We start from the raw sequence: 123,518 nt of genomic DNA on the forward strand, positions 1-123,518 counted from the left end.
GTTGCAGAGGCATGTCAGCCAAGACAGCCCCACAACATCCAGAGACTTGAGATACTCGGGGCGGATGTCATCCACCCCCGGTGCCTTGCCACCGAGGAGCTTGCTAACCACCTCAGTGACGTCGGCTTGGGTAATGGACGAGTCCACCTCTGAGTCATCAGCCTCCACTTCCTCAATGGAAGACATGATGGTGGAATTGAGGAGATCCTCGAAGTATTCCTTCCACCACCCGACAATGTCCCCAGTCGAGGTCAACAGCTCCCCACCTGCACTGTAAACAGTGTTGGCAGAGTACTGCTTCCCCCTCCTGAGGCACCGGACGGTTTGCCAGAATTTCTTCGAGGCCGACCGATAGTCCTCCTCCATGGCCTCACCGAACTCCTCCCAGTTTCGAGTTTTTGCCTCTGCAACTGCCCGAGCTGCGGCACGCCTGGCCTGCCGATACCCGTCAGCTGCCTCAGGAATCCCGGAGGCCAACATGGCCTGATAGGACTCCTTCTTCAGCTTGATGGCATCCCTTACTTTTGGTGTCCACTACTGGGTTCAGGGATTGCCGCCATGACAGCCTGCGGCCACAGCTCCAAACAGCCGTGTTGACAATGGAGGCAGAGAACATGGTCCACTCAGACTCAATGTTTCCCGCCTCCCTCGGAAGCTGGGAGAAGCTCTTCCGGAGGTGGGAGTTAAAGACCTCCCCGACAGAGTGCTTGGCCAGATGTTCCCAGCAGACCCTCACCATACGTTTGGGCCTGCCAGGTCTGTCCAGCTTCCTCCTCCACCAGCAGATCCAACTCACCACCAGGTGGTGATCAGTTGACAGCTCAGCCCCTCTCTTCACCCAAGTGTCCAAGACCTAGGGCCGGAAATCTGATGAAACGACAACAAAGTCGATCATCGACCTCCGACCTAAGGTGTTCTGGTGCCACGTGCACTTATGGACACCCCTATGCTCGAACATGGTGTTCGTTATGGACAAACCGTGACTAGCACAGAAGTCCAATAACAAAACACCACTCGGGTTCAGATCGGGGAGGCCGTTCCTCCCAACCACGCCCCTCCAGGTGTCACTGTTGTCGCCCACATGAGCATTGAAGTCCCCCAGTAGAACAATGGAATCCCCAATCTGAGCAGCTCTCAGTACCTCTCCCAGGGACTCCAAGAAGGCTGGATACTCTATACTGCTATTCGGCCCGTAGGCACAAACAACAGCAAGAGCCCTCTCCCCGATCCGAAGGCGCAGAGAGCCGACCCTCTCGATCACTGGGGTAAACTCCAACACATGGCGGCTGAGCTGGGGAGCTATAAGCAAGCCCACACCAGCCCGCCGCCGCTCACCATGGGCAACTCCAGAGAAGTGGAGAGTCCAACCCCTCTCAAGGAGCTGGGTTCCGGAGCCCAAGCTGTGCATGGAGGTGAGCCTGACTATCTCTAGCCAGTACCTCTCAACCTCCCGCACAAGCTCAGACTCTTTCCCCCCCAGTGAAGTGACATTCCATGTCCCAACAGCTAGCCGCTATGCTCGGGGATCAGGTCATCGAGGCTCCTGCCTTTGACTGCCCCCCAATCAACACTGCACCAGCCCCCTATGGCTACCTCTGTGGTGGTGAACCCACAGGAGGTCGGGCCCACGTCATCGCTTCGGGCTGAGCCCAGCTGGGCCCCGTGGGCAAAGGTCTGGCCACCAAGCGCTCACATACAAGCCCCAACCCCGGGCCTGGCTCCAGGGTGGGGCCCCGGCTGCATCATATTGGGCGATGTCATGGTCCTTGCTCGATTGTTATCCATAAGGGGTTTTTGGTGAACTGCTCTTGGTTTGGCCTGTCACCTAGGACCTGTCTGCCTTGGGAGACCCTAACAGGGGTGTATTGCCCCCGACAACATAGCTCCTAGGATCATTCAAGCACACAAACCCCTCCACCACAGTAAGGTAGCAGTTCTAGGAGGGGCATTGTGTAAATGTGATGTTATAATATTTATTTCTCAGGAACTTTTTTTTTTTTAAATCTAAGCAAAAAACAAAGCCAAAAAATGATATTTGTACACAAAATCACTTTTCTATGAAGTTTGGTCCACCTATTTTTTTTTCCTGTTGCTTTCAGGAGCTGATGCACAGATTTATGGGCAATACGCAGCATCGAGCATAAATCAGTGACGCCTTCTACTGGGGCCCATTTGAAGGCATCTTAAAAGACTGGAAACGAGAATTTGATCAGTGTCAAATGGTCCTTGATGACTTGCTGTCTTATTAGACATACTCCTGAAACAGCATTTTGAACACACCCACTCTGAACCATTAAAGGTTCTGTCCATGGTAACTATGGTAATCTCTGGTCACGTACTATTTTATCATAATATTTAGCTCACTCTTAAAATATGTTAGAACCCTAGTAAGTTTTCCATACCCAGCCTTACAATTAAATGTCATTACATCTTGGGGAAACCCTTAGACTTTTACTTTGGACTTTATTTTCTGGGTCATTGTTGTGCAACAGAATAGTGTCCTCCCTAGCAGGAGATTGGGAGTTCTAATCCCGCTGATGCCACAACCATCTGTGCTCAGGAGCCCAAGAGAGCAAAATTGGGAGAAAGAGGTGGCATACTCTTGCTCCTCTGTCAATTACAGTGACACAAACCAATCATGGGCATTTCTGAGCTCATGTGTACAGAAATGTGTGGATAGTGATTTCCTCCATGTTTTACTTCGCCCCTGAACATTGCATATCACATATATAATGTTTCTAATCTTAATATTAGTGTGACAGAGGGATCTACCATAGCTTGCAGCATCACATAAAATTCTCCTTTTCTTCCCCATGCTGCAAAGTCTCCCTGACTGTAGCAGCTACCATGTTGTGAGTGCACGCAGCCGTAGCTAGCATATTCTCCAGTTCATAGACAAAAACACAAACATTCTAAATTCACCTTTCCTTCCCCGTTAACAGTTCCTGAAATCCAAGCACACAAACACGCACTTGTCATTTTGAGTGTTTTATTTTGCTTATCTGTTCAGTGTGTCTGTGTGGTGGAAAACAGAAAAAAACACTCACTCGTTTGGATCCAAGCAGGAAAAAAGTATCTTTATTTTTGGTCTCTCAACACAAAAGAAATGCAGAACAAAGAAACGGTTCCAGGCGCATGCCTCCCCTTCCTCACGATGGCATTTTATATTCTTGTGGAACTTCCTGTTAAAAGACCATAACCCAATCTAAAGCAAGAATTGAAACTCCTACCATAAAAGGGATTGTCCTTTGTCAACAGATGTTGTGGCAGCAGGGGTGTAGTCAAGCATCAGCTGTGAACAGCGGGGAGGCAAGTGAACAGCAAGGAGGTAATGTGATGAGGTGCACCTGTGTCAAATTACTGGCTGTCTGTTAACTTGTATCTCTGTGTGTCTTTCAGACAGTCAGGAATGATAGATAGATAGATAGATAGATAGATAGATAGAGTGGTGCTTGAAAGTTTGTGAACCCTTTAGAATTTTCTATATTCCTGCATAAATATAACCTAAAACAATATCAGATTTTCACACAAGTCCTAAAAGTAGATAAAGAGAACCCAGTTAAACAAATGAGACAAAAATATTATACTTGATCATTTATTTATTGAGGAAAATGATCCACTATTACATATCTGTGAGTGGCAAAAGTATGTGAACCTTTGCTTTCAGTATCTGATGTGACCCCCTTGTGCAGCAATAACTGCAACTAAAAGTTTCCGGTAACTGTTGATCAGTCCTGCACACCGGCTTGGAGCAATTTTAGCCCATTCCTCTGTACAGAACAGCTTCAACTCTGGGATGTTGGTGGGTTTCCTCACATGAACTACTCGCTTCAGGTCCTTCCACAACATTTCGATTGGATTAAGGTCAGGACTTTGACTTGGCCATTCCAGAACATTAACTTTATTCTTCTTTAACCATTCTTTGGTAGAACGACTTGTGTGCTTAGGGTCGTTGTGTTGCTGCATGACCCACCTTCTCTTGAGATTCAGTTCATGGACAGATGTCCTGACATTTTCCTTTACAATTTGCTGGTATAATTCAGAATTCATTGTTCCATCGATGATGGCAAGCCGTCCTGGCCCAGATGCAGCAAAACAGGCCCAAACCATGATACTACCACCACCATGTTTCACAGATGGGATAAGGTTCTTATGCTGGAATGCAGTGTTTTCCTTTCTCCAAACATAACACTTCTCATTTAAACCAAAAAGTTCTATTTTGGTCTCATCCATCCACAAAACATTTTTCCAATAGCCTTCTGGCTTGTCCACGTGATCTTTAGCTGCAGACGAGAAGCAATGGCTTTCTCCTTGCAACCCTGCCATGAACACCATTGTTGTTCAGTGTTCTCCTGATGGTGGCCTCATGAACATTAACATTAGCCAATGTGAGAGAGGCCTTCAGTTGCTTAGAAGTTACCCTGGGGTCCTCTGTGACCTCGCCGACTATTACACGCCTTGCTCTTGGAGTGATCTTTGTTGGTTGACCACTCCTGGGGAGGGTAACAATGGTCTTGAATTTCCTCCATTTGTACATAATCTGTCTGACTGTGGATTGGTGGAGCCAAACTCTTTAGAGATGGTTTTGTAGTAGTGTGGACAATATTGCTGGTAGTGATGATGAACATGATGTTGAAGAAAATGAACCACAGACAGTAAAGTCACATCAGGAAGCAGTGAAAATGTTGTCTCAGCTGAAGGTGTTTTATATGAGCAAGGGCATGTGTAATATCACAGAGGATTTAAACAAAATTCAAGAAAATGTGGAAAAACAGTCGGTGAAAATAATGGGAAATGCCAGGCAGTCCACTTTGGACAGGTTGTTTAAGTGAAATGTGAATGTGCCTACTATAGCTCAATTGTGTGGCTAAACTATTGTTACCTGCAAGTTGTTTTAGCAAGTAAAAGTAGTGTTCCATATGACCATATGAGTAAACATGTGTAAAGTTAACTGTTTTTATGCTAGGTCATTTTTGCTCTGTTTTGTGCTTGAGCATGTTTTTATGTTATAAAACTGCTATCCATGTTATTCCAGAAACACTGATTAAACAAAACTTTATGACATGAAAAAAGAGAGAGATGGTTTTGTAACCTTTTCCAGCCTGATGAGCATCAACAATGCTTTTTCTGAGGTCCTCAGAAATCTCCTTTGTTCGTACCATGATACACTTCCACAAACATGTGTTGTGAAGATCAGACTTTGATAGATCCCTGTTATTTAAATAAAACAGGGTGCCCACTCTGTGATGACCTGGCGACTTGTCCAGGGTGTACCCTGCCTTTCGCCCGTAGTCAGCTGGGATAGGCTCCAGCTTGCCTGTGACCCTGTAGAAGGAAAAAGCGGCTAGAGATAATGAGATGAGATGAGATGAGGGTGCCCACTCACACCTGATTGTCATCCCATTGATTGAAAACACCTGACTCTAATTTCACCTTCAAATTAACTGCTAATCCTAGAGGTTCACATACTTTTCCCACTCACAGATATGTAATATTGGATCATTTTCTTCAATAAATAAATGACCACGTATGATATTTTCATCTCATTTGTTTAACTGGGTTCTCTTTATCTACTTTTAGGACTTGTGTGAAAATCTGATGATGTTTTAGGTCATATTTATGCAGAAATATAGAAAATTCTAAAGGGTTCACAAACTTTCAAGCACCACTGTAGATAGATAGATAGATAGATAGATAGATAGATAGATAGATAGATAGATAGATATGATACCATACCCCAGTCATGTGTGTTTGTTTGGTGAAAGAGTCACTGAAAAGTGTGTACAAATAAAAGAACTCACCTGTTCTGAAGCCTGCTTCCCATTTCTCTGTTTCCTAAAGTCAGAGATCTGTAACACTGGTGCCAAAACCCGGGACTGAGGAATGAATACCACCATGGGTTCCGAACCAGTCCAAGAACTCCAAATGCTCAACAACGACCTCGAGCACCAGCAGCATGCCCTTGTTGTGCTTTCTGCCAACCTGAGCCGATGCTTCCAGGATCTGCTTGAAGCCCAGGCAGAGGATAGGCAGGTAATACAGAGCTGGGTCCAATCTGTGGGTGCTCCAGCAGGTGTTCCTGCAGCCAGCGTGCCCATCCAGCTGGTTTTGTGTGGGGGCCCACTGTTGTGTTCTCCCAAATTTTCTCTCCCTTTTGTTTTACAGACCAACATATCAGACAGAGGGCTGGGGGCCATTTTGTCCCAGGTGGTGGAGGAAGAGGAATGTCTGGTGCTGTACATCAGCTGCAAGCTCTCCATGCAAGAGTCAAAGTACAGCACAATAGAGAAGGAGTGTCTGGCCATTAAGTAGGCAGTCCTCACTCTCCGCTACTACCTGCTAGGACACCTATTCACCCTCTGTTCCAACCATGCCCCATTCCAGTGGCTCCACCGCATGAAGGATGCCAATGCACAGATCACTCATTGGTATCTGGCCCTTTAGCCCTTTAAATTCAAGGTGGTCCACAGGCCAGGGGCACAGATGATGGTGGCAGATTACCTATCTCGCGGGGGGGGGGGGGGGAGTCAGCTGCAGGCCAGACAGCTCCCTGGCCTGAGTCGGGTGGTGGGGGTATGTGGCAGCACGAGCGTGGTCGAACGTTGGCTGTGAATGGCGAGGAGGCAGGTTGAACCAGTGGGTAACATGTGATGAGGTGCACCTGTGTCAAATTACTGGCTGTTTATTAACCTGTCTCTGTGTGTCTTTCAGACAGTCAGGAATGAGAGAGAGAGAGCGAACTGTGATACCCCAGTTATGTGTTTTGTTTGTTTGGTGAAAGAGTCACTGAAAAGTGTACAAATAAAATAACTCACCTGTTTTGAAGCCTGCTTCCCATTCCTCTGTTTCCCAAAATCATTGATCTGTCACAGATGCGTTCTCTTTTTGCATTTTTCCCAAATATTTAATGGTTTCTCAAAGACAGGCACCATTATCGCTAATCCTCTTCCTATACGTACTAAACGTTTCACACACATGCTTGGTCCATGAATGGGTCATGAACCCCTAACACACACAGGGCTATACTAAAAATTCCATTACATTTCCCCTCTTTGTTAATTTCATTAACACCTTGTCCAAGCAAAATATATCAAAATTATACATCAATTCTTACACCCCACAATCTCATTTTAGCAGGAACATCATTAAATTTTGACTGGAAACTATGATACTGCTTTTTTTTTTTTTGCAAGGCATAGACACCTATCATTTCAGCAATCAAATAGTAAGGAAAAATCAATGCAAATAACATACATGTACAACCCCGATTCCAAAAAAGTTGGGACAAAGTACAAATTGTAAATAAAAACGGAATGCAATGATGTGGAAGTTTCAAAATTCCATATTTTATTCAGAATAGAACATAGATGACATATCAAATGTTTAAACTAAGAAAACGTATCATTTAAAGAGAAAAATTAGGTGATTTAAAATTTCATGACAACAACACATCTCAAAAAAGTTGGGACAAGGCCATGTTTACCACTGTGAGACATCCCCTTTTCTCTTTACAACAGTCTGTAAACGTCTGGGGACTGAGGAGACAAGTTGCTCAAGTTTAGGGATAGGAATGTTAACCCATTCTTGTCTAATGTAGGATTCTAGTTGCTCAACTGTCTTAGGTCTTTTTTGTCGTATCTTCCGTTTTATGATGCGCCAAATGTTTTCTATGGGTGAAAGATCTGGACTGCAGGCTGGCCAGTTCAGTACCCAGACCCTTCTTCTACGCAGCCATGATGCTGTAATTGATGCAGTATGTGGTTTGGCATTGTCATGTTGGAAAATGCAAGGTCTTCCCTGAAAGAGACGTCGTCTGGATGGGAGCATATGTTGCTCTAGAACCTGGATATACCTTTCAGCTTTGATGGTGTCTTTCCAGATGTGTAAGCTGTCCATGCCACACACACTAATGCAACCCCATGCCATCAGAGATGCAGGCTTCTGAATTGAGCGCTGATAACAACTTGGGTCGTCCTTCTCCTCTTTAGTCCGAATGACACGGCGTCCCCGATTTCCATAAAGAACTTCAAATTTTGATTCGTCTGACCACAGAACAGTTTTCCACTTTGCCACAGTTCATTTTAAACGAGCCTTGGCCCAGAGAAGACGTCTGCGCTTCTGGATCACGTTTAGATACGGCTTCTTCTTTGAACTATAAAGTTTTAGCTGGCAATGGCGGATGGCACGGTGAATTGTGTTCACAGATAATGTTCTCTGGAAATATTCCTGAGCCCATTTTGTGATTTCCAGTACAGAAGCATGCCTGTATGTGATGCAGTGCCGTCTAAGGGCCCGAAGATCACGGGCACCCGGTATGGTTTTCCGGACTTGACCCTTATGCACAGAGATTTTTCCAGATTCTCTGAATCTTTTGATGATATTATGCACTGTAGATGATGATATGTTCAAACTCTTTGCAATTTTACACTGTTGAACTCCTTTCTGATATTGCTCCACTATTTGTTGGTGCAGAATTAGGGAGATTGGTGATCCTCTTCCCATCTTTACTTCTGAGAGCCGCTGCCGCTCCAAGATGCTCTTTTTATACCCAGTCATGTTAATGACCTATTGCCAATTGACCTAATGAGTTGCAATTTGGTCCTCCAGCTGTTCCTTTTTTGTACCTTTAACTTTTACAGCCTCTTATTGCCCCTGTCCCAACTTTTTTGAGATGTGTTGCTGTCATGAAATTTCAAATGAGCCAATATTTGGCATGAAATTTCAAAATGTCTCACTTTTGACATTTGATATGTTGTCTATGTTCTATTGTGAATACAATATCAGTTTTTGAGATTTGTAAATTATTGCATTACGGTTTTATTTACAATTTGTACTTTGTCCCAACTTTTTTGGAATCGGGGTTGTATTTGAGCTATTTATCATTTTAACTAATTTCTTTGTCTAAAAAAGGTAGGCTATAGGCTTCATCTGTCTAGTCTGGGAATTCACCTGGGCCTATTTTCACCAGGACTTGGTCTTGCAAATGTACAGCCATTATCCTTTGCATCATAGCTGACAAGCATTGCATCATACACAGAGCACACAGACATATCAAAACTACCATCAATATCACAGGGATGATCATGTTCACATACAGTGCCTTGCAAAAGTATTCATACACCCTGGAACTTTTTCACATTTTTCCACCTTACAACCACGAACTTAAAAGGTTTTTATTGAGATTTTATGTGATAGACCAACACAGAGTAGCACATAATTGTGAAGTGAAACGAAAATGATAAATGGTCTTCAAAATTTTAAACAAATAAAAATCTGAAAAATGTGGTGTGCATTAGTGTTCAGCCCCCTGTACTCTGATACCTCTAAATACAATCCAGTGCAATCAATTGCCTTCAGAAGTCATCTAATTAGTTAATAGAGTCCTACTGTGTGTAATTTACTCTCAGCATAAATACACTTGTTTTGTGAAGGCCTCAGTGGTTTGTTAGAGAACACTGAAGAACAAACAGCATCATGAAAACCAAAGAACTCACTAGACAGGTCAGGGATAAAGTTCTGGAGAAGTTTAAAGCAGGGTTAGGTTATAAAAAAATATCCGAAGCTCTGAACATCTCAAGAAGCACTGTTCAATCCATCATTCAAAAATGGAAAAAGTATGGCACAACTGCAAACCTACCAAGACGTGGCCGTCCATCTAAACTGACAGAGCGAGCAAGGAGAGCACTGGTTAGAGAAGCATCCAAGAGGCCCATGATCACTCTGGAGGAGCTGCAGAAATCCACAGCTCAGGTGGGAGAATCTGTGCACAGGAAAACTATAAGTTGTACACTCCACAAATCTGGCCTTTTTGGAAGAGTGGCAAGAAGAAAGCTATTGTTGAAAGACAGGCATAAGAAGACATGTAGGGGACACAGTAAACATGTGGAAGAAGGTGTTTTGGTCAGATGAGACCAAAGTTGAACTTTTTGGCCTAAATGCAAAGCGCTATGTGTGGCAGAAAACTAACACTGCTCATCACCCTGCACACACCATTCCCACTGTGAAACATGGTGGTGGCAGCATCATGCTATGGGGATGCTTTTCTTCAGCAGGGACAGGGATGCTGGTCAGAGTTGATGGATGGAGCTAAATACAGGGCAATCCTGGAAGAAAACCTCTTGGAGGCTGCAAAAGACTTGAGGCTGGGAAGGAGATTCACCATCCAGCAAGACAATCAGTACGTTTACATGCACATCCAAATCGAGCTACTGTCGGTAATCGAGCAAAGGGTCCCAGCAGGGGTGCCAGAGAAATCCAATCCTACATGCAACTGTGAAATCGAGCTATTGTGTAAGGTGCATTGTGCACCCGAGCCACAGGTGGTGCTACATGCCCCATCGTGTTGGTACACTTCCAGTTGTCGTCATGAAGAAGAGCTAAAGTGTTGCCAGATACTGCTGACGTTTTCCAGCCCAAAACATGTTCAAATCCGCCAAAATGCACTTAAAACCTCCCAATCTGGCAACACTGGCAGTTCCGTGTTCAAGCTGTTAGGCTTGCTCTAACAGACTGTATGGCTACAAACTGTCCGGCGTAGACCACTGTTTTGTAAGACAACTTATTTTGCACAATTGTATATTTTTCTAAAGTCCATTTTTTTGCTTACAAAAAAATATTTTTTTTGCTTACAATTTAACTTATGTCTTAATAAACACACAGTTCAATTGTTTTGTTTTTATTTACATTCTTCAGATGTTGGACATATATATATATATATACACATACACACACACAAATACAGTGACTTGTTTAGGTACACAATTCACAGCTATGCAACAGCTGTACAGATGTATTTGGTGATACAGTAAGTGAGCTAAATTTTAACAGTGCAAACAATGCCACAAAAAGAAAAGATTCATGCCGTTGTCATGATTCGTTGTCATGCCGACCGAGGCTGTTGTGTTCCCTGCTTGTGGTCTCATCACTCGTTACTTCCGGAAGGGGCAGCGCTGAAGTAAGCGGCTCGACTACGTAGCTCAATAGGGTTTACATGCACTAAGTAGCTCGGCTACAATTGCATAATCTAGGTCGTGTAGCTCGATTGCGAGAAATCAAGTTCGGTTCAATTTCAGCCTAGCTAAGGTGTTTACATGCCATTTAGAGCTTCGATTTCAGTCGAGCAACGGCAGAAATTCGATTTTCTCTATGTGCATGTAAACGCACTGTATGACTCTAAACATACAGCCAGAGCTACAATGGAATGGTTTAGATCAAAGAATATTCATGTGTTAGAATGGTCCAGTCAAAGTCCAGACCTAAATCCCATTGAGCATCTGTGGCAAGACTTGAAAATTGCTGTTCACAGATGCTCTCCATCCAATCTGGCTGAGCTTGAGCTATTTTGCAAAGAAGAATGGGCAAAAATTTCAGTGTCTAGATGTGCAAAGCTGGTAGAGACATACCACAAAAGACTTGCAGCTGTAATTGCAGCAAAAGGTGGCTCTACAAAGTATTTACACGGGGGCTGAATACTAATGCACATCACATTTTTCAGATTTTTATTTGTTTAAAATTTTGAAGACCATTTATCATTTTTGTTTCACTTCACAATTATGTGCTATTCTGTGTTGTTCTATCACATAAAATCTCAATAAAAAACTTTTAAGTTCGTGGTTGTAAGGTGGAAAAATGTGAAAAAGTTCAAGGGGTATGAATACTTTTGCAAGGCACTGTATGTTGCCCAACATCCAAACAAACTGAAAAGCCATCCCCAAGTGGGTTACGCTATGCTCGTCCAGTTGTAATTGTCTTGCCACTTCCTTCATTTGCTTGATGGCGAATGTGATGGTATCATGTTCATCATCATTTGCTGGGACATAGGTGCAGCATTCTTCTCCAACCATTGCACAAACTCCACCTTCATTAGCCAATATAATGTCTAATGCCAGTCTATTCTGAGTTGTCATCACTCGTACTGCTGTCAGTTCTTGTTTAACCCCTTCTAGCACGAGAGTGGTGGCATTCACAAATGTGGCAAGTCTTTAATGTGTCACCTCCAACTGACTCCATACCTGAGGCCACACTGAGGGAAAAAAAGCATGCCAAAATTTCTAACATCTAGACTCTAGTTGGTGTTCAGGAGGTGGGAAGTCTTCATCAGTGTTTGACCTCCTTCTTCATTGTGATGAAGTTCGGTAAACATGGATGGTCATGGGAATTTTGAGTTGAGTAAAAGCACATACTCCAGTCCACCCATGCAGCAGGTAGTAATATGCTCGTTCTCCACATACCCAGTACCAGTCAGATTTGTACCCAGTGTATCTTGGAGTGTAAACAGTGTCAGCTTGTCCATGGACTCCAGGGTGTGCCAGCGAACATGGAGGATCCAGGCAATAACATGACTTCTTTTATGCTCTGTATGTGATTGCACAAGAGGCACCCATAAGGCTGCCCAATGGGTGCAACAGATGTGCTCCCATTGACTTCACACAGGGACTTTGTAACCCTTAGGCTACGTTTACATTACGTCGAATCAGCGGATCATCAGATTAACGTTCTTAAAATGATTCGCGTTTACACTAAAACCGTTAGCCGTGCACACAGCAACACCAATACGCGGATACGCTCGGCTCCGCAGGCATCCTGCGCTCCAAATCACTCCACCCTGAACAGCGAGTGCCCTCTGGAGGGTGCGCACTCCGGCCCTGCGCAGCTCACAGAGTGCGCGAGTGAAGTGAACAAGCCACGATTCGGGACTGAGCCGCTGTGTGTGTGATCCCAGCGCATATCACTTATTACTTGCAAGTGGAAGGATGGCAAGCCTAAAGACAATCATAACTACACAGTGGGCAGTATTTGCATCAGTATTTGCAGTATTTTCATACTTTTATACTCTTTAATGAAAGGTGATACAAGGCGGAAGTCCGCGCCGTTTTTCAGCAGTCGCGTCACATGACCAACGCCAGCGAATCAGGAAGGTGGATGTCACAGTGACGTTGTCCAATGAGACGCCAGCTAGAGCTCAGCACAGCGTATTCGCGTATTCTGAATGTTTACACAGCACCGGAGCTGATACGATCTAGATTGAATACGTGGACGCTGGCGGATTCCCGTTTCCCCGCTTTTCCAGGGGGGTTAATGTAAACGGACAGTGCATCCGCGAAGAAAACGAGACAGATATGGTCTAGTGTAAACGTAGCCTTAGTCAACACTCGCAGTCCTGCATCAGAGCTGCCAAAGACTTTAGGTCCCCACTTGAATTCTCCTGATGCTCTTAACGGCTGCAATTCTAGACTGTGTATGAGGTTCAGTGTGGTAGAGAGGCAGCTGTCCACAAATACGCCAGCCATTCAGGCCCTCCAGCATTTCTGGAAACCAGGACATTTACCATGGTCCTCAGAGTATCATTCAGGCTTGTTTTTGTGGGTTTACATGCAAAAGGGTGAGCCGATGTATGAGGGATCAGGGTGCACACTACACACGGTTCTGTAAGGTTTGGACTTTGTAGTTTGCATATTTCCAAAACTCATTGTGGACAATGGGTGCATAATGATTAGGGCCTATTTCACTTTGTCTTTGTTGCAGCATTTTTGGGAGTAAGCAGGACAAGTTCACTGCAATCCCAAGCACAATTAGTGCAGCCCATACAGCTTTTACATGGCACTGGAATGGATTCTTCATGATGTCAGACATGTAAGGAAAGGCTCCATACAGTAAAACCTTGCCTATAGCTGGCACTTACTGGTGCTCCGAGTGCAGGCATGCCTGTTTATGCACTCTTCCCATGGTCAGTGAGGCACAGTAATAATCTATGCAGCCACTAACTTACTGCCTGTGTCTTGTCCTCTGCTTCTAGGGGCGGTGCTTTCTTGCAGTGGCTAGCATGTATCCACATGGCTCTTTCCTTCACCTTCACAGCTGTCTGAGTTGTGAGCAACACCCGATACGGTCCTAGCCACCTTCAATCTCTCCAGCATTTTCTCCTGAAGTCTTTCACCACTATCCAATCCCCAGGCTTCAAATCATGTAGCATAGTTTCAGCTGTCCTTAGTAGTGCCTCCTTTCCCTGCTCATGGGTAAGACATAATACAGAAGAAAGTTCTGCACAATATTGCAACATTCCATCTTCTTATAGGCCCCTAGTCAGCTGTGGAATTGGCTGAGGGCCTATCCCAGTATTTGGTGGTCTGCCAAAGAGTATTTCAAATGGGCTCAAGTTCATTCTTGCTTTGACCCTCCTGCACATATACAAGAGTGCAATGGGCAGGGCCTTAACCCAATTGAGATCCGTATCTTCGCAACATTTAGCCAATTTGTTTTTGAGCATCCCATTTTCCTGCTCTACTGCACCCCCGCTAGTTGGGTGATATGCACAATGTTGTTTCAGGTCAATTCTCAACATTTCTCCCACCCGTTTCAAGGCCTGATTTACAAACAGAGTTCCGTTATCACTACTAATCTTCCTAGGAATGCCCCATCTTGGAATGATTTCAGTTTGCAGAGTTTTCACTACAGCTCCTGCATCTTGTTTGGAAGTGGGGAATGCCTCTACCCATTTAGAGAACATATCTACTATTATGAGACAGTATGTTTTCCCTTCTGCGAGTGTCAATTCAATAAAATCCATCTGTAAATGTTCAAATGGTCTCTGTGGTTGTGGGTATGCAGCCTGTGCTACCTGTTGCCCCCGATGTATGTTGTGTGTGGTGCAAGTGACACACTTCTCGCAAATATTTTGGGCAAAATTCATAAATCCTTTTGTAAACCAAAAATGCTCAATAGTGCTGCTCATTCCCCCCTTTGACACATGATCATGACCATGTGTCAATTTTGCAAAATAAGGGAAATAACACTTGGGCAGACATGGCTTGAATCCATCTGGAACATACCAAATACCTTGTTTGTGAATACAACCTGCTCTTCTCCAAATCTGGTGTTCTTCTGATGTAGCTGTCGCCTGTAGAATATGTAATAATAATAATAAGTTCAATTTATATAGCGCCTTTCACAAACCCAAGGACGCTTTACAAAAGAGTTACCACCAAAAAAAAAAAATTAGGAAGAATAGTGTGAGGTAAAGAGAACAGTTTTCAAGTTGGCTTTGAAGGAAGAGAGTGTGGAACAGTCACGAAGCGATTGTGGTAACGAATTCCAAAGTTTAGGAGCAGCAACACTAAATGATCTGCCACCCATAGATGCCAATTTAAAACGAGGAACAGTCAGAAGTCCACAGACAGAAGATCTGAGGGAGCGGGAGGGACAGTACAAATTAATTAACTCACAGAGATAGGAAGGAGCGAAACTATGAAGAGCTTTATAGGTTAACAGCAAAATTTTGTATTTGATCCAGGAGATAACTGGCAATCAATGCAGTTGCTGTAAAACAGGAGTGATGTGAGCAGTGCGCTTGGTGAGTGTGAGGATTCTTGCTGCTGAGTTTTGAATGTACTGCAGGCGATTGAGCAATGTGGCAGGGAGACCATAAAAGAGAGAATTGCAATAGTCAAGATGAGAAAAAATAAATGCATTGACCAACATATTGGCATCAGTTTCCAAAAGAAAAGGGCGGAGACGAGCAATATTGCGGAGGTGAAAGAAAGCATTCTTAGTAATTAGTTTAAGATGGGGTTCAAACGTAAGGGCGGAGTCAAAGATAACTCCAAGGTTTTTTATAACTTGGGAAGGATGAATAGACACACCATCTACATCAATAGTAAAACTGGAGAAATTCTGAACCTGTCTTTTGGTACCTACTAATAGAACCTCCGTTTTGTCAGCATTAAGTTTAAGGCAGTTCTTATACAGCCATTGCTTAAGGTCAGTGATGCAAGACCTTAGCAGCTGAACAGAGGCTATGGAAGGGGTGATAGTGATGTAGATTTGAATATCATCAGCATAACAATGAAAGTTAAGGCCATGGTTACGAATAATCTGGCCTATAGGAGAAACATATAAAAAGAAGGGGACCAAGGACAGAACCCTGAGGCACACCTTGAGCAATTGTAGCAGTGGATGATTTATGAACACCAATAGAAATAAACTGTTGCCTGTTTGCTAGATATGACTGAAACCAGGATAAAGCTAAGCCAGTAATACCAAAAGAAGATAGTCTGGAAATGAGTCTCTCATGATGTACGGTGTCAAAGGCGGCTGTGAGGTCCAAGAGAACAAGGACAAAGTCAGAAATAGGTGTCACAGTAAAGTTGGTATTGTTAGTTGTAGTGCCGTGCTGCAAATGATGTTTTGTTTCTTTGGACATGTGTTTGGTTGGCAAATGTGCAGTGTATCTTGAAATGTTGTTTGTTGAATTGCTGCTGTTGTGAGGTGGGTTTGCATTGATGTGGAGAGGTCTGTGTTTGGTGCTTTATTTGGGAGGGTGCTGAAATGTCCCATGTATTGATGGTCTTTGAATGTCTCATGTCGTTTCCTCTGTTTATTTGAGTAATCAGGTGTCAATCTGTTATTAGCCAATTAATGCCAGTCAGAGATGAGTGTCAACTACCTACCGGATTTGGAGACCGGGTGGGACTAAAAAGGAAAGAGACGAGGCTCAGGCAATTAATGGGAGAAAGAAAAAAATGAGGGAAAATAATAGTGACACAATGTAAAGAGCTAGTTGTAAGCCGTTTGAAACTGTTTAAAGTTGCTATTGTTATTGAAACTAAAAACTGGAGGTTTTATATGTGGTTACCTGGTACAAAATGCAAGAGTGAGCCGTGTTTGAAGCTGTTTCAGCCGGAAATTATACTAAACTTCGGCGACACCATTTTCTGTTGTGTATTAGTGCTAGTTAGCCTCGTTTTTGCTAGCTGGGAGAAGAAGGAGACTGTGTGTGTGTGGGAGACATATTTTGCGCCAGGTTTTCTGAGTGAGTATGGACGTTATATGTGAACTGGTGACAACATGAACATTTACGGGAACGAATAGTGGGTTTATTAGTGTTGTGAATTTCTGCATAGTGTGCCTCAAAGTCTACATGCCTGCCTGCCATCCCGCTGCCACGGAGGCCACTGCTGCTGTAGAGGGTGCTCAGGACTTCACGCTGCCATTAGGGAACCTACTGTTGCACATGGACCAGTCTTCAGGACTGGTTTCTCCATCTCATCTCACCTGTCTTCTTTAAACAGAGGGTTTGAGGAAAACTGTTGCTAACTATTTCTGAATTTCCAAGGATCTGTGAGTACTAAGAAAATACTTTTCATGAGGATTCAAATGAGCTCCAACATGCACGCCAACGACATGGTACCATAACTGAGTTTTACAAAACCCTGGGTATTATTTAATTTTGATTTCAGGGTCACCAGAACATTTTAAAGGGGTGATTTGCCTGTTTGTGTGTTTATTAAACATTTCATGTTGTTGCAATGTATATCTGCAGTTGCAGTGTTTATGTCTGATAAATGTGGTTAAGGTTGGGCTATGGTGTGTTGAAAGGTATGCATGGGAGGCTGTAAGCTCACAGTGACAGTATAGCTATAAAATCAGCTAATTAGGCCTCTTGGCACCTTAGTCAGTGTCATATGCTCTAGTTAAAATAGATACATCCCAAATGTAATATTTTAGTAGACTCCCTCCAATTCACCTCCCATGCTTAAGGGGTTATCCGGTATAAAGGGGTATGCCATGACAATTCTGTAACCAGGGGCGCTGCTAGAAATCTTGGGCCCTATGAAAGATTACAATTTAGGGCCCCCCCTGTAAAATTTTCAAGCTCAAGCAACTGAATTTGAAGTCTGTTTTTGGCTGGCACTTTTACTTTACTATGTGTGTGATCAGCTACCTAGCAAGTTTAGGTGATACAATTATTTGGTATATGAACATTTTAAATGCAGAACTGTCAGAATTAGACTGAATAGACTGTTGCCTTAAAATGAACATTCCATGATATATATGGAATATATATTTTTTCCTTTTATGAGCAACTATTATTAGGCCACTCAGTAGCCTATGGAGTTCATTCAATCCAAATGTTTGTGTTGAGAGAAATTGCATGCATCACTGTATCAGTATGGATTTATAACATTCTGTATGCACATTATGGATACTCCAGAGCCCTCCAGCAAACATCATCAATAATCAGGATTACAAAATGTATTCCTTTGTTTCCTCCATTTATTGACTTATTGTATGTGATCAAATGTATGCCTTGATGAATAACTACACTAGTTTTCTGATACAATTACATAGTGCACTGCAAGAAATCCACTAAGTGTTTTTGGTTTCTTTTAGGCATCACACATTTATTAGAAAACACAGCAAATGTTCAAATATTCAAGTTAAATACCTAGCAACAGTATCAGTAAATCCACACATGAACAATAGCAATGATATCTCTGACCACAGCTAATGTGCAAAATATTAAAGTTAAATACTTAACAATATCAACAAATCCACACATGAACAATGGCAAAACATCTAGACTAAATTATACAATAAAGATACCTATGAAAAAAGGTGATTTTTTTTTTCACAAACAGTGTGATATCCGGACTTCATAATTTATCGCTCCTGCTTAAACTTCTAGAATGTTCACTTCTGTTGCGCGCAGAGAGAAACTGACAGCTGCTCTAAACTGCACTAATCCCGCTCCCAGAATCAGACTGTACCATTAGTAAAAAGGGTGGAGGGGTGAAATGACAATATCATAAATAATTCAAGAAAAATGTTATAGCAAATCATAACCATGTATAATTTGCATATTTTAACAGATGAAATGAAATATTTTATTTCAAAAACTTACACAAGGCAATACTATTAAAATAATATTAATATCCCTCACAGGGCCCCCCTGTCAGTGCCAGGCCCTTAGAATCATCCTAACTTTCCCCCCCCCCTAGCGGCACCCCTGTCTGTAACACATTAGAGTTGAGTGGGAGGGCTACATAGTATTTGTGTTAGCATTCAACATGAGTTTGGAAGGCCCTTGGGACACTGCTCACTTGGCTGCTGCATCTGCTGCTGCATTTCCTGTGGAGATAGGATCTAAATCATTAGTGTGAGCATCACACTTACAAATGGCAAGTTGTTTAGGTAATAATATGGCTTCTAGGAGTGAAGCTATCAATGTATGATTTCCTGTAGAAGTAAGGAACCCCCTGTGCTTCCAAAGTGTGCCAAAATCATGTGCTACCCCAAAGGCATACCTACTGTCAGTATATATCATGACTGTCTTTCCTCATCCTAATTTGCATACTTCAGTGAGGGCAACCAACTCTGCAGCTTGAGCTGAGTAGTTGCCCAGAAGTGAACCAGAAAACAGGGTTTCATGATGTGTAACGACAGCATACCCTACCTTATTTAGGCCTGTAGCTGTATCCCTCAAGTCTGAGCCATCTACAAAAAGGACTAGGTCAGGGTTGTGAAGAGTCTTATACTGTAAGTCAGGATGAGGAAAACAGACCTGATTAACCATTGCTATGTAACAGTGGGTTTCCCCATCCCCTTCAATAGGAAGCAAAGTTGCTGGATTTAAAATGGTACAGCATTTTACTGTGATATTGGGCATTTCCAGGAGGACAGCATTGAATCTCAGCCACTTAGCAGCAGATAGGTGAGATGTCTTCTGTTCAAGCAAGAGCATAGAGACAGCATGTGGGACCAAAAGTGTTAGTTCAGAATAACCCACAATATCATGTGACGCTACAACAGCCTTTTCAGCAGCTGTGACTGCCCATAGACAAACTGGCAGCCATGCTGCTACCAGATCAAGTTTAGTTGAGTAATAGGCTACCGGTCATAACTTACCTCCATGTTCTTGTAAGAGAACAGACATCATACAACCCTTTTTCTTGTCTACTGCCTGAATGAACGGACAAGATGGATCAGGATTGCCCAAGTTGGGTGTGGTTTGGAGTGCCAATTTGAGGTTGATAAAGGCTTCGTCAGCTTCATCTGCCCACATGACAGCATTGTGTGCCTGCAATCCTTTCCCATGAATCAGACTGTTGAATCAGGAAAGCCTCAAGAACAGCATAATTAGGTATGAAAGTTCTGCAATATGAGCACATGCCTAAGAATGACATCATCTGTTTCTTCATGACAGGTTTTGGCAAATTTGGGATCATGGCCACCCTATCTTCTCCCAGTGCCATACCTTGTGCAGATATATTGTGACCCAAAAACTTAATCTCAGTTTTAACAAATTGCAATTTGTGCAGACTAGCCTTATGTCCCTCTCCCACGAGATGTTTCAACAATTTTATGGGGTCCATTCTACATTGTTCTTCTGAGGGCATGGCTAAAAGAAGATTGTCCACATACTGGAGCAGGGCAGTGCCCGGGGTGAGGTTTAAGGTACTCAAACTTTGCCTTAACATTTCATTGTAAATGGTGGGCAACTTACAGTTGCCCTGGCACAAATGTGTGAATGTGTATGACTTACCCTCAAATTGAAATGCAAACCAAAGTTGACTATCTGGATGCACAGAAATGGTGAAGAATGCATTTGCCAGGTCTACCACAGAGAAGTGTGCACTTTCTGGTGGTATTTGTGACAAGATAGTATATGGATTTGGTACATTCAGGGCTCTAGGCTGGATCACAGCATTTACTGCCTGCAAGTCTTGAACAAAATGCCACTCTTCAGACTCACCTGACTTTGTGTGCTTTTTTACTAGGAAAATTGCAGTATGTACTGGTGAGTGCATGCTTGAAACAATTATGCCCACCTTCTTCAGCAATTCAAACACCGGTTGAATTCCCCGTACTGCTTCAGGTTTCAGCAGGTACTGTTGTTTACATGGATGGAAGTCAGACTTAGGAGTTATTACTACTGGCTCTGCACCTTTAATAAGGCCTACATCATGTTTACCTTGGGCCCATAACTCTAGTGGAACCTCAGAGAGACATGGGGAGTCAGTCATCAGCTGTGTGAATCGATCACCTTCGTGTTTGCCTGGCCAGGCTCTATCAGCTGTTAGTTCAATGTTTCTTTTAGTTAGCACCACGAATTTTAAAATTAGTTTGGTGTGCTTGCAAGCTTGGACCATATTTCACTGATGGTCAGAGGTGTATTCCCAGTCAGCATTATTCAAACACTGCCTTATCCATGGCCCCAAATCTTTCCACCTGTCCTGCTTCTCCTTTGCAAGGGATACATGTGGCAGACTACCTGGCACGGTAAAAGGGCACGTTTCTTTCAATTTCATGTATGCTGCACACCTATGTCTGTGCCAACACAACCTATCTAATACCAATTTTTCACTTTTATTCTGTGACTTAAGCCACACTTGTTCAAACTGTTTATCTGGACCCCCTTTGACACATGTGCAGTGCAGTGCAGTGCATCTGTAAGCATATAATCGGTGCCAATTGGGTTTGTACAATCTTTTGCCATCTGCACCAGTGAGATGTTCACTGATGCCACTGCCATGGGCACTAAATGCCATGCATACACATACAACAGCAGCTTGCAGCTGTGCTTTACTAAGATTAAGTCAATATCGTCCCTCTCTGAGGGACCTAACACCTGTAGCCCCTGTGGTGTGCTAGTTAAACTAATACCCAATTTACACATTAAGTCATGGCCCATTAGATTAATCAGACAGCAATGTGATAGCAAAAATGAGAACTTAAAGCTTACCTTCCCAGCATAGCTACAGTGTAGGGGCACAGTGAATTCTTCATTCACAGCTTGGCCTGATGCACCCACAGTGAACTCCATGAACTCAGAGGCTTTAACTCTCTGGGGTCTGAGGGTATTTTCTGGCACTAATGATTTTGGTATGCTTTGATTTTGTTGTCAATTTCAACAAATCTAAGCAGTATTTTCAAAGTAATATGACTTTTTTTGTATTCAGCACAAGTTCAGCTACAATAATATCTATGTAGTATGTATGTCATGATTGTACTTTTTTTGAACATACCAGATAAATGAAGATGTACAAAGCAGTTTTAGAACTGTGTTGGAATGTGTGGGAAAAAAAACATGACCTTACCCATTGTGTTGAACTGTTTTGGTCACTTGAGGTGATTCTGTTCAGTCTTAGGAATGGATCAACCACAAAACCTTAAATCTGCTCCATTGATTTGGACAATTAACTGGCCATCAAAAAATATACAGTTTGTCCTATTGTTTTGGGATAAAGGGTTGGCAGTGGGAAGGGTATTCAATAAGAAGGGTGGAAAATTCCCATTCCATTCCAATGAGAAGAGGGAAAACCCATCCCACTGCCATCTCTTAATCCCATCAGATTAACTCTTAATCCCATCAAGTCAAGTCACAGTGGGTAAGGTAATGTTTTTTCACACATTCCAACACAGGTCTAAAACTGATTTTTACAATAGCTTCATTTATCTGGTATTTGATTTTATTCAGTGTGTCTTGAAATGAACTTTTGTACTATTTTACACATTTCAGAGCCAGAACCAACTCTGTTACTCTGTTACACAATTATTCTGTAATTTTGCTCCCACTCCAAATTTTACTCTCTAAATAGAGCAAATCTAAATAGAGCAAAATTAACTATTTTTCAGGAAAATACTTTTAACTCTGAAAAAAGTGCGCATTATTTTTTCCCTGTGTACGGGTATGCACTACAGCACATGCATATCAACCAATCTGCTCATCAGAAATAGAGGAAATATTAACACTTACTCAAGCTGATCTTTGGCTGGATCAAGTGAAAGTTATAAAAATGTAAAAAAAAAAAAATTAAAAAAGCACCGCATCACAGTTCTCAAGATTGAACTGAATCTCTGTCCTGAATCATGAAATGAATCATGAATTGATTTGCTGTCCTGAAATTGAATCACTGTCCTGAATCATGAAATTAATCATGAACTGAATCACTGTCCTGAATCATCCGAAGCGCATAAAATCTGTATGCCATCTCACAACAAGTTTTACCTTCAAATAGCCTAAATGATGTCTGACAGGTTTTATCCTGTTTACAGTGGGTGTTCCCACAATGGAAGAGAAACCAGTGGAAACCAAGAGAGTGAAAGTGATTATCATTCCCTTACCATGTGAATAGTCTTTTATGAATGTGTAAATGTGCTCTCAGAGTTCTGACTCAGGTGTGACTGAGGAAGGTGACAAGTTTTATGTTTCATCTAATTTAGGTAATTTAAAAAAAATACATTATTTGGCAGTGGGCACATAGGAAAGTGTAAAGTATAAAGTTTCTGTCAATATGTTTATCATGCTTGTATGATGAAAAACTCTTGAAGATATTTATCTAAATACATGACCTACTCATTCTAAACCTGCCAAGCTTCACTGGTGAAGCTCTTGACCCCAGAAGGTTAATGACTGAATGGCCCACCCCTGAGTCAACCAGGAAATCTATATCTTGGCCTAAAACACTCAAAGTGATCATAGGCATCTTAAGATAATCAGAATTTGTGTACTGTGCATATCTGCCCACCATCTTCATCTGTTTCTTTTCTAGGTGAGCAATTGTGTAAGTAGTATAAGGGAATCGGTAGGATTAGGGGACGATTCAGCAAGCGTGTCTTCATTGCAAGAAAGAGAGATAGGTGAATTCATAGGAAGTGCAGCAAATCATTTCTTCATTGCAAGAGGGTAGAGAGGGAGAGAGAGAGAAAGAAGAGGAAGGAGTGTCTTCCAGTCAGTCACTGCTGTTGTATGCCCACTTATTTGCAATCCTTTGCCCAGTACTCCATTTTACTGCAATTGTAACATCCTCATTGGCCACCCATGTCCTATCCTCTTCCCCTGCCTCTGCCATGACCCCATCCTCTCCCACGTCCACTGTGTGGATGCTCAGGGTAGGTTAGGACCATGGTGAGCATGGCTTTGTGCAGAGTGTCTTCCTTTTTTCTGTTGGCCTTTTCAGTCAGTTCTTTTGCCCACTTCTCTGCGTGCACTATGTGGCTAATTAGTTCTGTCAGTCTGCACATTTCCCAGGTGATGCAGCTGTCTTTACATGCTCTAGCGAGCCCCAACCTCATGCTATTCAGCCAGGCGTTCTTCAAATGCGCTTCATATGAGGTCATCTCATTATTACTCTCAGGAGGCTTCAGCAATCCCGAGTGAGCATCGTGTAACTCCATGAGCCTCTGGAGAGACTGCATCACAGTTTCATCATCTCGCTGCTTACAGGCGGATACCTGATTCATGTCCATTCGGACTGGGAATGCATTTTTCAGCACCTCATACAGTCTGTTGATGAACAGCTGGTATGTGTTATTAGCCTCAGCTTCTAGGTTCGGGTGCACAGCTTGCACATTATTGGCCCCAAAGGCACCTGCAATTTTATGCATGCCCAGGCCCAGCTGCAATGCATAGATGCACTGGAGCTTGAAGGATGTGGGCTTAAATTCAGTGCAGAAGACTCACAGCTGCCATTATGTCCCATTATGTCCAAGCTCTGAAACCCATCTTCAAGAGAGTTACCAACTGGCTACTAAAAATGCTGCCAAAACTGCTGAAAGGAACAAAATCAAGTTTGACAGACATGACACTGAATCCTCCTTAGATGTTGGTGATTGTGTGCTAGTGAGAAATGTATGCTTAAGAGGAAAACACAAACTGGCTGACAAGTGGGAAGCTGTTGTGCATGTTGTCATTAACCAGAAAGAAGACCTTCCAGTTTGCACAGTCAAGCCAGAAAACAAAGATGGTCCCCTGAGAACCTTGCACCAAGATCTCGTTACCATGTGGGTTCTTACTGTACCAGCCCTTGAAGAAGAGCTTGCTACTGTGTCAAACAAACCTTGAAGGCCAAGCACATGTCAGCATCCAGACTTTGATTTTGGTGAGCAAGAGCCAGAGTTAAACTCTGACAAAGAAGATGACTATCCATCATATTCCTCTCAAGATCCAATCTTGAGAACCACGAGGTCCACTCAGAAATATTGAAATGATTATGATGAGGGAGCAGTCCCATTCTTCTGTTGAGCAAACCTTTGACAGTGCTCCAGAGCAATCTGCTGAGACTTTACCTGAAATTGTAACACTACAATAAAGGGAGTACTTCCCTGAAGTGGAACATGTATCCACAAGCGATAAAACCTAAAAAGAAAAGCCTACGTGAACAAAACCTGTGGAAGAAATGAAACCTGAAATGGTCACAGCCAGTGCTGAAGGTATACCTGAAGTTCTAAATGAACAGAGTACAGAGAGGTGAAGTGAATCTGAACCTGTGGAAAATGGTGAGGTCACATCAAAATGAAGCAGAAGTCAATGAAAAAGGAAATGATGACATTAGAAGTGAACCACAGTGTACAGTGAGACGATCCTCAAGACAAAGAGAAAAGTCAAAAATATTGATATATCCATATTTAGGGAATCTTTTAATGACTGTTGTCCAATTCCTATTTCAAAGCTTGAGTACAGCTATGACTGATTCTGATAGATTTTGATCTGTCTGTATGTTGTAACTGTGATATTTGACAGTATCATGTTAGTCCGCAGGTCCACTAGGTGGCGTGGCGACCTTTAGTTGTTACCGGTTGGGTTAAACAGACAGTAAAAGAAGAAACAGTTGATGTTGTGTATTGTGAGAAATGAGGTGACCAAGCTGTACACTGTGTTCATTAGAAACATAATAAAATGCCTTAATGTTCAGCAAAAACCCTCCCATAATTACTACATCCCGTAGTTACAGTACTACCCCAGATAGCAGAGGGTCGTTGATTCGACGTGGAATCATCGGCATGTTCTTCGACCTATACGCCGTCGAATCACCATCGATCACCGACGTTGATTCAACACCGCTTTGCTCATACGAGTTTCCGTTGAAACGACGTTGAAAAGTGGCTGGTGGTCGACAGAGAATAGACCCCCTTTCACCCTTTATTCAACTACGTATTTCGGTCGATTTATAGTTGAATTTTCGGCGATGATTCATCCAACTTTACTTCCTGTTTTATGTACAACAGGAAGGCTACAAATTAAGCAAAACAGGCTAAATTAAACTAGCTAACAATAAAGCATCGGGGCTCTTGCCTAGGATGAACACACACATGCATACTTCAACCATGAAAGTGAAACTTAATTTATATCAATGTGCGTAGGCTACGTCCTGTTTAATGTACAACAGGATATAAAAATGCATGCAATAATGCACCTCTCCTAATGTTTGTCAAGCTATCTAATGAGGCATAACTTTTAACATTTATAAGGAACAGAACACACTTGAACAAGTTCTTAGAAACATTTTATGATTTATTTATAATTGTGGCCTATTCCTCCTGCGGCGCAGACCTGTACATGGAAACAGAAAAACATAACCAAAATTAATTTGATGCAGCATTGATAAAGAAAGTCAGCAGTAGGCTATGGGTTTCTAAATGCCACCCTACCTCATTATTTGGACATGGGGAAAAACTATATTTAAAATCCAAAGAGGGATGGAGGGAGGAAAATTAAAACAAAAGAAAGAAATGAAATATAGAGTAGAGAATATTTGATAAAATTAAGGATGTTTTTATTCAGTAAACATTTAAAAAAATGTTCTACAACACTCTAGCCTAGTGACTTACCAGTAACAAAATAGACTTGAAGTATTCAGATCCGCTCTGCATAAAGCAGCTAAATCCTCTCTCTGTCTCCCGGCAGAAAGCTCCTTGGTTTGCTCCCCTTGTGTCTCAATCACAGCTGGTATTCTGTAGAAAGACTTCTTTTCACCTTTCCCATCAGCTTTGTTAGAACCCTAACACAGCACAAAAGTTTACCATTGTAGGTTTATGATGAACCAAGTGCCTCGTGGGTTCACATACCGCGCGCTGCCGTTATTTCCCCCTAATCACGAGTTTGTTGGTCTTCCAATGTGGCGCAGGGTTTGTTTACTTCCGGTTTCGGGTGACGTCAGTGAAAGGGGTCTAATGGGGGCATTACCGCCACCCACTGGATTGGGATGTAAAGCAGTCTGAACAAAACGTGTAAACATAAACATAGGAGAAATGAACCCGTTTTTCTAACTCGTCCTCACTTAGTCTACTTTTCTTTTTTGATTAGTCTGGATTTGATATTGTAAATTTAAATGTGAATCAATGTATATTCATCGGACATGAACAAATGAATAAATCTTGAGTAATCTTGAGGCGTGTGTGTCCGGGGCGCAGTGTCGCGGGGGGGGGGGGGGGATCGAACGAACCCTCCGATCCCCCCTGGCTACGGGCCAGTTATCCTACCAATGTTGAAAACTGGCCGGCAAAAGTGACGATGGTTCAACGTCGTATATTCAACCTTCTCTGACGGTCGACAGATCAACCTTTGCCCACGTTGATTCAACGGTGATAAATCGACCCTCTCAGACGGCGGAGAAATCGACGTTTCACGGCGCCGTTTCAATGTTGATTTTCTGACGTACGACGGAAACCGACCATTCTGACCAAAACTCTACGTCGTTTCAACGACCCTCTGCTATCGGGGACATAAATGGCAACAAAGATAAAGTTACAGCAGATGCATCATGGGAATGCAGACAAATTAGTAAGACTCTCAGCTAAGTTGCTATGTTAGCATAATGTTTTTTTGTTTGTTTGTTTTTTTACCAAGAAAAGCATGGTGGCAGCCATGGTAGGAAGCACTGCTCCTTTTGATCGTCAGAGCCAGATGTGGGAGGAGTATTGTGAGGTGCTCCACCACTTTTTTGAAGCTAATGAGATAGATGATACAAGTAGGCAGAAAGCTCAGTTCAGTGGGCAGTCAGACTTACAGCCTCATGAGGAACCTCGTCAGCCCTGCCAGGCCAGGAGACAAGATGTTTGATGAGCTTGTTAAGCTGTTAAAGGACCATTTCAACTCTAAACTCAGTGAGATTGTGCAGCGCTTCAAGTTTAATTTCAGAAATAGGAAGCCTGGAGAAACAGTAGTGGAATATGTTGCTGTGCTGAGGAATTTAGCACAAGATTGCAACTATGGAGACAAGTTATCAGAGGTTATATGTGACAGAATGGCTTGTGGGATTGGAGATGACCACATGCAGTGCCGACTGTTGTCAGAGCCGGATTTGACCTTCGACCAAGTACTGAAGCTGGCCCAGGCCATTGAGACAGCCAGCAAGGATTTAAAGGACTTACAGTCATTGGAGTTTACACCCTCACACACGAGGGCACCTCAAGCAGTGCACAAAATGTCATCAAAGCAGACCCCCAGTAGGCGGCAGCACCAGCATAAGACTTGCTACAGGTGCGGAGGTGAGCAGCACAGGGCTGGGGACTATAGGTTTATTAAAGAAACCTGTCACAAGTGTGGTAAAATTGGCCACATTCAGAAAGTGTGTAGGTCCAAAGGCTCAGCTAGTGCTTCAAAGACTAGAGGGGGTGGTGTATAAATAGAAAAGCATGTGAAAACTCAGGGAGCAAATTATGGCAGCCAGGGGGAGGGCAAAAAAGATGACATTGAGACAGATGAAGTCATGTTCACACTGTACAAAATAGATGAACTAGACGTACCAGGGTCATTCTCCAAAAATGGTGGAAATGCTGTCACTTACTTTTGTAGACACCAAAATCAGCAAAGTTGACCGGATAATCACATAAGTTATATATGTTCAATCAATAAAGACTGTTCTTGTAATGTAAAAATAAAGTCTATTGGTCTAAAAATTAATATTTAATTTTACCTACTTATTTAAAATGGCAAGTTCATAGAATCGCCATGTCTCTCAATACATGGAAGTGGAATCATGTACTTTTATATAAATATACATTTCTGAATTAAATTAATCTAATTTACATTTACATTAACATTACATGCAATGACTAAAACAATAAAATAGTTAAAAAATGTCTAAATATTATTAATAATATTAAATAAATATCTGTCACCCAAAATTATGTCATTGGTGTTACTGATACACAAAACACTTTTATTTTGAAATTTGCATTGACTCTTGGGAGTTCCTTGTGGTCAAGAGGTCATTTGAGGACGTGTGGTGGTCAGAGACATCAGGTAAGTCAGATGGCTTACTTCAGTTCTTTAAAAATGTCATGATTTCTTGTAGAATTTTACATGAAGCTTTTAAGCCTGTCATTTGTATTACTCAGTTTATAGCCGTGGGAGTGAAATAATGAACATAAAACTTGAATACATTGAATAGATAAAAGATTTTGATATCACTGAAAACATGTGGTCACATACATTTCAGCAGAAATATGTTTCCCAGATTCCACCTTTTCTGGGGAATGACCCACCAGCAGAGAAGCCATTTGTAGAGACACTGACAGTTAATGAGATGGAAATGCAGTTTGAAATAGATTCAAATTGTGGGGTAACAGTAATGAACCACTGTGTACAAAACCTTAGGGGATAAAAAGGCACCAGAGCTATGCCCATGTAGAGTGAGACTCAGAACATACACATGACATAAAGTAAAAGTTTTGGGAGCAGCTGTGGCTAAGGTGTAGCATAAAAAGCGAGTGCAAAATTTATCTGTGGTAGTTGTAGCAGGTTCAGGCCCTAGTCTGGTAGGCAGGTACTGAATTAGGAGGCTAGGGTTACAGTGGAGATCAGAACCCCAGATCCACCATGTGAGAGGAGACCTTGGAGGAGGTACTAGAGGAGCATAGGGAGGTTTTCAAAGGTGAACGTAGGAGATTCAAAGGCCCCCAGCTAAAATATATGTAGAAAAGGAAGCAGCCCCAGGTTTTTTAAAGCCAGGCCCATCCCATAAGCCATGAGAGGAAGAGTTGAGGCTGAACTCGACTGTCTCCTTGCTCAGGAGATTATTGAACCAGCAAAACATGCTGAGTGGGCAGCGCTGGTGGTCCCTGTATTAAAACCAGATGACACAGTAAGGCTGTATGGAGATTACAAACTGACTGTAAATCAGATCTCAAAACTGGAACAGTACCCAATTCCTAGAATTGAGGACATGTTTGCCACCCTTTCAGGTGGACAGAAATTTACAAAATTAGATATGAGCCATGCATATCACCAGATCCCCTTGGACGAGGAAGCAAAAAAGTATGTGACCATAAATACCCACAAAGGCTTGTTGATGTACAGAGTGCTACCTTTTGGCATTTCATCAAACCCAGCTATTTTCCAAAGGACCATGGAGGGACTTCTGCAGGGCATCCCTCATGTGGCCATCTTTCTGGATGACATCCTGTTGACAGGAAAAGATGACCAAGCGCACTTGCAGACTGTCCATGGTGCTGAAGCAGCTACATGATGCTGGTCTCAGGCTCAAGAGGACTAAGTGTTTATTCATGATTGAGGAAGTGAAGTTCCTGGGTCATAAGGTGGATGTAACAGGACTGCATTCAGTCCATGAGAAGGTGCAAGCTATCAAGGAGGCACCCACACCTTCAAATGTGACAGAGTTGAAGGCATATCTAGGACTGTTAAACTATTATAACAAGTTCCTGCCAAATCTGTCTACTGTCTTTGTCCCAGTGCACAAACTGCTACAAAAAGACACAAAGTGGCAGTGGGGAGAGGCAAAACATGCAACCTTTGAAAAATCAAAAGAAATGATGCAGTCCGCTGAGGTGCTTGTGCATTACGACCCAGAGAAGGACATTGTGCTGTCATGTGATGCATCACCATATGGAATAAGTGCCATGCTATCACATCAAATGCTAGATGGAACTGAGCGACCCATAGGATTTACCTCATGAACGTTAAACACTGCCAAGAAGAACTACTCGCAACTGGATAAGGAAGGACTGGCAGTGATGTTTGGAATAAAATGCTTCCAAAAATACATTTATGGACAGAAACTCACCATAGTGACAGATCACAAGCCTTTGTTGGCACTTTTCAGTGAGATGTGAACTGTACCACAAATGGCCTCACCCAGGATCCAAAGGTGGGCAGTAACCCTGAGAGCCTACAAATACACAATAGTGTATAAAGAAGGGAAGTACCATGGCAATGCACACCCCCTGAGCTGCCTTCCCTTACCCAAGAAACCTGAGATGGAGAGGCTGGAAGAGAGGGTTCTCATGCTGGAGAGCTCAGACATCACACTGGTGACAGTTGATCAAGTGAAAGCATGGACAAAGATCCAGTACTCTCAAGGGTGCAGGAGATGGTACACAATGGCTGGTCATCAAAACTAAAAGTGGAGGAGTTTGCCCCCTATGAGGTGAGGGAACATGAACTCAATATCAAGAATGGGTGTGTGTTATGGGGGTCGAGAGTGATTGTGACGAAACCAGGCCAAAAAAATGCCATGAGACAGCTTCATCAATGGAAATTTTCTCAAACTGGACCTCTTTGAATTTTAATTGAATACCCCTGGCCTAGAGGGTCTAACCTGTCTATTGTTTCAATGGTTATGCATGTGGCATTTCTGAAAACTTGGTAGTGATTCTATTAAAATACAATATGATCAGTTGGACCCATTGGCAGTCCACCATTTTTAATAGGTTTTAAGCATTTTAAAAACATCTCGGAACAAAATTCATAGCTTGTAATCCTGAAATTCTGAATTTAGACAATAAGATATTAAAATAGGCTGTAGGAGTAACACTATATAGCAAGTTTAAGTAGACAAAATTGACAATAGATCACAATCAGGACTGTCTGATGGCAGGCTGGATAGATCATATCTGTGTAAATCAGGACTACACTGAAAAAAGTAACATATAGAATTTACCCAATAAATCTGAGGTAACAATTTGCATTGACTTGTTTGGGGTAGATTTAATTCTATATATTGAGTATACCGTAAAATAACTGAAATAAAAAGCTATGAAATACTTAAATAAATTGGTTAAAATTTACCTCGGGGTGGCACAGTGGTGTAGTGGTTAGCGCTGTTGCGTCATGGCAAGAAGGACCAGGTTTGAGCCCCATGGCCGGCGAGGGCCTTTCTGTGCGGAGTTTGCATGTTCTCCCTGTGTCCGTGTGGGTTTCCTCCGGGTGCTCCGGTTTCCCCCACAGTCCAAAGACATGCAGGTTAGGTTAACTGGTGACTCTAAATTGACTGTAGGTGTGAATGTGAGTGTGAATGGTTGTCTGTGTCTATGTGTCAGCCCTGTGATGACCTGGCGACTTGTCCAGGGTGTACCCCACCTTTCGCCCGTAGTCAGCTGGGATAGGCTCCAGCTTGCCTGCAACCCTGTAGAACAGGATAAAGTGGCTAGAGATAATGAGATGAGATGAGAAAATTTACCTCACATTTATGTATCTATTCAACAGCTACTTTCTCATTGAAATTGGGTAAAATTATCTCTTGTTTGCTAGTAGGTAATACCTGATAATTACTAATCAAAGGTAATTAATATCACTTAGTAGCCATTACTTATTCAGAGAAGGTAAGATGTACCCCCCAAAAAAGACTTTCAGATGGTTCATCATCTCAATGTTTTTAATCCATAAAATCATCAAAAAAAAAACAGAATAAAGTGCAGTACAACAGCTTCACACATTTCAAGTAATGAACCTGTTTTATAACTCACTACATGGGTGATTGCTCTAAGACAACGAGGGAGGCTCAGCCTCCTCTAAAAATGACGAACATCGTGTAGGATGAATTGCGCTAGGCTTATGTTATAGCTGACCTTATAACATTGCTATTTCAGATCCAGAATCATAGAAATATATGTGCTCAACCCAACTACAGTGCGAAATTATTCCGTTATAACTTTCCCCAGTTCGCCAAATGTGTGCGTGAGTTTTTCCCCCTCGTGACAGCGCGATGCAGCCCAGCCTCAGTGGATTGGGAGCTATGTGCTTGTCAATCTCAAAATGCAAGACGATTATTGGACAAATACTGCGAAAATGCCCGCCCACGGAGTCTCACGGACTCCCAGCCTCAATGGACTTCAACGGCATTTGGGAGCTATGCGCTGTTCAATCTCAAAATGCAAGACGGTTATTGGACAAATACTGCGAAAATGCCTGCCTACGGACTCCGAGCCTCACATGGGAGGGACATGGCAGTTTCCGCGAGGAGACTGGTGATTGGTGAAAGCGGCCGGATATTTTCTTTGATTTAAAGCTCGTTTCAACTATAGACAGGCAGCACAGTGTTGCCAGATTGGGCGGTTGGTGCATTTTGGTGGGTTTTGAACATATTTTGGGCTGGATAACGTCAGCAGTATCTGGCAACATCAGTTCAGTCCCATGCGGATTCGCAAGTGCTGTGGTGTATTGTAAGAGATCGGCTTACATTTCGATTTCATTCATTACATACAGTTTCTACCAGTTTTTTTAGTTTGTATATATTTTCATTGTAAATAAAGTGTAAATATAGTGTTGTCAAGTTTGCTATCTTAGTTCCAGAAATTTCGTTTATTTGAGTGACCGAACTTGAACTTGAGGGGGCTAGTCAGCTAGCAAGAAAGCTGTGCACGGATGCCAAGCATTACTGATTTAATTTTGGCGAAGCCATTTGCCAGTCTTCCTTTCAAGGAAAAAATTGAAATTAAAGAGCAGGGTAGACCAACGCCTCAAATTGACTTGGTGAAAAAGGTAGGGAATAATACTCGTTCCTTTCAGCTCTCCTGGTACGAGAAAGTGAATTGGCTAACAGCAAGTGACCCACATCAACAACAGTAAATAGGCTACTTTAGTAATATGTCATGGATGGACCAAAAATATAGAATCTATTTAAAATGTTTATGCTGAGTATATTATATTGGAATATATGTTTTTCTGGATATGAATTAAACACAGCTACAATTTGGAAAACATTTTTAAACAAAAACACAGCCGAGGTCAATTTTTAAACTGATTTTGAACTGATAAATCTGGAAATATCGTAACTGACCAGCCTCCCCTGTTTGAAAGACTACCAGCCGCCACTGACTCACTAAACTAACAGCTTCAAATGTTGTATCTGGACTGACCAAATCTGCAGTCCAGGTGCATTTATACAATAAATAACTGAACCGCCTTGTTTACTGTATATGCAGCAATGATGCACCAAATGATCAAAAAACACAGTACAACAGCTTCACACAACATTTCAAGTAATGAACCTGTTTTATAACTCACTAAACTAACAGCCGGAGAGAGGAAGATGGCAGTCCGAGAGTTCCCTGTTCCGCTCACTCAAACGCGCGGTCTGATGCATGCACAATTTGGAGCACAGGACTCATGGCTTTGGGGTATATTTTACCGTATTTTTCCATGTAATGGTTGTTACTGTTAACAAATAGGTAGCATAGGTATAATTTACCCATTACTTTATAATTCCTTGGCTGACTGCAATAATCGAGTAAATTTTATCTGGTTTGCATAGATTATATTTACCACTCTCCAAAATCACTTCTTACAGTGTACTGATATAAGCCTGCACATTGGATGGTTTTGAGATGCTGGCTTGTGGCTAATTTTACGTACAAAATATATCAGATGCTCTGTGGGTTTAGACCAAGAATCAAACACGCGTTCAGATATTATCATCTGAACTTGTATAATGTCTCCTAAATGAATCCAGGACCTTCATAAATGTGCTAGATGCTGAAGTAGAGCATTAGATGTCTTCAGAGATCCAGATGAAAAGGAATGAAATGAGAAAGGAGCAGCAAAGAATGTAGAACCTGTAGTTGGAGGTAATGTGCTGGTGTTGCTTTTATACAAATCTTGCTTTCTCTGACTATTAATAGCAGCCTGGGATGAGAAATGCAGCCAAACTTCAGCTTAATTCCCCCTGATGGGTTAACCTTTAAGCCTAGTGTATACTTCATCCACACCATGAAAATAATTTGTACAGGCTTTTACTGTATTTTTTTAATGACAATTTTACAGCATTTTGGCATTTTGCATTTTAGGTATGCCTGTGTACATTCAGTTAAACTCATTATTCAGTCATCTAGTTGGCAGAGTGCCGCCACCCCACGGTTGATCCAGTGTTTTTGCGGCCGGTCTGAGGGTAGCTCCATGGACAGGACATAGTTGGTGGAGTGTCCGGTGGTGGACAGTGTGCCTCTCCTCTCACTTGTTTTGTAAACAGGACACACATATACACTCTCATGCAGGAACTTGCTGCTCTCTCCAGGCTTCAGCCAGATGAGGGGCATCGAGTCGAAGAGGATTTTAGGATGTGATTCTCCGATGACCATATGCTCTCGATCCCACCGAGCTCCCTCCAGGAATAAACCACGAATGTACGCGCCGTCCTCGGGCTTTATCTCCATCTCATACTCCTGCTTCATCACCTAAGATAGTGAGGGAGGTTTAGGAGAGATAGAAAAGATATCAGTGACATTGATAGGAGTAGAAAATAAAAATACCTGAAAGACAGTTCCACTGAATATAATTAAAATAACACGCGCGCAATACAACTGAAATCAAGACTCACCCTAAAACCATAAAACCAGATCTAGACAGATAGCCAATAAAATGTAGCCAATACAAAGCTAGTAGCCAATGAAATGTGATTAAACGTAAGTTAAGTAATGTGCATGTTCATTTGATGTTGAGCTTTTACTAACATCATATAGCTCAAGGCAGTATTATGACGTGTATATAATCAGAAGTGCTGTATGTGCGCTATGTTCACCACCCACGCATAAACATTTTGAAGTGTCATGAAATATTTCTGGGGGATTCAAACTGGAAATTCACCCTATCTGACTATGACATGTTCTAAACCAGCAGTCGTAACCTAGCAGACCCAGTGAAGTATTTCAGTAGACCTGGAAAAATCAGTGTAGCAGAACGGATAAACATATGGGGGATGTGTGGAGTTCATAGACTCCAGTGTTCAAAACATGAACTAATGTAGTTTCTGCAGCAGATCCTCTGTAATGGTTCATCCAGTCACATGAATGTAAATGATTTAACTGAAGGCAGCTCACTGGTCCAGACACTAGCGACAGAGATAAAGACATTATCTGAGAAAAGGGTGAATTTTCACAAATTTGAATGCAAATTTATGTCTTATTTATAGCTTTGATTTGATCATTAATGGTTAAACATTAAAATGTAACTCAGTCCTGTTACGACCACAATTCCATAAATTTGGGACACCAAGTAAAACATAAATAAAAAACAGAGTATGCCAATTTGCAAATCTTGGAAACGCTATTGTGGCAGTGGGGGCGTGGTCAAGCGCTGGTCTGTGACAGGAGGGCGGAGTCAGGGAAGGTAAGTGGCAGAATCACTACACCTGACGGCAATTAACCTGCGTTTGTGTGTGTCTTCCCAGTGACCGCGCCCTATTTAAGGAGGGAGAGTGAGAGCGGAGGGGAGCTTCCCCGGACGAGAACACTACAGTGTGTGTGTGTGTCTCTATCGTTTAAAGTTGTCAGACTGAAAAGTGTGGCAATAAAGCTCGTATTTAACCCTGATCTCTGTCCTGCCGTCCTCTGTGCTCCACCCCCACGTACGGAACGTTTACAGTGGTGCTGAAACCCGGGACCGTGGAGCACCAACCAAGCAGCCCCATGGAATCCTCCCCATTCGCCGACCTGGTCCACGCCCTCGCCACGGCCCAGCAAAGCCAGCACCAGGCGCTCGTCACACTTCGGAAGGAACAAGAGCGGCGCTTCGAAGCCCTGGTGCTGGCCCAGCAGGAAGACCGCGAGGCGTTCCGGCACCTCCTCGCGTCGGTGGGGTCCACCAGCGCTCTGGCCGCGGGCCCATCTCCCCTCACCGTCACCAAGATGGGCCCGCAGGACAACCCCGAAGCATTCATCACGCTGTTTGAACAGGTCGCAGAAGCCTCGGGGTGGCTGATGGAGCAGCGCGCGGCGCGCCTCCTCCCCCTCCTAACGGGAGAGACACAGCTGGCCGTGCTACAGCTCCCCGCTGACCGCCGGCTGGCCTACGCGGACCTCCGCCGGGCCGTCCTCCAGCACGTGGGGCGCACACCAGAGCAACAGCGCCAGCGCTTCCGCGCTCTGCGATTGGAGGAAATCGGCCAGCCGTTCGCGTTCGGCCAGCAGCTCCGGGACGCCTGCTGGCGGTGGTTGAGGGCCAATGACCGCGACGTCGAGGGGATCATCGACCAGGTGGTGCTGGAACAATTCATCGCCCGCTTACCAGCAGGAGCTGCAGAGTGGGTCCAGTGCCACCGCCCGGCGTCGCTGGATCAGGCAGTGGAGCTGGCGGAGGATCATCTGGTGGCTGTTCCGGCGGCAGGACAGCAGACGACGTCGAGCCTTCTCTCTTCTTCTCTCTCTCTCTCCCCCTCCTTCTGTGTCCCGTCCTCACCCCATTCCCCCACCACAGAGATGGGGGCCGGCTCCACCCCAGCCGGCCCGCCGCACCCGCGGTGCCCTCCCATTTCTCCCTTCTGTGTCTGTCTCTCCCCCCCCCCCTCAGGTGAGTGAGCCCCAGAACACCGGTGCAGAGGGAAAGCCCGGGCCAGTTTGCTGGCGCTGCAGGGAGCCTGGCCACCTTCGGCAACAGTGCACGGCAATGGAAGTGGGCGCGGTGGTCCGGATCCCCGACGAGCCAGAGGCCGCCCTCGATCGGGCTGGAGCGTATCGCATACCGGTGAGTATCCAAGGGGTTACATATCAGGCGTTGGTGGATTCGGGTTGTAATCAGACCTCAATCCGCCAAAGCCTGGTGCAAAATGAGGCATTGAGGGGAGCACAGGGGGTGAAGGTGTTGTGTGTGCACGGGGATATTCACAGCTACCCGTTGGTGTCGGTCCACATTTTTTTTCAGAGGGGAAAAATTTATGGTGAAGGCGGCGGTTAATCCTCGCCTTACCCACTCTTTAATTTTGGGGACTGATTGGCCGGGATTCTGGGGTTTAATGACACGCCTAGTAAAGAGTGGGTCCTGCCGTTTGACAGGGGGAGGTCCCGGTGTCACTTTGGCGGGAGCAGCTGTCGCAGGGCCGTCTACGTCATCTCCGCGTCAGAGTGAGGAGCCGCCGGCTCCTCCTCTCTCTATTGGGGAATCCCTCGTGGATTTCCCATTAGAACAATTGCGAGAGGAGACTCTGCGACATGTGTTTGACCAAGTGAGAGTAATCGATGGTCAAATGCTCCAGCCGAACGCCACCCCGTCCTTCCCCTACTTCGCGATTATGAAGGATAGATTATACCGAGTGACGCAGGACACTCAAACTAAAGAGCGAGTCACGCAGCTGTTGATTCCAAAGAGCCGCCGGGAATTGGTATTCCAGGCGGCTCACTTTAATCCCATGGCTGGACACTTAGGGCAGGATAAGACACTAGCCCGAATAATGGCCCAATTCTATTGGCCGGGGATTCGCGGCGATGTTCGTACATGGTGTACGGCATGCCGCGAATGCCAGTTAGTAAATCCAGCGGCCATTCCAAAAGCACCTTTGCGCCCTCTTCCTTTGATCGAGACTAGAGGTCTGTGCGGGTCGGATTTTTCAGTCCCACTCCCGCCCGCAAAGAATTATGATTTTCAGTCCCGCTCCCGCCCGCCATATTTTTGTCCCGTTCCCGCCCGCAAATCCCGCATGATGCAGACGTTCGCGTTATTTCTCAGGAAAGTTCTTGTCTTGCCACAGTGTGATGGTGCCCCGCCCCCTACTTTGAGTGGATTTCAGCATAAATATCTACAGCTCATGTTGTTATTATTTACTTTGTTTTGGAATTCAGCATGTACTCTCTCTAATAACAATAATAATTAAAGCCGCAAGCGGCCTTGACGGGCCCTCGCGCCAGCGGCCAGTGGGGGCGGGGGCATGCGTCCCCGCGAAATACCGTAAAGAGTCTGCTTGCCAAGTTTGACCAATCAGAAGCTGCAATATCATTTGTGCCATAACCAGCACCCCCAGGGGTGAAAGTGCACAAAATTTGGCGGATATGTCAGGAGAGCTATGAAGAGTTTGCGTATGAAGTTTGATGACAATTGAGTAAATAGAAGATGAGAGATAGATTTTTGAAGAATAAATTTTTTGGTTTTTCCCATGTCAGAAGGTGGCGCTATGCTGTACATGAGCGATTATGAGTTGGAGAAATAAGTGTCTACAACAGCAACGCACTATCACAAGGTAGTGGTGTGAAGGAAAAGCAGTATGGAATTATTTACCAAAAACCCGTTTTGGAGAAATTGCGTCGGCCAAAAACAGCGCCCCCCATGGACGAAAATTCCCAAAATGTGGTATACATGACATGGGCGGTAGTAAGAGGGTGGCCGTGAAGTTTGACCAAATTTGAGGAAAGATTGGATTGTTTGCCCAAAAATAGCGCCCCCAGTGGCGAAATATCACAGAAAATGGGGAACATGTCAGAAGCCCAATGAGGGATTTGCGTGTGAAGTATGAGCAGTTTTGAGCAATTAGAAGATTTGTTATGAATTTTTAAGCATGTAAAATTTTGCATTAAAAATTGATTGACGTATAACTTCTGAGCGGTTCAAGCTACGTGAAACTTATTTAGTAACTTTTGTCAGCCATGTCTGTAGATGATGTGTATCAATTTTGGTGACATTCCTATGAACAGTCTAGGAGGAGTTGCGCCGTCTTCGTGGCCATGCATTTCGCACAAAAGTGAAATTACCTCACTTCCTGTTGGGCGTGGCTAATGCATTGGCATTACATTTTTGTCCGGCTTAGTGAGATACATATGCGTACCAAATGGCACGCCACTCCTACAAACTACATGGCAACCAGGCACCTTAAAGCGGGAGGCCAAAATCACAACGAGTTAGGGGGCGCTATAGAGGCCCTGAGGCCCGGCTGGATCTGGGCTTTTGGTTCTCAGTAGCGGTGGCAGTCTAAGAAAAAGGAGCCAAATTTCGTGCGTTGTCGACCATGGCAAGCGCCCCAATAAGGGTCTTGAAAAGAGTTTGCTTGCCAAGTTTGACAAATCAGAAGCTGCAATATCATTTCCGCCATAACCAGCACCCCCAGGGGCGAAAGTGCACAAAATTTGGCGGACATGTCAGGTGAGCTATGAAGAGTTTGCGTATGAAGTTTGATGACAATTGAGTAAATAGAAGATGAGATATAGATTTTTGAAGAATAAATTTTTTGGTTTTTCCCATGTCAGAAGGTGGCGCTATGCTGTACATGAGCGATTATGAGTTGGAAAAATAAGTGTCCACAACAGGAACACACTATCACAAGGTAGTGGTGTGAAGGAAAAGCATTATGGAATTATTTACCAAAAACCCGTTTTGGAGCAATTGCGTCGGCCAAAAACAGCGCCCCCCATGGACGAAAATTCCCAAAATGCGGTATACATGACATGGGAGGTAGTAAGAGGGTGGCCGTGAAGTTTGACCAAATTTGAGGAAAGATTGGATTTTTTGCCCAAAAATAGCGCCCCCAGTGGCGAAATATCACAGAAATTGGGTAACATGTCAGAAGCCCAATGAGTGATTTGCGTGTGAAGTATGAGCAGTTTTGAGCAATTAGAAGATTTGTTATGAATTTTTTAGCATGTAAAATTTTGAAGTGAAAATTGATTGACGTATAACTTCTGAACGTTTTATCCTACGTGAAACGTATTTAGTAACTTTTGTCAGCCATGTCTGTAGATGATGTGTATCAATTTTGGTGACATTCCCATGAACGGTCTAGGAGGAGTTGCGCCGTCTTCGTGGCCATGCATTTCGCACAAAAGTAAAATTACCTCACTTCCTGTTGGGCGTGGCTATGCATTCATAGAACGTTTTTTGTTCGTCTCAGTAAGATACATATGTGAACCAAATTTCGTTCCTCTACGACAAACTATATGGCAACCAGGAGCCTTCGAAAAAAGGCAAAATTTTCAAGGCGTTAGGGGGTGCTATAGAGGCCCAGAGCCCCGCCCAGATCTGGGGTTTTGGATCTGAGTAGCGTAGGGGATGCCGATAAAATGATCCAAAATATGCGCGTTTTCGTCCACAGGAAGTGCCCCAAAAAAGGCCGAACAGCGACCGCGACTAAGGAATAATAATAATAATAATAATAATAATAATAAAAAACCGAACAAGATCAATAGGGCCTTCGCCCTATAGGGCTCGGGCCCTAATTAGTGCTGTCAAAGAATTAAAATATTTAATCGTGAATCACACATATTTATCATATGAGAAACCATTGCAATTCTCTGACCAGCATAAAAAAGTGAATAGGCTTGCTTTGTAGCAATGGGTGTGTGTGTGTGTGTGTTTTTTTTTTAATTTTTTTATTTATTTATTTTTTTTATTGCAAAGTAGAGCTAGTAAGAGAAGTGAATTGATTTAGTGCTTGAGTTAGTCTACAACTTTAGTCAGAGAGACATGTTAGACAGTGACGGTAGGCTTGACTCAATGCTATCCCAGAAATCCTTCCTGTAATATGCAAATTTGGCCGCCTCTGATTGGACAGCCAAATTTGCATATTACAGGAAGGATTTCTGGGATAGCATTGAGTCAAGCCTACCGTCACTGTGTAACATGTCTCCCTGACTAAAGTGGTAGACTAATGCAAGGCGTAAATCACTTCACTCGTGGTTTTTTTCCTAGCTGGGTGTGAGTTGGGAGTCATTGGAGTGATCAAAGGATTTCCCATTAGGGTGGTCAATGGCAAATTTAAGATACCATTCCACTGACAATCTGACTCTCTCTGCAAATTTTGGCATCTTAAAATGTTTTTATTAATGCCAAATAAAATATCCAGCACAAATTATATATGATAGACATAAATTAATAATTTATACATTTTATTTCAAACACATTTTTAGTTCGTGGGATTGCAGCTTCTCACTGCTCCCGCCTGCGCCACATATGTGCGCTTCCGGTCCCGCCCACGCCCGCAATGAGCTTTCAAAATTTGTTCCGCACCGCACTGCTTTGCGGCGGGTCCCGCGGGAGTGCAGGGCTCTAATCGAGACCCCGTTTGAGAGAGTTGGGATGGATCTCGTCGGGCCATTAGATCGGTCGGCACGAGGGTACCGCTTTATATTAGTTCTGGTGGACTATGCAATGCGATACCCGGAAGCAGTGCCTCTGCGCAATATCTCAGCACGCAGTATTGCAGAGGCACTCTTCCGCGTCATCTCCCGAGTCGGAATCCCGAAAGAGATTCTGACTGATCAGGGCACTACATTTATGTCACGAACACTACGTGAACTGTATGGGTTATTGGGGGTTAAGCCGATCCGCACCAGTGTGTATCACCCACAAACGGACGGTTTAGTAGAACGGTTCAACCGCACCCTCAAAAATATCATTAAAAAATTTGTAAGTGAGGACGCACGTAATTGGGATAAGTGGCTCGAGCCCTTGTTGTTCTCAGTGCGAGAGGTCCCCCAAGCCTCCACGGGGTTCTCCCCGTTTTAATTATTATATGGGCGTAAGCCGCGCAGCATCCTAGACGTGCTGCGGGAAAATTGGGAGGAGGGACCTTCACAAAGCAAGAATGAAATCCAATACGTTATGGACCTGCGCACAAAACTCCACACGCTCACCCACCTAACCCAGGAGAATTTGTGGCAGGCCCAGGAACGGCAAGCCCGCCTGTACAACAAGGGTACGCACCTTAGGGAGTTCACACCGGGAGATAAAGTACTCGTACTGTTGCCCACGTCGAGCTCCAAATTGATCGCCAAGTGGCAAGGGCCCTTTGAGGTCACACGGCGGGTCGGGGACGTCGACTATGAGGTTAGGCGAATGGACAGGGGTGGGGCACTACAAATTTACCACCTCAACCTGCTTAAACTCTGGACTGAGGAGGTCCCCGTGGCATTGGTGTCGGTGGTTCCGGAGAAGGCGGAGCTGGGACCGGAGGTTCAAAAGAGGGCATTGGCATCACGCACCTCTCTGGTCCCCTGTGGAGACCACCTCTCCCCGACCCAACTCACGGAGGTCGCCCAGTTGCAAGCCGAGTTTTCGGACGTGTTCTCGGCCCTGCCCGGTTGCACCAACCTCATAGAGCACCACATAGAGACGCCCCCGGGGGTGGTAGTGCGTAGCCACCCTTACAGGCTATCCGAACACAAAAAAAAGGTGGTTCGGGAAGAACTTGAAACCATGCTCGAAATGGGCATCGTCGAGGAGTCCCACAGTGACTGGAGCAGCCCGGTGGTCTTGGTACCCAAGGCTGACGGGTCGGTCCGGTTCTGTGTGGACTATAGAAAAGTCAACGTGGTGTCTAAATTTGATGCGTACCCGATGCCTCGTATTGATGAGTTGCTCGATCGACTTGGCACTGCTCGCTTTTATTCGACGCTGGATTTGACGAAGGGATATTGGCAGATCCCCTTGACTCCACTATCCCGAGAGAAAACAGCCTTTTCCACACCGTTTGGTTTACACCAATTCATCACCCTTCTGTTTGGGCTGTTTGGGGCGCCCGCTACGTTTCAGCGGCTGATGGACAGAGTCCTCCGCCCGCACGCCACTTACACGGCCGCATATCTGGATGATATTATCATCTATAGTAATGACTGGCAGAGGCACCTCGAACATCTGAGGGCCGTCCTTAGGTCGCTGAGGCGGGCGGGGCTCACAGCCAACCCAAAGAAGTGTGCAATTGGGTGGGTGGAAGTACGGTATCTGGGCTTCCACTTGGGCAACAGGCAGGTGCATCCCCAAATTAATAAGACTGCAGCAATTGCGGCCTGCCCGAGGCCCAAGACCAAAAAGGGGGTGAGACAGTTCCTGGGGCTGGCTGGCTATTACCGTAGGTTTATAGCTAATTATTCGGACATCACCAGCTCGCTGACTGACCTCACTAAAAAGGGAGCACCAGATCTGGTCCAGTGGACGGAGCAATGCCAGCGGGCTTTTTCTGAAGTGAAGGCTGCACTGTGTGGGGGGCCACTTTTACACTCCCCTGACTTTTCTCTCCCCTTTGTGTTGCAGACCGACGCGTCGGACAGGGGGCTGGGGGCTGTTTTGTCCCAGGAGGTGGAGGGGGAGGACCGCCCCGTCCTGTACATTAGCAGGAAGCTGTCAGTGCGTGAGGGGCGCTACAGCATGATTGAAAAAGAGTGTCTGGCGTTCAAGTGGGCGGTCCTCGCTCTCCGTTACTACCTGCTGGGGCGCCCTTTCACCCTCTGTTCAGACCACGCGCCCCTCCAGTGGCTCCACCGCATGAAAGATGCCAACGCACGGATCACCCGTTGGTATCTGGCACTCCAACCCTTCAATTTCAAGGTGGTCCACAGGCCGGGGCGCAGATGGTCGTGGCAGACTTCCTCTCCCGTCAAGGGGGGGGGGGGGTCGGCTGCAGGCCGGACAGCCGCCCGGCCTGAGTCGGGCGGTGGGGGTATGTGGCAGCGGGGGCGTGGTCGAGCGCCGGTCTGTGACAGGAGGGCAGAGTCAGGGAAGGTAAGTGGCAGAATCACTACACCTGACGGCAATTAACCTGCATTTGTGTGTGTCTTCCCAGTGACCGCGCCCTATTTAAGGAGGGAGAGTGAGAGCGGAGGGGAGCTTCCCCGGATGAGAACACTACAGTGTGTGTGTGTGTCTCTATCGTTTAAAGTTGTCAGACTGAAAAGTGCAGCAATAAAGCTCGTATTTAACCCTGATCTCTGTCCTGCCGTCCTCTGTGCTCCACCCCCACGTACGTAACATTTACAGCTATATTTCAATGAAAATTGTACAAGGACAACATATCAAATGTTGAAACTGAGATTTTATTTATTTTTAAATATATGCTCATTTTGAATTTGATGTCAGCAACCTGTTTCAAAAAAGTTGGGACGGGGCATATTTACCACTGTGCTGCATCAACTCTACTTTTAACAACACTCTGTAAACGTTTGGGAACTGAGGAGACCAATTGCTGTAGTTTTGAAAGAGGAATGTTGTCCTATTTTGCCTGATATACAATTTCAGTTGCTCAACAGTTCGGGGTCTCATTTGTCATATTTTGCGCTTCATAATGTGCCAAATGTTTTAAATGGGAGACAGGTCTGGACTGCAGGCAGGCCAGTTTAGCACCCAAACTCTTACTACTGCACCATGCAGTTTTAATATGTGCAGGATGTAGTTTGTCATTGTCTTGATGAAAGAATGAAGGCCTTCCATGAAAAATATTTTGTCTAGATGGCAGCATGTTGCTCTGAAACATGTATATATCATTCAGTGTTAATGATGCCTTCCAATATGTAAAAGCTACCCATGTCATGCGCACTAATGCCCCCTCATACCATCACAGATGCTGGCTTTTGAACTGTGCACTGATAACAAGCCGGATGGTCCCTCTCCTCTTTAGCCTGGAGGGCGTGGTGTCCATGATTTCTAAAAAGAATTTCTACTTTTGATTTGTCAGACCTCGGGACAATTTTCCACTTCACATCAGTCCATCATAAAAGCGCTTGGGCCCAGAGAAGGTGGATGTTGTTTATATATGGTTTTAACTTGCATTTGTGGATGCAGTAATGAATTGTTTTCACAGACGATGGTTTTCTGAAGTGTTCCTGAGCCCATACAACGATTTCCACTACAGACATGTGTCTGCTTTTAATGCAGTGTCTCCTGAAGGCCTGAAGATCACAGGCATCCAGTGTCAGTTTTCAGCCTTGTCTCTTGCATACAGAGATTTCTACAGATTTTCTGAATCTTTGAATGATATTATGTACCATAGATGATGTGATACTCAAATTATTTGCAATTTTACATTGAGGAATGTTATTCTTAAATTGTTGCACTCTTTGACCACATAGTCTTTCACAGAGTGGTGAACCCCTCCCCATCTTTACTTCTGAGAGACTCCACCTCTCTGGGATGCTCTTTTTATACTCAATCATGTTACTGACCTGTTGCCAATTAACCAAATTAGGGTTTTTTAGCATTACAGAACTTTTTTCAGTCTTTTGTTGCCCCTGTCTCAACTTTTCTGAAATGTGTTGCTGACATCAAATTCAAAATGAGCACATATTTTTCAAAAAACAATAAAATTTCTCAGTTTCATCATTTGATATATTGTCTTTGTCCTATGTTCAATGAAATATAGTGTTTCCATGATTTGCAAATCATCATTCTGTTTTTTATTTATGTTTTCCACTGTGTCCCAAATTTCTGGAATTGGGGTTATACTTATCGAGAATATTGTAAGCAATTAATTTTATGTAGCCAATTTTAGTTGAACACACACACAGTGAATTCTGAGAGTGACTCTCCATCAGATCTGCCCAGAAATGCTGAAAATTACTCAGGTTACTTTTTGGATCCTTTCCTACTCTCTCTTATCTAAGAAATTTAAGAACCCTAAAGAGTGTCATTCTCATTACGGGACACCTTACAGACTGAAACCTCACCTCTCATGGACCTGAGCTAACCATGAGAAAGAAATTATATTATGCAGCAAGTGAACAGTTAGTTATCGAAGTTCATATGTTAGAAGCTGGAAAAATGTGTAAGTATTAGGATCCAAGCAACTTTGACAAGGGCCAAACTGTGGTGGTTAGATGACAGGGTCAGAGCATCTCTGAAATGACAGGTCTTGTGGAGTGTTCCTGGGATGCAGTGGTTAGTGCCTACCAAAAGTGGACCAAGGAAGGACAACCAGTGAACCGGCAATAAGTCATGGGCTCCAAGGCTCAATGATGAGCATGGCGTGAGAAGGCTAGCCTGTCTGGTCTGATCTACAGAAGAGCTACTCCAGCACAAATTGCTGAAAAATTAATGCTGGTTATGATAGGCATCAGATCACACAATGCATGGAGTTGTGTAGCTGCATACTGATCTGAAGAACCAATGTTTTCCACTGTGTCCCAAATTTCTGGAATTGGGGATGTACTTATCAAGAACATTGTAAGCAATTAATTTTATGTCACCAATTTTAGTTGAACACACCCATAATGTTATGGCTAATTGAAGTAAGTCTCCTCTGTTATCACACCATGCTGTTGGATAGCTTTAGATGGTGGTCAAGTAGGTTAGATTATTTTTAAGAAGTGACAGATTGAAATGGAACACAAAACACACACACACCTCAAACTCAAAGCCGAGGTAGTCAATGGGGATGTTGTATTTGCGTGCAAAGTTCTGAGACACTCCAGTGAGGAAGGACTGTGGGAAGTAGAACCCAGAGAGCCAGAACACAGTCGGAGTTCCATTAGCTATCCAGTCCTAACACACACACACACAAAAAAAAAAAAAGAGTGGAGTTACTGGGGAACAGAGACTTAATCTTGGAAAAAATACACGGAACAATCTTACCTAATGCTCCTTTAATAAGACAAAATGAGCTTTACCTCTGATTGTTACAGAGCACTGATACTGGATAATCCTTCCATAAATTTTAAATCAGCATATCTTTCCATAAAACTTCACCATATCAACAAAACACATTTTTAAAATCATTTTATATGGGGCATCAGCTGTGCAAGCCCCTGTGAATGAGCTATTACTATAGACACAGCAATGTGCACTCCTGTCACACTCATGCAAAACCTTTTTTTTATGTGCAACACTATGTTCAAACCTGCATCTGTCATTGGCTAGTTTTACACACCTGTAGGAAGTGCAGTCTGGACAGCAGATCAGAGACGTAGCTGCCGAGAGGTTTGAGTGATGGGTAAGATTTAGCGGCCCATATGGCTGGAACTTTCCCCACCAACATGCTGTTAAAAACATTTTCAAGCTCCGCGGACATCACCACCTGCCCCTTTAGAGCCTTCTGGATATTGACCAGGCTGCTGCGAACCACCTCAGTCAGCCTGCCAAACATCAGAGTGTGTGAGTGTGTATCTCAGGTGTCAGTATATTACTGTTTTTCCTCCACAGACAGCCATTTTTGTGGCCATAATAATTATGAAAGGTCCTCATACAGATAGCAAATTAAATGTGTGTGTGTGTGTGTGTGTGTGTACACACACCTATTAAAACGGATGACCTCCTGCCGCAGTACTGTGTTCATAGACTCCTCATACACCACTGGATACTTAGATATCACCTCCTCAATGTTGAAATCTGGTGGTAACTTTGACAGGATGTCCTCTGCCAACTCATCTACCACTTCCTGTTCTCACACACACACACACACACACACACACACAGAACAATGCATAGTACAAGTTAATATACATATATATGTAAATGCTTAATGTTCTTATTACTGATAGAATCATGTCTGTTCAGTTTGTATACTTTACCATTGTTCTTGTATTTCATCTGAATTAAGTGTACCACTGTACCGCACCAGGGCTAGACAGTAACTTTTTTGCATAGAATTGGTGCTACAGAGGTTCATAATTTTGTACCACAGTTCATCATTTAGACAGGGATGTGACTGGCAAAGGACATGGATGTAGCATACAGGTTACACAAATCCAAACTTGAACAAGAAATGTTTTCAGACATATCTGTACAGTTTCCCTTGTTTTGACCTTAATTTCACTTGGCAGTGGTTCTTCTTGAGTTTCTTCCTCATGGATTCAGTTGGGGTGGCATGGTGGTGTAGTGGTTAGCACTGTTTCCTCACAGCAAGAAGATTCTGGGTTTGAGCCCAGTGGCCAGCAGGGACCTTTCTGTGTGGAGTTTGCATGTTCTCCCCGTGTCTGTGTGGGTTTCCTCCAGGTGCTCTGGTTTCCCCCACAGTCCAAAGGCATGCAGGTTAGGCTAATTGGTGGCTCTAAATTGACCGTAGGTGTGAATGGTTGTTTGTCTCTATGTGTCAGCCCTGTGATGACCTGGCGACTTGTCCAGGGTGTACCCCACCTCTCGCCCATAGTCAGCTAGGATAAGCTTTAGTTTGCCTGCGACCCTGCGCAGGATAAGAGGTTATGGATAATGGATGGATGGGTTTGGTTGGGGTTTTGGTGTAGCACTTGAAAATACTGCTTCATTTTCTGGTCATCCAGCTACCAGTGTTGGAAAGCTACTTAGAAAGAGTAGTCTTCACTGAAAAAGAAATGTAGCAAGCTAAGCTACACCAACATGACAAAAGAAGTTTCCTACATCAGACACTATTTTATTTATTTATTTATTTTTAACTGAATCATCTTCATGCCAGGCAGCACAGTGGTGTAGTGAATGTGAGTGTGAATGGTTGTTTGTCTCTATGTGTCAGCCCTGCAATGACCTGGTGACTTGTCCAGGATGTACCCCACCTCTTGCCTATAGTCAGCTGAAATAGGCTCCAGCAGGGGCGATTCTAGCATCTGATCTTTGGGGGTGCTTAGCCCCCAGAGCTGACAGAGGCACCTGGCTTGAACGACAGTGTTTCCACGTTTATTCCGCATTTAGACTAGACTTAACTAGACAAGAAGACTAGACTAGACAAGACTAGACTTATGCAATGTTTTAACAGAAGCTGACCCAATAAACTATGATATCTACACATTTACAACCACTGACACAAATATTTACGTTATATTTTTAACTAAACAAGACCTACTACTGCATTTGTAATGTTGGAGCTATTCATTTTGAACAGTGGTAATTGTTAATTAATGTGTTATTGTGTATTGTGTAACAATAGTGTGTATTATGATTTTACATTAGTTTACATTAGTTTATATTTTTTGTTGATAAGCATGATAAGAATGATAAGCCAACGTAAACGCTATGTTACATTAAATAAAACTGAGTAACACACGGTGGTCTAGCACCGTAGCACTTGTACAGCTCTGCACAAAAGTATCTCGATATGGATGATAAATGTTGTTTTCATCATTCTGTTCATTGACCAGGGAACATCAATATTGCATTATGCATATTATTGTGTTGTGTTTAACAATTGTAACTCCAGTCCGTACCTTCACATCTCGCTATGCCAGTAATACTCAGGTGCTACTTCGAGTTCCTCATCGGCGTGGAATCCAGTTAAAAAAAACACCATGTCGTAGCAAGCACTCGCGCGGACAGGCAACCCAATCAGAGGGGACGCAAGGAGGAGAGGGATTTTACTGCTCATAGAACTATCACGTAACAGGTGAATTCAAGAACACACACACACCCGCGCACACATTCATTGCACAGTGCGCAAGGGCACTTATTTCTGAAAATTACGTCCAAAAGCAATGTTTTTGAGGGTGCTGAGCTAGGGGGTGCTGAGCTCATTTTTGGGGGTGCTTGAGCACCCCCAAAAATAGGCTAAACACGCCCCTGGGCTCCAGCTTGCCTGCGACTCTGCACAGGATAAGCGATTACGGGTAATGGTTGGCTGGATGGATCTTCATGCCAAGTCAATGCTGTCTCAGTGATCAATATAATATAATTATCATTCAAATAGATGCACAGGTCAATATGTTCAGTTCAATTGTTTATTAAACAATAACCTGTGATCGTTACTCTCATGGTACTTACTCCACATCTTACATCTTACTCCAAACAAAACCAATTGGGCAACAAAAACAAGCAAATAAGTAAAAAGTGTGCTCTACATAATAACAAAATGCAGGTGTCAATAGTCTGTGAATGTTCATCTATCTTTGTGTTTATACCTATGTTTACATGGTCACTGCATGGTTTGCTACAGTCATGTGAAAAAAAATAAGTACATCCCATAGAAATTGTAGATCTTTCTCAACATATTTAAACAAGCAAACATTTCACTCTTTTTGATACAATGCCTACAGAAAAAGGTGATGTACTCCAACAAATGACACATAAAATTGACATTTTGTAGTCATTTTCATAATTTAAATAAAAAAAAAATCAGTCAGAAAAGTAAGTACATTTATCACACTTTCAAGTCCATAAAATTCAACTCAGGTGTTCCATGTTAGGTGCTGGTGATTAGCATCTTTTGCAGGTGGAGGTGCAGATGGAACCCATCTTACTTAAACCTGACATTTAGGATTTGGTGTTCTCTTTGCTATTGAAGTGTGTGGTGTCACCATGCCAAGATCTAAAGTGCTCTCTTAGGACCTCGGAAAAAAGGCTGTGGATGATTATGAATCTGGCAGGGGATTTAAAAAGATATCTAAATTGTTAGAAATAAATCATTCCACTGTAAGGAAAATCATCTACAAGTGGTGTAGAGTTCAAACAACTGCCAATTTGTCCAGGACTGGCAGCAAATTCAGCCCAAGAGCAGATCATTTGATGCTAAAAGAAGTTTCCAAGAACCCCAAAATTTCATCACTGGATCTGCAGGTATCTCTTGTAACTGTTGGTGTGAAAGTGCATACATCTACAATCAGAAAGAGATTCAACAACTTTGACCTGCATGGGAGGCATGCCAGGAAAAAGCCTTTGCTGCCCAAAAGGAATGTTAAAGCAAAACTACAGTTTACCAATGAACATATAGGCAAAGACCAAGCCTTTTGGAATAATGCGCTCTGGACAGACAAATCAAAGGTAGAGTTGTGTGGCCACAGTAAGAGTTATATTTGTGTAGCGCAGACCAAAGATGGCTTTTCAGGAGAAGAACCCCATACCAACTGTGAAGCACGGTGGTGGGAACATTATGGTTTGGGGTTGCTTCACTGCCTCAGGGACTGGGAAGCTTGCATTCATTGATTCAACTATGACTTCTGAATCATATCAAAGAGGGCTAGATAATAATCTGAGGCTGTCTATTCAAAATTTAAAGTTAAACTGCAGGTGGCCCTTTCAACAAGATAATAGTCCTAAGCACACGAGCAAATCCACCAGGGAGTGGCTCAAAAAGAAGAAATGGAGCGTTATGGAATAGACTTGTCAAAGCCCAGATTTGAACCCCAGTGAAATGTTGTGGAGAGATTTGAAAAGGGCAGTGCATGCAAGAAAACCCTCAAATATCTTGCAACTGTGAAGGAATTTTGCATGGAAGAGTGGTCAAAAACATCAGCAAGCTGATGTCAGAGACTGGTGGACAATTATGCAAAATGCCTACAAGAAGTTATTTCTGTTAAAGGGGAAAATATGAGCTTCTGAAGCCAAGGGTGTACTTACATATTCCACAGACGAATATTCCATCTATTGATATTTTTGTTGAATAAATGATTGGAAGAGCTAATTTTCCTTGTTTTGTTCATCACCTTTATCTGTAGACATTGTATCACAATGGTGAAATTTTGTTCAAATCTGTTGAGAAAAGTCTACAATTTCAATGGCAAGTACTTATTTTTTCACATGACTGTATGTTTGGGGCGGCACGGTGGTGTAGTGGTTAGCGCTGTCGCCTCACAGCAAGAAGGTCTGGGTTCGAGCCCCGTGGCCGGCGAGGGCTTTTCTGTGCGGAGTTTGCATGTTCTCCCCGTGTCCGCGTGGGTTTCCTCCGGGTGCTCCGGTTTCCCCCACAGTCCAAAGACATGCAGGTTAGGTTAACTGGTGACTCTAAATTGACCGTAGGTGTGAATGTGAGTGTGAATGGTTGTCTGTGTCTATGTGTCAGCCCTGTGATGACCTGGCGACTTGTCCAGGGTGTACCCCGCCTTTTGCCCGTAGTCAGCTGGGATAGGCTTCAGCTTGCCTGCGACCCTGTAGAACAGGATAAAGCGGCTAGAGATAATGAGATGAGAGATGAGATGAGACTGTATGTTTTCATCACCCCACCATCATACAGAATTGCTTTTGTGGCTACACATCACCTTGGTCTTCAACATACACAGTTAACATGCACAAGTCCATGCAGACACAAAATTAAAATAAAAATACTTCAGCTTTGCTTTATTTAGACCACAGCAGAAAGATCTGCTGTGCCTGAGCTTCAGAAATACTTGGGAAAATGTAGTTTACTCTACTGCGCTATTAGATCAAAAAAGCTCTTCAAGACTGAAAATCTATTTGATTCAGAAAACAGACACTTTACCACCACACTACTGAGAAATGTACAACCCCGATTCCAAAAAAGTTGGGACAAAGTACAAATTGTAAATAAAAACGGAATGCAATAATTTACAAATCTCAAAAACTGATATTGTATTCACAATAGAACATAGACAACATATCAAATGTCGAAAGTGAGACATTTTGAAATTTCATGCCAAATATTGGCTCATTTGAAATTTCATGACAGCAACACATCTCAAAAAAGTTGGGACAGGGGCAATAAGAGGCTGGAAAAGTTAAAGTTCCAAAAAAGGAACAGCTGGAGGACCAAATTGCAACTCATTAGGTCAATTGGCAATAGGTCATTAACATGACTGGGTATAAAAAGAGCATCTTGGAGTGGCAGCGGCTCTCAGAAGTAAAGATCAGGGATGAGAGTGGGTCCTGATGAAAAAAGCAGAAAATCTGTAATAAGGGGGGTCCAGGGGGACACCCCCCCGGGATTTTTTTTTCAAAATGAGACCTTACATACCCTATTTCCTGCAATCTGAGCTGTAGTTAATTAAAACACCTGATGCCTATTTTAATACTTATTGAAATAAAAACACTATTATATAGAACAATATGTATCAAAATCAATATGTGTATTGCATTAATTCAAAATAATATCTACATTTTATGGGGACTGGTTATTACTCATTGTCAACATCACTTGTTTTTCTAAAAAATGCCCATTAAAATTCATAGTTATTTACAGTTCCATTAATAATTCAAATTTTCATAAATTCAATACATCGAATTAAATAAAAACATTCATATCTTATGGAAACTGACCTTTTCCTAATGTCCACATTACTTGTATATGATTTCTTCACAATGTCTCTTTAAACTTTAAAGTTATATAGTTATCAACACTGTCAGCTATAATTCAAATTATCATATATTCAATGTATTGAATCAAACAAATGCATATTTTATGGGGACTGTCTTTATCTTATCGTCCACATCACTTCTATGTTTTCTTCAAAAGGAAAATGTCTATTTACACTTTTTACAGTTAAAAGTTATTTACAGTTCCCAGTTATTTTTGAAACAAATTTTCATTTGATCATTTAGACTTCAGCTTCTTGGCCAAAGCCAAAAGCTTATCAGTCCTCTCTTTTTTCCTTTTTCTTTCATTAGCCAGCTCCTCCTGTGTTTTTTACATGCTCTAACCTAGCTGTCTTCTGCTCTCTCTCACACTCCTCTCTTGCTTTCCTTTTGCTTTGCTAACCTTGTTTTTTATACCAGCATCAATTTCACGTACAACCCCGATTCCAAAAAAGTTGGAACAAAGTACAAATTGTAAATAAAAACGGAATGCAATGATGTGGAAGTTTCAAAATTCCATATTTTATTCAGAATAGAACATAGATGACATATCAAATGTTTAAACTGAGAAAATGTATCATTTAAAGAGAAAAACTAGGTGATTTTAAATTTCATGACAACAACACATCTCAAAAAAGTTGGGACAAGGCCATGTTTACCACTGTGAGACATCCCCTTTTCTCTTTACAACAGTCTGTAAACGTCTGGGGACTGAGGAGACAAGTTGCTCAAGTTTAGGGATAGGAATGTTAACCCATTCTTGTCTAATGTAGGATTCTAGTTGCTCAACTGTCTTTGGTCTTTTTTGTCGTATCTTCCGTTTTATGATGCGCCAAATGTTTTCTATGGGTGAAAGATCTGGACTGCAGGCTGGTCAGTTCAGTACCCGGACCCTTCTTCTACACAGCCATGATGCTGTAATTGATGCAGTATGTGGTTTGTCGTTGTCATGTTGGAAAATGCAAGGTCTTCCCTGAAAGGGATGTCATCTGGATGGGAGCATATGTTGCTCTAGAACCTGGATATACCTTTCAGCATTGATGGTGTCTTTCCAGATGTGTAAGCTGCCCATGCCACACGCACTAATGCAACCCCATACCATCAGAGATGCAGGCTTCTGAACTGAGCGCTGATACAACTTGGGTCGTCCTTCTCCTCTTTAGTCCGAATGACACGGCATCCCTGATTTCCATAAAGAACTTCAAATTTTGATTCGTCTGACCACAGAACAGTTTTCCACTTTGCCACAGTCCATTTTAAATGAGCCTTGGCCCAGAGAAGACGTCTGCGCTTCTGGATCATGTTTAGATACGGCTTCTTCTTTGAACTATAGAGTTTTAGCTGGCAACGGCGGATGGCACGGTGAATTGTGTTCACAGATAATGTTCTCTGGAAATATTCCTGAGCCCATTTTGTGATTTCCAATACAGAAGCATGCCTGTATGTGATGCAGTGCCGTCTAAGGGCCCGAAGATCACGGGCACCCAGTATGGTTTTCCGGCCTTGACCCTTACGCACAGAGATTCTTCCAGATTCTCTGAATCTTTTGATGATATTATGCACTGTAGATGATGATATGTTCAAACTCTTTGCAATTTTACACTGTCGAACTCCTTTCTGATATTGCTCCACTATTTGTCGGCGCAGAATTAGGGGGATTGGTGATCCTCTTCCCATCTTTACTTCTGAGAGCCGCTGCCACTCCAGCATGCTCTTTTTATACCCAGTCATGTTAATGACCTATTGCTAATTGACCTAATGAGTTGCAATTTGGTCCTCCAGCTGTTCCTTTTTGTACCTTTAACTTTTCCAGCCTCTTATTGCCCCTGTCCCAACTTTTTTGAGATGAGTTGCTGTCATGAAATTTCAAATGAGCCAACATTTGGCATGAAATTTCAAAATGTCTCACTTTCGACATTTGATATGTTGTCTATGTTCTATTGTGAATACAATATCAGTTTTTGAGATTTGTAAATTATTGCATTCTGTTTTTATTTACAATTTGTACTTTGTCCCAACTTTATTGGAATCGGGGTTGTACCTTCACTTCATCTTGCTTGTCAATAGTATTCGGCATCTTGAGAAAAAAACGCTGATTAGAGGAAAGTATTTTTGATATGCAGCTCACGAACATGTGTAAGTTTTGATAAAAGAAAGCGGATGTGGGTGTCTTTGTAAAAACTGTTTTGATTGGCTATTATGGTCTCGACATCGATGTTTTGACCAATAACAATGTATATAACACAAATTTTACATCACATTCAACAAGATTTAAACGAGACTAAAGATGGCGACTTACAAATAATGTGTAAACATCTTTGGAGTTAATAAAGTTTGAACAGCATGAAGGAACATACCCCAACCCCCCGAAATTAATAAAAAAATTCTCAACGGATTTGGCATAATATAAAAAGGTCGTTTTTTTACTCAGAAAAAGCGGAAATCCGCCGAAAAGTGGAAAACTCTCATCCCTGAAAAATGGGAAGAGGATCACCAATCCCCTGAATTCTATGCCGACAAATAGTGGAGCAATATCAGAAAGGAGTTCGACAGTGTAAATTGCAAAGAGTTTGAACATATTATCATCTACAGTGCATAATATCATCAAAAGATTCAGAGAATCTGGAAGAATCTCTGTGCGTAAGGGTCAAGGCCGGAAAACCATACTGGGTGCCCGTGATCTTCGGGCCCTTAGACGGCACTGCATCACATACAGGCATGCTTCTGTATTGGAAATCACAAAATGGGCTCAGGAATATTTCCAGAGAACATTATCTGTGAACACAATTCGCCGTGCCATCCGCCGTTGCCAGCTAAAACTCTATAGTTCAAAGAAGAAGCCGTATCTAAACATGATCCAGAAGTGCAGACGACTTCTCTGGGCCAAGGCTCATTTAAAATGGACTGTGGCAAAGTGGAAAACTGTTCTGTGGTCAGGCGAATCAAAATTTGAAGCTCTTTATGGAAATCAGGGACGCCATGTCATTCGGACTAAAGAGGAGAAGGATGACCCAAGTTGTTATCAGCGCTCAGTTCAGAAGCCTGCATCTCTGATGGTATGGGGTTGCATTAGTGCGTGTGGCATGGGCAGCTTGCACATCTGGAAAGACACCATCAATGCTGAAAGGTATATCCAGGTTCTAGAGCAACATGTGCTCCCATCCAGACGACGTCTCTTTCAGGGAAGACCTTGCATTTTCCAACATGACAATGCCAAACCACATACTGCATCAATTACAGCATCATGGCTGCGTAGAAGAAGGGTCCGGGTACTGAACTGGCCAGCCTGCAGTCCAGATCTTTCACCCACAGAAAACATTTGCCGCATCATAAAACGGAAGATACGACAAAAAAGACCAAAGACAGTTGAGCAACTAGAATCCTACATTAGACAAAAATGGGTTAACATTCCTATCCCTAAACTTGAGCAACTTGTCTCCTCAGTCCCCAGATGTTTACAGACTGTTGTAAAGAGAAAAGGGGATGTCTCACAGTGGTAAACATGGCCTTGTCCCAACTTTTTTTAGATGTGTTGTTGTCATGAAATTTAAAATCACCTAATTTTTCTCTTTAAATGATACATTTTCTCAGTTTAAACATTTGATATGTCATCTATGTTCTATTCTGAATAAAAAATTGAATTTTGAAACTTCCACATCATTGCATTCCGTTTTTATTTACAATTTGTACTTTGTCCCAACTTTTTTGGAATCGGGGCTGTAGTTAAACTAGTAACACTGCTACTTATAGCAAAGCTCCTGACCAACAGTACTAGCGAACTCGACTCTCTGATGAAACGAGGATTGTTCACTAGGAATTGTGGGATTTGGTGTTGGATGAATGAACTCTACCAGACAGGGATATAACTTTTAATCTCACTATAGATTATAACTACCAAGTAGAATAGTGATGCACCATCGATTCACCTCCCACACACAAGCACACAAACCCTCACTTCACACAAACAAGCATCTCTCTCACACACACACACAAAATTGTATCGCATGCGTGATATTGCAGTAAATTCAATCATCATTCAGGCCAATTTTTTTTCATAGCATGAACCCTACACACCCACCTGAGGAGATTTGGCTCCACCCCCTGTTTGCCTGGGCAGGGTGAGTAACACTCCATTTAAAAGCTGATTGGTCTCCTGGTTGTCCTTGGTGATATCAGCATTGTCATGGAGACCGAAGACCCCAGGCTCAGCTGTGATTGGCAGGCGGCGGATGTAGCTGATGTATTTCTGAACAATGAAAAAATCTTAATTAGTCATTTATATGATGTATGAAGTAAAATTCAGGTATTCTCCTGCACTTACTGAGTGAAAAATTCCTTGTTTTTCCATCTTAATGCAGATCAACATTTACACTCAATATATATTGGGTCGGTTTTGGTGAAAGGTGTGTGTGTGTGTACCTCGTAGGGTCCATGTGGTGGTACATAGTATATATTTCCCTCACACAGTCTGTATTTGTCCTGCTGTATGAGCTCAGAACAGTAGAAGGTAGACAGCAGCGAGAGCAGAAGCCTGCGATCCTTATCATCAGTCACTCTACCACCATAATTACACTCACCTACAGAGAAAGAGAGAGACAGAGAGACCGTGAGTGAAAGTGACTGAGAGAGGCACAGAGAGAGAGAGAGATGTTGACTTTAAACCAGGGCTTTGAACCGGAATTTTTTTCCTATTGGTTCGTTCCGAACAGAAACGGAATTTTAACGTTTCCGGTTTTGGGTTCCACCATTAAATAGACGTTCCCGAACCGGTTAGAACAAAAAAATTGCATTCCCGGAATGGTTAATTACGTTCCCTGTCAGCTGTTTAACAAATGGCTATAAAATTATGTCTCTGTCTCATCCAGCTTAAGCCAAATGTAGGCTAATTCTATTACAACCTTCATTAAATAAGACAGGAAATAATTCAAAACAATTATTATTTCAAATGTTGGTGATTTGGATTCTCAGTATGTCTTCCCATCTACACAAACAGAAAAAGTGCCAAAAATGAAAGATAATTCGTTTAGTGTGTTACCAAAGGCTAGTCAGGCCCTATAGAGGGCTATCGCATGATGTCACCGCGTCGCGAGATTTTGTTAGGCGCCATATTGGGAGACCAAGTACACATCTATGCAAGTACATACATACATAAAACAAACTACACCTGAAATGTAGCCAGGGCCGGTTCTGCCCTAATCTGGACCCGGGTGCAACATCGCGCAACCCCCCAAAAAAAAAAAAAAACCCAGTCTAAATCAGGACAACCATCACATAACTATAACTATAAACATTTTATATCAACTATTTTAACTAAATGGGCTATAATAAATAAGCCTGCAGGCAGCCACGGCGGGCTGCCTCAGAAAAGTAACCATTTGTCCTACCTTAAAACTCGTTTTGCATTTTCTGCCTCCTTTTTTGTATTTTCGACCCTCCGTTTATTTTCTTTCCTTTTCTGAAAACCCGATTTGTGTCCAGACATTTTGTTCTGCTACCAACGAACTAACTCGTCAGGTCTCGGCTCTCGAGCCCGCGATGATTCCCGTGGAAAGGGCAACAACTGATACATTTTTACAAACAGCCAATAGGGAGGTTGCATCGTTCAGGCTCTTCTTTGCTCAGACACTCAGTAATGCACTTACTCACTAGTAGTCCACCTTCCCGCTCTCTCCATTCAATCAGCGAACGTCACACAGGAAGTGAACCCCAGCGGGTCATAAACTTGCGCAGGAGAAGAATGGCTTTTTTATTTGTAGGCTACAGAAACTTTGAGGAACGAAATAAAAACCGGTATTAACCGGTTACCATTATTTTTAATAAGCGTTTCTGTTCCGGAACATAAAAAATAATAAAGTTTCTGGTTTCGTTTCTGTTCCATGTGAAATAGAAAAAGTTCCTGGTTTTCGTTTTCGTTCCTTGAACCGGTTCAAAGCCCTGCTTTAAACATATCTTTATTAGCACATCAAATACCTCAATTCTGGGAAAAAAAAAAACATTATTCTACCTGATGAAAAACAGATATTGTGCTCTATTTAGAAAATTAAATTAATTCCTCTTCATCAAGCTCAGACCAGACAGAACTCCTGCCCCATGTCCAAAATCACTCACTACTCACTATATAGTGAGTTCGCCATTTTGTAGTGCTGTCCGAATGTATAATGAGAATTATTACACTCTATATAGTAGGCTCATAGTATCCCACAATGCATCAAGAAAAGTAATGTACAACTGATGGTCACTAGCCAAGCAATATATAACATAATGTATTGCGGTCGTGCTGAAAGAAAAATGGAAGACGATAGAGAGGAACATCTGGTGCAGCAGCGAGAGAATACTGCATGATAACACATTATAAATGGACATTCAAATGCAATTAAAAATAGTAAGGGAATAGAAAATAAGTTGTATAATAAGTTGAATAATATGTAAAATACAAGAATAAAAGTTAAAGTGCAGAGCCAGGAATTAATCAAAAGCCTTAAATTTGATTCAATAAAAGGCAGAAGAAAGTATTCAGCCTTGATTTAAAAGAACTGAAAGATGCAGCAGACATAAATACATCCATGTATTTATTATTCTGAAAACCCACCAGCCCACTGATCTGGCACATTTTAATTGTGTGACAGTAATGACGTAAATAACAGCGCAGCGGAGTAGTGTCCAAAAGCATTTTTTCATTTTACCAATGAGCTCACGATATAGTTCTCTATATAGAATTCCCTATATAGTGAGCAGGGAGTAGTGAATGAGTGAGTGATTTCCGACACAGTCCTGGAGTCTGTGTATCATATATTTAAAAAAAAAGGCAGATTTGATTTTGAGACTGAATTTATATCTAGTGTATCTACCGTAAGTATTTTTACCAGGAATCTAAATTTTAATCGAACACACGCACACACACCACACACACACACACACACGCACACACACACACCAGTCAGGTAAGTCAGTGCCTCGAGAGGAATCTCTTCAGACTCATCCAGGAACATCTGAATCTGACGCATGCTGATCCTCAGATCCGACTCATTAAACTCATATGGGATATTCCAGCCTGCACAAAGACACAAAAGTCTGTTTACAAACAAAGCACAAACTTCAATAAAAACAGTAATAACTGATTAAATAACTCTTAAATTAAGGATATACAGACTGACAAGTCAAAATGAATATCCTTATTTGGATACTTTATACAGAGAAACAAAGTTTTTGAGACAGACAGATACAGAGATACAGGTGAGAGAGAGAGAGAGAGAGAGAGAGAGAGAGACAGGTGACCTAGTGGGCCGTAGGTTCTCCTCTCCTGGACGAGGGCATGGAAAAAGCAGAGACCAAACAGCAGCTTCCTCCAGACTTGTGGTTTGGTGGAGCTGACGAAGAAGGTGGGGTCACACAGTGGGTCAGTGAGGTAGGAGCGCAGCAGATTGGCTCTCAGACCTTTAGGAGGCTCGTTAGTCATCTTCACTCCATTCTGCAGGATACTGACTGGAAACTTCTCACACGGGTAACTGGTCAACCACAGCCTGAGATATGGACACAGAGACAAACATGATGGAGGGATATGAAGAGAGATATTGAGAGTGAGAAGGAGAGACAGACAGAAACAGAGACAGAGGAGGTGGAAGCAGAAAGAGAAATGAGTTTCTCACCTGAAATTAGGGTGTGTGTTCTCCGGTGTGATCACCTCCTCACAGGTCTTCTCTAACGTTGGCATCCAGCTGGTTGCTAGGTGACAGTTTTGTAGGAGAACCCATGTTCCATTGCGAAGAGCAGAGTTGATGATACTAATGGCGACAGGGCCCTGTCCTTGACCCAGGGACACAGACTGGGTCTTACTGCCCCCCATATTCATGTCTTCTGCAAACTTCAACAGCACTGAGGGAAAGAGAGGTGGAGATGGGAATCAACTGCAAATGGTGTCTTGAGTTTATACATTAAATGCGAGCAAAGCCAAGGCGTATGTGATAGTCATATAGTAGCCACCTCTCAGATTGGTAAAATAAACATGGTACAATAAGGTAAAAGGATATTTCCAATATATAGTGGTGCTTGAAAGTTTGTGCACCCTTTAGAATTTTCTATATTTCTGCATAAATATGACCTAAAACATCATCAGATTTTCAGACAAGTCCTAAAAGTAGATAAAGATAACCCAGTTAAACAAATGAGACAAAATATTATACTTGGTCATTTATTTATTGAGGAAAATGATCTAATATTACATATCTGTGAGTGGCAAAAAGTATGTGAACCTCTAGGATTAGCAGTTCATTTGAAGGTGAAATTAGAGTCAGGTGTTTTCAATCAATGGGATGACAATCATAGTCATAGACAATCAATAGTCAGCGAGGTCACAAAGGACCCCAGGTTACCTTCTGAGCAACTGAAGGCCTCTCTCACACTGGCTAATGTTAATATTCATGAGTCCACCATCAGGAGAACACTGAATAACAATGGTGTGCGTGGCAGGGTTGCAAGGAGAAAGCCACTGCTCTCCAAAAGAACATTGCTGCTTGTCTGCAGTTTGCTAAAGATGACATGGACAAGCCAGAAGGCTATTGGAAAATGTTTTGCGGATGGATGAGACCAAAATAGAACTTTTTGGTTTAAATGAGAAGCATTATGTTTGGAGAAAGGAAAACACTGCATTTCAGCATAAGAACCTTATCCCATCTGTGAAACATGGTGGTGGTAGTATCATGGTTTGGGCCTGTTTTGCTGCATCTGGGCCAGGACGGCTTGCCATCATTGATGGAACAATGAATTCTGAATTATACCAGCAAATTCTAAAGGAAAATGTCAGGACATCTGTCCATGAACTGAATCTCAAGAGAAGGTGGGTCACACAGCAAGACAATGACCCTAAGCACACAAGTCATTCTACCAAAGAATGCTTAAAGAAGACTAAAGTTAATCTTTTGGAATGGCCAAGTCAAAGTCCTGACGTTAATCCAATCAAAATGTTGTGGAAGTACCTGAAGCGAGCAGTTCATGTGAGGAAACCCACCAACATCCCAGAATTGAAGCTGTTCTGTATGGAGGAATGGGCTAAAATTCCTCCAAGCCAGTGTGCAGGACTGATCAACAGTTACCAGAAATGTTTAGTTGCAGTTATTGCTGCACAAGGGGGTCACACCAGATACTGAAAGTTAAAGGGCACATCTTGGGTATATTTAGGATCAAGATCAATGTAATTCTCTTATATTAAACTTTGATCAAATATCTGTCACATTTTGCATTTTGTGCAATTTTATTACCTTGTGCAATACCAGAAAAATTCAGTTGAAATCAAGCCATATGAGGCGAATTCGTCTGCCTCTGAAAAAACTTGGCATTTGGATTTCCCAGCAAACATTGATTTTCGTGATGTCACGTGCGGGACGCCTCCTTCTGAATCATTGATATATGAATCCATGGGTTTAGAAGCTGAAGCTTTTAACTATCATCATTTCTTATATTCCGGAACCATTCTATTTTTCATACCAGCTTCTGACTGAGCCCCCAAAGAAGCCACCACAACAAATCCATGCAGGGTCTCTCAGCCTGCTGGTGGATCCACATGAATCTGGATCAATATGGCTCCAGACTCCCTTGGGATTTTTCCAGACATGTTTTGTTATTTTATTTTTTTTTCTGCTGTAGACAGATGGCCTTGTGCAAATTACCCTTCTGGATGAGTGTGTAAAGGGACATACTTTCATATAAAAAAAACCAAACATTAAATTCATCTCATCTCATTATCTCTAGCCGCTTTATCCTTCTACAGGGTCGCAGGCAAGCTGGAGCTTATCCCAGCTGACTACGGGCGAAAGGCAGGGTACACCCTGGACAAGTCGCCAGGTCATCACAGGGCTGACACATAGACACAGACAACCATTCACACTCACATTCACACCTACGGTCAATTTAGAGTCACCAGTTAACCTAACCTGCATGTCTTTGGACTGTGGGGGAAACCGGAGCACCCGGAGGAAACCCACGCGGACACGGGGAGAACATGCAAACTCCGCACAGAAAGGCCCTCGCCGGCCATGGGGCTCGAACCCAGGACCTTCTTGCTGTGAGGCGACAGCGCTAACCACTACACCACCGTGCCGCCCCAAACATTAAATTGGTCCAGGATATGCCCTTTAAGGTTCACATACTTTTGGCACTCACAGATATGTAATATTGGATCATTTTCTTCAATAAATAAATGACCAAGTACAATATTTTTGTCTCATTTGTTTAACTGGGTTCTCTTTATCTACTTTTAGGACTTGTGTGAAAATCTGATGATGTTTTAGGTCATATTTATGCAGAAATATAGAAAATCCTAAAGGGTTCACAAACTTTCAAGCACCACTGTACTGTATATAATATCATACACACATACCTGCGGTGGGATCTGACCCTGGTGAGAGTATAAAGATTAGTGGCGAACAGCAGTTTGAGTCACTGTAGCTTTTTGCCAGGTCGAACGTCGGTGGTTCGATGTACTCTCGTCCCATGTTGTCCACAATGAATTGCTGTACAGCAGGAACAATTTTATCAGGGCGGAAGCAGCGCAGCACAGCCATACGCTCCATGCCCACCAGGGTGTTCCATTTTCCTGGGAAGCGCTCCTCATGTGGCCGGCTTGAGTCATAAACCTGCTTCCACTCAGCTGTATTTTCACGCACATCTTCAAAGAGACCTTCAAGGCTTGGGAGGTTTGAGGCTCGGACCACCTGATGCCACAGAGAATGAAAGGTAATCAATAATCAAGATTACACCTAATTATAAAAACAGAGTACTGCCATAACTACATCAACAAATATAACTTATTATATAAACATAACGGGGCGGCACGGTGGTGTAGTGGTTAGCGCTGTCGCCTCACAGCAAGAAGGTCCTGGGTTCGAGCCCCGGGGCCGGCGAGGGCCTTTCTGTGTGGAGTTTGCATGTTCTCCGCGTGGGTTTCCTCCGGGTGCTCCGGTTTCCCCCACAGTCCAAAGACATGCAGGTTAGGTTAACTGGTGACTCTAAATTGACCGTAGGTGTGAATGTGAGTGTGAATGGTTGTCTGTGTCTATGTGTCAGCCCTGTGATGACCTGGCGACTTGTCCAGGGTGTACCCTGCCTTTCGCCCGTAGTCAGCTGGGATAGGCTCCAGCTTGCCTGCGACCCTGTAGAAGGATAAAGCGGCTAGAGATAATGAGATGAGATATAAACATAACAGTAAATGGCACTGAGACAACTTTTGGTTTCATTTGGCAAAGAATACTGGATTAGAGCCTGCACCTCTGACCACGCTTTGTCCGACAGCCACTCGGGGGCGGGGTTTGGATGTGGGTTGTCAAGTGCAATGCCACCGGTGAGAAGGAAGCGCCAGATGAGATCACTGATTTGCCCTTTGCCCTGCATGATTCCAACAGTGAGAAGCAGTGAGAAGAGCAACTTGTCCTTCTCAAAGAGTGAACGACACACATTGTTGTAGATACTCATGGTGAAGTGCTTCACAATGTTAGCAATGCGAGTATCTAATTTTTTACTTGGTGTACTTTCAGCAATAGAGTGATGATAGAGACCAATAAACCATGTGAGCGAGTACTGGTACATTGGTTCAATGTTGGCCAGCTCAGAGATGCAGAAGAACAGGATGGATGAGTGCTCAGCCACAGGGCGATATCCCATCCTCGTACTGTCAATCTCCTGCTCTGTTTCAGTCGCAATCTTCTGCTTCTCTGAGATCTCCTCAGACAAGACCTTAGACGACGACAGCACCTTGACAGCTGTCTCATCTTCCAGGATGTTCCCTTCGGATGAGGAGAGAACCTTCAGTATCTTGTCCTCAATCTCTTTAAGCTGCTTACTGTTGGCTGCACTTTCTAGGATGAGTTTGTTTTTCTTTTCTTCCAGTTCTGGTTTTTCTTGAGCAGCGACAATGCCGAGAAGCTGGTCCTGCAGCCCTAGAGGTGTGATCATAAAATTCAGCAAACACACCTTCACGGCCACTTCAGGCAGGTAGTGTGGGTTCCTCAATCCAGTGGTCATATAGAACCGGAAGTCTGGTGAATATTCAATGATGTTCTCACCCAGCTTCAGGTATTCTACACCTTGCTGTTTGAATGTCTGCTTCAGGAGAACTGGCTCTAGAACAGCATCCAGTTCTTCACCTAAACTCTCCAAGAGGACCGGGTTTCCAAACTGGATGGCATTTTCTAAGGTCCGAATATAATTACTGTCAGAGAGCTTGATGATTGCCAACTTGTTGGTCTTCTCCATGTTCTTAATCCATTTGTTGGCCTGTCCCTGAGGGTCTATCATGAGTGGCCAGCGGCGGGAATTTGACACCATGATGCCATTGTCTGTGGAGAAAGAATCTACGGGCAACCCAGCAATCCTCCATGCCCGGATTGAGACTTGATTGCCAAGAATGTTGCTTAATGTGAAATCTTCAGAACATGGCACTTTTCTTTTCATACAAATCTTATGCCATTCCTGTTGGCATTCCACCCGGTAATCCACTGTAAAAGCCCCCAGGTATGACACTGTGGCGGAAGAAAGAAGCACATCCCCGGTCAGGTTGTTATATTCAATTCCCAGAAGTCGTGCTGCTTCTGTCCACCTGTCCTTTTCTCCTCCCAGTCCACCGATCAGCTTCTCAGCCCGGATTATTTTCTGTGAGCACAGTTCGATGTTGTCTTCCAGGTCCTTTTTCTTCTGCATCATCTCAGCCAATGAGTCATTCAGAGCGCACAGACGGTCCTCCACAGCTTTCAGCTCACCACGTTTCACTTCAAGAGCCTTCATTTGAACTGCCAGCTCTTCCTCTGCCTCGCAGAGCCTCTCTTTCTTTGGGGCCACCACTTTAGCCACACGTTCATACACCTCCATAGCCCGGACCCACTTGCACAAACCTTCACAGGCAGATGAGACGCTTTTGATCAGTGCAGGTTGAAAATCAGGATTGCTAATAAACTTCTCACGGATCTTCTTGATGTTGGCAGCAGGGATGTTGTCTTTGTCAAAGGCTTTGAGACTTTCCAGGAACTTCATGTCCCCCAGCAGCTTCTTGGATGGGCCCCAATAATCCTCAATCTTCTTACCTATGTGAAAAGGAGACAAACATGGTAGGTTAGACAATGACAGTTGTAAATGCATGGGTGGAGGTGTTTGTTCCTGGAAAACTCAAACATTGTACATATATATTGTGTACATAATACACTGAATACACCAATTTACATATTTTGATGTTCATAAAGAAAATGACTGGTGCTTGTAAATCTTAAACAAGAAGGTTTAACAGCTTTTCCGTTCCTTCTCTTGTATTTTACCTCCCATCTGTCACCAGGGCCATACCTGAGCATGGGAAGAGCTTTTTATTTGTTTAGATCTTTATTGTTACTGTTTATAATGACTAGCATTTAGATGAAGAGAAGATATTTTGAGTATTTTAAAGTACATGCATGAAACAGGTCATTGCTAGGCATAGAACAACATATGTATGTGTGAAGCCTTGATGATTTTCACTAATTCTTGCCAGGTAGTTTAGATAACACTCGTTCTCTCACCAGAACCTCCAGGATCAGGTTTCCTCTCGGGTTTAATGCCCTTCATTACACAGATGGACTCCATGACAAGTTTAACAGGACCAGGAGGGTTCAGCATGGACTTCACCTCTGTGATGTCAGCAGGTTTCAGCGTGTTCAGAGCCGAAAGAGCTGCTTCCAATGCTGGCATTGCTTCCGCAAGATCTCCCTCGCACTCATCCTGATAAGGAATTGGTTAATAATGAATGATATTAGGGTTTTCCTTCAAAGATACTCACACTTATAATAGGAAATACATCAAATCACTTCTAGATATCACTCAATTTTTGGGTTACACTTACTGTGTATAGTTGCTCTATAATGCCTTAGTTTAGGTATTACTAACGGAAGCAGAAGCGGGGTAAGAGAGTTGGCATTCATGTTAAGCTAAAGAACTCCCCGAATAAACCTTCTCTACCCACCCATCGCAAACACCCAGTCCAGAGTAAACAAGATAGACTAGCTGAGGCTGACGATTTCATCGCAAAAGATGAACACCTGTGCTTCACTTTTCACAGAAACTTGGCTAAATGCTAACATCCCCGACTCGGCTATTGAGCTACCTGGCTGGACTGTTTACCAGGCGGACCGGACTGCTGAATCTGGAAAGGATAAAGGTGGCAGCGTGTGCATTTATGTGAGTAACTCCTGGTGCACTTCCAGTCATTATTGAACAATACTGCTCACTGGACCTGGAATTTATCACACTGAAGTGCAGACCGTTCCATCTACCAAGGGAATTTATTGCAGTGTTTCTCATCACTGTTTACATACCCCCTCATGGTAATGTTAAGTTAGAACTTGCTAAGTTGCATGATGCTACAACTGGACTGCAAAACACCCATCCAGATGCCATGTTCATTACTGCTGGTGACTTTAATCATGCCAACCTTAAAATTGTGCTCCCCAAATTTTACCAGTCTGTTTATTTTCCAATCAGAGGAGATAACACAGTGGACCACATATACTATAATGCAACAAATGCGTACAAAGCATCCCCCTCCCCCCACCTCGGACGTTCTGACCACATTTCTTTGTTCTTGACCGCAGCATACAAACCCCTCATTGCTAGAACAAAGCTCATTGTGCAGACCATCAGAATCTGGCCTGAAGGAGCCATGACCAGACTACAAGACTGTTTTGATGACGAATTGGGATTTGTTCATATAGGAATCTACTCAGGACAACCACACAGACTTAAACAACTATGCCTCTTCAGTTTTAGCCTACGTTAACTTCTGCATGGACAATGTTACCACTTTCAAGAACATTTGCACATTCCCCAACTGTAAACCATGGATGAACAGGGATGTTCAAAAGCTGCTGAAGCTATGTGACAGTGCCTATCACACAGGTGATTCAGAGGCCTTCTCAACAGCTAGGTCCAAACTAAAGAGAGGTATCAGAGATGCAAAGTGCTCCTACAGAGACAAAATCAAGGAGCACTTCAAAAACTCTGACTCCCGGCGCATGTGGCAGGGCATTAGATCCATCATGGACTACAATAGCAGCAACTCCTGTCCAACCAATGCAGGAAATGCATCCCTCCCTAGTGAACTGAAACACTTTTTTGAACGGTTCGATAAGGAGAGCCACCACCACACCATGCTGACCCTGCAGGAGGCCCCACCGAAAGCACTGGTGCTTACCTCACATGAGGTGAGACAGGCCCTCAGCTACATCAACCCTAATAAAGCAGCTGGACCTGATGGCATCCCAGGACAGGTGCTGAAACACTACACAAGTCAGCTGACTGCAGTCTTCAACATCCCCCTGGAACATGCCATGATCCCCACCTGCCTTAAGTCCACCACTATCATCCTTGTCCCAAAACAGGCAGTAGTCAAAACCCTGAACGACTATCACCCAGTGGCCCTGACCCAAATTGTCATGAAGTGCTTTGAGCGGCTGGTCCAAGCACACATCAAACACTTTGGCACTGTCTAAAAAAGATCTTCAGAAGCTCCATTTCCTGAGGATCCTGAGGAAAGCACAACTGCCTCTACAGCTCCTGATGAACTTCTACAGGTGCACCACAGAAGACCAAGGAGCTGGTCATTGACTTTGGGAGGTCCAGACCAAGGTCACGACCAGTTCTGATCGAGGGAGTCGAGGTGGAGGCTGTGGATTCCTACAAGTACCTTGGGCTGTGGCTGGACAGCAAGCTGGACTGGACTTGCAACACCAACCACTTATACAGGAAGGGACAGAGCAGGCTATACTTCCTTAGGAGGCTGCGGTCCTTTAACATCTGCAGGAAACTCCTGTGGATGTTCTATCAGTCTGTGGTCGCCAGTGTCCTGTTTTACACCGTGGTGTGCTGGGGGGGCAGCACATCCAAGAAGGACACATCCAGGCTGGACAAACTGATCAGGCGGGCTGGCTCTGTGGTCGGCATGAAGCTGGACTCTCTGGTGATGGTGGCAGAGAAGAGGTCTATGGACAAACTATTGAACATCATGGACGATGCCAGTCACCCTCTGCACACCGTCATCAGCAACCAGAGGAGCCTGTTCAGTGACAGAATGCCCCTTCCCAAGTGCAGGACGAACAGACTCAAACTCCTTTGTCCCTCATGCCATCAGACTGTACAACTCCTCTCTGGGGGGGAGGAGGGGTAACAGGAGGACAGAGGACAGGAAGGAGCAGTAGTCTAGCCTAACAATAAGCAATACCGGACAATGTGCAATATAAAGTGCAATATCTCTCCTGCCACCCCCCCTCCCCTTTTCCCCCCTCCTCCCCCCTTCCTCTCTTCCCCATATCTTATTCTTTTTATATTTGTATATGTAAATACTTAATTTATTTTAATTTATCTAGATGTTTTCCTCTATTTCTTTTCTCTGTTTATCTGTAATGATGCTGCTGGAATTTTAATTTCCCTGAGGGAACCCTCCCAAAGGGATCAATAAAGTTTTATCTAATCCAATCCAATCCAATCCAATCCAATGCAATCCAATCCAATCCAATCCAATCTAATCTAGAGTCAGTGATCATGTACTGCATCACTGTGTGGTACTCGGGCTGCACCTTGGAGGATAAGAAGACCCTGCAGTGCATCACAAAAACAGCTCAGCAGATCACAGGCACTCCACTTCCATCACTGGAAGAAATCCATCACACCCAGTCACCCGCAGAGCCAAAAACATTATCAAGGACCCAACCCATCCTGGACATGGACTCTTTTCCCCTCTGCCATCTGGAACGTGCTACAGAACTTTGTACACCCGCACAACCTGGCTGAGCAATAGTTTTTACCCCATAGCTATCACACTACTGAACTCACAGCACTCACTGCCCCCTCCAACTAATCCACAGGTCTGAACAATACACCTCCTCTCACGTACTGCTGCTATACTACTATGCAATACAGCCCACGGCATTTGACTGGTTCTGTATATTCTGTGCTGTATATTAATATATCAACACTCATGCAATAACATACTAGTACAATATTCCTCTATGTGCAATACTCATGCACTTTATCATTGTCAGGTATGAGGTAGGCGGACGTATGTGCAGAAGTGATGTTTATTTACAGTGATGAACACACACAGGCAAACAGTCCAAATCGACAGGCTAAATCCAAATCGTGAAACAAGCAAAGGGTCGGGCGAGGCACAAACAGGATATCAGAGGCAGAGAGAAAACAAGAACGAGGAACAGGCACAGGAAACAGGAAATCAGAAACATGAAACAAGGTTCAGTAATGCATACTGACGTAGCGTAATACTTCGCACAGATAATGCATCTGAACAGTCCTTATATAGGTGCACATATAGCTCCTTAATTACACTACTGTTCAAAAGTTTGGAGTCACTTTGAAATTTCCTTATTTTTGAAAGAAAAGCACTGTTCTTTTCAATGAAGATCACTTTAAACTAATCAGAAATACACTCTATACATTGCTAATGTGGTACTGTAAATGACTATTCTAGCTGCAAATGTCTGGTTTTTGGTGCAATATCTCCATAGGTGTATAGAGGCCCATTTCCAGCAACTATCACTCCAGTGTTCTAATGGTACAATGTGTTTGCTCATTGCCTCAGAAGGCTAATGGATGATTAGAAAACCCTTGTATAATCATATTAGCACAGCTGAAAACAGTTTAGCTCTTTAGAGAAGCTATAAAACTGACCTTCCTTTGAGCAGATTGAGTTTCTGGAGCATCACATTTGTGGGGTCGATTAAATGCTCAAAATGGCCAGAAAAATGTCTTGACTATATTTTCTATTCATTTTACAACTTATGGTGGTAAATAAAAGTGTGACTTTTCATGGAAAACACAAAATTGTCTGGGTGACCCCAAACTTTTGAACGGTAGTGTATACAATATTTCTTTGTGCAATATTCATCTCATCTCATTATTTCTAGCCACCTTATCCTGTTCTACAGGGTCGCAGGCAAGCTGGAGCCCATCCCAGCTGACTACGGGCGAAAGGCAGGGTACACCCTGGACAAGTCGCCAGGTCATCACAGGGCTGACACATAGACACAGACAACCATTCACACTCACACCTACGGTCAATTTAGAGTCACCAGTTAACCTAACCTGCATGTCTTAGGACTGTGGGGGAAACCGGAGCACCCGGAGGAAACCCACGCCGACACGGGGAGAACATGCAAACTCCGCACAGAAAGGCCCTCGTCGGCCACGGGGCTCGAACCCGGACCTTCTTGCTGTGAGGTGACAGCGCTAACCACTACACTACCATCCCGCCCTCTGTGCAATACTCATACACTTTATTATATACATAATCTTACTCCTTCATTTGTACATATTACCTCAATAGTTCTGTTTTATCTCAATACTTCTTTTCTACCTCAATAATTTTACTGTGTATATTTGTGTTTGTATTACTTGTTATTGAAGTACTTTTAATACTTTAGTAAATTTAACTGAGCATCTGCTGGCTTGTTCCAAACGACATCTCACTGTACTTGTACAGTGACAATAAAGGTATCTTGTATTTATACAGTCATACACTAAGTGCTAAGTCAAATTCCTGTACATTATTTCTATTATCTACATACGGTATATCAAATAGCATTATTTGAAGGCAAAGGCACAACACCAGTCAATACCCATTTATTTTTCATCAGCTCTGTGAGCAATAAGAGCTTCTATTGTATTCAATTTGGAAACGTAACTGATTTTTTATGGTTTAAGGTCAATGTGAGTTAGAATAAGACATCTCATCTCATCTCATTATCTCTAGCCGCTTTATCCTTCTACAGGGTCGCAGGCAAGCTGGAGCCTATCCCAGCTGACTATGGGCGAAAGGCGGGGTACACCCTGGACAAGTCGCCAGGTCATCACAGGGCTGACACATAGACACAGACAACCATTCACACTCACATTCACACCTACGGTCAATTTAGAGTCACCAGTTAACCTAACCTGCATGTCTTTGGACTGTGGGGGAAACCGGAGCACCCGGAGGAAACCCACGCGGACACGGGGAGAACATGCAAACTCCACACAGAAAGGCCCTCGTCGGCCACGGGGCTCGAACCCAGGACCTTCTTGCTGTGAGGCGACAGCGCTAACCACTACACCACCGTGCCGCCCAGAATAAGACATAATCAGTGAAATATTCCTGAACCTTAATGGCTTTTGCAGCTGCTGCAGCTTCATTGGCTACTTTCTCATCAGCAGCGACAAGCTCTTTCTTCGCATCCACCTCTACCGTCTCCTTCTCAATCTTTACCATCATCTCATCTGTCTCACGTGAGGTTTGCATCAGCTGAGGCTGAAGAGCAGTCAGCTCCTGCTGCATCACTGCCACCTGTTACACAGACACACATACAATACTGTGGATTGCTATCTATCTTACAGTCTATGCATATACATATTCAGAGACAGATGGTTGGACAGACAGACAGGTCTGTTTATAACCTGTGAGGCAGCGAATTCGAGTTTTTCCAGGCCAATCAGATAGCGGTTCCTGAAAGTGTCCACCTCATTGCGCTTGGCCTTCAGAAGTGTCTTATAGGTGAGGATCAACTCTAGGTAGGAGGTCGGAGTGACGTAATTATGCCTGCGCAGCTGTGAGTAATATTGCTCTGAGAGCTTCTGCACTCTCTCCTGAAAGGTCTTACACATCTCCACCACCCTGACATAGGGACAGTACAGTAGTAGACAGAAAAACAGCAAGCGAGGAGACAAACAAAAGAACAAAATACTCTCATGTGCATGTAAGATCAAGGCCAGGAGAAATCTATCATTTCGGCTTGGTTCTATCTAGATCTGAGTCAGGCCAGTGCCAAAACAGACCACAACCAAGACCACCAAATCAGCACCACAGACAGCAACATATTAAATTACCGCACCAGTTGTAACACTGCTGCAGGTCAAAAGTCACAGACTCACTCTGTCCTGATGTGCTTCTCCAGCTCCACATCTTCCAGGAATTTGTTGGCCACCATCTCCAGTGCATCTGTGGGCCATGCCTGGAACCAGTCGATAGTGCAGCAGTTAATCAGAGATGGGAACATGCGCAGACGGTTCCGAAACGCATCGCCGATCGGGCTCATCGCTGTGCCACACATTAAGAAAAAAATGTCACAGTGTGTGTGGTACATACATGAAAACAGCAAGGAATGTGTGTGTGTATATATACATGGGTATACATATATACATGTGTATATATACAATTAATAATATTAGTATTAAGAATTGTTTTATTCACATTGTAGTTTAGTCAGTTCAATAGGAATAAGGAACATTGATGTATATACACTTACACCACAGCACTTTTGAATTCTGGGTCAGAAAGATGTGCGGTTATAGAAAAATAATCAACTTTGGGGTAACAGTAGAGTGAATTCACCACCCCACTGTTGATTATTTTCCTTTCGTATAAATATGGAGGTAATTATAGGAAATTGCAAGTGCTGATTGGTTGAGCAATTCAGATTATTTCTCCATAATCACCTCGAGCCACTTGGCAAAATGGTGGCCAATCGCTCCATCACTGTCAGTGAGGAAGAATTACAAATTATGAAAGAAAATGCTGTTTCTAAAAGCACTAAAGATGCTATGAAATTTGGTCTAAAATTATTCAAAGGTAAGGTGAAATTGTGATTTATGTTACCTATTTCAAAACAAAGTATTTTATGTGACTCGGTGTAGATAAGTGACACAAGTCTGTGCTGCAAAGTTATTACATTTACATGCTGCTTTTGAAGATTGAAATAAATTATTTTTTCATATGATTTTTAAAAAATAGTCACCTGTGCATTTATACTAAAACAATCATCTGCCTCAGGCTCAGTGAATATCAGTGAATACTAACCTTGACTTCGTCTTGGTTATTATTCACCAATATTCACTTCACCTTTGGCAAATAATTATTAAATGACAGCATACCCTGAAGTGTTTTATTCATTTTTGGCTGATGTTCTTACATGACTAGCTGGGCATGTAAATGCAGGAAAAGACATGTAAGTCAGGCAATGTGCACCATGTGTGTATGTGTGTGTGTGTGTAGTACCCAGGATGATATGCAGGTTCTCTTTGACCCTGTCAATGAAGAAATTGTACATAGAGAGTGGTGTGGCTTCGATTTTTCTCCCCTCCTTCCTGGCGATGCTCTGCATATTGTCCATAATTTCAGCACGCTCATCCTGTGCAAACATGTTGGGCACATCTCCGGTGTTTAGAAGTGTGTTCACATCCTCCACAAACATCTCATCCTTCATCTGTCCATCCCCTAAGAGGAATGATGTCCTTTTCCCCTCCACCCCGGCCTTGGTCATCACACGCTTCAGGTCGTCCCTCCACTCAGACCTGCCATAGTTCTTGGTGAGCTCGATTTGGAAGAGGTCGTACTGGTTGATGAAGGTGGCAAGTTTGGCAGCACTGCTGCGGCCAGATCCTCCGATGCCCACGAGAAGTAAGTGGCCATTGTCCTGCTTCAGTACCCGGCAGATGCGGGAAATGTGCTCGATAGCGAACTGGAACATGACGAGGCTCATAGGGGCCGTGCTCATAGTATTATACTCCTGCAGGTGATGTTCCATGATGCTAGTGAGTGAGGGAAGGTCTCGGATCTCATCATAGGTCCTGTTTGCATCTAAATCCAGTGTGGCATAGTCACCAAAAAAGAGGGATCTAATGCTCTCATCTGACACACTACCACTTGGAGAGAGATGGCACAGGAGCTGAGAGAGAGAGAGAGAGAGAGAGAGAGAGAGAGAGAGAGAGTTTATGTGACCTCTATAGTAAAAAGTGAGTATGGTTAGTTTGGGACATGCCCACAGTGGACTGATGATGATGATGATGATGATGATGATGATGATGATGATTATGATGTATACAGTGAATAAGGTGTGTGGTTTGGGACACACCCACAGTGGAATGATGGGTGTGTATTACTGTGCTACATATTAGGGCATAGGGAGCAAAGGGAGTGTACCTTATCCAGGGTCTGTTTGAAGTATGTTGAGGTTCTCTCTTGGACAATATTGAAAAACATCTTTCTGTCCTCATTGTCAATGAGACGATCACAGAAGACACGGTAAATCTCATGGATCCACAATCTGATGAGTTTATCACCATCCTGACAGAAACAACAATATATATACTAAGTATTGGTACATGAGGCAATGTGTGTGTGTGTGTGTGTGTGTGTGTGTGTGTGTGTGTGTGTGTGTAATGTGCAGATGTGTGTTCTTATGTGTTACCTGCATGTGTGTGTGTGGGCACAGCAGTACTCCTTTGATAACCCTGGCAAAGTCTCTGAGGTTGAATATGTAGTGAGATTTAGATGGCGTGGGCAGGAATCTCTCTATCACATCCTTATACACCGCCATAGTGGCCTGGACCAGGATCTTCCCTAGTCTACACACACACACACACACACACACACACACACACACACAGAGTAATAATAAGCACACTTCCAGAGCAGGAACGTATTTGCGGACCTCAGAGACACATTTCCATTTAAGTAATCAGTTTAACCCCTTGGCTGCCACCTATAATTAATTGTAACTATCATGCTCCGCCCCGGACTTCCACTCTGAAGATTACTTATCTCCCAGGTCAGCGCTAATCCAGATCCGGGATGGGAATTCCATCTTGCCTGCAATCACTTCCTGTTTTTTTCTGCTGTGTATATAAACGCCATTCTCAGACAGGGACCTTGCCAAAACGTTTCGCTTGTCACTCTAGCTGGTTCTGTGCCTCTTATGCTTCTCATGTTTTTTCTCTCTAGCGTTTGTTCTTGTTTATGTTTTTTTGCACTAAGCGTTTTTTTTCTTTTTTATGATTTTTTGCACTTAGCATTTCTTCTTGTTCATGTTTTTTTTTTGCACTAGCGTTTTTTCTTGTTCATGTTTTTTTGCACTAGCATTTTTTGTCCTTGCCTGCCTCGTTGTTTTGTCAAAGTTTTTTGTCTCTTTGTACCTGGACTATTTTGCTATTTGTTTTTTTATCCTGTTTATTTACCTTTTTGCCATGCCCTTCTCCCTGGATTAAATCACCTTATTTATTGGTATGACTGTCTGTGTTCTGCTTCTGGATCCTAATCTCACACCTCATCTTGCCACCCTTAACAGTACGTTCTGGCCAACATGGATCCAGCAGAACTGACCCAGCTGAGAACGGCTATACAGCAGCAAGGAGCTCTCCTCGGGACCCACCAACAGGAGCTCCAACAGATTACCCAGAACCTCTCCACCCTGTCCAATTCACTCAACCTTCTAGCCACGCAACCCCAGCACTCCCAAGCCGTGCCTACCCCTGCCTAGCCGCCTCATTCTTCACCTCCTGCCACCACCGCTCTCCACGAACCGCGACTCCCTTCACCTCAGCCCTACAGTGGAGAACCAGGTACCTGCAGATCTTTTCTGTCTCAATGTTCACTGATCTTGGAGCTACAACCTCTGGCCTTCCCCACAGAATGCTCCCGGGTAGCCTATACCACCACGCTCCTCACCGGCAAGGCCAGGGAATGGGAAACAGCAGTCTGGGAGGGGTCTGATCTTCCCTTCCTAGTCTGGACCGACCATAAAAACCTAGAATACCTCAAGTCCACCAAACACCTTAACTCACGACAAGCCCGATGGTCTCTCTTCTTCTCCCGGTTCAAATTCATGTTCTCCTACTGCCCAGGCTCCAAGAACGGCAAACCCGACGCCCTGTCCAGGATGTTCTCTTCCTGCCAGGAGGAGTCCAAAATGCCCATAGCCATCCTCCCTCCACGCTGCCTGTTGGGGGCCGCCATACTTGAGGTTGAGACACTAGTGCAGAAGGCCCTGGAGCAGGACCCCAGAGAAAGTAACTCCAATGACATTCCACATAATCATCTGTTTGTTCACTGTCCTGTGCAAACCCAGGTGCTGCAGTGGGGTCATGGCTCCAAGCTGGCCTGTCATCCGGGAGCTGCCCGAACCCTGGCACTCATCCAGCAGCGTTTCTGGTGGCCATCCATCAAGGAAGACGTTCAGGAGTTCGTGGCAGCCTGCGACACATGCTCCCGGAACAAGACAGCCAATCGACCCCCTGCCGGCTTGCTAAGACCCCTCCCAACTCCGCATCAACTTTGGTCTCACATTGCCCTGGACTTCATCACAGGACTCCCCAACTCAGGTGACAACACATGCATCCTCACTGTTATTGACCGTTTCTCTAAGATCGTTCATTTCATCCCTCTGCCCAAGCTCCCCTCAGCCAAAGAAACCACTGAACTACTCATCCAGTACATTTTCTGTCTACATGGACTGCCCACTGACATCGTTTCTGTCAGGGTCCTCGGTTCACTGCACAATTCTGGAGGGCCTTCTGTAAACTCATTGGGGCCACCTGTAGTCTCTCCTCAGGCTTCCACCCACAAACCAATGGCCAGGCAGAACGGGCGAACCAAGCTTTGGAGGCAGCGCTCAGGTGCATGGCGTCCAGGGATGCCAGTTCTTGGAGTAAGTACCTAACTTGGATCGAATATGCTCATACTGTAACACTCTCCCTTCCTCTGCCACAGGTATCTCTCCAGTGCTCCCTAGGTTACCAACCACCACTGTTCCACAGCCAAGAGGAGGAGGTCGCCATACCCTCAGCCCAGCTCTTTATACGTCGCTGCAGGAGGACATGGGCATTGGCCCGGAGAAGACGCATTCACTCCGCCCTTGCATCCAAGAGGCAGGCTGACAAACACCGCTCCAAGGCACCCACCTACCGGGTAGGACAACAAGTCATGCTCTCCAAGTGCCACCTACCACTTAGAACCATCTCCCGCAAGCTAGCACACAGGTTCCTTGGACCCTTTCCCATCAAGAAGGTAATCAACCCATGTTCCGTTAGACTGGCATTACCACTCACCATGCGATGTGTTCACCCCACCTTTCACGTATCACAGCTCAAACCTCTGGCCTCCACTCCTTATTTTTAACATTTGTATAGAAAAATCACAAAAAACACTGTTGCAGAGTAAAAATAACTTTAGTAATCAAAAACAACTTCAAAAACATCCAACCCCCCCCAAGACAACGGGTCTTGTCAATGAGAACCTGTTCATAAACATGAATTACTAGTACTTGAAAACACGATGTACACCAAGTAACTGGGTACCATTTTTATGATGATATTTGGTATGACCCGACCATGAAAAGAACTTGCGATCTCCCAATGGAGAAGCAGACATGCTAACCACTAGGCCAACTCGCAGCAATGTGCCACTGTAAAGTAAAAGTAATGTGCCATGTAAGGTACATACAAGGAGGTGTTTATAATGAGTAGAGTACGTCATAAGGCACAGCGGTAAAAGATTTCATGACGTACGTGACTCGTCCAAGGGCATTGAAGGGGTTAAATTAATTCTCCGTTCTCTGTATTTTTCTAACTACCAGGAACTATAAGAGGCAGAGCTTGTCATACTGGATGTTACCCATGTTCAGCTAGCCATTTGTTACTTCAGCTTGGTTTATATGACAAACATAGTTTTGAGTCAGCCAGGTCAGAACAATCCAAGGTCAAATATCCAATAACACGGCTCAGAACTCATTACAGGAAACATTGATAGTAAGCTGACTGTGAGAAGATTAATGAGTCCTGCTGGACTGGTTCCCCCACAGCATCCACCCCCTCACATACACACCTGTAGAAGGGAGCATCAAATCCTGTGCTGAAGTGCCAGTCAGTTATGGAGGTGAAGATTTTACTGAGAGTCTCATCCTCAAACGAGTCAATGGAGATGATGTTCAGGTGACGTGTAAAACGACCTGAGAGAGAGAGAGAGAGTGAATGACAAACAACACAAATATGTCAGCAATTATGTTTCATAGCAAGCTCAAAAGATTGCATCCCAATTGACCACTGGCTAGTTGAGTTCACACTAGTAGGTCATAAGTCACTCATGTCACTTGTTTGTCCCTTGTGGGCATGCAGCAACTCCTCCTGTTTTTGTTTGTGGGTGTGGCCTGTCCAGAGTGTCTTTTTTTTTTTTTTTAAGTTCAGATGAGAAATGGTATTAGGTACTATATATATAGCTTCTAAAGCTAAATGTTTAAACAGAAATTAAATAACACACTAAAATATATGGAAACTGTTTGATTTACATGTTACACGTTAGATTAGAAAATCAAGCTACCTGTCAAGCTACACACAGAAGAAGCATATCTAATCTCTACTACTTCCTTCCAAGCTTTAATTTTCTTCCTAATGATTTTATACACATTTAATGAGACATCGTATATGACAAGATTAGATAAACACACAGTTTTCTTCCATCTGGGCATCAAACATTTAATAGGAACTAACTGCAGGCAGGAACACAAGTTGTAAGAGTTTATGAAGAAACATTACATCACATATTCCACAAGATAGATCTGAAGAATCATTTCAGAGAACTGTTTGGATTGGTTACTTTACAGCATCATACATAATTTGTATAAAACTGAGAAAATCTCGCTTGACCTGTGATGTCATTCCTCCCTCCACCAGGGGGCCCCATTGCAGTGCTAAACAGCACGTCTATGATGTCCAGCCTGGATGTGTCTTTGTCGTACCAGTGCTGATGATCAATCCACTGCCGCAGCAGCTCGATGGGAGGCTGAGCTCCATAAACCTCCTTCGCAGGCATGTTCAGGTCATCTACAGGTCAAAGGTCAAATTTCATACCATGCCATTTGTCTGTTTGATGTTCTGAAAACTTTAGGCAAGTTCCTGGAAAGTGCCTTGTCTACATATACACCTATTGCCTGATCTTTTAGCATGAGTTATATGCATTGCTTATCAGTCAGCTTTAAGTTAGCTAGCTAACTACAACTATGGAAACAGCTTCTGATGATATAAATAACAATGATTAAATAAATAATTAAAAAAGAATTAAAAGTTGTGGTTCTCACCCACGTAAACTACACACTTCTTCCCCAGCGGTGGTCCAAACACACCTCTGCGGCGTCTGTCCAACTTGGCCATAATGATGTCCTGCACCTGGTTGGCAGAGGTGCGGGCGGAGAAGTTGAGGCAGTTCGGTGTGTACTGCTCTTTAGGTAGAGACATCAGGAAGTTAGAGGTGATGACAGATTTCCCAGTTCCTGTAGGCCCCACAAAGAGTTGAGGCACCTGGTGAAACAGGTACGCCCTCAAGAAGAAGAGCTGACATGCCGTCTCCATCGTGGGAATGATCAGATCAGACACCTGAGAGACATCATTATTCAAAATGTGATAAGAACAGAAATCCAAATCCACAGTGTCCATCATTTTCATCAAAGTAACCTTTTGTGTGGCACAATCAGGTTCCTAGCTAGAAACACTACAAAATACAATATTTATACAATATTTATGTGACGCAGGGATCAGTGAGTTTCCTGGGTCAAAGCTGGAGGTAAAAGTGGAGATGGGATGAGTGCTTTTCTGCAATGCGACAAGGACAAACCCAGTTTTTCATGAGACGAGGTGAGTGCAGAACGCCTGTAGGTATGAGCTCTGACATGCACTGATTCATAAACACATTGTTAAATGTGAAACTTTATGGGCTTTTAAAAGAGGACACTTGCCAAAAAAGTTGTAGAACTGCTGCTCTACTGTGTCTATGTCTCATAAAGAGACCTCTGTCAACCACCGGTTAGCCTGATTGTCTCTGATCTAACTTCACCTTGAGCAGGGATCTATGTGTGTGTGTGTGTGTGTGTGTGTGTGTGTGTGTATACATTTGCTCCAGGTGGTATGGTGCTCTCCTCTTTGCTGATGGAGTCGGTCCATGTGTTCCACTGACCTGATCCCTGCTTATGGAAATAATAATCATACACCAAACCTGCAGGAGAGAAACACAAACCACGTCATACACATGTACAGCATCATGAAGAGTGTGTGTGTGTATATATATATATATATATATATATATATATATATATATATATATATATATATATGGATGGACCGGCGAGTGGCCTAGTGGTGTAATATGTAATATAGGTGAGAGGCCAAGGGCTATGAAACGGAGATTGGCGCCGCCAAACGCGCCATGAATGGTGCAGGAAAGACTTTGTGTGTGTGTGTATATATACTGTATATACCTTTCTCTGGGAAGAGGTTGTTCTTGGTAAGTTTGACACTTGTAGGTCTTGGGTGCTCGTCCAGCGTTCCTGTGAGCAGATTTCTGTAAAAGGAGTCAAACTTCTTCCTGCTGTCACCGTTTATAGTCCCGCCCACTGTCCATACCACAGCAAACAGGAACAGGCCCTGGAGCCACATGGTTATCTGCTGACTGGATATAGACTCTGCTCCCTCCTTCCCTGCCACTGCAATCTCATCTACACACAACACACAATTTAATACAGTGTATGTTGTGTGAGTGTGTGTGTCTTTAATTGTAATCAAAAAATATTTTTTCAGGTCTTATTTTTTAATTTTGTGTGTGTGTGTGTACCGAGCAGACAGGAATACAGGCGCATGAGGCTGTAGGCGAGGTGGATGGGTGACGTTTGCACCAGGAATCGACAATTATGGGCAATGAAGTCCAAACATGGCTGCACCAGCCAATCAAAGAGATTCACAATCTACACACACACACACACACACACACACACACACACGCATATGCAGAGAAACAAAAATAAGTCTATTCCTGTAGCCAATTTGGTACAGCACAATGGAACATGCATAACTATGAAACAATCACATCATATGTATGTGTGTGTGTGTGTGTTCCTCACCAGTTCTTTGTGTTCTGATGACAGGGTGTCTGGAAGTGTGTCCATGTAAGAGTCTCTGAGTGGAGTCCAGCCTAGCTGATGGGGCTCCATGTAGATCATACCACACCTACACACACATACACACACAATACTACTACACAGGTCTTCCTTGGCTGTAGCTAATATTAAGGGGTAATCTGTGTGTGTGTGTGTGTGTGTGTGTGTGTGTGTGTGTGTGTGTGTGTGTGTGTGTTACCTGCTGACAGTAGCTGGTGAGGCCTGTTCCAGATCACCTGTCTCAAAGATCAGACTCATTTTAGAACTCATCTGGATAATCTCACCGCTCATCAGACACAACTACAAAAGAGGGAGAGAGTCTGTGAGTGTGTGTGTGTGCATGCTGAACAGGAAGATAAGATTGTAAAGTGCACCTGTTGTGTCTGATCACAAATAAACTAAACTGTATCAACAGCACTGTTGAGTTCTGGATTGTGATTGGTTAGAAAGTGTTCAGTAATTTTCTATAACAGCAGCTCAGACAGTAGTGCAGCTGCAAATCACAGGTTTACATAAATATGCTATGGTTTCCATAATAACAACTCATTCACAGGGACATGTACAGCAGATGCTCCACTGATAATAAACAAAATAAAAATGTGTGTACTTGTAGTTCTGGTGAAATTTTGTGCAAGGAGAAATGTGTTTATATAACATTTATGGAAGGAGTCTCCAGTGTCAGCACTCTGTAGCAGTCAGAGGTGAAGCTGTAACTTTAACTTGTCTTAAAGTGCCATTCCACCATTGGATGTATTCTTTGGCATAAAATACAATATATTTTATGACAACATGACTAGACAGAGAAATCTTTTAGCTTCAAAATGATATATCAAACATAATTTTTTGACAACGACAAGTATATTAATTTTGCGACCAAAGTCACCTACCCTTTTAATTTCCGCGCGGTAGTGAAACGTGATGTCATCGGCAGGTTCCCCTTCGTGTGTACCACGTCACGTGTGACGTGGCACAGATTATCAGCAATGGCGGATAGAACGCGATTTCCACTTGTCGATTGCTGTGCCGATATTCACCATCGACCGTCTCCTTTGGGCATCAGTTGCTATTTTCCTTCGCTTCTTTTCCGAAGCTGACAATCGTGTTCTATCCGCCATTGCTGATAATCTGTGCCACGTCACACGTGACGTGGTACACAAGAAGGGGAACCTGCCGATGACATCACGTTTCACTACCGCGCTGAAATTAAAAGGGTAGGTGACTTTGGTCGCAAAATTAATATACTTGTCGTTGTCAAGAAAATATGTTTGATATATCATTTTGAAGCTAAAAGATTTCTCTGTCTAGTCATGTTGTCATAAAATATATTGTATTTTATGCCAAAAAAATACATCCAATGGTGGAATGGCACTTTAACATATTCAGCATAGAGGCATTTACAATTTACAAGCTGTGTTTTTTTCAACTTATGTTGAAGAGAGAAAAGAAAGAGAGGCTGGTGAGAGAATGACTGACTGTTTATAGTTGCTATAACATAAGTGAGAAAAAGAACCAACTACAGTGGAGCGCCGTTATAATATGGCAGTTGGGATCCAAAGAATCCGACCGTGTTATGAGTGAATCTGTGTTATAATGGAATGGAAAATCTGACAAACATTCTGTGAGCTATATTTTTTAGATAAACCAGTCCCCTGAAGATATCCAATGAAGAAACTGCAAGAACTATGATCTTTTTTACCATGCTGATAACTCATTAAAATAATTGTTGACTGTCAATGTAACAAATAGCATGTAATAAAATATTTTGTTGCCTGTCACACCTGTGTGTGTTCACACCTGCATGCTTCGAACTCTCAATCGCACGCTTCTGCACTCTGAGCAGCGCGCACGTCAAAGACTGATTACATACACATGTCCCGGATTAGAGCAAAGGATGCATATGTATGTTATTTAAATCAATTTATTCTTTACAAAACTAATTTTTTCTATAGCGACACTTTACGTTTGCATTGCAAGGTATTAACAATACAGGTTTTGGCCTGCTCTGAACAATTGTAAGCATAATTCTATACAGCGTAGTAGCACTGCTGAGTTAATTACAAGTCATAAAATTACAATAACAGTGAGAAGAATATGGATAATCCTGTAATAATTACCCGCATGACATAGCAAGTAAACGAGAAGTGTTCAAAGAGTAGAACGATGATTATAGTGCAACAAGCACAGTTCAGGCATAGTGACTAACACAGCGCAGTTTAGTCCTTGATTTTACTGAAAAAGTCTGTAACTTTCGTTTGTTGAAATCTCGTGCACGCCTGTAGTCAGACGAAATGAAGCACATTTCGTAGATGTGTGACGTTTGCCACAGAAGTATCATTGCATTCAAACCATCTTAATGAATTTTCAAGTAACTCTTCTTCCAAGTCTGAGACTGTTGAGTTCTCAAATGCAGCTGCATAAAATTAAATTCAAATTTTGGGAGCCATGAGCTGACCGTGTTACAACGGTTTTTGTGTTATAGCGATCCGGATTATAACGCTGCCCCACTGTAGTTTCACTGATGTTCCACAGTGCAGGCTTCTCCAGAAAATCTGAGGTAGCTGGCTAAAAAAAAAAGTATTAGGCGACTCTAGAATTTGCAGCAGTGAAGCTAATGCTAGGGAAGTCTGAGGGCATGCCCCCCCATTAAATATTGATATCTACATGCCTTCTGGTGCATTCTCAGCTAATAAATTATTAACCGTTTTCCTGTAAAATACTCACAAAATATGTATGAAATTTCCCTCCAGATGTATGTGTGCTTGGCTTTCTCAGTTACCCTCTGTAGTATGCTGCCTGGCTCTGTAACATAACTACATACGCTACAGCATAGTCACGTGGACCAGCTCAGCCAATCAGAGCGCAAGAATCGATCAACAAATATGGCGTCGCTTCCGGTCATGATAGACTCGAATCGAAGACAATTTCATGGTGGAATAATTGGATTTGCAGCAAATTATGGGCAGCGGAGATTATATAAATCACTTGAAGATTGAAAGGCAAGTTTTTATTTTTTTCTTGGATCGAGTAGCCAGCGCAGACCATCTGTGTAGGTGGAGAAAACCACTGGTCACTGGCACCTGTGGACATCTCTGACAATGTTAACCATGAATGGATAAAAGTAGGATGTGTTGTTCCTTAATAAATAAAAAATCGTAATTGTTGGCAAATTGTGGTGATAAAAGATGAATAAAACACTTGACGTGCTGTTATAGGTAAATAATCAACGTCAGGGTGGTAAGTGTAACCCTGCTTCATCACCCCACCTGGTCACTGGATATTTTCCTATAACAGCATATCCCTGCGTGTTTTATTCTGTACTCATCAGACACTCTGTAGCAGTGCACTCAGACTCCTGGACCCTACAGCTGAAGCTAAACTGGAGTGAACTCATGCCTTTTTGTTGTCGTCGAGTACAGTGTTCATGTTTTCAATCCACACGGCATCGATCGGTCCATCAAATATAATCCACTGGCGGTCTTCAGACGTTGACTGAGCCTGGTTCCGGAATGATGTGGCCAAGACGCCGTCCGACCACTCATGACTCACTGGGTCAAAACAGCCATACAGCTGACCCATGGTGATGGACTTTGGGTTAATGATCTGGATATTGACTGCAAACTCTTCCATCAGACCTCCTACACACACACACACGAGAATGCTTTCAGTTTTTTGTTTTTTAGATCCACACAGACTCAAGTAACTCAAGTGCTGTGTCTGAAATCATTCACTCATTCACTATTCCCTCCTCACTATCTAGGGAATTCTATATAGAGGGAGGACTAAATAGTGAGCTCATTGGTAAAATGAAAAAAAAAAAAAAACACTTTCGGACACTACTCCACTGTGCCGTTATTTATGTCATTACTATCGCACAATTAAAACATGCCAGATCAGTCAGCTGGTGCATTTTCAAAATCTCATCTCATCTCTCATCTCATTATCTCTAGCCGCTTTATCCTGTTCTACAGGGTCGCAGGCAAGCTGGAGCCTATCCCAGCTGACTACGGGCGAAAGGTGGGGTACACCCTGGACAAGTTGCCAGGTCATCACAGGGCTGACACATAGACACAGACAAACATTCACACTCACGTTCACACCTACGGTCAATTTAGAGTCACCAGTTAATCTAACCTGCATGTCTTTGGACTGTGGGGGAAACCGGAGCACCCGGAGGAAACCCACGCAGACACGGGGAGAACATGCAAACTCCGCACAGAAAGGCCCTTGCCGGCCACAGGGCTCGAACCCGGACCTTCTTGCTGTGAGGCGACAGCGCTAACCACTACACCACCGTGCCACCCCGCATTTTCAAAATAATAAACAAAAAAAGTCAAAGTCCCTCTCATGCCAGAATCTGGTCTTCCCAAGCAGTCTCCTGTCCCAGTACTAACCAACTGTTTAAGGCGTATGGGTGCGGCGCCCATCTCCGTTTCAATAGCCCTCGGCCTCTTGCCTATACAGCTAGTGTTACAGTGCGGGGCTAGACTTCTGGTAACTACGAGAGTTTGACTCCTCACTCGCATCTGTATTGCAGCGTGCCTTGCCAGATGGCAATAGATACCATTTTTATGATGGTCTTTGGTATGACCCGGCCGTGAGCAGAACTCACGATCTCCTGGTCAAGAGGCGGACACACTAACCACTCAGCCAACTCGCGGTAAAATAATAAACACATGCATGTATCTTTGTGATAGATCCATATTATACTGAGCGAATTTCCCACATTAATAAATACAAAGTACTTTGTGTCTACTACATCTTTCAGTTCTTATAAGTCAAGGCTGAATACTTTCTTTTTTCTTTGCTGCTGCCTTTTATTAAATCAAATTTGAGGCTTTTGATTAATTCCTCGCTCTGCACTGTAACTTTTATTCTTTTTTATTTTATCTGTCTTATTCTATTTTAGCTTATTGTCTATTTTTTTTTTTTTACTATTTTTAATTGCACTTGAATACCTGTTTATAATGTGTTTCTTCCTCTGCCCATTCACCCCCAACACACTACAATATTACTGCCCGGTGTTGCTATACCGGGTGCTCCTCTCTGCTGTCTGTCATTTTTCTTTCAGCGCAACCACAATGAATGATGGTATATATTGCTTAGTTAGTGACCATCGGTTGTACACTACTTTTCACGATGCATTGTGGGATACTATGAGTCCACTATATAGAGTGTAATAATTCTCACTATGCATTTGGACAGCACTACAAAATGGCAAAATCAATATATAGTCCACTATATAGTGAGTAGTGAGTGATTTCGGACACAGCAAAGGATTTTACAATGAACTGTGGAATTCTGATGCTCAATTACACCACTCCTGCGCTTATAAATATCACTTCATACTATATTTAGTACAGAGTTACTACAATTTATTTCACAGTTATTACAATGCAGTTACACTCCAATAGGTATTGTGTTACAGTTACTGCTTTATAACAGCAATGATGTGAAAAATTCTGTGGTCTTGACATTTCAAAAAAACTAAATCCTTTAATTGATTCAATGAGTTTACCTTCATTCAGGTCCTTCAGAGCTCCTGATAAAACTTTATATGCACAGGTCTTCCCCCCAAGTGGTTCACCAACAATCATAAAACCATGTCTCACTAGCATCATCTCATACACCTACACAACACACACACACACACACACACACACACACACACACACACACACACACACAAGTGAATGGATGGAGACATTAGATGGATGTGTGCACAAGGATGTTTGGGCGGATAAACGGAGGATACAGAGTCAGGGAGAAACAAACAGAGGGACAGACAGATCTATAGATTAATAGAGCAATACATAGTAAGGCAGGCAGACGGATTCAGGGTACCTGTATGATCTTGCCGATGAACCAGGGAATAGGCTGCAGTTTGAGTTTGACGATGTTCTCATGCATAGCTTTGAGCAGTAACTCATAATCAGGTTTCGGCAACACCACGCCAGGAAAGAGATCTGATATTATACCCTGACAGAAACACACAATTTCTTGTTCAGAATATCCCTCTTACATTACACAGTATTGTCATTTTACAGAAATAGAATCCACAAAGATTTACACACACACACACACACACACACACACACACACACCTCGAAGAGAGGGACATCCTGGGAAAGGAACTTGGCCATGTTGACGTCCATCAGTGCCCGGAGCAGCAGCACGCTCTCATCCTCCTGTGGGAACTTCAGTTTCAGGTTCCCCGCTGCAGTCAGGACTGATTTGACAGCTCGCATACCATAGTCATAATGATGCTGTGAGGAGAGCTGCTCTGAACACAGGCGATACGTCGCTACGATTTTTTGTGCCAGGCTAAAAAAAAAAAAAAATCAGTGATTAATTGGTCATTAATCAGTAATTAATAAATAATCAGCAATTAATCAGTAATTACCTGCGGGAATGAATGAAGCCCATGGAGTAGAGTGATATTTCTCCAATCAGTGCATAATCTGGCACCATCATGGCGACTGTACGGAACAGAGCCTACCCCACACACACACAAACACCAATTACACGTACGTCATTTATCAATATGATAATTTTTTTTTTATGAATTCACAGGAACAAGGTAATGATGTCATTAACAATTGTTATTTACAGCGCAAACATGCTACATGATTTTAAAACATGACTGGGATCTTTAGACCGTGTGTGTGTGTGTGTGTGTATGTGTGTGCCTGTGCCTACTTTAAGGTTATCGGGCAGCTCTGCTCGGCCGGCGTATCCTGGGTTCATGGTGATGAACACACAACACGTTGGGTTGAGTGAGAGCTCAGTTCCTTCAAACATAAACCGTTTCAGATTCTTCATTATGGCCTGCTGAATACTCAACACCTGCTGAGCCACCACTGATAGCACCTCCACCTGAGAGAGAGAGAGAGAGAGAGAGAGAGAGAGAGAGAGAGAGAGAAATAGAAACATATCATTGATAACACCTCCACCACCCCCCACATATATACTGTATATGACATATATCTATATTTTATTTATAAAATTTTCCATATTTTATTTCAGGAAATTTCATCTGTATGTTCAGCTGCCTTTGATATCCCATAATAATACCAGTGTAGTTTAGGATGTAGTGACTTTAATGTAGTACTAACCTCAATGCGGTTGAACTCATCAAAGCAGGCCCATGCTCCGGACTGGGCCAAACCTTTAAAGAATTTACTCATCGCTTTATAATCCAGACCATCTGAGCAATTAAACACCACACACTACACACACACACACACATACAGATTAACAAGAGATTATTCATTTTACATGAGGTACAAAAAAAAAATCAGTCAAATTCATAAAATTCAAATCAACTGTGTGTGCGTGTGCATGTGTAAGTGAGATAGATAGAGAGAGAGAGAGAGAGAGAGAGAGAGAGAGAGAGAGAGAGCGTGCATGTAAGAGAGACTCTGTGTGTGTGTGTGTGTGTGTGTGTGTGTGTGTGTGTGTGTACGTACGTACCTGTTTGGCCAGAGCCTTGGCCAGGTCTTTGGTGGTCTCTGTTTTTCCTGTACCTGCAGGTCCTTCCGGAGCTCCACCCAGATTCAACTTCAGAGCCCCCATCAATGTCCTGCAGCAGTCACACACAGTCAAAATTAGCATGTTGCATGGTGTCTCTGTGTGTGTGTGTGTGTGTGTGTGTGTGTGTGTGTGTGTGTGTGTGTGTGTGTGTGTGTGTGTGTGTGTGTTTATTACCTGTAGCAGCGGTCTGTGAGCGGGGTGATGACGAGTCGTGGTGAGTTCCCCAAATACTCATATCCGTATGTGACCTCGGTGCTGATCATCCTCAGTATGACCCCTCTTTCCTCCCAGTAATATCTCAGCTGTGACATCCACTGGAAGTCATTTAGAGATGACACGCCATCCTTTGCCAGCTTTGTCACAACATCACGTGCTGTATAAAAGTCAAAGGTCATGACCTCTTTGAACTCTTCTCTGTGATCAGGATTGGAGCTCTATGTATGAATGTAACTGTCCAGTCAAGTCTAAAATTCTGAATGCACTAATAAAAACAACAAAAAACAAAAAGTTCCTGGCCTAAAAATCCTGACATGCCAATAAAGTTTGTGGCCTGAAGTTCATGGGCTACAGTTGCTGGGCTAAATTCCTGAGCCTGGCCTGATGTTCCTAAACACTGGATGTCAGTTTTTCAGTAATAAGCAGCAGGAGAAAACACTGCACTAGTGTTTAATAACTAAGGAAATAAAAAAAAAACCTGTCTGTACATTAAATAAATTACACCAATCCTTCAATCAACATAACAATCTCATGACTAATTAAACTGATATTTCATTGTCATGCATATTAAAATAGCACTGGGCAGATAGAAGGCTCTGATGAGAGTGAAAGGTCATGATGGTTACCATGAACATCAATAACTGTTAGAGCTCCCAGCGTGAGTCTAGCTCCTCCTGAGAGTTTCCCTCTGACCAGCTCAACAATCTCTCCAATCTGATCATTACACTGATCCACGTATGCCTGTAAAACACACACAGACACACAGAGGTTGCTACTTCTGAATTGCAGTCAGAATATTAGCGATCTATGGACAGAAAGTAAGTAACCCAGCCACTGAGGTGCACAAGCCAGTGCATTCTTAGTGCCGGTCCCAAGCCCAGATAAATGAGGAGTGTTGTGTCAGGAAAGGCTTTTGGCGTAAAACTCATGCCAAATCAACAATGCGGATGATGAAGAGGACTTTCATACCGGATCGGTCGAGGCCCGGGTTAACAACGACTGCCACTGGAACTGTTTCCCAGTAGGTACCAGTGGAAACTATGATACTGGTGGGAAAAGGAGGAGAAAGAGAGGTGGAAGGTGAATTTGGAAGAAATATGAGAATAGAAAAGGCAGGAGAGTGGAATTGAAAGTAGGAACTTTAAATGTTGGTACTATGACTGGTAAAGGAAGAGAACTGTCTGATATGATGGAGAGGAGAAAGACTGGCATCCTGTGTGTACAAGAAACAAAGTAGAAGGGAAGTAAGGCCAGGAACATCAGAGGTGGTTTCAAGCTTTTCTATCATGGTGTGGATGGGAGGAGAAATAGTGTAGGGGTAATCTTGAATGAAGAGTAGTTTAAGAGTGTGTTGGAGGTAGTGAGTGACAGAGTGATGAGTGTGAAGCTGGAAATCAAAGGGGTGATGATGAACATTGTCAATGCATATGCCCCTCAAGTGGGGTGTGAGATGGAGGAGAAAGAAGAATTCTGGAGTGGTTGAAAGTTTACCAAAAAAGGAAAGAGTGGTGATTGGAGCAGACCTAAATGGGCATGTTGGAAAAGGGAACAGGGGTGATGAGAAGGTGATGGGTAGGTATGGAGTGAAGCAGTGGATTTTACAAAGAGGATGGAAATGCTGTGGTGAATACATACTTTAAGAAGAAAGAAGAGCATCGAGTAACATATAAGAGTGGAGGAAGGTGTTCTCAGGTGGAATATATTTCATGTCAGAGATGCAATCTGAAGGAGATTGGAGATAGCAGGGGAGGGTGTAGCTAAGCAGCATCGGGTGGTGGTCGGGATGATGATCTTAGATGTGAAAAAGAAGAAAGAGAAAGCTAAACCAAAAATCAGATGGTGGAAGTTCAAGGAAGAAGACTGTAAGTCAGAATTTATGGATATGGTGAGACAGACATTGGGTGAAGAGGTATTAGATGATTGGACAACTATGGCAGAAGTGGTGAGGGAGACAGCTAGGAAGTTGCAGGGAGTGACATCAGGACAAAGAAAGGAAGACAAGGAGACTTGGTGGTGGAATGAGGAAGTCCAGGAGAGTATAAGGAGGAAGAAGTTGGCAAAGCAAAGCTGGGATAAAAAGAAAGCTCTAGAGAGCAGACAAGAATACAAGGAAATGCAAGGGAAAGTAAAGGGAGCAGTGGCAAAGGTGAAAACAAAGGCATATGATGAACTATATGAAAGGTAAGACACTAAAGATGGAGAAAAGGACCTGTACCAACTAGCAAGGCAATGAGATCAAGTTGAGAAGGATGTGCAGCAGGTTAGGTTGATAAAGGATGCAGATGGAAATGTGCTGATAAGTGAAGAGTGTGTGTTGAGAAGGTGGATGAAGTAATTTGACAAGCTGAGAAATGAAGAAAATGAAAGAGGGAGAAGGTTGACTGAAGTGGGGATAGTCAATCAGGAAGTACAGCAGATTAGCAAGGAGGAAGTAAGGAAAACTATGAAGAGAATGAAGAGTACTAAGGCAGTCAGCCCAGATGATATCAGTGGAGGCATGGAGATGCTCAGGAGAGATGGCAATTGACTTTGTGACTAGATTGTGGAAAGTGAGAGGATGCCTGAGGAGTGGAGAAGAAGTATACTGGTACCAATTTGAAGGAAAGATGAATGGCACTAAATCCAGTGGTCGAGGGGAATTGTCCATGATGAATGTGATGCAACCTGCATGAGGGATTTACTTATTAATACTAAAAGGGCACTTGGTAGAGTGCATACCTCCGCCAAGCCACATATCTGTTTAAAGGGAAACATTTAAATGTCTTGTAATGACCTAATCAAAGCCCAGACCTCAATCCAATTGAAAATCTGTGGCATAACTTGAAGATTGCTGTACACCAGTACAATCCATCTAACTTGAAGGAGTTGGAGCAGATTTGTCTTGAGGAATGGGCAACAATCCCAGTGGCTAGATGTGCTAAGCTAATAGAGACATACCCCAAGAGACTTGCAGCTGTAATTGCAGCAAAAGGTGGCTCTACAAAGGATTGACCTTTTTTTTGGGGAGGATACCTATGCATACTCCAGGTTTGTTTTTTCATCTTCATTATTGTTTATGTCACAGTTAAACAATTTTCACCTTTAAAGTAGTAGGCATGTTGTGTAAATCAAATAGTGTTAACCCCCCCCCCCCCCCCCCCCCAAAAAAAAAAAAAAAAAATCCATTTAATTCCAGCTTGTAATGCGAAAAAACAGGACAAACACAAAGGGGGATGAATACTTTTGCAAGACACTGTATGTGAGCAGCAATATGATTTCATACCTGGAAAAATAACTAGAAGTTGTGGTACTGCATGAGGAAATCAGAAGTGGCAGAGAATCTGACATTGGTGCAGGATATGTATGAGGACAGTGTGATAGCAGTGAGATGTGCAGTGGGAATGACGGCGGCACCTAAGGCGGATGTTGGATTGTATCAGGGCTCGGCCCTAAGCCCTTTCTTGTTTACAATGGTAATGGACAGATTGACAGATGACATCAGGCAAGAGACCCCATGGACAATGTTTGTAGATTATATTGTGATCTGTAGTGAGAACAGGGAGCAAGTGGAAGAAAACTTAGAGACATGGAGGTATGTACTAGAGAGAAGGAGAATGAAAGTCGGTAGGAATAAGACAGAGTACATGTGCATGAATGATGGTGAGAACAGTGGAATGGCACAGCTACAAGGAATAGAGGTGGTCAAAGCAGACGAGTTCAAATATCTGGAGTCAATTGTACAAAGTAATGGAGAGTCCTGAAGAGAAATGAAAAAGAGAATGCAAGTAGGTTGGAATGGATGGAGGAGAGTATCAGGAGCGATTTGTGACAGAAGGTTGTCAGCAAGAGTGAAAGGGATGGAAAATGTACAAGACAGTAGTAAGACCAGTTATGTTGTATGGTTTGGAGACAGTGGCACTGACAAAAAGGCAGAAGGCTGAACTGGAGCTAGCAGAGTTGAAGATGTTGAGATTTTCATTGGGAGGGAAAAAGTTGGACAGGATTAGAAATGAGTATATTGGAGGGACAGGACATGTACAGTGCAAAAAATGATTTCTTATCAAGTGACAATATCTTGAAAATAATTGAAACGATCTAGCATTTCCTATTAGAAGAATACAAGACACCAATTCTGAGATTATTAAACCTAGTTCTAGATTGCAACCAACTTATTCCAAGATGTCTTATCAAATAAAAATATCTGCCCATGCGGCAAGATAATTTCACTAGTATTAAGTCATTTTTTTCCTCAAATTCAGTTTTAAATTTTTTGCAGTGTAGGACGGCTTGGAAAAAAGTGAGAGGCAAGATTGAGATGGCTTGGACACATATATCCAGGGTACATTGGGAAAAGAATGCTAGAGGTGGAGTTGTCAGGTAGAAAGAAAAGAGGAAGACAAAAGATGAGATTTATGGATGTGGTGAAGGATGGGTGGGAGAGAAAAAGATACGGAGGACGGGGAGATGGAGGGACATTATCCGCTGCGGTGACCCCAATGGGAACAGCTGAAAGAAGAAGAAAATGTAACGGAAGTGTGTGTGTGTGTGTTTATATACTTACAGGCAGGGTGTTTTTCTCTATAGCGTCAGATACCTCACTGGTCCAAAAAATGGAGGAAGCACAGATCACTACCTGACCAGGCCACTGCAACACCCACTTCTTCCTGGGGACCTGACACACACACACACACACACACACACACACACACACACACACACACACACACACAGTGCTTTTGTTACACCTGTACTAGTGTACTAGTTTACTAGTACTAGTGTACTAGTTTATTTATTTAATATTAAATTTATTTAATTATTTATTTAATAAAACACAAACTGTGTTGTTTTAACACACTAGTGTGTTAAATAGTTCAACACAGTTACTGTGTTATAGAGTTCAACACATTTATTAACACAAACTGTGTTGTCCTTATATAAACACGCTGATGTGTTAAATATGTGTTGTTTTTAACACATCTCTTTTGAGAGAGAAAAAGTACTATTTAGGTACATTAACAACAGGTTAAAGATTGTGATTGTGTACCTCAGGGTACTGATCGATCCCTCTTTTTATGACATCTTTCACACTCCTCAGCATCATGTGCTCTACCTCCAGGAGCCACCTCTCCACCATGCCCTACACACACACACACACACACACACACACACACACACACACACACACACACACACACACACACACACACACACACACACACACCCCTCAACAATGTCCTCAAGTACTAGAAACTCATATTGCAAATCACACATATAGCAGCCTAGCCTTATACATTCTTCTGTACAATAAACACACAGGTAAAATTACACACACACACACACACACACACACACACACACACACACCTTGGCCTTAGCAGGGTCAATGTGGCGTGTGAAGGGGACAATCTCTTTCTCGGAGCTGATCATCCCGGTGATTTCAAGCTCTGCATCGAACTCCAGCTTAGCAATTCCTTCAAAGCACTTCTTCAGGTGAGGCTGAACTCGCTGAGGATCCTTCGTCTCAGACAGGATCTCCAAAAGCTCGTCGTTAGACAGGAAGAAGAACCTGCAGCGGTGACAGTGAAAAGGTTGTTGTTTGACATGTTTATGTGCTCTGATTTTTACAATTGTTACCAGTAAATTAGCAAAGCAGGCTAACTGTATTAGCTACGTATGTATACTCAGCAGAGGCAGCAGCAGTAACTGCTACTTCCCTCCATTACATCACATTAGAGTACAGGCATTCAGCAGACGCTTTTATCCAGAGTGACATACAACAAGTACAAAAGTCAGGTAGAAGAAGTGCTGAACTTCTAGACAAGAAAGTTCTGGTGCAAAGCCAATATCCCATTAGGAACAGACTAAGATGTACTCAAACAATAAATTAATGCCGAAACCTAGGACTGAACCAGGGACCAAATTTTATTTTTTTTCTATGATGTAACTATTTATCTTGTGTGTGTGTGTGTGTGTGTGTGTGTGTGTGTGTGTGTGTGTGTGTGTTACCTGGGAAAGTAGAGTCTTTTTTCCTCCAAGTAGGTGTTCAGACCTCGCTGAATGTCCTCCAGATAGATATTTGCCTCCTGCAGACGCTTCAGCATGTTGGGCTGGCCCGTGGCCACTAACACATGTGTATCCTTTAGCTGATATATAGGATATAAATAACATCAGAATATTGTTGTGATATATAAAAAAAAGACATTATCAAATACACACAAGAACGTGTTCCACACACACACACACACACACACACACCGCTTCAGCAATGATGTCCCTCCAGTAGGCGTCAACGATGCTGAACTTGCGGCCCTCCTCAGGCATCTGCGCAATGATGTCCTCCGAGCTGAAGATGGGCTCCAGGTAGAGCCAAGCAGCCTGACAGACTAGCATGGCATCCAAAATATCCTGCATCTCCAAGAGCTTCTCCTCCCATTGCTGCGTTGAGTGACAGAGAAAAAGACCGACAGGTTAGTGTGCTACTGAAACAGTTATGCTTGTTTTCCACTCCAACAGTTATAGTAGTATTTCTTAGTGTGTTTATGGTAGACATCCTCGTTCCAGTTATGACAGTTTGTTCATTTGTTAGTGCATTTGCAGTATTTGTTAGTGTGTTAATGTTAGCTGTGCTGCTGTGTGTGTATTACCTACCTTGCACTCTGCCTCGATGTGCTTGATGAATGGAGATCCCCTTATTGTTTGTGCCTTTATGATGTGATCATCCAACAATGCCTGAATGTCATCCACTACAGAGAGAACACTTGTACCCTGTACACACACACACACACACACACACACACACACACACACACACACACACACACACACACACACCGAGTCATGTCGAAGACATAAAGGATACACCCATGAACTAAACACTTGCATTCGCTGGACTGCATCACACTTTGACAAACAAGATCAAAACAATATTTCCAAAAACCTACCACCACTAACTGATCAAGTACAAGCTCACGATGAAAATCTGACCAGTCTTAAAGGACTGGGTAGGGACAGCAGATAATTTAAACCATGGCTGCAGTCTTGACAATTGACTTTGCTGCTACATGATAATCACCTTGAGCACTGGGCAGAAGACTTTTAACTCTTTAAATATAAGCAGTTAGTTTATTTGATGAACCATCTCACCCTGATGGACTCACTGCTAAGATTCCAAAAATCTGGTACAATACTTGAAGGTGTACAGTATCATCAATACATAGATGACCTCATGCTCATCTGAAGGTGTATAGTACGTTACATTACATTACAGGCATTTAGCAGACGGTCTTATCCAGAGCGATGTACAACAACCACATAGCAGCCTGGGGAGCAGTTGGGGGTTAGGTGCCTTGCTCAAGGGCACTTCAGCCATTCCTGCTGGTCCAGGGAATCAAACCAGTAACCCTTTGGTCCCAATGCTGCTTCTCTAACCATTAGCCCATGGCTTACCCATGTACAACCATTGACTGTATAAAACATGGATGGTGTGGTTCCATTGCCTTCCATTCTATAGAAATGAAGGCAAAATTCCTCTGCCATTGTCAAATTTGGAGCCATAATCTGCACTGTAGAGATGAGAGTCTACATCAGGTACTACACCTACTTGTTTGTTAGCCCCACCCCCATCTCCCAACCAAGGTCCAGAGCAGTGCAGAATGTCTTCATTCTCAAATTCTCCTTATTACATATATTCAGAGAGCCTCAATAGTTTCAGCTGGAGATGTGTCTAGTAAGGAATTTTATCACTTGAACTGGAAATTCAATGACACTGATATGAATAATGTTACCCATTTGGTTAATAACTCATTATTCTGAGTGCACTGTAAACTAACTCGCCTACTTATAAAATCCATCTTAATGTTATTGGTAGTGTTTGTGTTCATTGGTGAACAAATGGCTTTTCTACAAACTGGCTGTAGGTCATTAATACTAAAATAATATAGCTATCAAGGTGGCTATATGGCTGGTAGCTAACACGATTAAACTAGTCTTTTTCTATGAAACCTCTCACTATTTCAGACAGTAGACATGGTCACTTCTAGCCAAGAGTGTCAATCACTTCACTCCCAAGTGTAGCCACACCTTCTTACTTTATAGCAGAATAATGTTTTAAAACCAATTTCTTGGGGACCATAAAAAATGCGCAACATCAAGAAAACTAACTGTATGATTTAGACACTATAGATGGAAAGACAGTTTAGACGAGAAAAGTGACACTGAAAATACTTTGTCATTGAAACACATGGGCATGGGTGGAAATAAATGTACTGCAACCAGCCAGTAGGGGCGGTAGACCTGTGATGGCTTCACTTTTTTGATACAATATACTGTCCATGTTTTCTACAATTAATGGTACCAACAACATGCAGATGACCTTGAGATCATCCGAAGGTGTACAGGGCCCAATTCAGGACATTGTGTCCTCTGTGTATCATTCACTTAGGCATCAAAATCAACCAACTAAAAATGCCCAAGACAGGACTCTGTCTTTCAGCTCTCCAGAATTTACTGCACAAGGTGTGTGTGTGTGTGTGTGTGTGTTACCGTGTCTCTGTATTCTTTAAAGTCAAACTTGAGCGCTGTCCACTCGCTGTTCATCTTTTGTAAAGCATTTTCCAGAGAGTACTCCTTACTGGCAGCTGCACCAATGTCCTCTAACCTACAGAGGCAGAGTCGAATATTTATAGTAGCAAGTTTCCAGATGTTCTAACAATATAAATTATCTTATTTCCTTATGTTTCTTGTATTAAAGTTCCATTTGTGTACATTGAGAACCAAATCTTGGAGTAAGCATTGCCCTGCTCTGTGTTTTTATTGATATATATCAATAAAATATGGTGATGATATATATAAATTTTTATTGATTTATAAAAATGAAAATACAGAGCAGGACAATGCTTACTCCAAGATTTGGTTCTCAATGTACACAAATGGAACTTTATGTAAGTATCAATGTCAGAGTAGTTCTACTGCTTATCACATCATTTTGACATTTAAAGCATAGCGTAAGTGCTGCTGTTATTTTCATTTAATGCTAATGCTGAAAATGACATTAATTTTGTTATTTAGCAAGAATGCTTATACATGTAGTAAACATAAAATGTAGAAAAAACAGTCATCAGTTAAATTTCCCATGATGTCTATTATCTAGTGTCTGATCTGAGCGCTTACTTGTCAACATGTTCGGGCAGGCCGAGCTCCACCATGTCGAGGAGAGAAGTGTGTGGTTCTGGCTTTACCTCCAATCCCACAATGCTGCTGATCTGGAAACAATTCATCCAGAGAAAGGATCACAACTTACAGTATGACTTCAAAATATAAGACACAACAGACACTGACATTTTTGACTAGACAGCACTCATTTAATTCTGTGTGTGTGTGTGTGTGTGTGTGTGTGTGTGTATACCCTTTCCCAGTGGCGGCCTTTCATGCCAGGGTTACAGATGGTGCTCAGGATAGGCAGGTGCTGCTTGAACTTATTGATTTTGGTGCAGAAGCTGTCTGCCACTCGGCGTGGAGCCGCCACCTCAGAGAAAACCTTAACCAGCTTGTACATTTGACTGTACATGCTAGAAAGATCATCAGAGATGCGCATTGCATTCAGCTCTTTGAAGGGGCCTGCAGCGCGTGCACACACACACACACACACACACACACACACACACACACACACATCATAGGTTTCCATTTTGTTCTGAGGACAACAGTTCATCATGGTTGTTGTTGTTGTTTTGTGTGTGTGTGTGTGTTACCATTCATCCAGATGTCTGATTTGGTGTGGAAGTTCAGTGCTGTGTTCCACAGCTGGTCGTACAGCTGTTTGCTGGTTATGATGGTTTGCAGCAGGGGGAATCGAGTCTGCTCTTTTTCCAACAAACACTCCTCCTTGTTAATGTACTGCACACACACACACACACACACACACACACACACACACACACACACACACAGCAGCAATAAAACATTTAAATATTCCCAGATCATTTTTTACATTCCTCATCCTTACATGTTTTTTTTTTTTTTTTTAAATCTAAAACAGGGTTTGACTGAGAAGGGGTTTTTGGCACCGATATCGATATCACTAAAAAGGTCTGAGATTTCCAATAACTGATATTTTCGCATGATATCCACCCCTTGGGGGGGGGGGGGGGGGGGAGTCCTCATTCAGTATTAAATCATTGCAAATAGTCAGAGTGTCAAGCAGGCTTAAATGTACATGAACAAAATAAATAAATCCATAAATAAATAAATGATTGTGAATTATGTACACAACTTTAATTAGGTCTATGTATATAACGATTCATCTGGAAACATGCATGCTTATTACTTATGTGCTTTCAAGATATAGCCTACTTAATGAGAAAAAGAAATGTTTCATACATCTACATCACTCAAATATAGCATATATCCAATGTTGATAGAACTATTAAATGCATTACGATACTTTATTAGTGTATTTATACAGGAACTGTACAAAATATTATTTCAGTTAAAACTAAAATATATGGTTTGTACATCCTGTATATGCCTATAATTTATGTTTACAAGTGAAACTGATTTTTTTTTTAAATAGCTGAACATCTTCTGAAAGCCCTCTGAGGGACAAATAACATAATGGCAACATTCATAACATTTCAAAGGATCCATCTTCTGGCTGCATTTCTTTTTAATTGCCATTTATCATCCGTTATAAACACCAAAACCCATTTAGCTTATATCAGCACAGCGATTTATCAGTTGGACCTTAATCAAAAACAACTTATAACTGAGAAGGTAAGGGTCTTGCTCAAGGACCTAACAGCGCTTGGTGGTGTTTGTTCATGCTGGAACTGGAACCTACAACCTTCCCATCAGCAGCCCAAAGCCCTACCTACTGAGCTACCAAGCCCCACCCCCCAAAAAAAAAATCCAGAGCATTCTACTTAGGCACATGGGAATAAATCCTCAGGCAGCCAGACCTTGAATGTTCCATGGCAGGGAAAACATCGAATATAAGACACACACACACACCTCAAACTCTGTGTTGGCTTCCTCCAGAAATGCTGAGATCTCATTGAGTTTCTCCACATTGTTCTTCATCTCCTCCAAACTCATCACTTCTTTCTTCTTAAACGTTTGCATTTCATGAGATAAATCCTCCAGTGTGTGTTCCAGCTCTTCAATCCTGTCACAGACACACACACACACGTCTTTAGGCACATATTTTCGTTTTGTTATCAAGATTTTTTTTTGACAATGTAACACACACAATAATAAAAGACATTGCCAGTTCCTAGCAGGTAGCATACAGTATGCAGTAACTAGGAAGTGATTTGGAACTCTTTCTTTCTGTCTATTAAAAAATTAATGAATGAATAACTGAGGATAAAATAGATATATTATACGGACACAAGTGTTTTACTGGGAAATACACCACTTGTATTTTTCATACGAGCTCTATGCGGGACATGGAGAACCAAAACCGTGACATAAATCTCTATATGTCAATTTTGTAATAAATTTCAATACTTTTTGTTTGTGAATGTGTCGATATAGTAAAAAGAAAATCACTTGGTGACTTGAAGATATGAAGTTTATCTTCTCATGTTGAAAAATTTGTATTTTTCATACAAAATACATCACGGATCTGAGTGACATATTTAAATAATATTGGCTGGCATTGAGTGGTATATCAGATATATTCCATTCAGCTAGCATGATACTGAATGAGTCGAAGACGAGTAGCTGAATGGAATATATCTGATAGACCATGAAAAAAGCCAGCCAATATTATCATTATACATACACATTCCTTTCAGGTGTTCAACACATCTTTCTCTTTCAAAATTCTCTCAAAATCTTCAGTATTTAATGAAGCAAACCTGGCAGTTATGTTTGTTTACAAATTGTCACAGTCGCTTGCTAGCGCCAAGTTTTACGTCTCCGACATGTCTCTTTTCCAGTTTTTCGATGTCCGTTGGTATATTTTTCTCCTGTAAATATGCGTGAAGAGTATCTAATGAAGGTTTGGGAGCCTTTCAAGTGTTCAACGTGTCTTCCTCTTTCCCAGTAAACAAAGAAATGCTTTTGCGCATGCGCAGCAGAAAACTTTCTCATTGCATATTCACATTAGCTCAGACATGTGACATCATGTTGTCATGACATCCATATAATATTGTAAACCATATTCAATGCTCATTCTCCATTGGGTAGAGTGACATAATACACATAGGTTAAGGGATATGCTAACAGTATTGCATGCTATCAGACCAAATGAATAAACCCGCTAGAAGGGAATAGAACATATGCTTTTATTCAATGGAAAAAGTGTCCTGTATGTATAATAATTCCCAATATTTCACTCCAATGATGTCACTCTTAGTGTTTTCCCGCTGACTAGACGCATGTTGTCAAAATGGTGAACTGGTTCAAAATTAAAATTATTTTGATTATCTTGCGGGGGTGGGGGGGGGTTGTGTGTATGTCTTATCACATCTCATTATCTCTAGCCACTTTATCCTGTTCTACAGGGTCGCAGGCAAGCTGGAGTCTATCCCAGCTGACTACGGGTGAAAGGTGGGGTACACCCTGGACAAGTCGCCAGGTCATCACAGGGCTGACACATAGACACAGACAACCATTCACACTCACGTTCACACCTACGGCCAATTTAGAGTCACCAGTTAACCTAACCTGCATGTCTTTGGACTGTGGGGGAAACCGGAGCACCCGGAGGAAACCCATGCAGACATGGGGAGAACATGCAAACTCCGCACAGAATGGCCCTCGTCGGCCACGGTGCTCGAACCCGGACCTTCTTGCTGTGAGGCGGCAGCGCTAACCACTACACCACCGTGCCGCCATATATACATTCACCACTTGAAAATAAACTTCATATCTTCACACCACCATGTAATATCCATCCATCCATTATCCATAACCTATCCCAGCTGACTATGGGCGAGAGGCGGGGTACACCCTGGACAAGTCACCAGATCATTGCAGAGCTGACACACAGAGACACAGAACCATTCACACTCACACCTACAGTCAATTTAGAGCCACCAGTTAGCCTAACCTGCATGTCTTTGGAGGAAACCAGAGCACCCGGAGGAAACCCACACAGACACGGGGAGAATATATAAACTCCACACAGAAAGGCCCCCCGTCGGCCACTGGGCTCAAACCTACAGTGGTGCTTGAAAGTTTGTGAACCCTTTAGAATTTTCTATATTTCTGCATAAATATGACCTAAAACATCATTAGATTTTCACACAAGTCCTAAAAGTAGGTAAAGAGAACCCAGTTAAACAAATGAGATAAAAATATTATGCTTGGTCATTTATTTATTGAGGAAACTGATCCAATATTACATATCTGTGAGTGGCAAAAGTATGTGAACCTCTAGAATTAGCAGTTAATTTGAAGGTGAAATTCGAGTCAGGTGTTTCCAATCAATGGGATGACAATCAACTGTGAGTGGGCACCCTGTTTTATTTAAAGAACAAAGATCTATCAAAGTCTGATCTTCACAATACATGTTTGTGGAAGTGTATCATGGCACGAACAAAGGAGATTTCTGAGGACCTCAGAAAAAGCATTGTTAATGCTCATCAGGCTGGAAAAGGTTACAAAACCATCTGTAAAGAGTTTGGACTCCACCAATCCACAGTCAGACAGATTGTGTACAAATGGAGGAAATTCAAGACCATTGTTACCCTCCTCAGGACTGATCGACCAACAAAGATCACTCCAAGAGCAAGGCGTGTAATAGTCAGCGAGATCACAAAGGACCCCAGGGTAACTTCTAAGCAACCGAAGGCCTCTCTCACATTGGCTAATGTTAATGTTCATGAGGCCACCATCAGGAGAACACTGAACAACAATGGTGTGCATGGCAGGGTTGCAAGGAGAAAGCCACTGCTCTCCAAAAAGAACATTGCTGCTTATCTGCAGTTTGCTAAAGATCACATGGACAAGCCAGAAGGCTATTGGAGAAATGCTTTGTGGACGGATGAGACCAAAATAGAACTTTTTGGTTTCAATGAGAAGCATTATGTTTGGAGAAAGGAAAACACTGCATTCCAGCATAAGAACCTTATCCCATCTGTGAAACATGGTGGTGGTAGTATCGTGGTTTGGGCCTCTTTTGCTGCATCTGGGCCAGGACGGCTTGTCATCATTGATGGAACAATGAATTCTGAATTATACCAGTGAATTCTAAAGGAAAATGTCAGGACATCTGTCCATGAACTGAATCTCAAGAGAAGGTAGGTCATGCAGCAAGACAACGGCCCTAAGCACACAAGTCATTCTACCAAAGAATGGTTAAAGAAGAATAAAGTTAATGTTCTGGAATGGCCAAGTCAAAGTCCTGACCTTAATCCAATCAAAATGTTGTGGAAGGACCTGAAGCGAACAGTTCATGTGAGGAAACCCACCAACATCCCAGAGTTGAAGCTGTTCTGTACGGAGGAACGGGCTAAAATGCCTCCAAGCCGGTGTGCAGGACTGATCAACAGTTACCAGAAACGTTTAGTTGCAGTTATTGCTGCACAAGGGGGTCACACCATTTACTGAAAGCAAAGGTTCACATACTTTTGCCACTCACAGATATGTAATATTGGATCATTTTCTTCAATAAATAAATGACCAAGTTTCATATTTTTGTCTCATTTGTTTAACTGGGTTCTCTTTATCTACTTTTAGGACTTGTGTGAAAATCTGATGATGTTTTAGGTCATATTTATGCAGAAATATAGAAAATTCTAAAGGGTTCACAAACTTTCAAGCACCACTGTAGAACCTTCTTGCTGTGAGGTAACAGTGCTAACCACTACACCACCATGTGTGTGTGCGCGTGTGTGTGCATGTGCATACGTGTGTACCTCTTCTGCAGTTTTTTCTCAGCATCATCTCTCTGATTAGCCAGTTTGTCTTTATTAACTTTACACACAAATGCGATCTTCTTCAGCCATTGGAACACACTGCTGTTCAGCCTAATGTCATCATCTACACACACACACACACACACACACACACACACACACACACACACACATATTGTCAGTCATTTAGTGTCAGTACATATCCACCTTAGATTTTACATTCCTCTTTATCTCACACTATGTTTAAGTTGTGGATCTGATAAAAATATATATTCCAATATCTTGTAGTTCACTTTGGATTATTTTAGACTTTCCTCTATAAAGATTGGTGGTTTTGCCTATTAAATAAGTCAATTTCACAAAGAGTGGAAAAACAGAATAAAAATAATGATATTGTTTTTTAGATTTGTTTTCAGCCCCAGTACCAGTGAGAGTGGCGTAGTCCAGCAGGAACCTTAGGCGTTTGGCTGCTTCACAAAGATCATCACGCAGTGCCAGTATAGTTACACCGCTGGTTTGTTCCACGAAGTTATCGAGCTCCACGAGTTCTTCTGTGTTGGTTGGTACAGTCATCACTGTTTTCTCAATCTGCTCACACCGCTCACAGACCCTGTGCGCACGCGCGCACACACACACACACACACACACACACACATACATTTCACCCCAGCAGCTATCTCATTATGCAGAATGTGTGTAGATATGTGGTGCATTATGGGTAGTTTAATGTTTCTCCTTACCTCTGGTTGAATTGTCGGTTCTCCTCCAGCCTGTAGTTGATGAGAAGGTCTTTCAGGTTCTCCGTACGATCAAACAGATCCTGCCGGAGCTTCACAGCATCCAGACAAAAGAGTGACAGGGGGACAGTCACACGAAGAGGGGCGATCTCGTTCCACACACAGTTAACTTGCTCAATCTTCTGCTCACACACATACACACAGACACACACACAGGGTGATCACAGCATCAATGATTTCTTCAGGACACAGTCATATTTTTAATAATATATTTAACAGTGTTAAATATATTATTAAAAACAAAAAAAAATAAATTAATGTTATTTATTTATAAGTCAAGTCAAGTCAACTTTATTGTCAAATATGCTATACATGCTCGACATACAGCACAGATGAAATTTCAGTCCTCTCTGACCCACGGTGCAAACAGGCAATGCAATAAATAAAAATAGAATAATTGAAAAAAAAAAAAACAACAATATAAACAGTATAAACACTCTAGATAGGAACTAGACATAGACTAAACACTCAGACAAACAATATAAACAGTGTAAATAAACAGTATAAGAACTAGACATAGACTAAACACTCAGACAATATAAACAGTATAAACACTCTAGATATGAACTAGACGTAGACTAAACACTCATACACACACACACACACACACACACACACATAAATTGGTTCAAATAACCAAACAGTCAAGGGCACTTGAGGTACTATAGCAGGTAAACATGAAACATGAAATAAGCAGTATAAACAAACTAGCAGCTGTTAAGATGAGGTAGTGCGGAATAGTGCAATTGAGATTAATACATTTTGAGCTTGTGTGTGTGTGTGTGTGTGTGTGTGTGTGTGTTTACTTTGGAAAAATCCTGTAGAGAGAAATTTTCCTGGAGAAATGAGAGCATATCCTGTCTGGCTGACTGATCCAGCAGATTACTGTATTTATCATAAATGCCCAAATATCTGCAGAACACAAAACACACACAGAAAGTTAATAAATAAATAAATAAATAAATAAATCTGTGAGGCTCTGGATCACACAGAGGGCCAAGTTTCACCCTCATTTTGAGAGCTCGCATATTTTGTGCTACTATTGTTCCTGCCTCCTGCTCTAAGATTGACTTGTACCGTACAAGCAGTCTGACAGCTGCAAAGTTGAATTGTGGAAAAAGGAAATCTTCTCGAACAAAGTGAGGAGGAAGTCATTTTATATCTGCTTTAAACTTTGTGAGTGGTGATACAGGTGTATTTAAAACTCTCGCTTACTTATGTGGGCCAACAGAGTTCCTTTGGTAGATCGCTCTGGCTTGATTGAGCATGTCTGTCACAAGCGACTCATCCTGTCTGACAGAGCGCAGAATGTAGTCCTGCTTCCGGAGCTCAGGGAACAGGTTAATCTCCACCTAAAAGAAAACTCAGGTTAAAATTCAGTCATAGAATGTCAAAGTGGTCGTTCATGTTGTATCATCTCCCAACAGAAACACCTGTGGGTCTGTGTGCCTGTGTGTGTCTGTGTGTGGGTGTGTGTACCCGGGGTATGTTGTCAGCGCTGGTGATGACCTGGACGAATGATTCTTTGATGATCTCCCAGCACTGAGCCAGCGAAGGCTGAAACACGATGCTTGAGTCCTCTACCCTCAGCTTGACCAACAGGAGTGGATACTGTGTGTAACGCAACTCATCATAACACTCTCCAAAATCATTACCATCCTGCAGACATCACACACACACAAATTTAGATATTAAGTAGAAGCGTTTAGATCAGAACAGATGATTTCAAGATCAATGGTTTACTAACTATGAGAAGAGGCTTATTGCCCAACAAGGAGGGTTTAGTTACTATGAAATGGGGCTTATAACAAGGGTTTAGTTACAATAAAATGGGGCTTACTGTCTAACAAGAATGGTTTGGTTACAATAAGATGGGGCTTATTGTCAAGTAAGGAGGGTTTAGTAACTAGAGGGCCAGTGCCCAGTAAGGAGAACATTATATAAGACACAGCAACTTCCAATGCGATCCGGAATCACATGTAGTAGATGATTTTTGTGGCAGCAGGTAATATCAACCCTTTCTGCCAGCTACCACAACAAGTATATTCCAGACCTGTAGGAAACACTGCTCATTGTCTCATTTCACACTGTTTCTGTTGTTGTGTCATATGTCGATGCTGTCACCGCACAATACACCTGTTAAATGATTGGCTGTCTGTGTCACTCATACCTCTTTTCCACCAAATCAGTTCCAGGGCTGGTTCGGGGCCAGTGCTGGTGCTGGTTCACAACTCGTTCAACTTGCGAGCCAGCTGAGAACCAGTTTGCTTTTCCATAGCTCGGGGTGCTAAGCGGAGCCATGTCCGTTACGTCGCTGCATACGTCCGTTACGTCGCTACATACGTCCGTTACGTCGCTGCGTTTGTATAAACCTTGGCGCGAACATCGTAGCAACAACAACACGGAGAAGAAGCAGCAGCAGCAACAACAACAATAATAATGGATGACCGCGTTTGTACAGCTGCTGCTTCTCGCCGCTTAAAAATGACGACCTTTTGTGATCTTGCTATTGTTGTTGGTCTTAACAACTCTGCCCCCCCGCTGACGTAAGCGGTTCTTTTCTCTGGCCCAGCAAAGAGTTGGTGCTAGCCTGGAACCGGTTTTTCTGGCCCCAGAGCCAGTTCTTTGTCAGTGGAAACAGAAAACCCGGTTCTAAACTAAGCACTGGCCCCGAACCAGCCCTGGAACTGATTTGGTGGAAAAGGGGCATCATAGCGCATTCCAGTATCAAGGGATATGAGTCAGGAAGGGGGAGGGAGAATGCTTGGGGTTTGTTCATGCAATTGAACTTAGCGTATTCACTGTGTGCTTTTGTGGCGGTTTGAATTTCATGCATTTAAGTGAAACTATCAAACATTCTGTTGGACAATTTTCTTACTGCTATTGATGATGTGTCTATTGATGGGAAATATCGCTATCATTTTATTGCCCAGGCCTAAGTCTAGCCATACCTGGTACAGTGACAAGAAGCCTAGCAGGTCCCGCAGTGATGCTATCACCAGGCTGCGGAGTTGTAGTGACATCAGTGCAGCCACACAGGAGAAAAACTGATGCACCTTTACAGGGACACTGACCTCCCTCTTTGGCACTAGGTGCAGCCAAGAATCCTTATATGTAAAAAAGAGGGACGCACACTGTGGCAACCACCTACACACACACACACACACACACACACACACACAGATACATAACTCAAAAAATGTAGTCTAGGAAAATATTTGAGTTTTCATTGTAGTTCTGGTATTAATATTGTAAAACAAATAGAGATATGTGAACATAACACTGTACTTTTTATTTACTGTTTTATATGACTATATGTTTTCACTGTTTCCTGTATGCTTCTGTCAAACCTCTTTTGCTGTAACTTTACAAACATCATTATTTCCATCAGCCCCTAGGCTTAGCTACAATTCTCCAGTCATTTTAGCCTTGACCCATATTCTGACTAATCACATCTCTTGTGTTAGTGTTATTCCTGCTTCCTGTGCTTGGATTGGCTGGTTGGTCTTACAAAGAGTCTGCAAGTTGGTCAGGGAGGAGCTTGAGTGTGGAAAACTTCTCTTTAACTGTAGTTCAATGAACACCATTATTCCTGCACTAATTCTCCAATCTTGTCAGTCTTATATCATGTTTCTGGTGCTGGGAAGTAGTGAATGAAGTGATGGATACAATGCTGAATCAAGAGGGCAGAGTAAAGTTATATATACACAGCAAGCACCAGGGATATAAGTGAATATGAATACACAATTCAGATCAAACAGACAACAGACCATGCCCACTCCAACAACCCCTGGCAAAAAATATGTAACCACTACTCTTGAAGGATGTTCATTCAGCTGTTTTACTTTGTAGCAAAAAAAAAACCTAATAATAATAATAATTAAAAAAAAATTAAATCACAAATATGACACAAAATTATTTTATTTAACAGCTGAACATTCTGGGTGGCATGGTGGTGTAGTGGTTAGCGCTGTCGCCTCACAGCAAGAAGGTCTGGATTCGAGCCCCGTGGCCGGCGAGGGCCTTTCTGTGCGGAGTTTGCATGTTGTCCACGTGGGTTTCCTCTGGGTGTTCCGGTTTCCCCCACAGTCCAAAGACATGCAGGTTAGATTAACTGGTGACTCTAAATTGACCGTAGGTGTGAATGGTTGTCTATGTCTATGTGTCAGCCCTGTGATGACCTGGCGACTTGTCCAGGGTGTACCCCGCCTTTCGCCCATAGTTGGCTGGGATAGGCTCCAGCTTGCCTGCGACCCTGTAGAACAGAATAGAGCGGCTAGAGATGATGAGATGAGATGAACATTCTGGCTTTGTAAAATATACCTCAAAAATTTAATTAAATTGTAATTAATGGCACATTTTTTTTAAGATCAAGTAGAGAAAAAAATTATGGAATCACTCAATGATGAGGAAAAAATTATGGAATCATGTACCAAAAAAAATCACAATTAGTACTTTGTTGCACCTTCTGTGGCTTTTATGATAGCTTGAATTCTTTGAGGCATGGACTTCACTAATGACAAACAATATTCTTTATCAGTCAGGTTCCAACTTTCTTGTATAGCAGTTGACAGATCAGCTTTGCAGGATGGAGCCTTGTCATGGACCTTTTTTTTTTTTTCAATTTCCACCATAAATTTTCAATTGGATTGAGATCCGGACTGTTTGCTGGCCATACCATTGAGTTGATTTGCCTTTCCTGAAGAAAAGTTTAATGCTCTTTGTTCTGTGGCAAGATCATCCTGAAAAATGACTTCATCATCACCAAAAGTACTTTCAGTTGATGGAATGAGAAAAGTGTCCAAAATTTCAGTGTACTCCTGTGCATTTACTATAGTGGTAATGATTGCTATCCCATCAGGTCCTTTACCTGACATGCAACCCCATATCATCAATGACTGTGGAAATTTGCTTGTTTTCTTCAGGCAGTCATCTTTATATGTTTCATTGGAATGGCACCAAACAAAAGTTCCAGCATCATCTCCTCGGCCAATGCAGGTTTGTGATTCATCACTGAATATCACTTTCATCCAATCATCCACAGTCCATGACTGCTTCTCTTTAGTCCACTGTAACCTTATTTTCTTCTGTTTAGGTGTTAATGATGGTTTACGCTTTTCTGTATCTAAATCCCATTTTCTTCAGCTGATTTCTTACAGTTCGGTCACAAACACTGACTCCTGTTTCTGCCCATTTGTTTTTCATTTATTTTGTTGTGCATTTTCTATTTTCAAGGCAGACTGCTTTGAGGTTCCTGTCCTGACACTTTGATATCTTCCTTGGTCTACCTGTATGTTTCCCTTTTACAACCTTCCCATTTTGTTTGTACTTGCTCCAAATTTTAGACACAGCTGACTGGGAGCAACCAACATCTTTTGCCACACTCCGTGTTGAATTACCTTCTTTAAGGAGTTTTATAATCCTTTCCATTGTTTCAAACGACAGATCTCTTGTTGGGGCCATGTTTCCTGTTAATCAGGCAGGTGCTAAAGGTCTACAACATTGAGTAATTCCATATTTTTTTCCTCTACTTGACGTTAAAAAATGTACCATTAATTACAACAAGTTCATTTAATTTTTTGAGGTATATTTTACAAAGTCAAAATGTTCAGCTGTTAAATAAAACAATTTTGTGTCATATGTGATTTTTTTTTTGCTAAAAAGTAAAACAGTTGAATGAACATCCTCCAAGAGTAGTGATTCCATATTTTTTGCCAGGGGTTGTAGTATAAAACTGAATCCAGAAACAGATATTCTGAGCACTAAACCGATACACTCCTAGTGAACACATACATAAGCAGCAGGGCTCAGAGTTTCAGTCCTGACTGCTGTAGTCCCTGCTTAAACCCTTTAAATCTCAGACAATAAAGAACCCTAGACACCTTAGAGAGATTACAAGCACCACATTTTACATCATGTGTGTTGTTAGAGAATGCCATAGATACAAATCTTCAGTGTAACAAAGGTATCCAAGACAAGCAGACTGCTCAAACAAAAACTCACGCAAACTCTCTCTCTCTCTCTCTCTCTCTCTCTCTCTCTCTCTCTCTTTCACACACACACACACACACACACACACACACACACACACACACACACACACACACGCACTCACTTGTTGATGAGCAAGTCTCTGATGGTCTGACACTGCGTCTGTATGAGCTGCTGGAACTCTGAGGGCAGCAGTGGCAGATTCCCAACGTGGAAATTCTCCAGATGAACAAAACGCAGATCTGAGAAACTAGAGAGAGAGAGAGAGAGAGAGAGAGAGAGAGAGAGAGAGAGGTGTAAGGGAAAGGCTATTTATAGCTGCTAATAATGTAAGTAATAACGGGAACTAAATTGTCGTTTGGACATTCTGCACAACATTAAATCCAATTATAAAAAGACCAAATAAAATAAGCATGAAAAGTCCAAATTTATTTTTCAAACATGGTCACTGACACATTGCTGTGAATAAAATATATAATATTATTATACACGGGCGGCACGGTGGTGTAGTGGTTAGCGCTGTCGCCTCACAGCAAGAAGGTCCTGGTTCGAGCCCCAGGGCCGGCGAGGGCCTTTCTGTGTGGAGTTTGCATGTTCTCCCCGTGTCCGCGTGGGTTTCCTCCGGGTGCTCCGGTTTCCCCCACAGTCCAAAGACATGCAGGTTAGGTTAACTGGTGACTCTAAATTGACCGTAGGTGTGAATGTGAATGGTTGTCTGTGTCTATGTGTCAGCCCTGTGATGACCTGGCGACTTGTCCAGGGTGTACCCCGCCTTTCGCCCGTAGTCAGCTGGGATAGGCTCCAGCTTGCCTGCGACCCTGTAGAAGGATAAAGCGGCTAGAGATAATGAGATGAGATGAGATTATTATACACATGGGCCACTTTTTTTTTTCCAAAGAATAAAAACATGTATTCTATTCACTTCTAGTGGGTTTTTTATGGCATGCAATATTGCTTATCCTCCATGTATTACGCCACTCTCCACAATGGATAATGAGCATGTAATATTGTTATAATATTGTACGTTGTCAAAACAACACGACATCAGAGCTCATGCAAAGATCCAATGACAAAACTTTTCTGTTGCAGATGCACACAATCATTTATTTGTCAGCCAAAGAAGACAAGTTTAATCCAGTGCTACTGCTAGGATTAGCTATGCTATAATTAAGCACCACATAAATAAACTAAAAACTGAAACCAAAGATGCACCGAACACCTGAAAGGCTACCAAAACTTCAATCATATATATAAGAGAAAAACATACGAATAGACATTGAAAAACTGGAAAAGAGACACGTTGGCGATGTGAAATTTCCGCACTAGTGGGTGACTGTGACAGTTTGTAAACAAACATGGCTGTGAGGTTTGCTTCATTAAAAGAAGAAGATTTTGAGAGAATTTTGGCTGCCACATCACTCCATTGTGTGTAGTTGTCGATAGTAATTTTAAAAGAAACTAAGTAAATTACACAAAGAAAATAATAATACAACCCCGATTCCAAAAAAGTTGGGACAAAGTACAAATTGTAAATAAAAATGGAATGCAATGATGTGGAAGTTTCAAAATTCCATATTTTATTCAGAAAAGAACACAGATGACATATCAAATGTTTAAACTGAGAAAATGTATCATTTAAAGAGAAAAATGAGGTGATTTTAAATTTCATGACAACAACACATCTCAAAAAAGTTGGGACAAGGCCATGTTTCCCACTGTGAGACATCCCCTTTTCTCTTTACAACAGTCTGTAAATGTCTGGGGACTGAGGAGACAAGTTCCTCAAGTTTAGAGATAGGAATGTTAACCCATTCTTGTCTAATGTAGGATTCTAGTTGCTCAACTGTCTTAGGTCTTTTTTGTCGTATCGTCCATTTTATGATGCACCAAATGTTTTCTATGGGTGAAAGATCTGGACTGCAGGCTGGCCAGTTCAGTACCTGGACCCTTCTTCTACGCAGCCATGATGCTGTAATTGATGCAGTATGTGGTTTGGCATTGTCATGTTGGAAAATGCAAGGTCTTCCCTGAAAGAGACGTTGTCTGGATGGGAGCATATGTTGCTCTAGAACCTGGATATACCTTTCAGCATTGATGGTGTCTTTCCAGATGTGTAAGCTGCCTATGCCACATGCACTAATGCAACCCCATACCATCAGAGATGCAGGCTCCTAAACTGAGCGCTGATAACAACTTGGGTCGTCCTTCTCCTCTTTAGTCCGAATGACACGGCGTCCCTGATTTCCATAAAGAACTTCAAATTTTGATTCGTCTGACCACAGAACAGTTTTCCACTTTGCCACAGTCCATTTTAAATGAGCCTTGGCCCAGAGAAGACGTCTGCGCTTCTGGATCATGTTTAGATACGGCTTCTTCTTTGAACTATAGAGATTTAGCTGGCAACGGCGGATGGCACAGTGAATTGTGTTCACAGATAATGTTCTCTGGAAATATTCCTGAGCCCATTTTGTGATTTCCAATACAGAAGCATGCCTGTATGTGATGCAGTGCCATCTAAGGGCCCGAAGATCACGGGCACCCAGTATGGTTTTCCGGCCTTGACCCTTACGCACAAAGATTCTTCCCGATTCTCTGAATCTTTTGATGATATTATGCACTGTAGATGATGATATGTTCAAAATCTTTGCAATTTTACACTGTCGAACTCCTTTCTGATATTGCTCCACTATTTGTCAGCGCAGAATTAGGGGGATTGGTGATCCTCTTCCCATCTTTACTTCTGAGAGCCGCTGCCACTCCAAGATGCTCTTTTTATACCCAGTCATGTTAATGACCTATTGCCAATTGACCTAATGAGTTGCAATTTGGTCCTCCAGATGTTCCTTTTTTGTACCTTTAACTTTTCCAGCCTCTTATTGCCCCTGTCCCAACTTTTTTGAGATGTGTTGCTGTCATGAAATTTCAAATGAGCCAATATTTGGCATGAAATTTCAAAATGTCTCACTTTCGACATTTGATATGTTGCCTATGTTCTATTGTGAATACAATATCAGTTTTTGAGATTTGTAAATTATTGCATTCCATTTTTATTTACAATTTGTACTTTGTCCCAACTTTTTTGGAATCGGGGTTGTAATAATAATAATAATAATAATAATAATAATAATAATGGGGCGGCATGGTGGTGTAGTGGTTAGCGCTGTCGCCTCACAGCAAGAAGGTTCGGGTTCGAGCCCCGTGGCCGGCGAGGGCCTTTCTGTGCGGAGTTTGCATGTTCTCCCTGTGTCCGCGTGGGTTTCCTCCGGGTGCTCCGGTTTTCCCCACAGTCCAAAGACATGCAGGTTAGGTTAACTGGTGACTCTAAATTGACCGTAGGTGTGAATGTGAGTGTGAATGGTTGTCTGTGTCTATGTGTCAGCCCTGTGATGACCTGGCGACTTGTCCAGGGTGTACCCCGCCTTTTGCCCGTAGTCAGCTGGGATAGGCTCCAGCTTGCCTGTGACCCTGTAGAACAGGATAAAGTGGCTAGAGATGATGAGATGAATAATAATCAGCTTGACTGTGCTAGCATTAGCCTTCGCTAGCATTGCCCTTCGCTAACACTACATCAGCTGGAAGGTAACTGCACTGCCGCGCTAACAGCACAGATTCATGGGTAAGCTCGCGTTGACCTTCGCTAATGCTACTATTGAATGCTACACCAGCTAGAAGGCAACTGGGCTGTCATGCTAAGAGCACCAAGTCACAAGTAAGCTTGCATTGGCTTTTGAGAATGCTGATATGAGGAGAGTGTGTATGTATAATAATAATAATAATAATAATGGCTTTTTTTCATGGTCTACCAGATATATATTCCATTCAGCTAGCATGATACTGAACTTGTCTTCGACTCATTCAATATCATGCTTGCTGAATGGAATATATCTGGTAGACCATGAAAAACAGCCAACCAATATTATTTAAATATACAACAAATATAAATAGTGTCAGTTCAGGATTCATTGTAAAAAACCCAGGTACACATTTTCCTCCTGAGATACTATCTCTTTAAACATTATATGACACCATATGAGATGATGATTAAGGTTAAAGAACAGAGCACTGATTTACTTGTTCATCCAGAGTTTCTTGAGCTGGTACATTATGGGATTGACAGTGTAAAGATTTTGCTGGCACCAGCTGTGATTGGTCTTGTAAGTGTCAGACCAGGGAACCGGAGCACGTATCACACGCCGAGGAAACGGACGAGGAATGGAGGAGATGGACAACCTCTCCCTCTGACGCTCATCCCTCAGGATGTATTCCACTGCAGAGGAACAGGAACACACATAAATGGGACAATAAGCACCATGGTTCGTGTATGCATGCGTGTGTGTGTGTGTGTGTGTGTGTAAATTAGCTCTTAGCCTATCTGTAGCAATCGTGGCTAAGCTAAAACTCATGCACCAGTAAATAATGTTCATGTACCAGAATATTTGAAAAATGGTTGTTAACTCAGATTGATTTAGCTAAAGATAAATAATTTAATACTTAACTAGGTTAGTCATTGTCTACAGTCTCATTATAAAATGAAGTATTAAATAAAATAAGTTACTAATTAACTCTGCATCACTTTTGTAAAGATGATGCGAGAGAGTATGACCACGCCCATCGCACTAATAAAGTTACTGCACTGAAATGTCTGAGTGACTGTAGTGTGTGTGTGTGTGTGTGATTCACCGATGATTTTACGGCCACTGAAATTAAAGTCACTTTTCACTTCCTCCAAAAGATTTTGCACCATCTGGTGGCCATGGAAACAGGCAGGAACACACTTAAAGATGTTGGTGATGTGGTGAGGAGGCAGAGGGATGACCGTATCCTCCTGAAGCCCATTATTGATGTAGTACATATACCTCTGGAGAGAGAGAGAGTAATAAAACTTCACTCCTCAGAATGGAAAATAATGATTTTTTTTTACAAAGCCATGAGTGTTGAGAGAAAAAGCGTGAGATAAAGATGGAGAGACAGAGTGTTAGCTGAATGTGGTGACCTCTGACCTCTAACTCAGTGGGAGTAGGTTCTGTCATTTTGCTCTTTTCCTGCTCCTCCTGAGAGTGGATGATATCCAGCTGCTCTTCAGGGGATAAAGAGTGACTTACTGGAGTCACTGCTTTCCTGTAAGATATAAAACCAACATGAAGCTTGTTTCAGAAAACTAGCACCTAAATATTACATTAAACAAGGACATGTGTATATACCCTTGTGATCTGCGAGTATGTTTCACCCTCTTCTTTAATCGAGCAGAACCTCCACCTAAAAACACGGACAGTTAAGGAGACAAGAACACCCACATTTGTGTGAATACACAGGTGTGTATGTGAGTATAATGATGTAGAAGCATGTCTGAATAAAGATATTGATGTGTGTGTGTGTGTGTGTGTGTGTGTGTGTGTGTGCGCGCGTGTGTGGTGTGTGTAAGAATACAGAGGTTTGTGATCCTCAGGTGTCGTGTCCGTGGGTTGCAGTAGCTGCCGATACGCTCGCTCGGTGTCACGCAGTCCATCGTATGATTAAATGGAAACATCCCTGTCTTTCCTGAGAACTCTAAGAGGGGCGGGTACAGTCTGTTCTGCTGAGAGAGAGCGAGAGAGAGAGCAAGAGAGAGAGAGAGCTCGAGATCAGAACGTATCGTGTGTGTGTGTGTGTGTGTGTGTGTGTGTGTGTGTGTGTGTGTGTGTGAGACAGAAGGAATCATGCACAGATCTGAATTACAGAGAAAATAAACAGTGTTATTCTATCCACATTCACTGGATATGAGCAATCACATGCTTTGATTGGCTACAACTATACAACTATATGAGCTATCAGCTCATATACTGTGAGGAGAGAAAAACAAAATGGCAGAGCGTATTGCTGAACCAACCGAGGATGAAATAAAAACTACTTGAAAGAAAGAAAGCACAACTTTATTCATCACACACTTGTGAAATTCCTCTCTGCATTTAACCCATCTGAAGCAGTGAACACACACATGCACAATGAGCACACACACATACCCAGAGCAGTGGGCAGCCATGCTAACAGCGCCCGGGGAGCAGTTGGGAGTTAGGTGCCTTGCTCAAGGGTACCTCAGCCCAAGGCCGTCCCATATTAACCTAACCGCATGTCTTTGGACTGTGGGGGAAACCGGAGCACCCGGGGGAAACCCACGCAGACACGGGGAGAACATGCAAACTGCACACAGAAAGGCCCCCGCCGGCCGCTGGGCTCAAACCCAGAACCTTCTTGCTGTGAGGCGACCGTGCCACCCCCGAAAACAACTCCCTCCCAAAAAAAACCCCACCCAGCAACAAAATCTGGAATAAAAGTACCTGATGGTAAGAATACATCTTTTTTGTTTTTCAAGAATTACTATTACAGCATTTTTCACAAATTGCTACTGTCATTTCGCTGGTTTGTTTACATTCTAAGCAGAATTGATTTTGTTAGCCGTTTTGTATAAAATTTTTATTCATAAAATTAAAAAAAAAAAGTTCTGTTTCTCAAAATCCAGTGAAATGTGGATAGAGTAAAACAGTTATTCCACTCAGTCTCGTCATACATGGATTATATCCAACTCGGCGCTACACGCCTCGGCTATCTGCTCATGTACAACTCAATTTTATGGAATAACTTAATTATCCCTCTACATTGTTGAATCCTGGATCCTGATTGGTCAGAAGGTTTTGATTAATCAATATTTCTATTTGATAAGTGCTGGTACACACCTGGAGAATGTTAGAAGGTACCTGAAAAGATGACTGTGGGAGGTGCAGCAGTCCACCTACACCACCCACACTGTCCACATTATCATTCTCCATCTGGAAACAACAGAGAGAGAGAGAGAGAGAGAGAGAGAGAGAGAGAGAGAGAGAATTTTCAAATTCAAGTTTCATCTAGCGGCCTTGACGGGCCCTCGCACTTGTGGTTCCGCAACCCAGGAAAGTTTGCACAGACTAATACACCCTTGCCTATCTAAATCTTTAACACAAACAACCAGAGCATTTTTTAAGGATTTTCCACTAGGAGACCAACTGGTCTGGGCAATACAATCACAGGCCCCAGAATCCATGCGGCTGAACCGCTGTGGCATATTCTGTGATGCAAATTGCCGCATTATGAATCCTCGTTTCAGCCAGCATAATATCAACATAGTTAATGCAGTGCCAAGTTACCATAACTTCATCATAAGCATGGTAAAATACTAAGATTACACTATGAGTTTAAAGGAACAGTCCACCGTACTTCCATAATGAAATATGCTCTTATCTGAATTGAGACGAGCTGCTCCGTACCTCTCCGAGCTTTGCGTGACCTCCCAGTCAGTCAGACGCAGTCAGACGCGCTGTCACTCCTGTTAGCAATGTAGCTAGGCTCAGCATGGCCAATGGTATTTTTTGGGGCTGTAGTTAGATGCGACCAAACTCTTCCGCGTTTTTCCTGTTTACATAGGTTTATATGACCAGTGACATGAAACAAGTTCAGTTACACAAATTGAAACGTAGCGATTTTCTATGCTATGGAAAGTCCGCACTATAATGACAGGCGTACTAATACCTTCTGCGCGCTTCGACAGCGCATTGATATCTGAGCTCCGTATCAATGCACTGTCGAAGCGCGCAGAAGGTGTTAGTACGCCTGTCATTATAGTGCGGACTTTCCATAGCATAGAAAATCGCTACGTTTCAATTAGTGTAACTGAACTTGTTTCATGTCACTGGTCATATAAACCTATGTAAACAGGAAAAACGCGGAAGAGTTTGGTCGCATCTAACTACAGCCCCAAAAAATACCATTGGCCATGCTGAGCCTAGCTACATTGCTAACAGGAGTAAACAGGAGTGACAGCGCGTCTGACTGACTGGGAGGTCGCGCAAAGCTCGGAGAGGTACGGAGCAGCTCGTCTCAATTCAGATAAGAGCATATTTCATTATGGAAGTACGGTGGACTGTTCTTTAAAGTTATTGTTTTATCAACTTTCATAATATTATGTATTTTAAGAAACATTGAAAAATAAGAAATAAGAAAATCTTCAATTTTATTGCTCAGTGTGAAACATAGTATCAAATAACTGTATAATTAGTCTATAATTTGGAAATTGGAACAGTCTTGACAACCCAAATTCAATATTTCTTAAACATTCCAATCCAAAGAAAACAGTCTTATGAATTTGGACCAGCAATTAAAGCATCTTCCATAATCCCATTTCAGTTTTACCTTTCAGCATCAATCTAACATAACTTGGTTTAAAATTTGGTCTCCCAGTGAAGCTGGTTTGGCATTGACTAGGAGACCAAATCTGGCCACTGGGAGACCATTTGGTCTCCCAGTAACTATGTTAAAAAATGCTCTGCAAACAACAACATTATAATGGCTGTCATTACAATGAGCCAAATATATGCCAGGAATTGAATGTGTACTCTGAACACATCTATATGACAGCCACCGCTCCCTGCTGTATGTGTGGATATCGACTCCTAAACTTTTAAAGTATGTGAATATTTGTTGTTCTGTTTTAGATATCTTAATGCTTGGTGAACATGCTGCATATTCACATACTCACCGCTCCCTGCTGTATGTGTGGATATCCACTCCTAAACATACTTTTAAAGTTGCTTTAAAAACTCAGTGCCTTATTGACTTTATGGCAGCCAAAGACTTCACACAGATTGTTTCAGAACCTACCGCTGGAGCAGGTACATTAACCTTCATCCTACCAAGTGGGGTCCATCTGGACCCCGCACCTATATGTTTGTTTGCCATTTTAAAAATATGTGACATACTGCCTCACCGTTTTATGAATTTGTCGGAATTTATGTCTTAATTAAAACACTAAAGCACCGGAAGATCAGCTGTTTGCATTGTGAAGGTATAATTAATTTGTTACTGGGGTCCAACCGGACCCCAGAGTAAAGTTTATCTGTCTTTCATTTTATAATTGAATAGCACACTGAAAGTTAACTTCTTTTATTTCTTTTATGTTCCATAATGAAACTACCAAGGCATTCCTTCTTGGGGTCCGTGTGGACCCCACTGCTGCAATAAGCACAGGCTGCAAAACAAAAGCCCTAAATTATTTTACAATTACTTTTTTGTTTTAAATTCTGTAAGAAAAGACCTAAGTTGTCATCCAGAATGTTTTACAGCTGCATGAGCTGCAAAAATCTTGTATATAATGCCAATTTTTTTTTTTTTTGCGGCGCTATAATTTGCTACATGTATGCTAGTTATTGCAATATTATTGCAATGTTATTGCATTTATAATACATCATTGATATTCAGCCATAGTGGATTTTGTTCTTCAATAAAGTTATGTCTGTTTGCTGCATTGAATTGGTTCTTACTGCATTGATTTCAAGGTATTCCCTCCTGGGGTCCATACGGACCCCGCCTGGTAGTTTGCGTATGTAAAATTGGCTGGTAGGATGAAGGTTAAGTGTGTTCTTTATGCCTTGGGCCCTTTAGTGTATTGCTGTTATTAATGTTCTGAACAAAACTTATCTGGTGATTTTGTCTTTATAAGCTTTAATTTTAAAGAAAAGTATTGGGGTCCAAACGGACCCCACATGGTAAGATTAAGGTGTAAAATAGCATGGTAGGATGAGGGTTAATAGACCATGTATATGTGAAAAGAACATGCATGTACTGAGTGAAAGCAAAGGTTATGCCAGTGTACTTTAGTACACATGAAGCTATGTTTATTTATTATAAATAAGTATAAATAAATATTATTATATTTATATAATTATTAATTATATAAATATATAATTATTATAATAATTATTAATAATATTAATATACAATTATTATAATAATTATAAGTATTAGAATATGTTTATTTATTATAGAATTATTTACACCAGTTATTACAGATATTTTCCTGAGAATAAAACACTTCATCCAGACACTCAGCCTTCAGAAATTATTTATATTCGAGGCCTTTTTTATTTCTTTTTATACATGATTTAACCCGGGATATTTTACCTGCTGCTTATCCCAGGAAACTGAACGTAGGGGCAAAATTAACAATAGTACCCCCCGGTCTGTTTATTTTATTCTTTATTCCCATCATTAAATAAAAATACACATGGCGCTTAACCATTCATCACATCTAATATCCTCTCAGCTCCATGGAGAGATTTAAATATTTAACTCTAACAGAAACTTTACTGCATTTTAATGAATTTACTCAGCAGCAGAATGAATGGAGATAAACGAGATTTTAAAACGTTTACCTCAACAAGTTTACCGTGGTTCTGAAGTGAAAGTCTCTCACTTGCTTTCTTTGAAATGTGGAATAAATGCTCCCGAACTGAAGCGTCACTCAGTTCGAGTTCCATTCGAGCGACGCGCTGTAAATACCGACGTCACTGTCCTCAGAGGTTCAGGAGCAGTTCAACCTGGTTTGGACCACTAGGTGGCGCTTCCGGGCGCATCTTCTCGAGTGCTTTCGTTTTACTGATACAAATGGAACAAACTAGGAAGAGGACTACTGATGGGTGTTATGTTGGTGCAGAGAGCAACACACGGCCAAGCATAAGTTGAGTTTACTCGTTTACTGAACTGTTATTAGAGGTTATCTACATGTCTGGACACACGCTGGCGCGTATCTGAATTTCCTCTAGCCCCCGCATACGTCATTACGTCACTGTAACAAAACTAACCACACAACATCCCCCTTTGTCAGAAATATCTCATCTCATCTCATTATCTCTAGCCGCTTTATCCTTCTACAGGGTTGCAGGCAAGCTGGAGCCTATCCCAGCTGACTACGGGCGAAAGGCGGGGTACACCCTGGACAAGTCGCCAGGTCATCACAGGGCCGACACATAGACACAGACAACCATTCACACTCACATTCACACCTACGGTCAATTTAGAGTCACCAGTTAACCTAACCTGCATGTCTTTGGACTGTGGGGGAAACCGGAGCACCCGGAGGAAACCCACGCGGACACGGGGAGAACATGCAAACTCCACACAGAAAGGCCCTCGCCGGCCCCGGGGCTCGAACCCAGGACCTTCTTGCTGTGAGGCGACAGCGCTAACCACTACACCACCGTGCCGCCCACTGTCAGAAATATCTGCAGGATATTATTTAAACTAAATTAGCAACACATCTGTGCTTAGACTCAAAATTCAGGACTCTCTTATTTAAAGTCACACAATACTTAAATTGTTTAAATTCAGAATATTCCCTTTTAAAATCACACAGTAAACTGTTTTAAACTTCAACTGTTTTAACTATATTTGTGATTCTGACTATTCAGTAGAACAATAATAAAGCTCTGCATTCTGCTTTATAAATCAAGTCTCTGAGGTTTAATTACTTCTCTGCCACTCCTAGTTCTGGTGGCAGACTCTGAGTGTAGAGGTGGCTGTTGTGGTGCAGGAGGGGCCTGTTTGGGAGGTAAGTGTGGTTGAGGGTGACCCTCTGATGGGCCCTCTAGAGGTAAGAGGCCTTTTCTGTTCCTACGCATAACTCTCTGTGGTCCATCCACCAGGTAGGCTCTCGGGGCTGTATGAGGTGACAGAACAGTCCCTTCAGCTTTTACATCCGCCATCCATACCTCAGTGCCTGGTGAGAGTGGGCTCAGGTCACGTGCGCGATGTCTTTTGTTGAACACAGCAGCATCCTTTTGTCTTCTCTCCCTTTCTGAAGAATGCAACTGCTCTCTGTCCGGAAGCTCAGGGAGCAATGCAGAAGGAAGTTGAGTGGTCCTGAGCCTGCGTCCCATCAGCAACTGTGCTGGGCTGTAGCCATTGGCTAGTGGTGTTGCTCTATAAGCAAGAAGTGACAGGTAAGGGTCTTTTGTTTTTTTGAGCAGGTTTTTCACTGTTTGAACATGGTGCTCAGCTTCGCCATTACTTTGTGGATATTTTGGGCTACTAGTGATGTGCTTGAAGCCATAGTCCACTGCAAACTGAGCAAAGTGACTGGATGAAAACTGAGGCCCGTTATTAGAAACAAGAACTTCTGGGATGCCGTGCCTAGCAAACATTGATTTTAAATGCACAATTACATCCTCAGATCTTGTAGGTGTAAGTCTGGCTATTTCAACAAATCGTGAGTAGTAGTCTACAACTAACAGGTAAGTAGCAGAGTCCAGTGTAAACATGTCAGCACCCAATTTTTGCCATGGACGGTCTGGCAACTCAGACCTCATGAGTGGCTGTGCAGGATTGGTTCGTTCTTTGATGCAGGTTCGGCAATGCAAAACAAGCTCGTTCAACT

The 123,518-nt window shown here is 42.6% G+C and overlaps 1 protein-coding gene across 1 annotated transcript; it reads right to left on the minus strand.

Moving 5' to 3' along the window:
• Positions 1-34,617: 34,617 nt before the first annotated feature.
• On the minus strand, positions 34,618-118,104 carry dnah3 (dynein axonemal heavy chain 3). The gene is made up of 61 exons (XM_060920859.1): positions 118,012-118,104; positions 116,729-116,873; positions 116,503-116,557; positions 116,302-116,419; positions 115,982-116,159; positions 115,373-115,568; positions 111,426-111,551; positions 108,262-108,457; positions 106,790-106,969; positions 106,526-106,662; positions 106,117-106,222; positions 105,254-105,432; positions 104,939-105,123; positions 104,514-104,637; positions 100,657-100,810; positions 99,399-99,543; positions 99,053-99,264; positions 98,818-98,909; positions 98,191-98,305; positions 96,298-96,414; positions 95,905-96,084; positions 95,656-95,792; positions 95,014-95,215; positions 94,694-94,786; positions 94,211-94,321; positions 90,297-90,411; positions 89,629-89,827; positions 89,395-89,503; positions 89,037-89,150; positions 88,621-88,797; positions 88,325-88,416; positions 88,026-88,245; positions 87,766-87,900; positions 87,440-87,551; positions 85,318-85,559; positions 82,124-82,224; positions 81,889-81,994; positions 81,603-81,732; positions 81,250-81,486; positions 80,884-80,987; positions 80,077-80,371; positions 79,646-79,822; positions 78,828-78,951; positions 75,418-75,574; positions 75,150-75,293; positions 74,226-74,895; positions 73,103-73,268; positions 72,629-72,845; positions 72,336-72,518; positions 66,712-66,910; positions 64,439-66,246; positions 63,552-63,885; positions 60,826-61,051; positions 60,455-60,699; positions 60,114-60,230; positions 57,599-57,756; positions 57,258-57,425; positions 47,488-47,630; positions 47,124-47,328; positions 46,601-46,738; positions 34,618-34,971 (listed from the first exon to the last, which is right to left on the minus strand). The coding sequence occupies exons 1-61, from the start codon at positions 118,102-118,104 to the stop codon at positions 34,618-34,620; spliced, it is 11,997 nt and encodes a 3,998-aa protein (XP_060776842.1).
• Positions 118,105-123,518: the final 5,414 nt, after the last annotated feature.

The sequence above is a fragment of the Neoarius graeffei genome, chromosome 5 (genome assembly GCF_027579695.1).
Source record: "Neoarius graeffei isolate fNeoGra1 chromosome 5, fNeoGra1.pri, whole genome shotgun sequence".
NCBI lineage: Eukaryota > Metazoa > Chordata > Actinopteri > Siluriformes > Ariidae > Neoarius > Neoarius graeffei.

What these genes read in the sequence shown, in the direction of transcription:
- dnah3 (XM_060920859.1), bottom strand. Translation starts at nt 118,104, where the DNA reads ATGGAGAATGATAATGTGGACAGTGTGGGTGGTGTAGGTGGACTGCTG. An exon ending in TCGAATTCGCTGCCTCACAG is followed by an intron (nt 72,519 to 72,628) that starts GTTATAAACAGA and finishes TCTGTGTAACAG; the next exon opens with GTGGCAGTGATGCAGCAGGA. An exon ending in AGGGTCAGATCCCACCGCAG is followed by an intron (nt 61,052 to 63,551) that starts GTATGTGTGTAT and finishes TCTTTCCCTCAG; the next exon opens with TGCTGTTGAAGTTTGCAGAA.